This window comes from Agelaius phoeniceus, chromosome 9, assembly GCF_051311805.1.
Source record: "Agelaius phoeniceus isolate bAgePho1 chromosome 9, bAgePho1.hap1, whole genome shotgun sequence".
NCBI lineage: Eukaryota > Metazoa > Chordata > Aves > Passeriformes > Icteridae > Agelaius > Agelaius phoeniceus.
Window position 1 is genome coordinate 17,073,617 of NC_135273.1, and position 140,702 is coordinate 17,214,318.

Below are 140,702 nucleotides of genomic sequence, written 5' to 3' on the forward strand. Positions count from 1 at the left end.
GGCTTGGAGCAGCGTGGGATCCTCTGGCCTAATCCCAGGGCTGCTTGGAGAGAGCCAGGCTGTGCCCGTCCTCACACCTGGGGACTGTCACAAAGCTGTCACACCGAGTTTTCACAACACTGCGTCATTTTAAGTCTTGTGGAATACGATTTGGGGGATCCCATGCAAAAACTGGAGCAGTGCTGGCTCAGCACAATGACAGGCTCAGCTCTGCCAGAGAGGCTTCGTGCCCTCGTCAAGCCCGGCTGCGGCTCCATCCCGGGATGCAGGGAGCGCTCGCAGCCAGCCTGGGCACGGCAGGCGGGGACACGCGTGGGACAGCACGGACACAGGCTGCCACCCGCCCACGGGGACAGGCGTGTGGGACAGCCAGCACGGACACAGGCTGCCACCTGCCCACGGGGACACGCGTGGGACAGCACGGACACAGGCTGCCACCCGCCCACGGGGACAGGCGTGTGGGACAGACAGCACGGACACAGGCTGCCACCTGCCCACGGGGACAGCCAGCACGGACACAGGCTGCCACCTGCCCACGGGGACAGCCAGCACGGACACAGGCTGCCACCTGCTGCGGGGACAGGCAAGGACAGCACGGACACAGGCTGCCACCTGCCCACGGGGACACGCGTGGGACAGCCAGCACGGACACAGGCTGTCACCTGCCCATGGGGACACGCGTGGGACAGCCAGCACGGACACAGGCTGTCACCTGCCCATGGGGACACGCGTGGGACAGCCAGCACGGACACAGGCTGTCACCTGCCCATGGGGACACGCGTGGGACAGCCAGCACGGACACAGGCTGCCACCTGCTGCGGGGACAGGCAAGGACAGCACGGACACAGGCTGCCACCTGCCCACGGGGACAGGCGTGGGACAGCCAGCACGGACACAGGCTGTCACCTGCTGCGGGGACACGTGTGGGACAGCCAGCACGGACACAGGCTGCCACCTGCCCACGGGGACACGCGTGTGGGACAGCCAGCACGGACACAGGCTGCCACCTGCTGCGGGGACACGCGTGGGACAGCCAGCACGGACACAGGCTGCCACCTGCTGCGGGGACAGGCGTGGGACAGCCAGCACGGACACAGGCTGCCACCTGCTGCGGGGACAGGCAAGGACAGCACGGACACAGGCTGCCACCTGCTGCGGGGACAGGCAAGGACAGCCAGCAGCGCCCAAAACAGCTCCCGCTGCCCAGCGTGGCTGCTCAAACAAGTTTAAAGGAGTTTAAGTCTGAAGAGATGTGAGTGGGAAGTTTAAAAATATTGAGTTATTTAGTGATCACTATGCATTCTTGGATAAATGAGGGGACACTGTGTGGTATGAAGTTAGCTGCTGCTCCACTCCCTCGAAGTCCAGGAATAGATGTTGTCCTCATGTCTTAGAGACACACCTGGAACCCCAAGACCCTTTGAGGCAGCCCAGATCGTGGCCATCCTTCCCATGGGCTGCAGTGACAGCCCTGTTCCCACCCAGCCCAGCAGAACCGGGTGCCAGGGCACAGCCAGCCCCCACAGGGCCAGAGAGTGGCATGCCAGGGGCCTCACTGGGCTTCACAGCAGTTTGAGCAGTATCAAAAACATCCCCTGCAGCTGCAGCTATCCCAGAGAATCTGGAGAGGGATCTTCATGTGGTTTTAAGGAAGGACTAGGAAAAGACCAAGAAACATAAACCTTCTGATACTGATAATCTGGAGAATGTATCAATCCCATCACTGACTGCAGGATAAACATGCAGGAAATGAAACTGGGTACTTCTGTTTCATCAGTTTCTTGTTCATATCCCAAAGACACACATACAGGTAGATCCATCCTGTCCTACAGGCAGCCAGTCTTATGGACATCACTGTGGGAAGATGTATGGGAGCCAGGTCAGTGATCTCTGGGTTCTGCATGCCCCTGGGCTGTGGGATGCTCCATGCTGTCTCTCCAAGGTCTGTGCCTTTGGTTTTCTCCTCCCAATGCTTTTTGTCACTTACTCCTCTCCTGCAGTTGTTCAGGACCTATTTTTCCAACATCTCTTTGGTCACAGGCATTTTTTGCTGATTCCCCACTAGGCTGAAAATAAATTGGACTTTATCACAGCTGCTACTATATCGAGGGAGCAAGAGACCATTGTGTAAAGTGATGGGAAAGGGCTCTCTAGCACTCTGAAAGCTTTAAAAACCTTGCTTTCAGTTTGGAAGGGAACTTCAACTAAAACCACTGAAAAGGTCTTCAGAAAACACTGGCTGTATGTTGTTTTGTAATAGTTCCCACATCCCTCATAATCCTCAACCACAGCTCTGTGCTAGAGGCTAGATACACATGGTAGGTATTTTTGCTCTTGCTAGCAGTGGGATAGCAGGAATGCAATATTCCCTTTGATGTCCAGAATCAAAGTATTGACAACAATAAGAGAGGGATGTGAGTTTTGAGGCTGTATCTTCCCTCAAAACAGGAAAACTGCCTATCTCCAAGGCTTTTCCCAATACTCTTTTATTCTTCTCACAAATTTGTTGGCATTTTCCTTTTCTCTCCTTCATACAGGAAATAAGCCTGAGCTCTCACACTTTAATATGCTTGTCATGCTATCTGTGCAGAAACATTTCAGACTCCTTGTACTGAGAACTTCATTTCTCAGCCACGTCTTTTCAAGAACTGGCAGTCTGCAGAATAACTTTGAAAATTATTTATTTCATATTGCAGCAGTCCTGTATACTAGAGCTGTCTTTAACCATTGCTGTGTTCTTCTGGTACCACAATGTAATATTAATTTTGTTTCTGTCATCTTCAGGTGTTCGGTTTGCTTGCAGGGCTGCTGTAACTGCACTACATTTTTGCAGCATGGATGAGCAGCTGGTGTGGATGTGCACAACAAAACAGCCCTTGGAATTTCTGAACAAACATCTCACACGTGGGCATTTTCAATTTGCAGGGAACTTGATTAAGATCATCCCTCTGGCCTCTTTTTTCTATGTTCCTGTTCTTCTATTGTAGTTATTTTAAAATAACAATTGTTTTGGGTGTACTATTTGCATGACACATGGCATTGTTTTGCAAAGTTTTGGCTTCCTGAAGAGAGAACTTTTCCTTTGTAATCTGCTTTTCAAAACGTGACAAGTCATTCCCTGGGCAAGTTTCTGTTTCGATTTTCACTTGCTTTTCTGATGCTGTGTTTCTGTAAAACAGGGGAGTTTGGGCTTTGGTTTATTTTTTCTTACAAAGCCTAGTTGAAAATTATGTCAGAAGCAGGAGGCAATGGAAATTTGGATGTGCTGCTGCAGGCCAGCAGAACTATATCACCTTCAGTTCCTGTTCCAATTACTCTAGGCTTGATCCAGCTCTACTCTGCACTGCTGACTGCAATGTAGACACATACAGACTCCTTTGGAAAAGCAACTGCACAGTATAATCAATCCTCCTATTTGATGCACAGTGTTACAGTTAAGAACAAAAAATTATGATGTATGCTAACCACCAGAGTCAATGGCAGTCTGAGTTGAGCCCTGCAGACCTCTTCTAAACAAAATCTGACTCATTCCTCGGGGACTCTTTTTAAACCATCCTTTCTATACTGAGGTTGGGGAATTCCAGTGTGAAGAAAGATAAATTATCATTTTATTTCTCTGTCAGAAATTTATGAGGTTTGGTGGCTCTGTTTTAAGATGACTGTAGTTCAGATTGGTCAGTTCCCTGCTCCATTGGAACCCTGAGAGGTGGACCACCTTCATTTCTGCTGGTCAGATGCTTCACTTGGAGAGACAAAGCCAGAAGTCAAGGGAAGAAAAAGTTGAATTCAAGCATCTGCCAACATAGCTTTAAGCTACATTCATGCCTTCCTGGATGGGACATGGCATAGGGAGCAGCCTATCTACCAGGGCATGTGAGAGCATGGAGTTCTCCTTCCTCCCTTCCTGTCTTGGCTGTGCTTCTACACAACTGCATCCTATAAAAGATGGCACAGCCAACCCACTGCTGGGCTGCTTTTCTGGAAGGCAGATATTTTATTCTCTTAGGTATGTGGACCCTGGCCAAAACAGGAGCAGGAGCAATACATTGTCATGGTGTGTCAGAGCTGTACACAGATAGCATAGATACAGGCCATTTACACAGTGCCAGGTGTTAATCAGTCCATGGATGCACAATTTGGCCCATGGCTGTTAAATCATCTGACTGCAGCAGTCTGAAGGTTTTCCTTCAAAAAGCAGCACAGTGTGTGGATTTTGGCAATATAGCAGTGGATTATATACTTAGAAAATGCAGCTAGATTAGAGGCTCCAAAGTGGGGTGGAAGGTTTTTCTGACTGCTTAGCATGGAAGGTGCTTAAGAGCTGTACAGCATACACTGGTTCTGGGCAAAATGTGCTCTGTGTCATTGAGACCTTCAACAGGTCAAGTCTATGAAACAGGTGATGAGTTCAAAGCTATGCCCTGCCTTTCCTTTAGGCTCCTGTGTGATGCCATGCATGGATTTTAGCTGTTTCAAAGGCTATGTACTGCCTTCCCAGGTACCTCACTTCCAGCTATGTGGCATTCTGGAGTTCCTCCATGTGGCTGTGGGCACCCAGCATTGGCAGGGGCTGACTGCCAGCCTCTGACACCCTGTGCTCAGCCTTACCTTGCCCTTTCCAGGTCCTGTGGTCAGGTGGCAGCCATGGGACCCTACCCCACACACCCAACACCCTGGTGGGCAGGTGAGAGCCAGCCCAGGTAGCTCTCTTCCTGTTTTGGCTGAGTCCTGATATTGGCTGGAGATGTTCTCCAGGGAACTGATGACAGAACCAAAGAAAGACATCTTTCCTACCATCTAATCTGGAAAAATCAAACCTTTCCAGTGAAGTCTCCCCTTCTGTTGAAAGACTTTGTGAGATTTGCACAAATGAGTGTGTGAAAAGGAAAGGCCTCACAGCAAAGCTGCCAGCACTATACTGGTCCTTTGAATTTAGGAGCTGAGTCCTCTGCCCTTGGTGATGGAAGAAAGGTAAGGTGTTTTTTCATGAGAATGATCTCCTTTATTCTGATTTTCTAACCTGAGTAAAGGCAAACTTAAATGTGACATCTATATACTGCCCAATAAGCAAGACAGAAGTAATGTTTTATGCAGATTTTTTTTAATGAAGAAGACACTTTCATTGTATCAATTTATGCATTAGAAAAGCATCATACACTCTGAAGGCTCCCTTCCAGAAATGATGATTCTGTTGTGCTGCTACCACTATTAACCCTGTGCTCCTATTTCTCTGAAGGTTTCAAACATTAGAAAAGGCTTACAAACGTTTCTGAGAACAACAGAGATAATTATTTTTACATAGAACTGAGAGCTTTTCATATAGAAAACTTGCACACATATACAAACCTCCATACACACACAGAAGTGCTTTCATGAAAAATAGAAATTGTATTTGCAGCAGAGTAGAATCTACACAGCAGCACCTATATTTCAAATTAATCAGGTGTAAGGCAGGTAATGTTATTTTTTCAAGTACTCTTCCTGGTACACTTAGTAGACTCATAACACCAGAGCTTTCCCTTCAAAAAAAAAGGGAACAGTCTGCATTTTTAATGTATGCAGAAACTTACATTGATTAAATAATGCAGGACCATGCATTTAAACCATTCATTTTCTTCAAATTATTTCTTTCCTCTTGTAAAGGATCCTATAGCTGGAGTCTTATATTGCACCTTTTAGTAAACAAGTCATAAAACTTGCTTCAAGTCCTTAACAACCAAAAAAGGCTAGAACTTTTTTTAAAGGAACAATATTGCTACAAAATTTGTAATTATTCCTTTTGCATATAATAACTTACTTGAGTTCAATCAGAACTGCCAATGAAAATGTTATTTTAAAACTTTGTTATTTATGTAAGAGAAATACCCATTCAGAAATAATTTTCAAATTACTCTGTACTAGGTCTCTTCCAAACTAGGAATGTAGGCTTTACTTAGCTCAGCACTCTCACTGTAGGAGTTTCTACCCTCCTGAGTGCAAATTTTGCTTTGCTCAGTGTCAGGATTACAAGACTGTCCCCCTTCCTGAGAGCTGGAAATAGCTGCCTTCATTTTTTCCTCAATTTTATCAGCTACAGCACACATTTTTAACTCTTTCAGGCTCCTTATTAGGGTTCTATAGGCACCCTTCATCCCATTACTTTGATACCAGACTCGAAACAGCCTAATCTTCTGTTCAGATGTATCACCAGGAAAATCCTGAATGATTTGGTCTATGGCAGGTTCTGATATACGGTGGTGACGAACAAATTTCTTGACTTCTTTGAGTGTCATCTCTGCCACAATACCAGGAATGTGGCTGCTCAGGTCAACATCTAGGAGCAGGAAAGGAAATTAATGCACCTGGTTCTTTTATCTTACTGGGTTTTATCACCTGCACTCGGATTTGATACTTCTATCCAAAGCAGATTAAGTTTAAGGTATTTGTGACTCAGTATGGTTTACGTGTGATTTTTTACAATATATGGCAGGTCTCTTTTTACATGTTCCTGCCAGATGCTAGGTATTTCAAAGATTCAGGCTTGCAGCCATATCGTTTTCTACCACCTAAAACAGAGTCTCTGTTCCCTCTGTAACCTATTCTGTCCTTCTCGATCATGGAAGTGTGGTCACCTCTCAGGTACCCATTTTTCTCAAAATAGCATTGGGAGAGGTCATGAAACAGGACAGGTCTTCTGTTGTGATACAGTCTTGGAGCTTATCTTTTTTCCTGTTGAGTACCACTCCTCTGGATTTGTCCTTTAACAGAATGTAGGCTTGTGAATCTTCCATCCCATTGTGGACTGCTCCCTTATCATAAATATTCATGATTATGGAAAACAGTTTGCTGTTTCCTAGTGTCTGTACCACATGCAGAACTGAAATTCACTTGTAGACAATGAGTGGTTGCTCCCTATAAAACAGAAATTCCTCCTGAGGCAAGACTTCCATGATGCCACTAAGTGCCTTGATGAACATTATATGAACTGGCACTTCTTTAGCAAGTGTTCACTTTTGTGCTGGCATGGCAGGTCTGGACAGTGACAAATTCTACACAAAAATACTCTTTTCTTTTTTTTTTTAGCTTAGGAATTTTTTATCTGTTTTTTCTTTCTACTGAATTTTGATAAATTGTTTCTTACCTTCAACTATAAGAGGTATAATCTCCTGAAAAAAAAAAAAAGGCAGGAGAGAAATAAGTAGAAACAACCTTTGTAAAAACCCACACTTATATAAGAGGATAAATACATTTCATGATAATTCTATGATTTTCTTTTAGTTTTCTCCATGATTCCTGTTTTATGAGTGGGAGAGTCAGACCAGACAGACAGACCTCTTTTGACTTGGGTAAATTTGGGGAATCACCTCCTAATGCCTAGAATTATGCATGGGGACAGGAACATCCTGGGTTGGTGGAGGCCTGATGATTTATGAAGTTTTGATCATGGTTATGTGACTTAGGAAGCATTCCAACAATCCTGAAGATGTAATACAGGGTTTCTCTTACTTCTCCCAAAAGAATTCTTGTGGTGAAATTTACTTCATTCATGTCATAGAAGAAAGGCACACAAATGTTTGGGGAGACCCAGTGCAATTTAAATGGAAAAAAGTTCTTTGCATAAAGCTGAGTTTTTTATGATCAAAGCAACAATACTTACATGCTTTCCTTTGCAAGGATCTCTGGGGTCCTCATCAATTTTAAAATGATTCCGTTTTCTCTTGTCTGAAACAACAAAAAATCATTTTTAAAATCTAGGGTAGGATATCTCTCCTTTGGACTCCAAGAATATAAAAATATATTTGAATAAGCATCTGAATGTCTCCTTCAGAGTACAATAGGAATAAGTAGGGAATCACTTACACCAGACTATTGCTCCAGCTATTGCTAGTAGTACCAAAACTACCAAAGCAGTGATCCACCACAGCGTTGCTGGATCTGTTGGAACATTGGAAAATTTGCATGAAAGTTAAGTCAAGAAATGCAATACAGCAGCACACCATATTTTCAACAAGACTGTGTCAGATTTTAAAAGCCCTCCTAACACAAAAGCCGAATATGTTAAAGACGTACCTATGGTGAGCTGCCCCTAAAGAGGGGTAACAGCCCCTACACCTGCACAGTGATCAAGGGAAAATCACACTCTGCAGGTCAGTAGAGGGCCCAGTGGGACTGAGGCCCTGAGCTGTCAGGAATTACTATGGCCAGTGTGTAGAACAGGACCATTGCAATTGCCTCTCAAAATACAGCACGTGCTGCACCTTGCTACGTTTATTTGGTACCTTTCGTTCCGCACACAGTGTCTGAAGCTGCAGTACATTGCTCTTCAATTACACCGCTGTCACATCTGCAGAAAATATGAACACAAATTATTAGGGGGATTTTTTTTCTCTCTTAAGCTGTTCAGAGAGCAAATCAAAATTTTCTAACCTGTTTTTTTCAGCAAAATATTTCACATATGGAAATTTGTGGCAGTGGGAAAACATATGAAATTATTTTTCAATGTAACAGTAGATCACATGAAGACAACAGGAAAGCTCAGATACTTTATTAGTCATTTTGAAAAGCGTATACAGACTCAGTGGATATATATTTTTTTCTATATTTCTTTGGAAAGCTTTCATGGCTGCAAACTGAACTGACTGAACTCAGTCAGCTCAAGTGCAAAGGAAAATTGGTATGCTTTCCCTGAGGTTATAGATTACCTTAGCTTCTGTCTTGAAACCAGCTGGAAAAAAATGTGATTACATATTAACAATTTCATATGTAGTGATGAAGGCATGAACTTACATGGTACATGGAATGCAAGTGTCACATCCTGCAGAACTGCAGAAATAGTTCTTTGCACAGGCACACTGCGTGTTCTCTTCTGGGGTACAGTTCTTCACAACCTCCAACCCTAAAAACAGATCTCTTAAGTGTATTAGTCTGAAAAAGCAGGCTTCTGCCCACAAGGTCTTGTCCTCAGACTTGCTGCTAGCTCCACCTCTGCTGGAACTGGCGAGGCTTAGCTTTATAATACACACACACGGAGCTTTTCTAAGGAGCTGGGCTGGCGGAGCTGCCAGAGAGACCTCTGCTGGACAGGAGTGCAGAAAACTCATCACACAGTGCAGCTCCAAAACTCATCACACAGTGCATCACACAGTGCAGCTCCAAAACTCATCACACAGTGCAGCTCCAAAACTCATCACACAGTGCATCACACAATGCAGCTCCAAAACTCATCACACAGTGCAGCTCCAAAACTAATCACACAGTGCAGCTCCGAAACTCATCACACAATGCAGCTCCAAAACTCATCGCACAATGCAGCTCCAAAACTCATCGCACAATGCAATTCTCACCAGAAGAGGACTTATTCAGCACAGCCAAATCCCAACTTCTTTTCCCCATTTAGTATTGTAAACTTCTGAGTTTCCAGAAGGAAACTCAGAAGATCACACAGCCAATCTCCCTACTTGATAATGGAGATGGGTTCTTTGCACTCCCTGACAGACAAAAAGTTTTTCCTTTTCTTGAAGACCTCCAATGATGGGGAATTCCACTGTCTCTTTTTTGCCTAGCATATCCATGGTAAGTATTCCTCTTAAGAATCAAAACAAATTATTAATTTTCTCGTATCCTCAGTTTATATGATAATGCTATCTCCATCCATGAAAATATACTTCTGCATTAAAAATTACTGTACCTACTATGAAAGCTATTTTCATAGGCATATAAAAACAGAACTAATTTTTGAGTTACTACATTCAGTGCCCTGCTGTAATTTGAAAATACTTGATATTTCAAAATTTGATGAAGCTCTACTGTGAAATCAGTGCTGAAGTAACGAATGAAATTAGTGGAAATGAATGATCATAAGAATGGTCCACATGGAACTTCAGTGGTAATTTTCCTCTTGCCTATTGTCAGTCTACTGACTTCTCTTGAACTACATTGCTGTCCATGGAATATTGTGATTAGCCATCCCATTACCCTTTTCCTCCCTTCAGTTTTAGTAATTGTGACACATATAAAATACTGAATTGTTTCACTCTTACCAATTTCATCACCCACACAAAAATGCTTATTATAGCAGAAAATGAGAGGAAAGTTTTCTATCCATATTGAGGTCCTAAAGGAAGGAGAGGGCAGTAAAGATTGATATTCCAACAGGTGATCTGAGTACAACCATATTGGAGTTGAGAACTGTCTGTCCATTCACTAAACTTGATTTTGGGTATGAGAAATGAAGAACTGTCATTCCCTAAATCCAAGCAGAGCAGATCTACAGGACACCTGGTGGAACTGGTAGGAGATGAGTTTAATGGAATTTTTTAAAAAAAATCTGTGATGGGTATTTATGCAATGGGTAGTGAATTTCTGCTGTAACCCAGCAGGTTCATGAAAAAAGGGCTCATAAATAGACACTGAAATGACTGGGTAGGGACAGATCTTCCAATGTCCTTTCCCTCAGCTGTGGATGCTGATAGCCTGCAGGGCCCAGACCAGAAAGCAGACAGGTTGGTTTGTGTTCTCTCTAGCCAGCCCCTCCTGCCTCCACTGCTGAATGCAGAGCTGGGTGGGTGGGCCCCTGCTCTGCCCCAGGAGGGCTGGCCTTCCAGCCTGACACACTGTCCCCAACTGCATCCCGAGTGTCTTGCAAAAGACAACAATCAGCTTTAAATAACATTATCCATTATGTGAAAGGCTATTAAAAAATCATTACTTTTTACACCCCTCCTTTAAACAGAGGGTGAAGAAGAGGGAGAACTTGACTCCCTTCCTTGACTCTAACCGGTTTGTACAGTGTCAGCTCAGCAAGGACTTTGGCAGATATTTGGAGAAATAATGGACCAGCTATTTGTCTTCCTACTTTGTGCTTGATGAAAGGGAGCTGCAGGATAAACTTACTACTTTCTCACAAATTCATTCATGTCCTACCACTAAAAGTTTTTTTTTTTTGACTCTGAGTGCTAACCACGACTAGGTATTGTGGAGACTTTTCAGTGAAATCCTGTGTAAAAGAGGAGTCATTGCTACAGTTGCTATTTCTATAGACATACCAAAGTTGCTGTCACACAATCTGCATCTAAAACACTTGTCTAAGTCATTGGGGTGATTCATGAATTCCTTTCCTTTCTGACATGGAGCACAGTGTTTGGTAACATCTGTTGGGCAGGAGACATTTTTAACAAAACCTGTAGAGACAGAAAACCAACAATTTAGAGAGCAACCATCAGCTCTAAGCCTAACATCAGAATTTCATTTTTAATCCCTAATACTTTTGATTCCAAATATGGAATGTATATTCTTTGTGCATGTGTAGATGCACTCCAGGAATGTAGTATACATAACTTTTGATTATCCCCACTCTTCCTCCAATTTAATACTGAAGGAGAACACGCTAAACAAAACTGTACATGAAAAATTGGAAAACCCACAAATGTATGGAATCCTCTAGGCAAAAGCATGTGTTTTCACTTTTTCAACCTTTTTCAAATATGCATATGTTAATTCTTGGCTCTTTTGTAACAAGCACATTATGAGAGAACTGGTCTCTGTAGTGAGAAGTTATTGGTGCATTGAGCTCAAGAAATATCTTTGAAGTGGCTAGTGTCCTGTAGCAAAACAAAGATACAGCTGGAACGAAGCACTGCATCCAGGAAACCACCTCATGCCACTTCAGTATCCCAGCACAAAGCAATGTGCATGCTGTGGTGTCCCCTGTTAATGACTTCTCAACACATATCATACTCACCACTTCTACATTTCTTGCAACACTGAGAATCTGAACTGTATTCATCCTCCTTGCAGTTAACTTCCCTCCTGGAAATGATCCTCCTATTGGATGTTATTGGAGCTTCAGTATCATTTTTGCAATGTGTTGCAATAACTAGGAGAGCCACCTAGGAGAGAACAGAAAATTGGACCAAAAAAATGTTTAGGACTGTGCACTAAAACTGTGTGTTTTAGTACTAGAAGAGTCACATGAATAGTGTTACTCTATAACTAAACATATTAAAATTCACTCCCTTATTAAAACTGTTCATTACTTTAGATTTAATAGACAATGAGGGCCCATATTAAAGCCATGAACCCTACCACTACGCTCTCCTTTCAAATTAATTTACAACAGATCCATTTCTTTGAATTTTTTGCACTGTCAATTGCACTATCAATTTGCACTGTAAACTGCATAGTGCTGGGAGCTTTTTGTTTTTATTTCTGTCATTAGGCAGTAGAGGTTTACTAGTGGCCCCTCCCCTGCCTCTTTTCATGATAATAATAAAAGACTGTGGCCCAGAGGCCAAACCATGGTTTTTATATTATTTTGGAAGAAGGAGGAAGAATGATAAGGATAAATCTGGCATAGTTTGCCTTCTTCTCAGCAACACTTTCTGGGGAATTCTATATTTACTGTGCATACACTAAATATGAGATGTCTATATAATGGAGCTATGGATGCTGACCACAATTTCAGTTAGATGCTGAAAACTCTTTATGTTAAATTACCGAAAAAACATTTTGGATATCAAACTGGCCTGTCAAGTGAAGGAAGTGTTATCTGTTGCTAACTAATGATGTAACCAATAAGACCATTGCCTTCTACAGGTAGCCATTTCTTGTCATCCTCTAGTCTATTCACAAGTGAGAAGGTGAAAAGAATTTTATTTCCTTAGCACCTGTCTGTTTATAATATATATAATATTAGTTACTGGACATAATTAAGAAGGCCTTTCTTTGCACCTGGAGGTGCAAAGCTGCAGCAGCTGAAACAGCATAATTAGCACTGGAGAAACTCTGAGTAGGGATGCTCAGCCCATCCCTTCCCCTGTTTGGTGCTCTCTCTTCCTTTGCTGCCAGAGCTTTCAGGGTGCTCTCCTCTGAATCCTAGTGTAATGATGTTAAAAAATTAAAGTCTCCACAGAAGCTTTCAAGGGGATGTGTCAAATTAGTGTGATTTGTTTTCCTTTTTTCTAGGAGAGCTACCTCACTAAACACTGGATTAGAAAGTCCAATTAAAAAATAATCACTGAAATATAGTCAGAGATGTACGACCAGTCTGGTTTGATTTTTCCTAAAGCACTATGAAGGAAATGTTGAGAGAGTCATGCAGAAAATAGAATATAATCAAAGAAGGAAACATATTTCTAAATTACTAATACCAGTAAAACCTTGCTTATTTTACCAAATGCCTGCAAACATAGTGTGTGCAGAGATGTGTTCCCTCACACCCACAAAGCTCTCTGCCTCTTGTTTATGCTTTTGTACAAATGGGCTATGCTGGTATGAGGGGCTACAGAAGCAGAACATTTTCTGCTGGATGCCCTCTGCTCCTGCTCACGGAGATGAACTTCCTGGTACACTTACAAGAAGTGGGGGTGACTTCTCAGAATTTGACACTTAAGCAGCACCAAGCACCTACATTGGCTCTGCTTGCAGGGATGTCTTACAACATCTTCCTGTGGAAGGAATAATGATAAAGCTGTGCAGACTTTTTTTCAAAGTAACGCCCTAATTTTTTCAAACATTTTTCCTCCTGGATTTGCACCCTCATAAAAGCAATCTATTTGCTATTTACAAATTTTGGGGTGTCTCATAGGAAAAAAAAAACAGAAAAGAATCAATAGTCATTTAGCTTCCTGTGCACACCTTAGTTGCTTTTTCTGTAGTCACTGAGCAGTAAACACTAATATCAGAAAGGAAGCAGTTTAGGGGCTTTTAGACAGGCAGGGATGATAGGTGCTTTTTTATGACATGTACACTCAAGCAGGGGTTGTATGTTTTCAACCCAGAATGAGTCACAGAGACTCTCTTTTAACTTTCTCAACCTAAAAAAAAAATAGTTTTGGTATCTAAACTGAAGACTTAGATTGCACTAAGCAGTCAAAGGGAATAAGATCAATCAGCTGGGGACGTCTACCCTTAGCAGAACCCATAAAAATATGAGCCCAGATTTTCTGCTTTTGCTGCATTTGCATTGCCCAGAAAACTAAAAGAGTTTTCTATCTGCTCCCTCTCCTTCATTCCAACAGAGCCCTCCAAAATGCTTTCAGGTATTTGCTAAGGACACTTTTATGAAACCTGTTTTCATTGCGTTTGTAGGGCACAGTGACAAGAACTTTCATTTCTTTGAATACTTGTGTCATTTTGGGATTCTCAGGCCTCCAGTTCTTCCTCTGTCAAAGTATTCTTCATGATATCTCAATCTATTTCAACAGAAAAGCTTCTGCAAGACACAGCTTATAGGTATGTAATCTCAGCTTTGAAAGTGTGTGAACTTGTAATTTGCATACAGGACTTTTTCAAACTTTACAATGTCAACCCTGAGAAAAAAAAAATCTCTGTTTTCTCCTGTTATCTTTATAATACATTTTATTTTTAGCAAGCCCCTTCTTCCATTTCTCATCTATAAATGCTGATGGATAAGTAGACTGGTGGTTACAGTATGTGGCCTTTTTTTCCCCTCCACATTTGTTACATGGACCAAGGTGCATGAGCTCATCAGGGGCTTTCTAAGTGTTAAAAAAGGAGGAGGAGCAGGGATTTTTCTTGCTTTTTTTTTGCCTCGTGGAAGTTAAGTTGCTAGAACTAACTTTATTTTAATATGCTTTTCTCTGTAATTAATCTCCCTTGTATTAACTCTGTCAGGCTGGCCTTTTCAAAGAGTAATTTCACTCAAAGAGTAGTCTTAAGAGGATAGTCTACTCTATTTCTTTCACTATGACGAGAAATTTCTTTTTCCAAAACCTCGAGTATCATTTTTCCTCCAAGTCTTTTTTTCTCCCACCTAGGCTGAATCTCAGATAGTACCAAAATAACCTCTAAAAATAGTATTTCACAATCTAAAATCTTTTATGAAAAGAACAAAAATAATTCAGTTCCATTTTTTAAAGCCCAACAATGGGAGTTGGTATTTCCCCACATCTAGAAGCACCCTGAGCTTCTTAAATTCCAAGGGAAATGCATGTGAGAGCAAATAGCCTCAGACTGTTCAGCACCTTAAAACACTCACTGTTCAAATTCAATCCACTACCTTTTCACATCTCAGCTGACTCACATGCAAACTGAAACGACATACTGGGGCTGGGGGTTGTATGATTGGTTATTTTGTTGGGTTTTGCTTTTCAAAAGTACTGTACTACTAAGCACCTACTAGTAAATACTACAGTAGTAAGTGTAGTAACTGCTACACTATTTGGAGAGTTGGGAGAGATATTGACAGCTCTCACCTCACTTTGTTGAAGCTAAGCATGAATTAGAGCTTGTCAGATAGAAATCTAGCAACTCTCACCCTTTTCCTTTTCTAACACAAAATGGTTTTCTTACGATTTTCTCTTTGTTCAGTGAGTTACTGCAGAGATGAAGGTGGTTCCTGTGGAAACATGCACAGACATGTTTCCAGAACTGGGGCCCTTACACTTTTCACTTGAGTCTTGGGTCATCCCACCATTTTATGGCTGTTTATGCATGTACATGTAAATGTGTGTATTAGTTTTCCATGATATGAGGAAGAAAGGCCAATGTAATGCAGGAACCTTGTTTTCAAAGGTACATCTTCTGAGCTTCTAGAAAAGTGCCTGCTCTGTAGTCATATCGTAATTACAAAATATTTACATAACAGTTCACTCTCTGGCCTATTCCTGTGGAGGGCTGTCTTGAGGTGATTTTATGGTGGTCCTTCATTCCTGCATGGCCAGGAGAGGTTGAAGATGAAGCAGGAGGCTGGGCTGGGGCCCGGGAAGGCCGGGCGCAGGCTCGGTTCAGCTCTCTCTCTCTCTCTGGTGTGCTTCGGGCTGTGACTCGGACTGTCAGCTCACTGCCTTTGCTCCATCTGTATCCCTGCTTGCTCAGGAAAGAAGCTCTTTTTTATCTTTCCCCACCTTTTCCCCTGGACTTCAGCAGAAATCATTCAGTGGTTTCTTTTTGGTTTTTTTTCTTTCCACGTGATCTGTTTCGGCTTGCAGTCCAGGGAGCCTACGGGGGTGGTGGGAAAGACCCAGGCCAGCAAATAAAGGACACTAAAACCCACCAGTTTCACCTGCTGTGAGGAGCAGACCAATGCCAGATGCTCTACAGGTTCCTATCTACTTTTTGCCTGAGCTGCTGCGTGGATTTTTTTTTCTTCCCTTTCTTGAGACAAAGGGAGCAGCCACCATCCTTTCCCCCTGGCCATGGGGCTGGGTTGGGAGTATAAGGTTCAATTTCTTTTTTCTGTCTTGTGGGTATCTTGCTTTGTTAATAAACAGGGTTTATTTTCACTTGCACCCACTAGTATTCATTTCTCTCATTGGCAAAAAGGGATTATTGGAGCCCTTCTCTTTAGAGGAAACATTAATTCCAGAGCATTTTTTCCTAAAATCTGTCTCTAAACTGATACAAGTGTGTTTCTCAGTCATATGTAATTCTGTAGCTTTTTCTACATGGAGAACTCAGATGTTTTCTAACTTCATAGACCATGGCTATTTTTGCATGACTACCCTAAATCTTCTTTTACTTGAGTGCAGCATGGATTCCTTGCAAAATTGAGGTCTCATTCAACAAACTGTTTTCGTGTTCTGGTTTAACCAAATAGCATGCCAAACTCTGACCATGTTTATTATTTTATAAGTAGTGAAAGAACACGCTAATTAAAACAAAAACCTTTTTAAAAATAGAGATTATGTAGGAATGCTACAGTCTTTCTAAGGTATACTGAAATTTGGAAACAACTGGAAAACAAGAGAAAATATATATATTCTCTGGAGCAGTGTTATAAATGAAAATATTTTTAATCTTAAGATATATATTCTGAATTGTTTCAACATACTGAGCTACACTGACATTTCTGCCACTAACTGGCTGCTCCTGTACAGGAAAAGGTAATACACACTTCTGTCAGCAGATGAGAATCCTCCTTTGTATTTAATTATGCTTTGATGATTTGTGCAGGGGCATGGATAGAACTCTCTGAAATAATTTAAGTATTTTACTGCCTGTTATGCAGTTGGTCAGATCACAATTTGATTTGTTTATACGTTAAGACTAGATTTTAACCTGACAAATCACAAAACAAGCTGTGTTTGTTACCAATAAAACCGCATTGCGAAGATACTTCGGTCAGCTGCCGTGAGATGTCTCTGGAACAGGAGAATTGGGCTGGGCAAGCAATGTGTCTGCAGGCACACTCGCAGGTGGCTGTGCTGTCCAGCAGGGCTCACTGCCACCCGCCTCATCCCCCTGGCATCCCTGGGCTTGGGGCAGCCCTGCCAGGGCAGGCACTCACCCTGCACCTGCCCAGGTGTGCGGCCCTGGAGCTCCCTGCCGCGGCAGCAACGCACCCGGAGACCCTGCGCTGGCACTGACACACACTGACACACTTCCTTCCTTTTCCTGCTGACGGCGGCCGTTCGGAATGGATCTTTGTCAAGGTAACTTTACTGATGAGAGTGAGACAGAAGCTCTCAGAAGCCGCAGGGACTCACTGTGTGCACAGGCATGGCGAAAGGGAAGGCCCCGCCCTACCGTTCCCGGTAAATGCTGACGCCAGGCTTGGACCATTCCTCTGGCTTCTCCTGGGCCACTATCATAGAGGTTCAAACTCCTCCTCCACAGGTATTTGCTTTTATGTTGCTTTCCCTGCTGGCTGGTAGGGATCGGCTGAGGTGCAGCGCAGGTCGGCTCCCGCCGAGCCCGGTTTTAGCCCGGGCACGTCCCGCACCTCCCGGTGCTGGCGGAGCGGGGACTCTGCACCTGCCTTGCCCGCGGCTCCAGCCACTATGGGTGCCTGCGACCAGCGCCAGCTGTCCCTGGGTGCCCCCACCTACAGCCACCTGCATCCATCCCCCCTTCTCTTCCGTCCGCTGGACACAACACGCACTTCACTGAGCACCCTTCAGAAGTGCCTGAACTTGAAAGTGAGTTTTTTCCACTTAAAACATCGCCTAACGAACTGACTGAAATGTCGGTAACAAGTTTGCCACGGCCGGTGGCGAGCAGCAGCCGGGCAGCGCTCCCCGCCCGGCGGCGCCGCGCTCCTCGTCCCCAACCGGCCCCGCCGCCCCGCCCGGGGCTGTCCCGCCGCCCGCCCGCCCGCCCGCCGCCCCACTCGGGCGGACACTTACGAGGAGCAGGGCGAGGAGCCCCTGGGCCACGCCGCCGCCGTCCCGCACCGTCCCCATGCCGCCGCTGCCCGGCGCCCTCCAACGGGAAGTGGCCCGTCCCTGCGGGACAGCCCGCGCCCTGCCCGCCGCTCCTCCCATGCTGGCAAGCACGGCACGGCACGGCCCGCCCCCGGCCCGGCACGGCTCGGCACGGAGCGGGGGGCCGGGCTGGGCCGGCCGTGGCGCAGGGCGGCCCGGCCGCGGTGCTCCGGCCCCGGGCAGCGGCTCCGGCCGCCGGGCGAGCCGCGGACACCGGCGGGACAGCCCCGAGGAGAGAGGGCTCGGAGCTCCCGCTCGGGTGTCCCGGGCACCGCGGGTGCTTGGCCGGGGACACCCACTCGGCAGCTCGGGGGTGCCAGGCACGGCCCCGAGGTCACCGAGCCAACAGCCTTAGTGCTGGGAATGAGACATTCGATTTCTGTGCTACAGGTGCTGGGCGGAGCTATTGCCTCCCTACCAGGGCAGAAACACTGCTTCTCAATACTGCCAAGGACGGGCGGTCCTGTATGGGTAGAATGGAGCAGGCGCTCAGGCTAAACTCACTGCAGCAGGCAGTACTGCCCTTTGCTGTCTTATTGAAAGGGTTGCTCAAGCCCGTGACTTCTATTTTCTACCTATTTCCAGTCAGTTCTTGTGTTTTTCCTGCAAGCTTTCAGAGGTTTGAAATGCTGGTAGTCTGGCCTCCTTTGTAGAGTTAGAAATGACGTGATGGAGTCAGTTATCGATATGTGTTTTCATCTTTCAGGTTTTGACATGATTCGATTGCCTTGGGAGGACCATGGTTGCAATCGAGCTGGCATTTTCATTTTAAACACCATTTTTCAGTGGTTTATGACTCAGATTTTCAAAAACTCTTCAGCTTTTCTGCTGATATGGCTCTTAGCTGCAATACATAACATGGACAAAAAAATAGCTACTGTTTTAAATACTTCAGGCTTTTAAACCACTTCCGGATAAACCAAAAGCACTGCTGACACACTTTTAGAGATGCTGCCTTTGGAGTACCCTTGAACAATCTACTTTTTGCCTTCCCAGTGGCAGTATGGAATGTAAGGAAGGAGAGGCATCTCTCTTGGGTGCAGTGCCTGGGTTACACGTCTCTGGTTCCTACTGGGCAAACCCAAAGCAGCGTGTCTGTGAGGCTGCTAATTTTAGTGGAAATTTGCGTGCGGGTAGGGGTGGAGTAGGGACTGCAAGCAATGTTGCCCAGATCCGGATCATTGCTGCAGCAGAAAGCTTGGTAGAATTGTTTCCAGATCCATCGCTCGAGGGGATTGTGTTTTGTCCTAAAATCCAAACCTTATGTGGCCGGGCCCTCAGCAGGCATTGCTCAGGGTTCAGTGGCACCTCGGTGTGCCTCTTGCACTATTTGCCCAATACCTTCCTCTGATGTCACCCTAGTCTGTGGGGTGCATGTGGTTTGCACTCCTCCCTGCCCCCAGGGTGTGATGACTGTGAGCATGTAGCTTTGCGGTGAGCTGTTTTTCTCTTAGGTAGAGAGCTTTGAGACATGTTTGAGAAGCCACCAGATTCATGTCAAAAAAACAGTGCCTGCGTGTGATGTGAAGTCGTACCTTATGTAGTTAATAACTGTAATTGTGGGGAGGTTTTATATATATAATAAAGAAAGAGAAATGTGTTTGGGGGACTTTTTTGTTGTTTGATGAGAAGACAAAGGACTCTGCATGATTTAATGTGAATCAAGCAAAAGCTGTTTATTGTTCTTCTAAACATTGTTTATATTTACTTCTTATCTTAGCCTACCCACATTGTTTAATTGGTAGCTCTGCTTTGTCCATGCATCTCTTGATTGGTAGCTCTGCTTTGTCCATGAGGCAAGCACGCATCTTTTCCTTAATCTAATTGGTAGATGCTGTGTCATTTTACTTGAGTTGACACCCCTGTGTTTGTTCAACAACTTTTCTGCTTCTTCTTTCTTCTTGCAACATCAGCTTTTTTATCCACAAAGATGATGTTGTTCTTTAGTTCCAGAAGGTTAGGCTGGTTCATTTAGTATATATTCATTGTCCTGTAAATATGACCCTACACTTTGTCTATTCTGACTGTGAGAATAGTCAAACAAATAGTTGGTATCAGTGAGGACTATAAGGCCAGTGTTTTCATCTTTGCTCTGTTCCTTGTGTTGCAGCAGCTTCTTTTCAGCTGGTGAAAGTGGAAGTATTGACTCTTTTCTTTACTCACCCTTCATCTAGAGCTTAATTCTTGTTCCAGCAGCGGCCTGCCAAGCAGTACAGGCTCTGCAGTTTGCCAGCAGATGGCCTTGTGCCTTGCTTAATGTGGGAACAGGGTCAGGCTGGGGCAGGATGCAACTCGAGGAACACACTTTTTAGCTCCTTTGCAATTCCAGCTTTAAAAATGTAAGGTTCTGGAATAAAAGTGATTTTTTTTTAATTTTTTTTTTTTACTGTGATGATTTGATTTGTGTGTGGGTGTGCATTGTGTTTCTTTTTTCCCCTTGTAATTGTTGTCCTATGTCACATGTACACTGCTCATAGGAAATTCTGCTCTGAGCAAAACCACCCAGGGAATAATTTTGGACACACATGGTGACAGTATTCTTGCATTTGTTGTTTCTGAGTTGGAATCATTATTCACACCTTAACTGGCATCAAATCTTTTCTTCCCTCTCCAGAAAGCTGCTGCACCTAAAGAAGCAAGCTGATTCTGTTGATGTGTTATGATATTGTGGATTGCTAAGTTTTTGAGAAGGTTAACTTAGCTAGTTGCTCCAGGTGAAAAAAAATTTGTCAAGGTGCAATAAAACATAATTGGGCACCCCGAGCCCTGTGCATTATATTCATCTCACCTCAGAATATTGAATCCATATTTATATTCCAGAGGGAAAATAATGGGGGAGGAAGAGTAAGATCTGACTTGCTTTCTACTACATTTTTCTCTGATAAATTATTAGAGATTTTTAATTTTAATTTTTTAAGAAAATATTTGGTTTAGATTTGTTTTGGCATATTTGTAATCTTTAGCAGTTCTTTTGTACTAAGATTGGGCAATTAGATTAACTGTGTAGTATAACTTAACCAAAGTAGTTCCATCAAACTTAAATTCTCCTTTGACCTAAAATACACATTAGAAGACCATTGTTGGTTTGTTTTTTAGTTTGTTTGTTTCAGTTTCTGTCTTTTGTTTTCTTTTGCTTTCCTGTTTTGCCTCTCCCCTCCCTCATGTATGTTCAAGAACAACCAACCTTTGTTGGCTGTTCATGCCAACTTTTGGCTTTTTGTTCAAGTACTAGAGTGAGTGATCCATTACTCATGCAGTTCGATGGTATCTCCTTCATCTTTGATTCAAACCTCTTCAGTGATGTGACTCATGTCACAAGCATCAGCTAACACTATTGGGAAATCATTAGAGTGGCATCAGTCTTTAAATAACTAGCTCTTGCCCAGTAGTTTTATGATGCTTGCATTGTTTTCCAGGTCCTCTGTGAAACATTGGAACAGTGACCTTGCTGCACCCTTTGCCTTATGGCCTCAAAGACCAGAGAAGATCTGTAACCACTGTAAATATGGCTATTTGTTGCAGTGTGGTGTGGCCAGATTCTGACACCCTTTGTTCATAAACCGCTCTGAACCACTACTTCCAAAGCCCTGGGTTTGTGGTGCAGTGAAAGGTTCTTTGTCAGGTGATGTGGTAGTGAAATGCTTTGTTGGCCCTCACACCCTGTTCTGTGTGTGGAGAAGCTGACATGACAGCACAGAAGAGGGAAAGCAGGGTGTGACCAGAGAGGTTTATGAAGACCCTGTGGGGTTTTTTCATAAGGGTGCTGCCTGGTGTTGCATCAAATCACAGATCAGGGTGTTCTGGCATGCAGTGTACTTCTTTTAGAAGTAACAGTGATCTGATATACCTGCCTGGGGAGCCACAGATGCTACTGTTTATCTGAAAAAACCCCACACTAGCAAGAAAACAGAATGGAAACAAAACCCCAGCCTGGAACAAAACAGAGTGGAAACCAAAACTCACAGCAAGTGACTTGTGTCCTCTAGCAGTTCTCCTCTGGAGAAGGAGATAAAGGAGAACTGGCCATAAACCCTGTCATTCTTAAAGAAAATCGAAACACATATGTGTCCTTTTTCTCATAATTTAACTTCCCGACACTACCCTGGGTCCATGCTTTTGTTCAACAGACCCAGTTTGATGACGTCAATGCATTCTTCACAGCAGGAAAAAAAAAAAAAAAGCATTTTCAAACAAACTGAGCATTTCCTTAGACTGGAAAAGCAAATTGGCTGGATGCCTGGTGGCTCCTACAGCCAATCACCATAACCTTACCATAAATGTAGATGTGTTTCTGTCTTAGGGTTGATTATTGACTTTATTTTAGACATGGGACCATCCTGTCCCAGTCCTCTGTGTGTGCACTGTACAAGGGAATGCTGAGATTCTAAATGCTGCATTATTTACCAAATATTTTGCACATTACATGGACTGACATAAAATTTGACTTGTGACTTGATAGATTGTAAATGCATCAGTTTTAATTGTTTTGCAGAGCTCTGTATCCATCCAGATCTTGCAGCAGGCAGCTTTGTTTCAGAGGCTGGTTGGGGATATTTTCTCTTTTTTTTTTCAAGCAAATTTGTCTTAGTGGTTTTTAGAAGATGCTATTACTAAGATTAAGCTTTATACTTTCAAAGCTTGGTGTACAGCAAATGCTGTCAAATGCATAACAGATCAACTGTAAAAGTTTTGGAGATAATGTGCTAGGGATGTTAAATGTTCTTCAGAGATGAGTGAGGAAGGGTTCAAACCTTTTCCCTTCAGGTACTGCCTGGACAGAGCACTGCTGATTTAATGTGTGGGTTTCTTCCATTTGTGAGATAAACCCAGGGCTGAATCCTTGTTCTAAGGATGAAAGAGGAAAAAAATCTATAGAGAAATGTCTGGAGTTAAAAGGTAAATATGAATAAAAGGAGATCTTTAGTTCTGCTTTTAACCTTTAATCGGAAGATGGCCTTAACAGGTGCACCAGATGGCTTCATTTCCCATGTTGAGTAAGTGATGCTCAGAGCCACCCTTCAAGGATGTTTTCCTTACAATTTTAAAGAAAACAAATTTTAGTAAATGTGGTAGTGAGGAGGAGAAGCTAAAGGAAACATTTTAAAGGATCGTAGCGTGCTGTAGTTTCTGATATTGTAAGAAATATTACAAGTTTGGAATTCAATTCCACTGTTTTGCTTTGCTCTGTCATGCTTCTCTTTCTGGGGCATCATCTGACAAGTGAGACTAGCAGGCTTAGATAAAAGCAGTGTCTTGTGGCTGAGACTCCAAACGCTCTTGTTTTGGTTTCTTTTGATATCACTTAACCTTTGAAATTCTTTGGGGGTGGGGAAGACACCAGAGTGATGTGAAAAGCCTTATCCCTCCCACTAACCTCTGATGCAGCTTGGCATCCGCTGTGACATCAGAGCCAGAGCAGCATGCAGTGACCTTACTCTGGGTGTTTGTCTCCTGGGCATGGCTGTGTGCTTCTCAGCAGGACTTGTGCTTCAGGTAAAGCTGCTGTGCAATAGCTAAATCCTGGTAGAGAGGGGCTGTTGTGGTAGGAACAAAGCTGGAGGTCGGGGGGTTATCCCTGCCTTCACCAGCTCCCTCACTTGTACCACACATTTGCACAAACAGAAGAGAGGCCTGGCTAGCTGCTGAAGCTACAGGAGTGAGTCATATTTTCTCTATTCAGCTGCACAGCCCACTGCATATTAAGGTTTTGTGAGCTGTAGCAGATGGATTGAGTATGTAGTACAGACTGATTTATATTTCTGTCAGAATGCAGTGGATTGTTTTCTGTTGGTGGTTCTCATCAGCAATTAAATGCTGTGCTTAAATAGCTGTGCATCTCTAAGGGTGGTCATAACCAGAAGGAATGCAGTGGTGTTAGCTGTCTGAAGCAGTCTGTTCAATTCCCAGATAAGACATCAGTGTTATTTTTCAGCTGAATAATTTCTCAAATACTTGGAGGCCAGTATTTTGAAAGAGGCATCCTTTCCACACTGCACAGTAGCTGTCTCTCGTGCTGTCAGCCAGCTCAGATGCAGGAATGGGATGAGGGACTCTGCAGAGGGATGGGCAGCACAACATGCATTTCTGGTTCCCTGGGATGGGCAGCAGAGCCTAGTGGCAGTGCAGGCCATGGCTCTTAAAGGGACAGGTTTCCCATAAGTCTCTCCCAGCTTGGGGAGTCTCAGAAACCTTCCTGCCTGGAGGCAGCCAGCTGAGAGGAGAGCAGCTCCTCAGTTTCATGTGAGAAATGAAGAGGAAGTCACATGCCTTTGCTATTAGTGTAGGGAAATGGTCTTACCTTCTGGATGTAGAGGTTTTGGACAGAATTCTCATCTTTCATTTATTCACTTCAGAGAGTCATCATTTTTTAGTGGTTTGTTTTTTTGGGTTTTTTTTTGAGATCAATGGTAATTTTGATATTGCCTTGATTGAAGCTAAGATTTCACTACCTGTGCATAAAGCATATGTAAAGATATGTTATATCAATACCTGGGGATTTGCCTCTCATGGGCAGGCAGGGCTGGCCACCAGCCCCTTCCCCATCCACTCCCTGGAGGGGCAGCATGCTCTGTCCTGCACGGCCACATGGCAGAGCCTGGAGTGCAGTGAAAGGCTGTTGGTACATGGAGTTTATTCCTTGTCCTCACAGCTTCTGCCCCACTGTTTCTGACTGACCTGGTACAAACCCCACCTGGTTTTCTCTTCAGGGGGCCCACCTGAAAAACAGGATCTGACAAAAATAAGATACTAAAGTATACTAAGTCATTAAAATCAAGGTGATAGGGAAGGTTTAGCCCTCATGAAAACAGCTTGTATTGTATGCAGAGAAAAAGAATACAGATGTTAGCCCTTTTTCCCAAGTGTGGTTGTCCCCTGTTCCTTCCAGCCCCTTTTCCTGAGAAGGCCTCACACATTTGCAGTGTGAGTGGTGCTCAGTCTCTAATGCAATAAAATGCTATAGCAACCCTGTTTTATTTAAATGCAATTCAGAAAGGGGGATGTACTTGTGCTGAAGATCTGCTAATTGCATCATTTTCTCCTGGTATTAAACAATGTGTCCATGCTGTGTAGTGCAGAGTAATCAGCGTGCAGGGAAATGATTTATTTTATATTGAAGAGGTCTGAGCTTTTGACCTTGTAAATGAATTCCCAGAGACAGCTAAATACAATGCAGTGAGTAACAGGCTTTAATTAGGAAGCTGGAAGAGTTGTACATAGTTCTGGTATCCTGATGTGGAAACTATCCAGGCATTTTCAGGATGCTTGTACAGCAGTGTTTTGCAGCAGTGAAAGGAGTTACTATGCCTTCAACAAGTTGCTAGCAAGGAACTGAAAGAAAGGGAAACTTGGGAAGTACTTACAGGACTGACAGCATGGTAGAAACTATAATTCCGAGACTTGTCTTTTGTTTAGTGATGTTACTGGCTTGCAAGAAGAACAGAAATGGATCAAAAAGCAGTTGAGTTTGCAGAAATCTCCCACTGGCAGGCTAGACCTGAGTCCTGATAGTTTGCATTCCCCTTGAGACCAGTGGTACAATAATTGGCCCTGAAATGGGCTGGAATGAGGAAAAGCTTTAGAGAATTCTGAGTTTTTCCATGTTTCAGGAGGATGGTTATGTTTGTTTCAGAATTATGTATCTAAGTCTTAAAAGGAGAAAGGAACACAATTTTGTTCTTTGGCCTAAAAGGGAATTTGAGCAAGTAGTTAAAGCTGGGCATGTAAAACACATTTAGTGGAAGAGGAAAAGAAAACCCTAAGTTTGATTGGAAAATGTTTTTACACCTTCAGAAAACCAAATTATTGAACAAAAATAGCACATTATCTGTACTTTTCAATAGTTCTTATGGCTGCCTGTAAGAAAGAGAAAGAAAGAGCAGCCTTTTGTAACTTAGATGCATCTGCACAGCAAGGACCAAAAGCCTGCCTGCTTCAGTTTTCTTGTGAGGCTTTAGCATCCTTTGGGGAGCAGTTTATAAATGGAATATTCTAGAGCATGAGACACAGCTGTGTGCTAAGTGCCCAACCATCGCCAGCTGTCTGTCTCCTGGGGCACCACACTTTGTAACAGGAGGGTGTCCCAGGGCCAAGCAGCAGCCAGGATGAGTGCAGGGAGGTGTGACAGGGCAGGTTGGCACTGCACATGGGCCACAGGAGAGCACCAGTGAAGTCCTGTCCTTCCTGCAAGCTGCACTGGGTCAGGCACCACATTCCTGGGTGTGTTTTCATCAGCCAAAATGACATTCAGCAAAAGTGCCATGGGAGCATGGGGTGGGAATCCTTCTGCACAGGTCACCATGCAAAGAGCCTTCTCCTATTATAAATTCTCTACTTATTCTATAATATTCTCCTATTATAAATAATTCTCCTATTATAAACAGGATTCTGTTGGAGAGAACTCTGTTTTATCTTAGATCTGTAGTGTAGGTTGTACCAAGTTATCAAAATACATACATGCTCACACAGATTTTATCTGTGACTTTTTTCTGTAACCTATGTTATTGTTCAGATCACTGATAAAGGCATTAAAGTGTACAGCCAGTGCTGGGTCCCACAGAATTCCTCCCCCTCAGCAGTGATTTCCCTGCACTGTTGTCCTGTAAGGCTTCAGAGGCAGCTCTCATGCTATTCTGTATATGTTGGATCTGCAGTTGTTTTGTTTTTTTAATGTTTTAGAATGTAAAGGGATTTAAAGGGCTTTTACAACTATGTTTATAATATTCCTCAAAAAAAATTTACAAGTCATTTTTATACAGCCTCATTCTCAATGTTTATTATATTTTCTCCTTTTATTTTTGTTGTTTGAATTCTGTATTGGCAGCTGTGATAGGTTGACTTTGAGTGGTGTGTTCATCTGGCATGTTTGTAATTAACTACTTCTTGTCATTACATGCTTGAAATTTTTGTTAAACTGCCTTTCTTCCTGGGGAAAACCCCACAAGCATTTTTAAGGGCTAATGAAAGTAAGTGTTGATTTTTCTGGAGGCACTTTGGCCTATTTGTAACACCTGTGTGGATGCAGACTATTCCTGCCTGCTGCAACGTCCATGCCCAACTTTATTGATGGCTCTTTTAACGTCCTCTTGCCGGGGAGTTGAAATCAAAAAAAGCCCCAAACAGTTTTTGCAAACTTTCAAATTGACTTCTGACTTCTTTTTTTCTGATACAGAAAATTCACATGTATTCAATATGACTGCATTTGCTACATTACTTTTTACTTTTTGCATATAACAGCACACACTTTCATATAATGGTATGCCAATTCCAAAAGTAAGTTTCCTTTTTATCCTTTTTATTAAAAGTATGTGTTCACTTTAGTCACAAAGGTGATAGAATTCCCCTTGTATATTTTGTACATTCTTTGGTTTATTGCCACTTAACGCTCATTCCTTCACTGTTATTTAGTGGTTCCTGTGAAGTTAAAAAAAAAAAAAAGTTCAGCTGTGCTCTCAGCTGTTTGTAGGTTGTGCTGAGTGAGTCATACAGAAGACAAGGAAGTTGAAGTGTGGCCAACATCTCCTTGTCCTGCCCAGCAGTGACACCTAAACTCCAAACACTCTAAACCCAGTGCCAGGAGCAAGAGATGGAGACCAGGGCTGGGCCTTTGGGAGAGGCTGGTTCTGCCTTGGTGACATTGGTGGTAAGTGACTCCACAGTTTGCCATCATCTAGAGGCAAAAAAGTGAAACTCCAGCACTACAGCAAATGATGAAATGTGCCAGTGAAAGCCATGACCTTGTTGAGTCTGGGAAGTGTTGTGGAGGAAGGGCCCCCGTGCCCTCCCTGTCCCACGCACAGGCTGTGTAGGCCTGACTTCCCTGGAAGTACAGCGCTTGTTCGCCGCAGCGGCGGGGTGGGAAGATGTAATTTACATTTTGACAAGTTTGGATAGCTTGTTGCTGCAGAGGTTCTAATCATCATGGGGAATGTGGCTTTGAGAGGTGTTCCAATGTAACATTACTGTGAGGCCTTACCGGCAGTGCAATTTTGGGCAGTTGTGTCAGTTCGAGCTGTGACCCAGCACTGAGGGGCTGCGGAGAGTTCGCACACCGTGGGTCACAGCTCTGCCCTGGCCGTGGCCTGAGGGCTGACCCAGCATCTCCGCTGGATTTGCAGCTCTTGGTAGACACTGTGTTCCTTTGACTATCTTTCTGATTTATTTGTTGCTTTCCTTGTAACATTAGGGATGTCTACACCAGTTGGATTGTGAGCTATGGGAGGTGCCTTGCAGACAAAATGCAGAGTTTATTTCTACAAAAAAAAAATCGTGAAGGGCATTCAAAACTATGTATTTAAAGTAGTCAAATTTATGGAGGGAAAATTTGAAATATATCTGCATCTATTAATCTATTATGCATGAGGATATGGGTACATATGCCTGTCTCAAGAAATCCTTCTGCTTTACATAAGGAAGGAGAGAGGATGTAGGAAGTGTAGGTGTCCCATTTCTTTCCAAGCATCTGGTATCAGGAAATCTCACACACAGGATACTGAGCTATATGGATATCAGCCTGACCCAGCAGGACTTGTGCTGATGTGCTGTTTATTTATCTAAGAAGGATGATGGGGGAGACATTATCTCATTTTTACTTTGAACATCTTCCTTTGATTTTGAATGAAGGATAATTTTACCCCATTACCAGAGGAAGATACCTTGTTAAGAAGATGAAGGAAGGTTGTGAATTAACATTCTTTATCAGCCTACTTAAGAGGCCCAGATGGCAAACACAGTCTCCTTTAGCTCTTGAAGAGTACAAGCAAAACTATTTTCCAAATTTTGAGGGTTGAAAACTGCCATACTTGAAAATGATTAGAGCACTTTTGTCTTAGTTTTTAGAGAGGGACCAGTGCAGGAGCCTGACAATCACAGAGAAAGCTAATCTATGGGTCTGACAGTTTATGGTTAATCTGACACTTTACAGATGCTTACTGAGTGACAGCTGCAATGAATCAGGTTATTAGAGTGACTTTCTGCTCCCTAAAGCTTATTTATTCCTGTCTTTCTCAAAATAGGGGGTGGGGATGTGTAAAGGCTATCAATGAGATAGAGGAGAGGGCCTGAAGCCAGACAAACCAAAACATTTAGAGATTCTGCTAATGTTACGAAGATGAAAGGAATCCCCAAATAAAAGGGAGCCAGAGACATATTTAGCAGAGCCTCATTCCTAAACAGCCAATTGGATGGAGGCAGGAAGGTCTCCACACACATCTCAGAAGTTGTTTTCCCTTATAAAGTAAAGGAAAGAGATTACTTTATTCACATTCTTCTATAGACTGGGAGAAGCCTGCAGCTTCTGTCCTCCTTTACCAAAAAAGTATGGCATCTACCCACTGGTGCTGGGCCTCTGAGCTGGCACTCTTGGGGCCAGCTGGAGCCCATTTCCTAGGCATGGGTGGATCTACAGCCCCTGCTGCCATGGAGTGCCAGGCACACTTTGTGTCCAATCCACAGTTACTGAAAAGAAGGAGCTTAAGGAAGGTGTAGCTAAATTTCCACTGATGCATGGAAGGATGCTGGAAGTCAATAGGAGAGTATCCAATGTGCACTGGAGCATTGCTGGGATCTCTATTAAGAGATCAGGGGAAAAGATACTGAAGAGAGGGGCAAAATTAATTTTTCCTCTCTTTTTCTTTCTGTGATTGTACTCCAGACATACTCTTGTGATGCAAAAGGGTTAAGCATGGAAGACCTGAGAAGTTCTCAGGGGAGTTAAATAAAAACCATAGGTTTTGGCTATGGATATAAAGAAAGAAGAGGAACCTTGGGGTATGGACACACCAGGCAAATTTTACTGTGTAGTTTCTGTACAAATGAGTGGGATAAGGACTGAAAGGCAGCAGAAGCTGGTGTTGGAAGTGGCCTCCAGAGGGAAAGCTAAACTACTTTCAGGAATGGTGTTTTGTTCTTTTCCTTGAAAAACAAACAAAAAACCCAAATCCACATATATAGATATATTTCAGATGGGCTCTTATTTGCCCATAGCTGCAGAGCAGGGTTCAGAGGTTTGATCCCCAGCATCTAGGCTTTATTCTCAGACTTTTTCTATGCAATTCTTTTTAGGTTCTCATTCATGTCTCATGCCAAGTTCATTCTTCCCTCTCCCCTTGCCCCTCTGGCCATGACCTAAGTTACTGAGAAGAAAGGTGTAAGCTACTAATGCCATTTTTTTCACATGAGCTTTTATGTATAGAAATATTTTTGTGATCATAACTTCAGCATGGAGCCACCAAAAAGAAAAGAAATTCTTTTATTCTATAATGTCCCGGAGCTGGACTGACCTAATTTCCTTGTATAGTTCACCTGTTTGCCTTCCTTCCTTCCTGCCCTGGCATTTTCCATAGTGTCCCACTGCAGAGACAAGCTGCCTGCTGAGCACTGCTCTTCATTGTACTCTGGAGCTGTGGCTGGGCAGCACCTCTGCATTTTTCCTCTGCTGTTGCTGTGTATTCATTCCTACTGCTCCGTCAGCCTCTGGGCTTACTTTTCCTTGCAGCCTGCCTATGCCTGCCTCTAACAAATATCCTTCACAGGGCAGCTCCTTCCAAAGAACTGGTGTTCACTCTGTATCCCCATATCAACACCTGCCTGCTCTGAGTGAGACTCTGTATCTTTCAGCTGTATCTTTTTCATGATCATCCTGAAATCCCCTGTGCCCAGGGCGGGGAAGGTGATGTGTGATCCCCACCCAAACAACCATTCCTGAAAGCAGCCAAGGGGCTGCTGCTGCCACTACTGCCAGGAGCAGTAATTGTGGTGTGCACCAGGATAAGGTGACAGGAATCATGGTGAAGCTTAACAGAGCTCCAGTCTCTGGCATCAGCGTGGCCACTGTCTCCTTTATGTTCTCAAAGGTAGAAAACTGTTGCCTGTATTTCTAGCTGTGCCAAGGAGCAGTGTGGATGATGTACCAGCTCTGCTGAAGCGTTGTTTACTTGGCTCTGCGGTCTCACTTGTGCTGCACCTGCCATAAGTTTTTTTTGGGATTGTGAACTTCTGCTCAGTAAGGCAGAAATTTAGGATTCTTTTGAATCTTTGTCCTAGTCTAGGTATTCAAGGATGATGTTTCTGAAAACCTTGGAGTGTGCTTCTTCTGATCTAGAAGGTAATTGATGTTTGTGTTGAAATCAGACATGATACTGCATTGAAGGGTTCTGCTGTGTGAAATTCCCCTTCCCCTTGAACAAGGTTCCCTGATCTGATACCTTATGTTCTATATGAGGTATGCAAGTTTTCTCAGCTATGTTGTTGAGTGTTGTTTAAAAACTAAGAATTTGGTTTTGGCTGTCCTTTGGATGCCAGTTGGAGATATGCAAAAAAGGGCCTGTTTAGAGCCTCAGTTTTGAGTTGCTTACCTCAATGGGTATTTTAATTTTCTTTCTCTTTTTCTTTCCCTTTTTCTTTCCACTTTTCTTTCCCTTTTTCTTCTCCTTTTTCTTTTTATTCCCCTTTTTCTTTTTCTTTTTCTTCCTTTTTTTTTTTTTAAGTATCTCTGTCTTTTGCCCTGATTATGGAAGTGAAATAACAAATAGCTTTTGCATGGCTCATGTTCCAGCACTTGTTAGCTTCTGTTTCTGACTCTCCAAAGCAGTTACATTCCTTAGAAGTTCCTTTCCTTAAAAGTTAAATTCCTTTTGGTGTTCAATCCATAATTCTGCCTATTTACTATCTCTGCTAGTAGTTTATTCCTCACATTTTCACATCAGAAAAACTTTCACTGTGGTTTTCTGGGAGGTTTTCTTGCATGAAAGCTACTCAGGCAGCAAGCACTCCATAACAAAGGCACGGTGCCTCTCCCTGTTGTAACAAGACTTGCAAAGCAAGGATCTCCCTTGGGTTATCACATCTCTCTTGGCTTGTGTGCCTGGAGATCTTTTGAATTTGCAAGGTTTAGTATTGGAATTAAGAGATGCTGTTTCCTGTCTGTTGTACAAACTTAATGACAAAATGTTGTTGGCTGTGAAAGGGCTGCTTCACCAGAATTAATCTGTCCACAGAACAGTTGGCTACAGCTGTAGAAATCCAGGCCTGTGCTGAAAATAACTTGTGCAGTGAGAACTGTTCCTTTGTTTGCTAAAAGTGAAAAAGATAGCTGGGGTTATAAAATTCAACAACTTTATTATGAACAATTTGGGATGTGAGTTTCTCAGTCCAGATTTGTGGGCATCAGTGGAGCAGCTCTAGGGCAAATTTGGCCTGAAGAGCCTAGAGCTGGAAAATAAGCTTTCAAAGAAACAGAATGGATTCTAACCCATCACAGACCAGAGAGGATCATAACAATCTTTTAACTGAACATTTTCACAACCTTCAAGGACTTCTCTGTGAATCTTGTACAACAGCTGGTACTTTTTTAACTACCCTTAAGCCTGTGGGCAATATTCATTATACAAGCAAAATTATAAGCTTTTAAAGAGACTTTGTAGAAAAATTGAGCAGCTGTTTAGCTGGTCAAAAATATTTATTCATTGTTTTTATCAAAATCTTCAGTGACAGCAAGGTCCTTGTTTAAAAAGACTTTTCCTGTTATAAATGACTGCTCTTCTGATTTCTCATTCTGCTTCTTGGATGTTACTGTGGAATCCTGGACCTCTCTTGTTTGAACACATGATCCTCCTGCCAGAGGATGTCTGCTGTGGGCACACTCTCTCTGGATTTTAGCAACTCTCCTGAAGTTTAAAAGTGTTTATCTTACACAGCTGAAAGTCTCCTCCTGTTTCATGAGCTCTACACTGGAATGCAGTGGAAGAGACCCAGGGCCTGTGGCCACCCAGATTAGAGTTTTTTGTATTAAGGTCCCTATATGGTTTTGTTAGAGACTTCAGCTCTGTCTCTGTCTGTCTCTGCTCCTTGTTTGGGAGGCTAGTGGGAGGAGAAGAGCTGAAGGGGCTATAAAACCTCTGGGGTTTCAGATACAGAGTGTACCACCCTAGAGCAGCCATCCTCAGCCAAGCGCTGTCAGGGTAAGTGGCACGGAACCAATGGCATGATTTACAGGTTGCTGGAGGATTTCAATTAAATAATGTCAAGTGGAAGCTGTTCAGGAGGATGTACTGCTGTGCTGTAATTTGCTTAAAAGACTTATTAGAATCAAGTTGATAAAATGCTTGCAGTATCTATACTGAGTTTTCTTTATTTTATATTCTGAAAGGAAAAGTTCTGCCCTAATAATTTTACTGCTTCTACCATCACTTCAGCAACTGTATAAAGAAATGGTTTGTGTAATGCCGCTGCTGGAATTGCAGATATACTCTGGTTTAAATGAACCCGTGTGACATTGGGGTGTTAGGTTGGGACACAGTTCCTGATGGGGTGTGTAGTAGTGTTTCTTAGCAGATTTGCTTCAGTGCTTTAAATCAAGTGTGAGGTGAAAGAGTGTTTCGTGGAATGTGACTGCAGGAAGAGCTGGAAGTATGCAAACCAGCAGTGTCTAATAGGATAAATTGAGGATGCATGTGTATTCATCCTTGTCTCTATGCATATGAAACTACTGTTCTGTAAAATGCCAAACATTCATTAACAAACAGGCTACACGCAGCACTTGTGGAGCTGGAGTTCTCTTTATAATTTATTGTGGAGATTGGGGAAGTGATTGATTATATTTGCATGTAAAACGGGGAGAAGAAAGAGGCTAAAGACTGTTTACTTGGGAGAAAAATTTCCTTTCTTCCACAGCACTCAGTGACATTTGCTGCTCTAAGATCTTGCTACTGCCTGCCATGACAGTCCTGAGCTGTAACTCATTGGTTGGTAGCAGAGCCCTCTGTCTGATTTTTCAACTTTTTGTGCTTTATTACTAAATATGGTTTTCATTTAGAGTCCACTAAGCTCAGAAATGTAGCCTCTCCTGCCCCCTTCTTCCCCTCCCCCAAGTGATTTTTGGCATTGTATGAGCTGCATTGGTTTGAGCAACCCCCCTGACCTCAAACGCTGTTCCAAAAACAGACGGCTGAAAAGCATATTTCCTAATTAGGAAATGGTTTGTCCAAACCAGGCTGTTCATTCATGTTAGATAACAGTTGTACTCCATTCAGTAAATCTTTTAATATAAAGAGCCTAAGGAGTTTAATAAATGAAAAAATTGTAACTTGCTTTCCTTCCACAGTTATAATGATAAAATATCTGGAATACAAAGTTAGGATTTCCCTATCCTTGTCTTTTCCTGGGAGCTCTGCCCACACAGCCTGCAGGAGCAGGGCTGCAGCCATGTCTCGTGGCTGCCTGGCTGGGGAGAGACAGAGGATCTCAAACGAAGCATTTGGGAGAACTGCCTGTGCCTGTTCCATCCATTGTAGAGGCTAAACAGATTGTGGCCTCCCTTGCTCATTGGCCATGGCTCTTGCTGACCCCATTCCCATTTCTGCCTGCACTTCCAGTATTCCTGAGCAGAAGGTTTTGGAGCCTGCATGTGGAGCCAGCTGGTCCGTGGATGACAGCTGTCTCCCTTAGCTGTTAACACACTGCAATTTGTTGAACTCTGTGTGGAAGCCCAGGCTTGGAGTGGGCCAAGTGATTCCCTACCACGCTATAAATTGTGAGCAAATAGTTCTTCTTGAGTCCTGGTATTCAGTGCTTGTTTCTGTAATTGACTTCAATACAAAGCCTTCAAAGCATTTTTATTACCCATATTATCTTCCTGTTGCCAGAGGAGGAAAACAGTTTCTTTTTACTGAGCCAAGGAGCCAACATAAATTGATCTGTCACTCTACAAATGTAGTTTATTAGCTGCTTTGAAATGATGATAGAGCAGACGTATGGCCTGTTTTTAAAACACATACTGTCTCTGACTTAATTTTAAAGGTGGGTTTATTTTTCTGACTGATTAGGGGAGAACTCAAAAAGACTTGCTCCTTTTTTTCTCTTTTTTATTTGGAAAATTTCGACCTTTTTAAAAGGTTAAATGTAAACTTAATTGGCCATCTTCACCAGCAGATTAATATCTGCATCAGGAAAACACCCCTGGTACATGTACAGCATTTAATATAGCTAGTTTTTGGGAAGCCCAAGACTAGAATGGGAAGTTGAAGTGCTCTTACCTTTTAACAGCTCTCCACGCGTCTCAGGATTTTGTCAGGGTGATAGAAAAGCAGGAGAAGTTGTGTTGAATTCAATGCAAATGAATCTTTGTTTTTGCAGCTGTCAGTCCAGTGTTCTCTTTCATCTCCCTCCCCCCAGCCGTGGATTTCTGAGACCAAATTTAGATAAACATTTGCTGCTCCCTGATCTCTCTGCCTGTGCTGCAGGGCTGGAAGTCTCCTCTGGAATTCCCTGGGTAATCTCTAGTGCACCCGGGCATGGTTGATAGCTCTCATGCTTTCAGAAGGAAGCCCATTCCCTCCCACAGCCCTGCAGTCCTTGTGATTCCTAGCCTGGGGCCATTCCTCTCCTTGCAGGTTCTGGTGGCCAGGGGGGCTCTGCTACCTGAGTGTGATTTGGGTATTGATTTAATTCTTCCCTGCTGTTTTCACAGGGTGGTTTTCTGTCTGGAAGGCCAGCAGGCACTGCTGTAGAAGATGTGTGAGGAAGAGGACAGCACTGCCCTTGTTTGTGACAATGGGTCAGGGCTCTGTAAAGCCGGCTTCGCTGGAGATGATGCTCCAAGAGCAGTTTTCCCGTCCATTGTGGGTCGTCCCAGGCACCAGGTGATGAACTACTTTGGTTGTTCCTTATTGGGCTTGTAGAAGGCTTTGCTGCCCTGTCCCCAGCTCTTCAGCCAGGACCATCTGTGTCTGGGGCTAGGCCAGCCTGGAGTCATCTGTGTAACACAGTATTTCCAGGCAAAAATGAGTCCGGCAGCGCGCTCCCCTGAATCAAGGGAGGTCTCATGCCTTGTAAAGGAATCCTTTTAAAATTTTTCACTCCCTTCTATGCCATCTTTTCCCTGCCCCTTAATTGTGAATCACCCAGAGAACTTGGTGAATAAAACTCGGTTAAAGAAGCCCAACCCAAAATCCAAATAAGCCCAACACAGGAAGATCTGGAAATTCTGATTGCTCTTAAAGCTGATAATAGGTAATGTGTGGAAGGCTAAAGGAGGAAGCAGAAGTTTTCAGTTAGTTTTCTCCTAACCTTTCTGACTTTATTCATTAGGCTGTACCAGAAATGGGTGCCTGTCTAGGGTTAAGTTTCCTTAGCTTCAAGGTTTACATTTGAGTATATGATGCACTCCACTATATTTTAATAGTTTGCAGAACATATTTATTATCTGAGCTGTTAATTAAGAGAGTTTATGAGACAGATCACCATAAGCATGAATTAGAGCAGCTTGTCTAGCTCACAACAAACTAATCCAAGTAATTAACAGATCCACCTAATTGCTTCTATGTCATCCAAGGCCCTGGTGGAAAGAGGCAAGCTCTTTGCAAGCTGAAGACTTTATATACCCAGCAAATTAATTTTAAGTTCTCCAGGATTGGAGAAATACCTGCCTTTCAATACAGAAACTAGGACTGAAGGGCAAAGTGATGCCTCTGGGAATTACCATAATTTGAAAAGTGCATTCAAATGCCATCATCTGTAGCTAGTGTAAATGATAATAATTGCTCAAAACCAAGCCATATAGTTACAGTGGAAACAAATACAGATTTCTAGAACCTTTCTTTCCTGATCATTTATGATGGGTCATCCCATTAAAAATTGCAAAGCTGTTAAAAACAGGATGCCTGTTTTTAAGACATGGATTTAGAGATGCCAAGGTTTGGATTCTCTAATGACTAAGTTCTGATAGGAGCATTATGCACTTAAAGGATCCTAATATATTCTGTTTTTCTTTAATTATTTCTGATTTTAACATAGAGTCTAGTGTATATCCAGAGTAGTTTCCAGCTTCTGGTCCTTTAATAATTTCTACAGGATCTATGAAAATATCTGTAAAGAAGTCCATACAGTAGATTTAAATTGTCCATCCCTAATTACAGTATTATGGCATTCAAATAGAGGATTAAAAAATGTTGAAACTGAAGTTTTGGGAAATGTAAATTGTGTATCACTCGATCTTGACCCTTAGATGGCACAATATCACTTTCTGCTTTTACTCCACTTTATTATCATTTAGCAGACTGTTCATCCCTAAATAATAACAAACATAAAACAACTCAGTTTTCCCACTTTATCTTGATGCATTTAATGTTGTACTTGTTCTGTTTACTCAACTGTAGTGGAAATATGAACTCCAGAGATTTAATAATGAAACATTTAATATTGGCAATTTAAGAGCAACACATAATACTCCATTTGTTAGTATTAGTAAGCTATGTTGTAACTAGTATAACTGGCAACTGGATTTGTTTCACAGCTAATGTTCTGTCTACTTTATGACACTTTTCTCTGAGAGACTGACACAATTTGTATTGTTTTATAGGGTGTGATGGTTGGTATGGGTCAAAAGGACAGCTACGTGGGTGATGAGGCTCAAAGCAAGAGAGGAATCCTGACCCTGAAATACCCCATAGAGCACGGCATCATTACAAACTGGGATGACATGGAGAAGGTATTTCAGCTTTGAAAAGTCAATGTGTACTACTGGTAAACAGAACTATTTGAAACAAATATTTGCAGAATATCCACTAAATTTTAGATGAAAGTGTCATGCTACCCAGTATGGTTCAAGGAGAAACTTGTTATTTGGAATGGTCTGGACATCCCAACACACTGTAAGTGTGTGGAGTCACCAAGAACCTAATGACTCTCAATATTGAAGAAATTGCTTGAAAACAAAATCTTTTAGATGCCAAACATATCAACCAGTACTTAATGACCACCAGCTTGAAAACAAGCTTAGGAAAGACTTCTTGGCCTTCAGATTGAAATCTTTGGTTGTTTTACTTCTTATCAGTGTATTAACCTCCTCACTGCCTCATTTGGCCTCAGATTTTTACAACTTGTAGGAACAAGTTGTGTGGAGGTGATAAACACAAGTCTACTTTCAACCTCACAAACCATTTATCTTCATTTCTTTTCTTGACTTCTTGGGCTGGCCTGTACAAACCAAAAGAGGAAACTGTCAAGAGACCCATTATCCATTGAACTCTGTGTATGTTCTCTGAATTGTTCTGGAACTGTTTCCCTTTCAGTCATTATTGAAATAGCATTGCTGGAACCAAGTGAGTTCTGTTCTGTCTTTTCTGTTGTAAGAGTACTGTATTCATTTTCCTTAGGTGTCCCTAAAGTAAGTCATATATTACTGGTAGCACCACCTGAGGATGGTGCTTTTCTTTCTACAGTTGTTCTGGTAGTCTCTGTGGAGGCAGTAAGAACAGCTGCATGAGAAACATCACCAGCCTATATCTACAGCTGTAAGCAGAGTGCTGGAGCTCAGTACCTGTCTGGAAGAGATGCTGAGCTGCTGACTGATGGTGTTTCTTTCCCTTGGCTTCTCTCACTATCCTCAGATCTGGCATCATTCTTTCTATAATGAGCTCCGGGTTGCACCTGAGGAGCACCCGACTCTGCTGACTGAAGCACCCCTGAATCCCAAAGCCAACCGTGAGAAAATGACACAGGTGAGCCACACTAAAGCTATGTCATAGTCCAACCTTTCTATTCAACAGGATGTGAATGCCATCCTTCCAGTTAGTCATGCTGTCCAGCAGTCTGTCTCTCTCGGTTATGGAAGATGGAAAGCACATAGTGACCACCTGTCATATTTACATATTATTACATATAATTTAGAAAATCACTGTATTCATGTTGAATGTGAGCACTCCAGTCTGTCCGAACTTTGTCATCTTAATCTGTTTTTATGTCCAGGCCTATTACAAAATTATCTTTAATATGTGCACGTGGCTATATTAATATGATAAAAATACAAGCCAAATACAGGGACATACCTTAGAGGACAAATATTTTTGGATTTAGATTTTGTATTTTCCTTTCTTGCTTTTACCAAGCATAGAGAAATATCAAAATCTTGCATTCTGGCTCTTTTTCAGTAAATTGCTTCAACTAAGCTAAACCCTCTAGTGTTACGACAATCATTTTAATTGCATTTCAGATTATGTTCGAGACATTCAACGTGCCAGCCATGTATGTAGCTATTCAAGCCGTTCTGTCCCTCTATGCCTCTGGACGTACCACAGGTAAGCCTCAGGGGAACGTGGCACAGGTGTTTGCAATGGTTCCGTGGGGATGACGGGGATGAACCGTGTGTGTTACCGTCCCAAAGGGATCGTGCTTGACTCTGGGGACGGCGTCACCCACAACGTGCCGATCTACGAGGGCTACGCGCTGCCTCACGCCATCATGCGCCTGGACCTGGCTGGCCGCGACCTGACCGACTACCTCATGAAAATCCTGACGGAGCGCGGCTACTCCTTCGTCACCACCGGTAAGGGCACGCCAAAACAGAGCCTCCTGCATGGGCCTCAGAAGCACTACCAGTGGTTCTGCAGTTGAATAGGCATGGGAAGGTCTCCAACATGAAAGCCCCTTGAAAGGCTAGCAGAGGATTTGTTTAAAATATGGGGAGGGTGTTGGAGCGTGAAAGGGAATAAGCAGTCAACGTGTCTGGGTCCTTCCTGCATGCCATTTTAAAGATTGAATCCTCTTTACAGCGGAGCGTGAAATTGTCCGTGACATCAAGGAAAAGCTCTGTTACGTGGCCCTGGACTTTGAAAATGAGATGGCCACTGCTGCATCTTCCTCGTCTCTGGAAAAAAGCTACGAGCTTCCTGATGGCCAGGTGATCACCATTGGGAATGAACGCTTTCGGTGCCCAGAGACTCTCTTCCAGCCGTCTTTCATTGGTGGGTTCAGTGACTGTTCTGCTTTGGTAACCTGCACAGAAATACCAAGTCCCTATTTCCTTTTGCTTGTGCTCCATTACTAACTCACCCAGACCTATACATGTGTCCTAGCACCTATTATAAAACAATCTTTTAGAACAGGTCTATTAATGTGGTGGGAAGAACTTCACGTTAAACAATTAGCCAAAATGCTTTCCCAAAATAAACCCACAATGTTTATTCCTGCCTTCGGGCATTGGGCCTGTGCCATTTTGCATCTTTGAATGTTCTTGCCAGGAGTGGGAAGAGGTGGGAGGGGCATGCAGGCAGCAAGACCTACTTTTATTTTTCCAAAAGACTGCTCCAAATCCTCAATCCACGGTTCATTGCCTTTTCAGAGCAAAGTCAAGATGATGCCATGCTAATCAACATCCATGAAGGCAGATTTGCAACTAGGTCACACAGAAATCCAGTGTCAGTTCTGCCAATAGGCAGGATTTCAACTCAGAGATAAAGCAGTTGCATGCCTAGAGGTATTAGGACATATTTTGACTGTTCTGTCTCTGAGTTGACTTAATTTGAAAAGAAAAAAAAAAAGGGAAAAAAAAGAGAACAAATTATTCCAAGACCATATAAGGAATTCTTAGACAATTGAGATTGCCTGCAGAAGCCTAGTGGAAACTTTGCTATTCCACACCCCCAACTTTCTTTTTAAGGAGGACTTGTTGTGTGTAAGGGGGAGAGGAGGGCTGTACATGAAGGAACTCTTAAGCAAATAATTTAGGCAACTGCAAAATGACTTTCCAGATTTCCAAAGCTCTGAGACTGATGTCTTCCAAAGAGTCACTAAACAGCACATCAGTTCTGCATTAACAATGTTAAGTCTCTGTATGGAGTTGCTTCCTCAGTGTTCTTCTGTACCTTCCCCAGGCATGGAGTCTGCTGGCATTCATGAAACCACTTACAACAGCATCATGAAATGTGACATAGACATCAGAAAGGATCTTTATGCCAACAATGTGCTGTCTGGAGGCACCACAATGTACCCGGGTATTGCAGACAGGATGCAGAAGGAAATAACTGCCCTGGCTCCTAGCACCATGAAGATCAAGGTATGTGTGGTGCAATCATTTGTAGATTATATGAGATGGCATTTACAAAGTCCTCAAAGATTTAATGAAACATGCAACACCTTACAAAGTGAGGGTTTTTAACACATTCTGAATCACATCTGGATTACCTAGCAAGTAATCACCAACTGGTAACTTTGGTGCTAGAAAAAGGGAGCTTTCTCTCATTTCCTTGTTCATGTTGATTTCAGTCAAATGTCCTAATGTGGCCAAAGAACAGCATGAACCCAGGAATATAAATGTTCCTCTGGGGCTGTATGTGAGCTTCTTCAGCCCTTCTAGTCTGATGGATGTGGGAGAGAGGAGCTGCTGGTTTTGTCTTTGGCTTACAAGTTTGAAAGAGACCCTGACAAACTAATCTTTGTTCTGCTGCTTCAAGTCTTCTGTTCTTTGCTTTACAAACATTTTATCAGCTATACCAAAAGGAATGCTCCATAGGTCATTGATTGTTTTCAAGCCCACCTAGACTGTCATTATGTTTCCAGAGCAATTCTCTCCCCTTTTCTCATATATGCTCAGGAGTACATGAGTGCACCAGGGACAGGGGTCACTGAGGGTTGAGTCAGGCAGGGAATTTGAGGGTATAGATTTATATAACAAATTCTAAACTTTCCTGCTTGCAGCAATGGATAGCACTAGCACATAGGTGCAGTGTTTTTTTCATATCACAGATCACTGCTTTAGTATTTTTGTATAAAAATGTATTTTATTCACAGTAGACAGTCATCCTTAATGTTTTATTTCTTAAACAGATCATTGCTCCTCCTGAACGGAAGTACTCGGTCTGGATTGGAGGCTCTATCCTTGCTTCCCTCTCTACTTTCCAGCAGATGTGGATCAGCAAACAGGAATATGATGAAGCTGGCCCATCCATTGTTCACCGCAAATGCTTTTAAATTGCTTTTTCTTTATATGTCTCCTTAGTGTGAATGTATTCAGGGAAGTACATTCTTATAATTTCATTCCATAAATCCTTCATCGTAATTAATCTAATTAATTGGATACTGTGTATTTCTTAAAATAAATTTTAAATATACTATGAAATTGCTGCTCCTATTTAAAACAAAAACAAAAGCCATGCCATGAGTGTGTGGAGATGCCATTACAGCTGGCTTGAAGCTCCATCTTGTGACATGAATTTATTATTACACTCCACTGGGCTTAACAGAAATGGTGGTACCTTTAGCTTGATGATGCCAATGCCAGAAGATGCTCACCTGTCAGGCTGCATGTTCTCATAGTTTAGCCTCAGAAAACATTTTAATCTATAGACAGAACCAGCCATGGTTCTTACAAAGTTCTAGGCAGTACCAAAGGAGCACGGCATCATTTCAGTATCAGGAATATCATGTTCAATATCATGGGCACACTGCTTTGCATCTGCTCTATCCAGAAATATTATCTATCCACATCACTTCTTACTACACAGCTGTCATGCTGAAAAAGCTAATTTCTTACAGTTCAGGGCCCAGGGGTGTATGATATGTACCACATAAGTACATATGTACCACAACAATCCTGTGTTTTTTCAAAGAAATAAAACCTGTTCCTTTGGGAGCATAGCTAAACACTAATAGTAGGTCAAACATATGACTTTTCTATTGTATGCCCTCAGGATGAGTGCAGCCTATTATTTTTATTTTGTGATTTCTAGCAAGATCTAAAGGGTAATTAAGCTGGCTTAATAACTTTCTTTTCAGAACTTTTTTTTTTTAAAGGGGGGAGTAATGTGTTCAAAGCAGCTAAAATAATTTTGACAATTTTCTTTTTCTGTGATTTTTCTGATTCCATTTATAATCTTAAACACATCAGCTAGAAGTATATGCTTAGAAGCTGAAGCCTATATATATACTGTCTTAGAAGTATATATATATGAATAAAGAATTCACTGAGACAGACCTGGAAAAGGTCACTTCTAAGGAACTTGCTGCAATCTGTGTTCATTAGAGTTCAGGATAAAGGATGCTATTTATTTTTGTTAACCTATTTTCCTCTCTCAACTCAATAGTTTACCTCACTTGCCTGTTACTTGTTACCTTTCAAACTGTAAGCTCTTTGCAGCAGCACCTGTTATTTACCATGTCTTCATAACCCCAGGGTTTCAGATCTTGTCCAGCTTCTGACTGTTAGCACGTTGCAAACCTCTTTGTACTAACCTTATTATTTAAAGTATAGGTCATCTAGATTCTTGGAACAGTTACTAAATAAACTCTTGTAAAAGCAAATAACTTTGTATGGCTCTTTCTTCTAACTCTGTCTAGATCTTTTTATCTAACTCTAGATAGATTGAGGAAATCCTTTTCAGGATAAGAAGTATCTTTCAGTTTCAAGTCTCTACTGGCAGGTTGCTAGGGAAGACACATTTCTCCAAGAGACTCTGATGCATCCCTACTATCCCAAAATGGTGAGGATCAGCTCTCAGGTAAAGGATTTGGATATTTCTAAGTATCTTCTGCTTAATAGCTGAAACTTGGGCTATAGCAGTTGGACAGGAGAAAAAGATGAAAAAAAAAATCACCTAAACTGATTGATTTGCCTCTACTACATATAAAAAGCCAACCACTACCTAATTCTCAGTAGAAAATTAATGCAAAAAAGTGACAAAAGAAACATTACTTATTTCAACACAGTTACTGTAGTTTGAAGTTCATTTTATTGTTTTGTTTTATGGGTGAGACTTGTTTACAGATTCAGGGTTAATGCCACTGAACTCCATCTTGACAGAGCAACAAAATAACTCCAAAACAGGCTAGAGCAATAAATATCAAACCATTCAATCTAAAATGTATAAATATAAAAGTAATTTCTGAAAATGTAGGAAAAAACAGGAATTCATTTTTCTCTTTTGGCCTTTTGTAGAGTACATTGGTGTGGTTCATCCGTATCACCTCAGATCCAGCACGATTATCTTTATGTCTTTCCCAACCACATGGGTACATGGCTGCAGAAGAAGTCAACACATTACTCTCAGAAATCCCAGTAAGATACCTAGTAACTTCATCCATGAACTACATGTGTAAAAGACCACTGAAAAGAACCTACCTGGAACACAAAATCTTAACATTTTTCAGAGCTGGACTACCTTCTCATTATCCCTACACTTAATGATGAAAGAACAGAACAAAACAAAATTCTCTGACCTCTCCTTTTGAGGCCTAATGCTGACATTCAGAGAGCCTGACAACATAGTAATTTCCAATGTCTCTCAGCATGACTTCTCCGTATTGGATAATTTTATTTTAATCTATAGGAGACTCTTCTGTATTTGAAGTGAACCTCATTGAAAAAAACCAAACACTTAATTATTCAAAGGTAAAGGCTCTTATCAGAAATGCCAGTGTTAGCTGGAAGACAGTTCTGGCTGACTGTACTGTTCAGCCACACACACACACCATTATTCTACTGAAACATCAAAAGATACACCAGTTACAGAGAAATGCTCAGAGAAGCCAGGGCAAACTTTTAGCAATGAAGGAAATAGGACTTAACCTACTTACAGCTGCACTTTAAAGCAGCTGAGATGTTTTGCTGGGGCACCAAAATTGGAGAGATGAACTGATTCATTGCTTAAAAACCGAAGAGCTCAAGAGTAACTCCCATTTCAAAATGTGAGTTTTGCTCCTTCTGAAAGCAGGTAAAAGTGGTGACTGACAGTAACTAACCACCATCTGAATGGCAGCTTGTAACGCTCACCTCATGGCTGCTTAAGTGGTCTCCTGATGTCTGCCTTGGTCAGTGAACTAAGGGTAATGAATTAGTAAAACAGGGGGAAAATTATTAAGAAATCTAATCTCAAGTTTCTGTTTGCAGCAGAGCCATGGTCAAGAGTTTTGAATAGTAAAAACTGTGTTGAATTATATACTTACATTAAATAACCTAGGGTCCTTTGTATGTGGATGGAATCCCTTCTTTTTACAAGCAGAAACTTCTAGCATGCCAGCATTAGTCAGTCTGAAGATGCCAGTGCTGAAAAGCAGAACATGAAACTCCTGTTACACACTGCTCTCACAGTACACATCCAAGGTTTCACACACAAATTGCTTTGCTTAGAAGAAGGACAACAGGAAGGTGCTTGGTGACCTTCAATACACAGGAGCCCTGGCTGAGCTGGGTTTTTAAAGGTATTTTAAATCAAGGGGAGTTGTGCTCCTGTAAAGGAAGAGATGATGAGGGGAAGGGGACAAAAAGGATCCCAGTACTGGTGCTGTTCCTGTTAGGCAGGTTAGGCCACTGAGGGATAAGGCTGGTTTACACAGGAACAGATGCAAACCAGAAACTTGCATGTTCTGGATTGCATTTCACCCAGGGCAACTTAAAGATGACAGCCTTTAAACCAGCTGTGTAAATGACTAGTAGGAGCACATCCTCCCCACTCTTTTAGGTAATCACACAAAGCATTAGAAAATGCACTGCTGCAAGTCCTTAGGTATTGAATAAAACATTACAATGCCATCCTTCTGCAAAGAGAACCTATTACCTACAGGGCAGCACCTAACCATATAAATATTACAGGTTAGAGTTGGTTACAGGGTATCAGCAGCAACTGTGAGAGAGGCTTTAAGAGCAGAAATTTGGAAAGGTATGCAAGCATGCTCAGGGTTAGAAATGCTGGTGCTTGTGCCCTTGCTTCTCAGTCTGTATTCACAGCTCTGCCACCTGAAGGGCCCATTTAGGAAGTCAGGCAACCAGGACAGGATTCATATCTACTGAGGCAGAAGGCCAGCAGGACAGGCTGAAGAAATGCACACTACACACCAAAGGAGAATCACAAATTTGTTGAAGCTGGAAGGAACTTCTGAAGACTGTCTGGTCCAGTGCCCCTGCTCTGGCAGAATCACCTTGAGCAGGCTGCTAGGACCATGTCCAGTCATGTTTTGCATATCTCCAAGGATGCAGACTTCATGACATCTCTGGGAAACCTGTTCTATTACAAGCCTTCACATTAATATTTGCACTATTCTAGTTTTTTTCCAGATACATAGTTTGTAATTCATTAAATTCAAAAATAAGTCCTTATTATCAAAAAAGGGAATTTTACCCTTCTGCTTTGCAAACTGCAATTTTCACATCATTCTAGAGAAATAAGCCTAACCTCCCTCCACACTCTTAAGCGGATAGAATGAAGACAGATCTGTGGTAGGGCATTGGCTATGAGTACTCCAGAAGAATAGCTCCTGTAATTATTACTTTGTTGAGCAGAATATATAAAAAATAAAATTTAAAACCCACGTCCATGGAGGGAAGAGGAGAGAAACAATGCTGTGCATAGAGACTGACTGAAATGCAAGTCTAGGCTACTTACAGAAAACAAAGTCACAACAAAATGTTCATGCCCTTCATCTGAGTTGGCATGTACCTTTTGCATTTGATCAGATTTTATGACAAGAAGCACGGAAAGATACCAAAATATTACTTAAAAATCTGAACTTACTCATTATGCTTTGGTGAACAAACAATTGCAATGGCCTCTGGCAACATTAGCTGATAAGAACAATGAGTATGGAGATCAACACTGGATAAGAATGCAGTTTGTGTTGGATGTGTCTACAAAAAAGAAAGGGAAAACTCAACATCATGAAATATTTCTTACAGATCAAGGTCAACATACATTTAAGAAGGAAAAATAATTTGTTACAAGTGAAAGCATCAGTAATTCCCCAGGCTGGTTTCTAAAGCTCTTTTTAGCCCAGGGTCTATATTGTCCTACAGTGTTCAACATGGAGAAAAGAAGGCTTTTCAGGATGAGTTTCATGGAGGCATGTTCACAATCAGATATACAAGCAATTTTCTGATCATGGGGAGGAAAAGGTGGAATGAAGAAGCATAAGACAAACGGAAATGACTTAATTGTGTAAAATCCCTAAGAGAAAAGTTAATATTAAGTTTAAACAACACAGTACTCCCCTCCCTGACTTTTGAATATGGCATTAGAAAGTAATAAAATACCCCTAAATCAACATTTTAAAAAAGTTGCACCAGCAAAAGTAGGCCCATTGTGTCAACAGGATGCCTCAATTGCATTAAGGAGTTCTCTGTGGAGAACATGAGTGCTTATTTACATCACTGCAATTTGTATTCAGTAAGCAAATTTGTATTACTCCAGTTGTTTCTTTTTTTTTTTTTTTTTTTTACATAGTATGTAGAGCCAATATGAGAAAACCAGAGTCTATGAGTCATACATACATGGATCCAACCCAAAGTGAGGAGATCATACTGATCCTGAATACCAAATAATTCTTCCACATTCTCCATGTCACAGTAGTCTGGTCCTGCAGTTTGCTTTGGCACTATTACATGTGTAATAGTAAATTCATTATGAGTCTGCAAAACAAACATTGACTTAGGGTGGAACAGACTGCCTAAGGAATAAATGCTGAATCAAAATCTGAAAGATGTCAGCTAACAAAACAGTACAGCTCCACTGATTCCAGTGCAGCTCTACCAACACACTATACCTAAAAATATGCCTTAGCATTTTATCATGAAAGCATACAGGGTAGTATTAGTCACAAGACAAGGCTGTTGTATTGAACTGCTCTCAGTGATCAGTGTGAAAAGACTGTCCTTTAAAATAATTAAAAACACATAAAAGAGCTTTGAGAAAACTATCATGATTTTCTGTGAAAAAAGACTAATACTGCTGTTCTTTCCCTTCATGCAGTTCAAATACACTTGGGGTCACCTAAAATTCTTCATGTCAGCATCAGCCACGCCATCTTTCCCTGCTCTCAAAGGACATTAAGTGTAATCTAGGTCAAAGCAAAAAAAACCAGCCTGAAAATCAAATGTTCTACAGCTTGATGACGGGATTTCTGTTTTGTTGTGCCATTATTCATTTGATGACTCCAGTGGATTCTGGCAGTCTTTATATTTCATTGTCCTGTAACTAAACCTCACTTACCTTAGATGAATGCCAGAGAAAGTACTCGAAAAAGCCTGTACTGTACAGCATGCTGAAAAACTTGCTAGGCTTTACAACAATAGCAGCATACTTTGGGCAGATGTTTCCCCAGTAAAGCAAGCCCACAGTGCTGAAATGACCACTCAGGTTACAATATGAAGTTCATTACATGGAAGGCTAGCCATTTATATCTGCTTTTGCTCTGAAATCAATACATCACAGGATATTACAGCACTATCAAGTATGTCTTCCCCATAAAAATATGAGGCTTAAACTGTACCAGTTTTCCACAGAGAATTCCACATGTCTCTATTCCTCTTACTGTATTTGCCTCTGCCAGCAGCAGAAATTTGTGACAGAGATCCCTGGGCAAAATGACACCTCTGAGTGCTTCGGCCAATTGAGCTAACCAAGAATAAAAAAAAAAAAAAAAAAGAAAAGAGAGAAAGAGAGATAAAAAGGCATTTACAGCTAGCAGCTAACACAATGAAGATCCCTAAAATAAAGAAATACACACAGTATATTATAGTATATTACTACAAGTGGAAGAATTATACTTACCACATCATAGACTTCTAAAGAGAACAAATCTACAGGACAAGCACTTCATCTAAATTGAAGGCACCAACCCACAAGATACACTCTCTAGCCCATCCCTGAGGTGACAGTCAGCTGGGACCATCTCCCAGGCCAGGGCTTTCCAGCAGAAACCACTGCAGGTTCTGTTTCTGTTCCCTTGAAGCCCATGGAAAGATTCAGACTTCATTTCTCAGGAATATTAAATCTCAATCTCTGTATCCATCCATTGTTACTCAACTGGAATATGTGAAACTGTGCAACTCTCCCTCTTAAAATGAAGAAACTATAAGGAACTGCTGTGTTTGCACAAACCTGTTCATGGTTATTTCAGTATGGGCATCCTCACAGTGAAAAAAGACATATGCAGGTAGACAAAATAAAATAGGGATAAAAGAAATGCCTGCACTTACTCTGAACAGCACCTAGAGTAGCTGCTGGCTTTAAGACCCGTTCCACGGGCGGCGAATGTCCAGCACAGCCAGAGGTGCCGCGCCTCTCCTTTTTCTCCAGCAGTGCTGCAGATAAGGAGCTGTTCTCTGGTACAGAAACACAAGACAGCATACTTCCATCTATCTGCTCAGACATAACCACACTCTCTTTGATTTTCTGATCTCGAGCTAGCTCTTGCTTCTTAAGTTGATCCTCAAAGAACTGAAACTGTTCTGATTCGAGCTGCTGCTGCCGCATGTGTGCGACTCGTTTCTTCTCTGCCTCTATTAGCTTTTGGTGCTCCAGTTTCTTCAGAAATTCAGTTTTACATTTGTTCTGAAACATACACAACATAGTGACATTCTCAGAACACCAAAAATGCTAGGGAAAATGGAAGGAAAGGAGCAATCTAACAGTTCAATAAAACCATAAAATCCTGGCATTAAAAAGGAACTCTTTTGGAACCTGGTTACTGAACTGGAAAATACAACTATATCCCCAAAGGTAGGATGGAAAACAGAGCATTGATGGATGGAACAAAAAAGATGCTTCTCGGATGCTTTTTCCAAGTAAAGGGTTTAACCTATAGATTCTGTTTTCAGTGGCTTCAATCTCAATTCAAAATAGAGCACATTTGGAGCCAAGGAATCTTTTCCACTTACTGACACGAGTATCAATTTCAATCTCTTTATAAGGCAGAATCAGAGTATACCAAAAACCTAATTGGATCTTTGTAGACACTTATTAAGTAAATATAGCAGCACATGTATTTCCTAGAACACATTTGCATTACTTATTTTTAAATGACCAGCTAATTCTCAAGAAGAAATGAAAAGTCATTCCTAAGCAGCTCAGGAAATTATTAGGTTTTCCTAAAACTGACATTTTAGTGCTTAATTTTCAAGTTTTATATGAAAAAATATTCATGTCAACATTTAATAATCATATAAAACTTACTTTGTGTTGCATGTATTCTTGATATTCTAAGTTATATTTTTTTAAAAGATCTCTTTTCAGTTCGTCTGTCCGTGGGAATGCAACCTCCTTCAATTTCTTTGAGGTGGGATGGGGAAAAAGATAAATAAGTTTACTTTTCACTTTTTAAAAGAGCCACCTGGAAAACAAACTCAGCTGTAACACAGATTTTTTTAAAAATACAAACCAGAAAATAACCTGCTCTCCTCACAGGAAAAAAAAAAGGCAAAAGAGAAAATACACACTATATCATCAGTTTATGAAATTTCTATAGTACATTGTTTTCAATAAATCTATTGATTTATATTAGTGAAACATGTGACATGGCTGCTTCTTATCCCAAGGAAAGATTAGTCCTTTTAGTAGGAGTGTGTTATCTCTGTCTTGTTTAATAGGAGTGTGATGACTAATGTTTTTGTTGTAGGCATAATTCTTACAAAAATGCTAAGACCAGCTTAGAGAGTTTCAGGTAGGATCATTGCATTTTCCTCTAGAACTTCCCAGTCAGAAATATGTCTGAATATGCCCATTTCCAAGTGGGAAAAAAAAAGTTTTTTTGAAGAGGTAGTTATACCTGTAGCTTTCTGTCACAGACCTGGCAAAACAACATTTCTTACAAAACAGAACCAATTCCCAATGCTTTCTACTTATGTGAAGGCTACTACAAAATAATTCAGAGGCTGTAGGCAAGGGAGGAAAAGCAACCATGTACTTAATCCTGCTGAGTGCCACAGGAGAAAGCAATGTTAGATGCCCTTTCTCAGTAGGGATGTTCTCCTAGTGGACCACAGTCAGAACTTCAGCATGGATTGTTTTGGTTTTGAGTAAAACATTCAGTTTAACAGTAGAGAAAGCAAGCAAACATGGGGGCACAGAGCAAGAGACACTCATGGTCCTACTAGCAACTCTCACTGGGCAGTTCCAGCTGTTTTAAGTTCAGTATAAGGCTATACTTAAAATTTATTTAGGATTTATTTTCTAGAGGGGAAAAAAACAAAAGTAAAACTACTTTGTATGGAAGTGGAGGGAAAAAAATCTGGTAAAAATGAAGTAAATACATATATGGTAGTAAAGAAAAAAATATACTTTACTTATTTAGCAGAGTAAGCAAATACTGCATAGGCATGAGTAATGCCACACATTTCTCCTTCTGTTTGCAATAGTCAGTTTGGACCATTATCCATTCACATAATTGGGACCAGAATCAAGCTAAGTACTGTTAACATATGCATTTTTAATATGCAAACTTTCAGAAATAGATGTACCTGGGCTCCCAACAACCTACCAACTTATTCAGACCATTCTCATTCACATTTTAGATCAATAATTTAATTTCCAAAATAAAACATGTATGAGTAGTGGAGAAACGTATCAGAAATTGAAGCTGTGATGGCTGCTATGGGTGCTCTGGGGAAAAGGAAGCTATGGCCTATATGGGTTGGGAAAAATGAAGAGGCTCTGAGTAAAACATTTCATAAATACCAGGGAGCCATAACCCTACCTTAATAATATCTTGTTTTTCTGGTACTGCACATTGGTGATAGTCTCGGTGACTGGGCAGCTTTTCTACAAACAACCTAGAAAATTAAACATGCATGTGTTTAGTCAGAAGAATATCCATAATAGCTTGCATGCTGGCAGAAAAATCAGTTTCACATAACTGTTCAACACTGAATTCCAGATGACTTGGACCAGGGTTCTACACATGTGTTTATATTAACACATTATGGTATGGACCTGTATGGGACACACAGAATAAGGACAGGAGATTATTTTCCACATCTGATATATATCAGTTTCCATTAGTACTGGGTTAGGTTAAAAAAAAGGGCTAACTAGCAGCCAGCATCTAAAAATATCCCTCAAACCACCCTCCACTCTAGTCAGTGCTAGTAAATCTTATTTCTACTCTCTTTATCTGTTCTTAGCCAAAATGCTGACTCTCCAATGGAAGACAAGAATGAAACACTGTCACTAAAGCAGGTATTTTTTCCAGACCAAGCTGCACAGTAAATTATGGCAACACTCAGCTGCAAGGAGTTTGTAATGCACAGCTGCTATCATTTTTTCAGCAATTTGCACAATATTCACCTCCAGACCCTCTTTTTATAGAGACAGATGCATTTGAAAACAGGTGGGCTAAGAGAGGTTTGGTCTAGTTTTCAGAGTATGAGGAAAATAAGGAGGGAGGAAGGATGTTTCCTTTACAACAATTTAAAAATATGCACATTAAAAAAGCCCCAAACCTTTCTGAAGTAATAAAAGAAACCAATCAATTCTACAGCAAAACTAGCTAGGTTAAAAGTTTAAATCTGCCAGTGATATATTTTTCAGCTGTCTATTTTGAGAGTTGTAATGAAAGCTGGCTAGATTTGTTCTTTTGTGGTAAAGAGAATAATCATGAACATACACTGTAGATTTTGCATTTATTCCTGTAAGAAACAATAAATTATATTTAATCCTTTTGGGGGAAAAAAGTAAAATGAAAGCAAGAAAACACTTTTCTCATGCTTTTTAAATTATTGTGCAATACTACCATCCTTAAGATCAGCAGATGCTCATAGGACATTACTACTAAAGGTTTAGAAATCTTATTTAAACATTGCTTTTAGAGTCAAAAATTGTATTTAACCAACATCATGACATATAAAGAATAATCTGGGGGCAACAGTGCTCCTGGTATGGCCTGGCAGAGTAAACTCAAACCTCTGTATGTTGGGTTAAATCATGCCTGGCAGTTCACACATGGATAGGACAAGCACACGAAGAGGTGGCAGGAAGTTTTAACAAAGCCCACGCTCAGTGCAAAATATCTCCAGAGAACAGAGCTGCTCTGCAAGAACACCCTAAACAAACTTCTCCTTGTCTAAAGGGTCTCCTAGCGGACCACAGTCACAACTGTGGTGTACAGGGGTTCTCAGGGCAGCTCTCCATTTCAGTTTGCTCAGAATGATCAGCTGTGATGGCTGATGATCGGCTTTCTTACGTGATGAACTTGTTGTAGAAGACGAAGGCGTTCTCCAGGTTGCCCTCCTGCATGTACACGGCGGCCATGCGCTCCATCTCCACCCCCGAGCGGAAGTAGCGCCGCGGCGTGATGTCCTCGTTGATGCTGATGTTGCTGCCCAGCTTGCTCAGGGCACGCACTCTCTCCTCGGGGCTCACTGAGATGTCTGTGTGGTCAGGAATAGCCACCAGCTTTCTCTGAAAATGAACAGTCCTGTTAGATAAGGGTATATTCCGTTCCACTTTCAGTAAGCGGTCTCAGTCAAGAAGCTCAAGGGAAATATTCAGCTAGTATTTTTCTGAAAATAGGCATTGGTTTCTCCACCTCTAGCCACAGTTGAAACATTATAACATATTTCTCAACTGCAAGTAATTGTGATCAAAAAGAAAAGCGATTTTATTCCCTCCAAAAACAACAACAACAACAAAAAAAGGAAAAAATTAGGAAAATACCTGTGGAAAAAAAAATTAAGTAAATTACTGTAGAAATTACCAAAGGCAGTATAAAGTGTGTCCTCTTTAAAAGCTCCCACACATGAATTCTACAAGGTTCTGTCTTAAGTTACTGAAATAATTTGATGGATGTCCTGAACACTCAGACTCCTATTACATGATGTATAGCACTTGACTGCTAGAAATAGTTCAGGAAACAAAGAGCAATAAGTTCCTCTGGTGAGTCAACAGTTCACTTCAAATCTTCATTTCCAGTTTTAAATGAGGCCGTTAAAGACTAAGAAGTTCAAACTAATTACTGAAGAAGAACCATAGCTGCTTATGTCATTACCTTCCTGGTAATAAATAAATAAATAAATGGCTACTGTGAGTTGTTTCCCTCTTTGATGAATTTTTTTACTCTTTCTATTTAAAATACTCATTTCAACTTAAAAATCTGGTTGCTGACATCCCATAAATCATACATACAGAAATATAATAAATTCCAACAAAACTTTCAGGCAGCATGCAGGAAAAGATCCATGGAGCTGAGAGCCATCACTGCTAAATTGCTCTCTTGAAATTTATTCTAATTGAAAGAAAAGTTGCTCAGCCACTGAAACATTTTTCTGTAATACATACCAAGGAGCTGACAGTGAATGATTGCTCCATGCTGTTGTCTGCCTGTAAACCAAGGAGATTGCTCTTTTCCTCCAAAGTCTCCATCGGACTGAAAGGCCAGTACCAATCCTGAGCTCAGTATTTGCCACCAGATGCCTCAGGGTTTAATAGACCAAGGGAAGCTGGAATATAGATATGCTGATTGTGGTTGTGTGCTGGAAAAAATAAGTCATCCAGATTAGAAATACATTCAAATGTCAAGTAACTTTGCATGCCAGCACCCACTCATTACTTTGGTGGCACAGTACTTATACATTTAATAATAATTTAAAACTTACCAGGTGTCTAGAATTTAAATTGGGAATGCATAAGTGCTTACAGTACAGTTGAGAACTAGTTGACCTGTACTAAGGTTATTTCAGCAGATTTGAACACAATAAATAATTTTACAATTTTTATAGCAACTTAAAACCCCCCTAACTTTCAAGTATTAAGTGAAAAACACAGAAGTTTGAGGACTTAGAATCTGTGCTTCCTTGAGCATATGTTTACAAACATATTTATAAAAAGTACGAATCTGATATCTTAATTTTCTGCTAAGACTATGAGAAATAAAACTTTATACACAAATTTGTATCAGTACTATAAAGCAGAAAAAATATTTCAAACACCATGTGTTCCACCTGCACAGCTTGCTGGTTTCAACATTCAAAATACAATCAACTCTGATGAGCCAACTAATAAAAATTCCTCCTTGCACAGTTTTGAACAAGTAAAGAGAAAAAATGTAGATGTTGTGGTCACCAGAAAAACAACCCAAAAGGAAACTAAACCAAAACAAGGAAACTCAACTCTGAGAGAGGAATGAAATACTCAAATTACAAAGGAAATGTGAAAATTAAGTTTCTAATGTGTTTTTTCACTTGTGTGCTCAGTCTAAACAGATTTGATCCTTCATGTCATAGGCTCTTCATAGATTGCAATAAACATGCTAATGCTTTTGTGAAAGCATAGAGTGGGTTCAGCAAAGATATTTTCTCAGCACACCCCTCTCTAGAGAGAGGCCAGAGGACTCTGTGTTGAAGAAAACAGCCCTAATGTGTTTTTAGATAGCTGTATTTCTCAAGTATTGATTTTTGTGTTTGTCTCTTCCTCGTTTTTCTTCCAAAAAGCAATACTATCTATTAGATCAGTCCTGAATTTTAACCATTAGTGCCATTCATTTCCAAGAAGTTTTGCTAATTAAGGTATTCAAACTGCTTGCATAATTTGTAACCAAAAAAAAATAAGCAAGGTTTATACATCTGAGAAAACAATCTTTGTTGTGGTTGCAGTGCTAATTAAAATAGTTCTCTAAACCATTTAATTTTATGGAGATGGAGCTCTCGTGTAAATGATCACCTTGGCAGGAGAGCCTATTCATTGCCTGTTCACAAACTGCAGAAAGGCCCCATGGGACAGTGATAAGGAAATATTTCTGCTTTAGCCTACTCCAAGAAACTTTCTGCTTTAGGGCTTGTTCCACCTGAAGCCCTTCTTCACTGAAGCCCTGTAGATGTGGAAGGCTGTAAAAGGAGAGAGCGAAAAGCTTGGCCAGTGCACAGTTTGTGTCAGACTTCTGGCCCTGCAGCCCAGATTCTAAGCAGAAATAAAACCTTCAATGAAAGACTCGGCATGCATATGCTTTGTGGAACTCAGGAACAAAAACCAAAAACCAAACCAACCAACTAAACAAAAAAGGACTTAAAAAGCATGTATTTTACAGATATTTATCCATTCACTTATCCATCACTTGCGACTTTTAAATTTTATTTCCCCTAGAAGCATCTGGGACAGCTAAAATACCTGAATGGAGGAATGGATTTGGTCTAAAGCATGCATCCAAGTATAACAAACTGCAAAATGTCCTAGTCACTCATGTATATAAAAATCATTCAAAAGTAAAGGTGCAGAAATGTATTTCTTTCCAATTTCTTATTTCATTTAGCAGCTTCTGGCAAGAAAGCTTTTCTGTAGCAGTTTTTCATTCTGCTTCCAAGGCTTTCTCCCTTAACAGTCCTTCTGCAAAGCCTAGAGAGGAAATGGACATTAAGGACAATGCTCATGAGGTGCTTCCCACTGAAGACATGGAATATGGATCAAATGCTTCTTTCAGCTGTTACCACTCCTTGGAGACCTTTTAGTCCAGCTGGTAGGAAAGTGCAAAAAAGTTATTGCAAGTGGCAAACACAGGAGCCACTAATTAGGGGTTTGGGCGTTTTTTTGGGGCCAATACTCCCAAAGAGGTCTTTATTAAAGAAGCTTATGGTATTCCACCACCAAAATCTCTTTGGAAATGCCACAGGAAGACATCATGGAACCCTTTACCTGCAAATACTTCTCAACTTAACAGGCTCTAAGAGTATTAAAATTATAAACATAATTCAGTATTTTTTAAAGTGTAATATCAGGTATTTTAAACAGGAGACATCTGGCAATAGCAGAAAGTCACACTTCCTCAAAATTGTGTCAGAGCCTGGAAAGGATGAAGAAGCTCTGCAACAGATATAAGACATGTCACAGTGCAAGAGCTTAGCAGAAGAATGCCTGCAAATAAAAGAAGAAACTGTCTTTTTAAATTTAGTTTCAGGAACACACTAAAAATGAGACACTGTAAATAAAGAAGAAATACTAAGATGAATTTGTATCCCTTTTACAAAAATGTTATATAAGATTCAAGTACATTCACTATTAGTGGCAGTGTAACTTAAGAAAAAAGAACTCCTATAAAGATTGTGGGCTGACTTATGAGTGCACTCCAATAAATTATCATTAACATGTGGATGCACTGGCAGAATTATGAATGATTAAAAGGCTGAGAGCTAAGCTTCACTGAAAACACCACAGAGGCATGTGTGCCAGGTGCCTGGAATGCCTCTGTGCATAATGCTCCTCATGCACAGCTCCACAGTCACCTTCAGCTGCTCCAAGGGCACAGCACTGCCAGGGGCTCCCCTCACCCTCACCATCTTTCCTTTGCTCTCACTTTGCTGCCTCCACCGACTTCAAGGCAAGCTGTAGCTGATCCAAATTAAAACTAAATGGACTTTTACTTCATTCTCCAAATCATGGTTCTGCCAGCAAAGGAGCAGGCAGAGCCATGAAGCCAGCAAAGCAGAGAGTTTGTCACTTTCTGAGGCAGTGCTGTCCTAGATTGATATGAGCTGGCTTTGGAAGGGCACCCTGAGGGTTTGTATAGTTCCTACAAAAATTGCCCAGGTCTGGCAAGTGACTCTGTTTTCCAGAAATATATTTCATTTTACAAGAGTAAAGATAAATTCAAATACCAAATCTCTCTGTATAGCTGAAACTAATTATACTCAAACATACAAAATGCTTATGCTAAGACAGTGAAATTCACTCCAACCTCAACCACAGGGGATAAATACCAATGCTAGCTCGGAGCTGTCTTAGTCTATTATACTCTAAAGTGCTCAAAACTCCAAGAGTGAAGATGCATTTTTCTACTTCACCATTTTAGGCATTCCAGTTAACTTAGATGGACTTAGGTAATGTTTGTTTGAGGAGAAATGCCAGGACATTTAGCATTCAAATTAAGGTTTTTTTCTAATTATGAGTTTTCTGATAGTCATTACCAGATAACAAGAATAATCTAACATCTATCCAATGGTTAAGAGACTTTTCTTGATTTCATTGGAAATAGCACTTTTCATCAAATCCCATTTCCTCCTCAAAATGCATTTGTTTTCCCATATGTCCCATCTTATTATTGTATGCATTATTCCTCGACAAATCCAGGTTTATTAAATCAAAGCCATTCAGCTGCAAGAAAACAGAGCAAACTGAGAAAAACAGCATTTTAAATGGCATTGAAAGTGATTCCTTCTGTTCAGGCTAACAAGCATGGTACCAAGTAGCAGGGAAATGAAAAGCAGAAAGAGCAATTTTAAATGAAAGTACATGCCAAGAGTAGTACATGAAGACAGAATAAGCATAGCAAGTACCTCAGGAGCAGGCTCATGAGACAGAGGTGGTGGGAGAAGGCCTGGGGAATGCATGCACAAACAAACCCTTCTGAGAGCTGCAATATCCCAGTTCACCACAAATTCCCCAAGCCCTCACAGTTTGCTGCAGGCTGGCACATCAGGCAGCAGCCAGGCGGGCTGGAGCTGCCCAAGAGAGGCCGACAGGCCCGGGCCCTGCTGGCTTTGCTGTGACCCACGCCTGGGGTGGCACTGAGAGGTGACACACACGGCTGTGCCGCTGCCTGGGCTGCACGGGTGGGGTTTGCAAGGCCTGCAGAGCAGCCTGCACAGCCTGGCACAAGGAGTGCGTCTCTGTGCCTTGCTGGGACAGACCCTGAAATGTCCTTCCCTGACAGAACCTGGCTCTGGGAGGTGACTGTCCCCGCCAAGGCAGGGACGCCAAGCAGGACCGTGCTCTGCCCAAGGATGCCCACAGGGACTGTGGCACCCCAGTGGGAGCTGTGCTGCTCCAGCTCTCCACAGAGGACACAAAGACAAGCTCAGGGCATCAGGACCTCCCAGAAACTGACTGCAGAGTGCTACCATTGAATTTCAACTCCTTGGTGTCATCTGGAAGCTGCTTTCCCCTTTTCAGTTCTTCAGAAGAGGTTGAACAGGCAATGTTGCTCGATCTTGAGACGTTCCGAGAAATGCTGAATGAGCTTTTGGATTTTTAAACAAGTAACTGAGTAACTTCCATAAATATTATTAAAATATATATAATTTTCCTTTTGTAACATTAGTTACTTTCAAACATTTGAAACTTGAAAGTTTGAAAGAGTTTCCTCTTTGTAACACATTTTTAAATTTCAAGGGAATTAATGATAACACGGACTGCACTGCTGCCAGCAACATTTATCAATATTCTGATTATTTGTCTTACAAAAAAAATTTCGTTAAAGAGATCACTGGCAAAATGTTCCAAAGTACTTTCTTCAGTCAAAGATTACGTTAAAAATAATCTATGCAATAATATATTCTCTGAATATTTTTAAAGGTGGATTATTCCAGAAATACTCATAATTTTGTTTGATATTTTTGTGGAATGCAAAGCCTAGATGAGGTTCCCACCAAAATCATTCACTTCACTCCATTGGGATCAGGATTCTTAAAGTATATCTGGAAATATTTGCTAATATAGAAGCTGAAATGTAGTATAGTTCTACTTTTTGAATCTACTCTTGAGAGAGCTGTTCTGCAGCAATCCCGTGGCAAGAAAAAGCTTACTTTAACATTGCCATGAGAAGTTAGCACAATCATACTTCATGTTACTATACTAGGAAGTGTGATGATTACAGAATCCTAGAATAAAGATGCATGTCAAACCATAAGGAGGTCAGTCCTCATTAAAATAGCCAAATTAGCAAGTGCAAATAACACCTTTCAATTACCCATAATGGAACGAAGTTGTCTCAGCAAACTTTAAACAGGTCACACCAGCAATTGCCAGATGAAGGTAAAGGACCATTTCATGCCAGTAAGTCACCCATGAAGTAGATCCTTAAAATTCTGTACTTGGAAGTGGATACTCAAGTGAATTTGGTGAAAAACAGATTAGAAATACAGGCACCTATCTCATTCAGCTCATTTTGAAATTCCAGGCCATGTATTGGCACAGCACATGATTATTTATATACACACACTTAGGTTTGATATATAAATATGCTAAATACCAGCCTAAATAGCAAACTGCCTTCTGTTGGTTCTCTCCAAAAAGAAACAGCATATTCATCTGTCAACATGCTTTTTGTAACAAGCATTCATCATCACAGCAAGTGATTCAGCTGGTATAGTAAGCAGTCTCTTCTGGGAAAAAAACCCAACAAAGCACTGAATGTCACAGCAAGATGATTCTCTTGTGCAGAGGAAATACCCAATCCACAAAACTCAACAGAATGGCCTTTCATTAAAGGAGTCACTGCGAGGAGCCAGTTCCTGAAAACCCTGTGCCTTTCAATGGAGAAGTTGCTCTTTACAGCTACTACTAAGCTGAGCTCTAGACAAGCCCATCTCAGTAACAGCTCATAGTTTGACAGTGCTCCTTAGCTCCACAGCTCCATTTAAACTCCAGTTCCCAGACCACCTCCCAAGCTCTATTACCTGCCAGGAGCAGCTGCTGAGCTATACAACCATCTCTCCTAGAAGCAGGTCAAGAACATTTCCTCTTTCTCACTGGAGAAGGACCATGCCTCCCATGTCCCAGCACACTGCCTAGAGCTCCTCTGTGTCACTGGAGGATTGACAGTAGCACCTTCACCTGCTTGGGCACTGAGAGGGAGAAATCACGGGCAGGGAAGATCCTCCATGCACAGCTCTGCCAAACCCAAGCCTTACATGCTTAGGCCACTCAGTGCTGTACCTTGCATCATGAAACTGAGCTTTATTTTCATCTAAAAAAAGAATAGGTGACACAAGGATCTGTTTTCCCACTTCAAAATGAAGTTTGAGTTAATTCCCTGAAGACTGTTATAGTTGTTTTGCAAATATTTGGACTACTGCAATTAGTCAGTGTAGTTTCTTGAATATCATTGACTACCTGTTTTCCAAGGACAGCATTCCTCTTGGCACAGATACAAACATTACTGCATCAAGAAGCTACGGTAATAAAATTAGATTGATAATGGTTCTGCTAAGACTCTGATAAACCACTACAATATGCAGATAATGTCCAGCATGGCACATGCAAGAACCTGACTTCTGCTCCCTACAGAGAAGCTACAGGCTTCTCTCTCCTATTGCTTCACAGCACAGAGGAGACCTCTGTCTAGCAACTATTTTCTCACTCATTTTTATGCAGGCTGTTTTGAAATCAATAATTAGTATGTTTGTGCTACTACAACATAACTCTATGCATTTGAGCTGCACGTATAGATGACAGCTTCCTTCCAGATTTATTAACAAGCTCTGTCTATAATGATACTAGTGACTTTTAGGAGAATGTCCTCAAAAATGGACTGGAAATATTAAACATTCAAACATGCATTCCTGAACTGACAGTTCTTGGTCTTGTGGATTCTTGTGTTAAAACAAAACACAATCCCTCCTCCCCCCTCCTTTCTTTAGTGACACCATTCAGTTTTAGCAAAAAACCATTTTTAACATAATGGATAAATATCAACCATGGTAGAATGTCTTGGATTACAAGCAAAATCTTAGGCAGTCAGTGAAATATTACTTATGCAACACAGAACAGCATCTTTCCAGTGACCCACTAAAAGGATGTTCTAGACATGATGTAGAAAAACAGTGCCATTTCCTTCCTTTGGGAAATCCACAACAATCCCCCAAGAAAATTGCATCAGGGCACAGTAACCTAGAAGAGGACAGAAGTACAAGAAAGAGCTGGTTTTATACAATTTGTTCTTTGATGATTCAACTGAAATACTGAAAAAAGGAGATACTTGCAATCCATTACATCAGTGATAAAACTAACTTCCACCATGAAGACAAGAAGCTGTGTTGCTAAGGGAAACAAATGAGAGGTTAAAATCAGCACAGAGGCCTGCAACTTCATAGACTTCTGAGAAACAAAGAAAGCAGGATTCCTTGCAAAGCCTTAGGTTTCACAGATTTTTTTCTATCTGTATCCCTATTTCTCTCAGGAACAGGGTCCCGCTAGGCTAGAGGGGTTAAGAATCTTCTTGTTCTTCCTATGAAAAGCAATGATTTTTCTGGCAAAATAGATCCTACCTCAATTTAGAACACTTGAGACTCCACAGCATCTAACAAGGACACTTGTTGATTGAGTGAGTAACTGGTTGCAACAATCAATTTCTGTTTCTATCAGATGACAAATTCTTATGCTGTCTTACTTTCTATAGCTCAAAATATAGGGGACAAAATAAAAGTTAGCCAAATTTATTTGAGATTTCTGACATACAAATTCACAGTTTATTTGAAGCCTATTAAAGTACCTATAAAGAATGAAGCTTGTTTTTTTGGCCTCATATCTAGAAAAAAATAATTTGAGGCATTAGTTCAAAGGATTCTGATTGTTTTGTACACAAATGGTTAAGTAAGGAAAAGTAAGAAATGGATAGTGAGATTACCTACAGGATGAAGTGTGATCAATCAATATGAACAACTACCATTTTATCTGGCATGATTCTGTTGTACAATGTTTATATTAAAATAACATAGTTGATTTCATAAGGAAATCTTTGACCTTCTGCCCTATTCCACATGATTCAGGATGTAACATGCTATGAGCAAAAAACGACCCAGGAAATCAAGAGGAATATCTGGTTCTACGAGAAGAATTCTGTGAGCTTTAGACTGCTTGTTCTACTTGGATAGTTACAATATTTCATTTCTCTTACTCAAGTTTCTAAGATTGACAGTGTTAAGCACATGTTTTATAGCAGCACTGGCTGTAACACAGTCAGCTCACAGGACTGTTTGACAGTCAGCTGAATGATCCAGAATACCAAAGCTGAGCACGATGATTTCTGGCTAACATTTTGTACCCCTGCAGGCCAACAGCTTCATCCCAGTGCAGCTACCCACAGTCTACCTTTGAGCCTTTCAAATTATCTGCTTTTCCCCTCAGGATGAGCCCATTGATCTTTACAGCCTATACAAGCTCCTTTTTCTATCAACATCAAGCTTTAGATGTCTCTGAAGGCTTCTTGACAGCAGTGCAGGGATGCTAACGGGTCAGAGATGCTAAAGATGCTCCTACGCTGATTGTGTGGAGAGCCCACAGCTTCCATAACGCAATTCCGTGTGTTGTGAGCGGAATGTGACTCATCCAGAGCTGCCAGTAGGAAGTGGTAGGCAGAGGGTTGTGTCTGAGGAGCTGCCTGACTCACAGCACTTCTGAGAGGCATCAGCACCTGGGCAAGATTGACAAGGCTGGCTTTTTGTAATAGGAATTTCTTTGCAACAACAGTACTAAGCCACTGCACAAGGATTGTTCAGGAACTGCACAAGCAAGATAATTTTCTTTCATGGATTGATACTTCTATTTATAATGGAAAGCATGACCAGAAAATATGTTTCCTGGCATGACAATCTAAATGTTCTAATTTTATTAAAATTGTATAGACAAAGACTTCCTTTACATGGCAGCAGACTAATTTTCAGAACAAAAATTGAAGTGTAACATTTGGTGCAGAAATAAAATTTCAGGAGTCTGATAAAACCAGAAAAAAAACATTATTCATACATGTCCAGCAAACAGAGACCAAAAACTTAGTTTTATATGGTATTTGTTCAGTGCCTTCATGCACAAGTCACCTTCCATTCCCTCAGCAGCTGAAGAATTTAAAACATCCCTCACCTTGAGCTATACTGTTCCTGATCCTGGCGATTAACTTCCAGGAAAAGCCTTAAGGCCTAACCTTCAGCAGGTTTAATGCACATAAAGAAAACCACACAAGAAATGCTTTCACAGCTGTCTGCAGAGCAATATCAAGTAATACAAATGACTGCGGGATTGATCAAAACAATTTTTAAACATAATGCTACAAAATACCTCCCTGCACTTACAGCCATTTAAAATGCTGCACACACACACCCACACAAGGACCCCCAACTATGGAATTGCTACCTACAGAATTATACAGAATTTGGGATGAATGCTTCCCGCATTCCTACAGTATCCTGTGATCTGTGAAACTCCAGACTTGTAAACCCTGGCCTTTGGTTTAGTTATCCAAACATTTAGCGCTTAGACATGCAATATACCAGCTGCAATGCATTTAGTACATGAGAAAACTCATCTGTTTCAGAGTAAATTTCCTGACCAGCACCCACAACAACAAACCCGGGCTCCATTCTCCTGGCAATATTCAATGAAGTTCTGGGTCTATATCCTATTCTCCAGGACTTGCTTGTCTAAGGCAATTCATCGATACATGCTAACTACAGTTTTGGATAGTAATCCACTTAAGCCTGCAATGAGGAGAAACCTCACTTCTGTGCAGATAGAACTTTCTCCAAGCTGGTCTTCACCTGGGGAATGAATGTCCTGGGAAGTACAGCGTCTCCAAGATCTCATAATCTCACTACTTCCCATTGTCAGTAGAAGGTGGGGGGTTTCCTGCCCATGACTTCTCAGAGCATTCAGAACCACGTGCATATTAAACACAAATACTTTCAGATCGAGAGGAATTCCCCCAAAAGAGACTTTTTGGCATCTTCCTGAAACTGGGCAGCATGTGCAAGAGCGAGATACATTCCTCAGTGCACTTCAGAAGGACACCTGAGATCCTACAGAGGTCAAAAGGAAGCAGGTACAAAACCAAGTACATGAACAGAAAAAGCTCATCACAGAGTTACAGATGCTCAGCAACCACAATTTCTACTGGTTTAGATTCTTTCACTTTCTGTTCCGATGACCATCTTTCACATATATACGGAAATAATTTAAAGCCAGAGAACACTGTTATCGGTTTGATTTGCCTCTGGCACACGGCCACATTCCGGACTCCCCCCACACCGCCACCAGCCCGTTGCGAGACGCAGCGGAGTCAGCAGGATCGGCCGGCCGGGCTCGCTGCCCGCCGCCGCCCCCCGCACAGCCCCGCGCTGCCCCCGCCGCTCGCCGCTCCCGCCGGGGCCGCTCCCCGCTCCCGCCGGGGTTCCGCCCTGCCCGGAGGGAGGAGGGCCGTCCCGAGAGGCCTCCGCGACTCGCACCTGACACCGGGGCGGGGACGGGGCGCCGGCCGGGCCGAGGAGCGGATGGAGCGGGTACCGGCCCCGCTGCCGCGGCCCCGGAAGGGGTCCCGGCCCTTGCCGCTGTGCCCGCAGGGGCCGCTGGCGCAGGCGGCGGGATGGACGGAGGCGGAGGCAGCGCCTCGCCGCTCCGCTCCCGCAGCGGGCAGGGCGGTGCTGCTTACCGGCTCTCGCATCCGCGCTGGCGGCGGCTGCCGCGGACAAAGCGCGGGCCGGGGGGAGGCAGGAGCGCCGGGGCGGCCTGGGCCTCCTCCTGCTTCTCTCTCTCTCTCTCTTCTTCCTCCTCCCGCCTCGCCTCGCCTCGCCTCGCCCCGCGGAGCCGCGGGCGCCCTGCGCGGGAGCGGCCCCGGGCGGGCGGGCAGGTGGCGGCGGGGACCGAGCGCCCTGCGCCGCCGCAGCCGGGCCGTGCCACCGTGCGGGGCGAAGGGAGGAGCCTGCGCCGCGCCGGCCGAGCGAGCTGTGCCGCTCCGCGCTGCGGGGTCCGGCCGGCACAGCCCCGCTGCTGCTGCCGCTGCTGCTGCTGCTGCTGCCGGGGGCGAGGGCAGCGGGAGGGCCGTGCGTGGGCGGGGGCAGAGGGCGCTGGGGGCAGCACGGTCCGTGCGCACCTGGGATGGTCCCCTCCGCATTCCCCACGGTACCGGGGCCAGCCCGGCCGTCATTGAGTCAGTGTTTATCTGCTTGGGTACCGGAGGGTATGCACACCTCACCTGGGCACTCCTGAACTTTGGGAAGGGCTAACTCGGGAGAAACAGTGTTAGCAGCGTTGCGGAGGAAGCTGTGGGTAAGGAGGAAAAGGACCAAAGATAACTGTAGGTGTTGTCAGTGTGAGGCTGCTGTACCTGGGAAGAGGCAGCCTGGACAGGAGGCCCTGCCTCCTCTGAAGCACAGGAGGTAGGCTGGGTTTCTGAGGAGGCAGGGCAGAGCTGTGGGCTGGCCTAGATCTCTGCTGTTCCCTGAATGTTCAGCCAATGCAGCAGTTAGTCAAGCCGTGATAAGTTTGGATGACCTTTATGTTATCTTTTTGCTGAACTTGCTCGGCAGGTGTTGATCATATCGATGCCTTTCCTGGACCCCAAACCTGAACATGGAAGTCTAGACATGGTCTAAGATACTTGTATTTAGCTCATCCTGCACCCCCAAACACAGTAATGTATTTTTCCTTCCCTGCTTTCATTGTGTTCTGGCTGCTTGGCTTCCCAGCCTTGAGGTACCACTCTTGGTGCTGGTGGCCGTGGAGTGACACCACAGGTCTTGGTCCTGGCTTTAAGAACAGGAGGGACTGATTTGGGCAAGCAACAAAAATCCAGAATGTTCAAACATCTACCTTATTATCTTGGATTTGGCTGAGAGAGTTATGAAATAGAGGCTCCAGTTTATGCCATGCAGGGTTTTCAGTGGACTGTTGAGTTAATCTTATCCTGAAGCAGTCATGGGATTGCAATGGGACTGCAATTTCAGTGCTGCAAGGATTTTGTCTGGATAGCTAAAGGTTTTCCAAGGGGGAGTGTAAAGAACGGCTATTCCTGTTGTCCAGATCCTGTGCATTCCAGGACTGCATTTCTGATGGATGGCAATAAGAAGATAAAGTTTGGTTGCAGGAAACTTTGGTAAATTGAGAGCCTATCAGGTGGGTGCTTGGAAATTTTCTTCTGTTAGAAAAACTGGCAATCTTTTCTAAAACTCAGTTATGTCAGAGGTGAAATTAGGCTGAACATTAGCCTGATTTAGGTGTTCAGTATTGAAGACACTGCACATGGTGCTCTTTCCCAAGAACTGTTGGTCACCGACCTAAATGTTTCCCTGTAACCTCTAGCAGGGTGTGTCTTTGGCTGGTTCTTCTTCTACAGCATGGGAAGGTGCTCTAGAAAAGATTGAACTTGATGTCCTGGGGCAGCCCTTGGTGGCTGCTTCCAGGATGAGCAAACTTAATTTCAGACCAGTGTCCACACAACCAGGTTTTGAGGAACTGCTAGATCCACCTTCCTTCACCTCCCTGAAAGGGCAGTGTGTCCCCACTGCTTTCTTCAGCTGGGCAGAGCCATGTGCTCTGGTTCATGGAGAATCAGTTCTAGTTCATGGTTAGCCCTGACTCTGCAGCAGGCAGAAGGCACCACTGGTGAGGATGGAAGGAGTTCAGTGCTGTGATTCTGGTTTTTCCGTCCCTTCCATTGTACATTTTGTGCAGAGTGTCACTGTCAGGCTCATCCAGTGCACCGTGTCTGAATGCTGGGTGGTGCTGCAGAAGTGTGAATGAGAGCAGAGCTGAAGGGCTTTGCTGCCAGATCCTCCAGAGGCCCTCTCCTCCTCTTTGCATGAGCTGGAGTTGTGGATCCTACTCCCCCTCCCTTCAGAGCTGAGCCCGTGCTGTGTGGGGTGCAGTGTTTGCTGTGCCAGTGCTGGCTCTGCCCTGCTGCTTTATGGGGGTGGGCCAGGTGTGCTGTGAGTTCCCTGGGACAGCCAGGACACTGGGATTTATAAATGTTGTGGTGTGGGCAAGAGAAGCCACTGCAAATGTCCCCAGGAGTTGAGAACTCAGTTCCCAGTGGTACCACAGGTTGCTAGAGGAGGTGTGTCATTTGCATATGTTTGCATGAAGGTGGCCTTTGCATGTGTTTTCTATATTACGAGAGACAAACATGTTTTGTTTATATTGCTCTCTATCTCCCAGATTATTATCAAATGGGTTTCAGTTTCCACAAGTCTTGACTGAGGAATCTGGGCTTATGCCCCCACCCAGAAACACCCACAGTGCCTGAGCTCTCCTGGCTTGCCCTGTAATGATGAACCCTTTGGTGTGATCTGTACCCCCTGGAATAGTCTCATAGGCAAGCACTGACATGGTGAGATGAGGACCTGGAAGAACTTCAACTTGTTTACTGATGGTGGCAGTAATATTTATTGAGATGGATGCAGTTGTCTTTTTTGTACAGTTTGCTGCTATTCCCAGGTTATGAGCATGAAGACAGTTGTGCTCTTTGTAGTAAGAGGGGTAACAAACCATTAGTTAGTGTGAGGGTAAGATGGTATCTGCATCTGTCCAACAGTCAAGTGCTTTTACTCTGACATATATGTTATGGTGTTGGATTTCTTGTATTTGGGCCAGTATAGCCAACTCCTGTTTGCTTAGATGCCAGGGTAGTTTTACAAGTGAAAACCTTTCAGGTCTTCCTTGCTGCTGTTGGTGTTGTGAGGAGAGGAAGACAGGTGAAACACTATCAGGATGACAGATGATTCAACTTCAGCAAAGTTCAGTAAACAGAGAAATTACCTCCCATTTTGGGTTTTCAGGGGAAATCACCTTTGTCTCAAGTGAAATATGTAGTGCAGATCAACAAGGAAACAGAAAATGACATCTTTGCAAAATCAGTCATAAAAAAACTGAAATCTTCCAAAGTAAGGGATCCCTGAAGTGTTCTATGTAATATATTTGTAATTTCAGTGGTCATTCACATGGACCTCAGCTTCTTCTGCAATCACCAAAATAGTGTAATGCCAAAGGAATCAGTGTAAAAATATTGCAAACCAATTGTCAGTAGTTTGTAAACCTCTATACCTATCCCAATAATCAACTGCTAAATAGAAATATCTGGAGTTTCTACTGCGTGAATTAAATCCTTCTGTAGCACTCTAAGCATATTTTTTTAGAAGTTCAATGATTTTCAGATACATTTTCTCAGCTGCATCAAGGCCCCAGAGGAAATCAAGATGTCCCCATGTAGGAAAATGCTCATGGTAAATGAGATTAGTGATCCGAGGAAGAAGCCTTGCTATGTCTGTTGGATCTGCCAATTTGTCCTGTCCACCACTCCAAACAGCAGTTGGTGTCTTTATCTCCTCTATCTTGTACTCAGGAGGAGCAGTCTGTAAGACAGGGAGGAGACCTGAGTGAATGCTGCTGTATCAAAGTTGTGTTTGAGAAAGGTTTCTGTGCAATCACCTCTCTTTGTCTTTTGCTTCTGCACTGCCTACAGTAAAGCCATAAGGATGAAGGTCACCCTCTTACTGCTCATTGCCTTAAGCCCATTCCCTGCCTTGCTTGTCATCACAGAAGTTAAAGAAACACAGAAGATTAAAATGGAGATTGTCTGAGATCTGAACCAAAAGCCTTAGTGCAGGATGGTTATTTGTCAGTGAGGGACCATGCATGAGATGTTTTGAAACTTACTCTTATGGAAGGACAGTTCAGTTATCTTTCTTCTTGACTGCTTTTTGGGACATTTCCTAACCTTCCACAATACTGGGAATAAAACATTGCCCATTTCAAAGTTTAAACATCAGGTATTTAAAGACTGTATGTGTGTATGCAAGGTGTCTGAGAAGGAAGGTGTCCTTGGGATCTTTATCCACTTGCAAAATAATGTGCCACCCATGAAATAACCTGCCCTGACTCACAAAGCACTCTACAAGTCAACTGATCCGATCAAACCTCAAAAAATAATCAGATGAGTAATAAATGTTGCAAGAGGAGCAGAGCATTTTCAGGTGTTGACTACACAGTAAATAAAGCTCCTACACACCAAATTGTGCCTGTTTCCTTTTTCCCATACAGGATACTTCTCCCCAGAAGTCTCCACTGTGCCATAATGAACCACCCCTTAAGTTTAATTTTTACAGCAAGTAGCCTCTGAAAACCAAGGTATGCATTTCCACTTCTTTTTTTTTTTCCCTTTTCATCCCCATTTTTGTGTTTAACTGAAATGCAGACTTTGAGGATTTTTGTGGAAGAGCTCTGTACTTATCCAGTCTAGGACCTGGACTCCTGGCCTTCTGGGAATGGCAGGTAAAGTGATATGTTCTTGGACACATCCCTGCATCAGTAGGGGAGGCTGCAAGAATCTGTATATGCCGTGTTTGTGAATAGACTCTGACAATTATGACTATTAGATTCAGATGAAGCTTTACCTAAGACCACACTTCCCTTTTTTTTGTAGCATTCAAGGTGCTAATATATGAATTTTTGTATTCTTAGTTTTGCCAGGACCCAAGGATGAGTTCTCAGAAAAATGAATTGCCTTACCTGGTTGTATTTCTTCATGTTTTCCTTACAGCCATAGTCATAAGCTTGAAATTGGTCTGCATATTTTATCTGTTAATATTGTAACAAGGACAGATAAAATGAAAATGTTAAGAGACAGAGTGCAGGAGTTGTTTTCTTGCATATGATTGAACTCAAGTCTCAGGCAGTAGACAGGATTCCAGGGATACTGAGGAGGGATTGTGGCATAAGTGGTTTCACCACCTTTCCCCTTGCTAACATTTTCTCCTGATCTTCAGCCACCACCCCTGTTATGTTGAGTTATTAGAGCCTTGCTGCCCTATTTAATTGGCTCTTTAGTTAGCTTATGTAGCACTTTGTGATGCAGGACCGTGTCAGGGCTCTCACTAGCCTGGGATACCTCCTCAAAATCCTCAACTTTTTGTGCCTGCTTGGTCTGCTCTGGTCTGCTCACAGTAGTGGCAATGATATCAGAGGCTCTGAACTGCATGCAAGCATATTGGGAGCTGAGTGTGATTACTTTAGCACTAAACTCTTGTCTTCTGTGATTTGTCTAAAAGGAATATCAAAATAATAAATGGTTAACCTGTCCTACTGATAATGTGTGTGTGTTTTTTTTAATCTAAACCTCTAAGTAACTGAGGATATGATAGAAATCTGTTAGCTCATCTCTATTTTCTGGCTCTGGATGCTGGTTTCTGTTCTGGATACCAGGAATTTTAGGCAGGGGATGTGCAGCAGCACATATGTATTTAAGGGCTGCTTTAAGTGACACAGTTCCCTTAGGGTTCACTTAAGTTCACAGTTCCCATAGAGTGGTGTGTTTCTGAGCCAATGCCATCTTGCCCTGGTCTGATTTGGAGCCTAGGCAGAGCAATCTTAGGTCTGAAAGTGCCATGAGGTACCAGCAGAAGAGGCAGTTCCCCATTTTGCCATTGTGCCAGCAGAAGCATTTGTGCAGTAAACTGGCTTTTGGAGTAATCAGGGCTGCAATTAACCCTCTGGGAGATGAGCTTTAACCTAAATCCCTTCTTTGTCTGGTTCATCCCTGACTGTAAAGTTCTCACTTATCCCACCTGCCAAGTGCCTTGACTGTGCTTGTATTCACTTCTGCAGCTTTCTGCACACATCTCCATAAATAAGGATGAAGGCTGGAAGCCATTAGAGCCGAGAGAGGTGTGATGTGCCCTGGGGAAATCTCAGAGCCTGGTGCCAAAGGGGAAATTTGGGGAATGATCTGTTGAGCCATGGGGAACAGGGCTCCCTCTGTGACAGGTGAGAAGATGTGATGGGCAGATTTCCAGATCTGTCACCTCTGGATTGCCCTGTTGGCTGCCAGTTGCATACAAAGCCATGCTAAGGTGTTTATGTGTCAGCACAGTTGTACCTGCTGCCAGTGAATAACGTTCTGTACCGATGTTCCAGCTGGGTAATGTCCTGTGTATGAATCTGTTCGACTCTGCAGACAAAGCAGAAGTGTTGTGAAGGCAGAGATCCAGTGCTGTGACAGAATAAAGCTGTGAAGACCCTGAGGCACAAACTGCTACATACCCCATTTTTATAGGATATTCTTCAGATATAAAAATGGAGGTTGAGGAAAGATTCACAAATACACTAGTTTACAGTAGGAATGAGTACATGGGATTTTATATCTTTGGGATAATCTTTTCAACATTCTCAACATAGAGAAAACATAATTTGAGGAGCGTGTATGGCCTTTGTTTTCCCAGTTTGTATGATTTGTATAATGCTTTTAAATAGGGCTGTGCATAATCAGTAGAGAAAGATTCTCTACAGTTCTCTTGGGCATAATGAAGCTGTGTGCATGAGAGCTTTTTATGGGTACACTTGTTAAATAGTCTGAGAGATGAAAGGTGACTGGAGAACAGACATGTGAAAGGTCTGTAAGAACAAGAGGTAGCAGCCAGAGTAAAGCAATGCAATCTTTCTGCTGGGAGAAGTGTGGAGAAAGAGCTATGAGTTTTGGCTGGAAATGTTTCAATGTGTAGCAAGCAAAAAGAAACCATCTCTTATGTTCAGAGGAGTCAGATGTCTTGTTGTTTAGGAGGGAAAATACATGAATTGTGCAAAAAGAGAAAAAGATCAGTTGCCCTTCAAAGCTTCAGATTTATTTGTATGAAGCTTTTCTGGGAGGTGCTTACCGTGTTCATGTTTTGTATCATGCCCCCGACCAGGTAGCAGAAGATGTTGCCACAAACTTTCCCCAGACATGCACAGAACTGTGTTACAGGTCCTTTCATCAGCTCATTGTATTGAAGAACTCCTTTGCAGCCAAGTAGTAACTGAGGGCAGGAAAAGTGCAAAACTTTGCTTAGCTGTTGCAAGATTACCTCATGCAGTAAACTCCCTCTTCAAGTCACTCTCTCTCCTTTAATGGCCTTGCCTCTTCACGAGAGGCAAGATTGCTGAAACTGCTTGCCATCCCACTATCCTTTACAGTGTTCTTCCCAAGGGCAGAGCACATGTTCCTCCTTCTCCTTGACACAAATGCTGGAGGTCACTATCCATCTGATTTTAGTGTCCTCATCTCAGTGAGAAGGGAAGTTGGCTGCACTGATGGCTGCAGAATATAGGAAGTCCCTTTTTGCCCTAATACCTTTTCCTGGCAGGTGCAAACTGTACTGTGAGTCCCACTCCTAAGTAAAGAGGGATCAGACAAATGAGACAAATGGGAAGGGTGTAGAGCTGAATGCTCTATAGTCACATCATGGGTGTAGCATGGACAGAAATAGGATGTGCTTCTGTGGTTTCACATAAAGTATAGCACGCATGATTTCCACATTCCCAGAAAATTCTATTAAGTTGACACCTTCTGGTGTTTAAGTTTAAATTATCACTTTAAAAGTAAATACTTTACAAGCATAAATGTTCTGCATGTCTGAAAAAATTAAGATGTGAAATATTTTACTTGTGGTTTTTATTAGTCCTTAAGGCTAGATTTAGTAGACTATATTAGATTACTTTTGTTCTGGGTTTTGAAAGTTTTCTTCAGAAATATTTGACTTAAATAAATAATGGTGAAAGTTTGCCTGTTACCTTAAAGAAATTGCAAAAGCCACACCATGTGAAACCTTGCAGTTTAGCTCTTTGGAAAGTCTGAAGTCTGATAAACTGAATTCAATTCTAACTGAGCACCCCTTAAAAGTTCAGGTTGAGTGAGTCCAGTAGAGACAAAGCAGACAATTAAGTCTTTCTCTTTAGAAGGAGAAATTCCTTACCCTGATCAGTGGCTGGGGAAGCAGTGCAACTGTTATCAGAGGACTGGTAGAATGTGTGATGGTGGTCACTGGTGCCAAAGCAAAGAATGCTTTAATCTTCTGAGGCATATCAGGATAAGTAGAAAGTGCTATGAAGCCTGCAAGCTCAGAAAAAGAAGTCAAATTGATTAAGAGATGTCCACAGACCAAATAAATAAAAAAGCAGCAGGCAGCAAAGGAATGAGACTAGGTTAGCGTCCCATTGGCTGTTTTCTATTTCTGTGCTGCAGACCTAAGGAGAATGTTTGATTCTTGCTTAAAACCTTTATTTGGAAGATGAAGTTCATTCTAAGGATACAAGCTCATTAGAGCATGTCCTCATATTGCTTTTGTCAGAACTGATAATTTTGTGTTAGGGCCAGTTTTGGTTGAAAAGTTATATTAATTAGATTTTTGAAATTCAAATTTTCTCTGAAGTTCCCTGAATTCAAAATAAAGAGTTTCTCAGTTTGCAGTCTCTAAAAGACTGTACATGTGTATGCTGCCATTCAGCAATACAAAATTTATCTGAAGATTAAGAATAAATCTTTTCCTTGTAATTAAGCACATACTTGCATGAAAACATAAAGGAAGAGTATAAGGGAAGACACTAAAGTTAAAAAAGGTTTGTTCCATCCTGTTTTCTGAATGTGTTTAAATTTCTCCACTGATGGATTTGATTGGCTGACATAATTATCTCAAGACAAAGAAGGTGGTGATTTTGTCTGAACTATTAATTCTGTAAAAAGACTCTTAGAATGTGCATATGGGAAGAAAGGAAAATGATTTTCTAATAATGCCACTTCCCCCCATATTCTCCTCTGTTTTTGAGTTTGTTTTTGGTAAAAGGACAATGGTACACTGTGACATAAACCCCAGAGTCTCACAGACCTTATCTATAAATCATAAACACCAACACTGACTGTTCTAACATTACCTGCAGCTGACCCTTCAGAGTGACCAATATAGTAAACATCCTTCTGTCCAGTTTTATTCATGATGAAGTTCAGCTCTGCTGGAATATCATATTTACCTATCTCATCGAAGCTGTGGGGAGAAACACAAAAATCTGGCAGACAATTTGACTATCACAGTGTTGTCAGTTTTGTTACTGACTGTGAGTTTTGTTCATTGCACCGAGCAGGAGCCACTGGAGGAGGAGGTTGCACACAGTGTCTGCATCCTTGCCTGAGCTGGGGAAGTGGGCAGAGGGTGCAGCTGTGCAGCCTGGCTGCCTGGTGCCCTGGGCTCTGTGTGCATGAGGTGCCAGCTTCACCTGACAGCTGCAGCCCTTGGGGAACTGAATTTAATCAGGGCTTTCACCTGCATGGGTTACAAGAAATATTTTTCTCTCAGATAACATCAGTTGTGGTAGATCAGATTTCTAGGCTGAGCTGAGCAGTATCCTATCCTTTCTGCACTTGGAACATGGTGTCTGGTGGGAGACTTCAAGGTGACAGATGCCTCCCAATTTTGGAAGCCTTTTCCCACAGAAACCAGCAAAGGTGACCTGAGTACTTCCAGCTTTGCTTCTGTGTGTGCCTATTCCAGAAGAGCCAATTCAGCTCATGCAGCCAATTCCTTCTTATAACCTCCCTGATATGCCCAGGAGTGGCTGCATCTGTGGAAAAGAGTTTGTCTGAAAACATGAAAACATGTCATATTTTCATATAATTTAGAAGGGAATTTTTTTCATCTAGCCAGAAGGGGAAAGGTTGTGCATTCTAATACCAACTGCCTAATCGTGCTAGTTCCCTGATAGTTGCTTTCTTCAGAAATTCTTTCTCCAAAGAGTACCTGAACTGCCAGAACTCTTTCTGGCAGGGCTTAAGGGTCTTATGTTTTAAAGACCAGGTGTCTCCTCGGCTGTTTCCCAACCAGACATCATAGCCAGCATCTGCAAGGATGAAGCCCAAGCTGTTGTTGGGCAGGTTGGCAATCCAGTGAATAGAATCTGATAAAAAACCATGATGTAGCAAGACTGCAGGCTTCTTCCCTACAACAGAAGAGATTTTCTTAAGCTGAAATAGTAGTAGGTAATGTGTACTTAAATGTGGGGTTCAGAATTTGGTTTTGCAGGAGTGTTTTAGCCAATACACAGAATTCAGGCCCCATTCTAGGCTGAATGACTCGGTACCCTTGCTGAGATGGAAAGGTATGGAACTTTGCATTTGCAAAGGATGGGGAATCCATGTGAGAGTTGGCTCTCAGACTGTCCTTATATCCTATATGTCATACCTGTATTGTGGCTGTTCCTTCCAGAAGGAATTCTGAAAACACCAAGAATGTATCCATCCTCGGTTGGAACTTCATATTCCTCGCTGGGGAATCCATGATATCTGATAATTTCACTCTGTGGGAAGCCAGAGGAGAGTTTGTTATCATGCATTTACAGTGAAGATATTGGTGTAAGAACTGTTTGGAGACTGCTTCTGCCCAGGAATGTGAAGCTAGCCAAGAACATGCCAGGGAGATAAATGTGATAGCATGTTGCTAGCCTTTCTCTACTGCTCTGTGTTGTACTGGTAGGGAGGGACAGGGATTCCTGCAGGAAAGCAAACCCCAGGTCTCTCTTTTTTGTGGATGATCCTAAAAGCTGCCATGCTGTAGTCATGGAGGCTGGAGGATGCAAACAGCAGCGAGAGTAGTTGGGGTTGGTTTCTGTAAAGTGGTTTGTGTATTCTACTTAATGCCTAATATCACTCAAATGGTAGTAATTGCTGTAGCAATTTTGCTTGGCACTCAAGCACTACACAGATTTATAAGAGTAGCAGGATGTGGTAAAGTCTTCATCAGACCTGCTTAGATGGTAGTTATCTGGAATTTGATTCCCTATTATGGGGCAATGTGAGTGACTAACCTTTTGGGAGATAGTTTATCCTGTTTTGCAAGGGTGACACATCTGTATTATGATATTCTGCCTTGGAATGTGGTCAAACCACTCAAATAATGTCCTATTTTGCAAGCTATCAGTGGTAGGCTGAGAAAGAGCATCATGTATTCCTGTTGGTGTTGAATTATGCTAAAACAGGTCTGACACATCAACCCCAAATTAGCATCCTGATAATGAGACAAAGATCTGGCAAAGATAAACTGCTAAGCCAACCTGCAGGCATAAGGTTGGTAGTCAATCACTTTATACTTTCACTGCCCAGTCCACTTTCATATGGTTAAGTTCTCCTAATATAAACACTTCTTGAAGTGTGTATGAAGATTTCTCCTTTGGGTTGGGATGCCCCTTAAAGTTACTCCTAGAGGCTGAGCAAAAGAGATTTTGCCCACAGATGTTGGTATGGGTGAGGGTTACATCAATCTCTACTTTAATAATTGTTTCTTTTTGCTAGCTTTAATACAATTGTTTTTATATGATTGCTTTGATATAATGCACTGAGCTATATTACCCTATACCAGTAGTTTTAGCTACTCTTCTGCATAGTAAAAAATTCTGATTAGGGTATTTTTGTCTAATAATTAATTATAATAAATCATTTTTTAAAAATATAAATATATCTGGTTTGCCATGGTTAGTCCTACAGGACAAAGCTGTAGAATGGTTCAATCACACTTTTATAATTCCTTAGGCTTCAGCAGTGAGAGTCAGAGGCTGAGACAGGATTCAGCTGCACCCAAAATCGTCTTTGAGAAGGAGTTTAGAAATCAAGGGGGTCCCTTCAGCACCTCATGGCTCAACAGATGGGCTTCTCAAATGAACTTTGTCTGAAGCTGCCACTCTCCCCACAACAAGGTTGTACCTTTCCAGACAGTAAATATGCAGCTGTATCCGTATCTGATCCACAGTGAATCCTTTCTTGCCGAAGTGTGGTTAAGCAAGCCATGGAAGGTGGATCTCTCATTTCAGACTCACAGCACCACCTATTACACTGCTGCCACAGTGAGGAAATCTTTGATTTACAGCAAGGTTTTTGTTTTGACAATCTGTTATTTGAAGAAGGGATACAAGCACCCTTTCCACTGTAATAGGCAAAGAGGTTGTTACAGAAGGGCAGGCCTTGAGAATAGAAGCCAGCCTTTGTTTCCACTGCAAAGGAATTCTCTCTAGCTCAGACTGTTTGGATAGGAACATCAACATTTCCTCTTGGTCTGTGGTGCTGGAGGGACCCTTTGAAGGGAACTTTAGCACCCTGATAGGCACTGTTAGTCAGTGGTAGTGCTAGTGGTAGAGATGCTTTAGAAAGAAAGGAAAGAAGGTGACCCAACTTACAACATTCATGAAGCATTCCGGGTTGGAATGTTTGTTGGAAAGGAAAGAAGGTGACCCAACTTACAACATTCATGAAGCATTCCGGGTTGGAATGTTTGTTGGAAAGGAAAGAAGGTGACCCAACTTACAACATTCATGAAGCATTCCGGGTTGGAATGTTTGTTGGAAAGGAAAGAAGGTGACCCAACTTACAACATTCATGAAGCATTCCGGGTTGCGGCGCTTGCAGCGGCTTGTGTCAACACCTGCAGCGGAGGCTGCTGAGAATCCTGCTGAAAAGGCAATTCCCTGGGAGCAGAGCAGCACGAGGAGGCACCACATCTTGGGGCTGGGTGGAAGAGTACGTTGCTCTTTGTTCATTAGGAAGAGAGTGGTGTGGAATTCCACAAGGGGACCCAAGAGCAGAGTCTCCTGAAGGTTGCCCAAGGTCTGTTCCCCAGGGACTGACAGAATAAGTACCTGTGTAAAGGAAGGATTGTCTACAGTTTTCCTTTTTAATATGGATTACAAATGAGTCAAAGGCTCCAGGATGAGAAGGAACCAACCTGAGGTCCTGTGTTTATATGACATTAATGCTAATTTGTGATGAGTACCTTCCTTTCTCTCTACATATGGTCTTTTCTATTGAAAATCTGTCTTTCTTGGAGAAAAGGCTGAATCTTCCTGGATTTTAGGCATTGTCTGGTGTTCACAGTAAAGCTTGTCTGAGCAGAAATTGTAGTGCTTTCTGTGTAGTTAAGCCCTGGTTTTGGTTGTAGCCGCTTTTGTAATTAGCATGGATGGAACAGGTCATAAACCCAGAGTGTTTTATCTGAACCACCATGGGGAAGATCATTAAGGTTTTGGGGTTTGGAAAGGACAGGTAAAATTTCTTTTATTTGTTTCCTCTGAATTTCTTTAGGAGGGAGGGAGGGAGTGAGTGTGTTGTCAATTATCTTCATTTTTCATTAAATCTATCATATCCCTTGAGTGACTACAACATTTGGATTAAGCCAGAATTGGAATATTATAGATAGATGGATAGATATACTATAAAAGTCATATATCATTATATATTATTAGAATATAAATGTGTAATATTATATTTTTTATATTGAAATCCAAACTCATTGTGGTCTATCCACTTTGTAGGATACACTCCAATTTTTCTGTCAATACAACAGAAATCCTCCTACCTGTGTGCTCTGGAAGCACAGTTTCAGGGTAAATATTCCACTGCTTTCTGCTATTTTATTTAGTTAAAACAAAAGTAAAAAACACATTCCTCTTTTTCTGCATTGTTTGGGAAAAACTGGAAAAGTTCAGCATAAGTCACAGTTTGTACTAAAGATGAATCTATACAGTAGCTAAATTATTACCTTTTTTATGGTGTGCAAATTTCTCTGTACTGTACTGAATATGAAAGCTTTGTAAATCAGACATAATGCAGCAATCAACTCCAAGGCTTGGCACACAGCTGTCTCATTAATTTCAATGGCCAAGTCATAGGGGCTTTGAACAATAATCTAGTCTTTTTATGCAACAAAACAATGCCAAAGAGTGACATTTACCATGGCAAACTGGAAATAACTGAAATCTTTTAAAAAGGAAAAAAAGGTAGAGAAAGATGCCTGAAAGATACATTCAAAAATGCCATTTCTGAAGGTTTCTTGTATTAATGAAAACAAACCTTAAACCTTCTAGAAATTCATCAGTGTACCCTTGAGAGAGTCATATAGCTTTCACATACAGTATAAATGGGACAGAAAGACACCAGACTAGCAGGTGTTAGAATCTCTGTGTTAACTTATGGGGAAAACCCAAATGCTTTTGCAGCTATAAGATTTATTTAATTTATGTACATGCTTTCAGTGGTGAGACTTCCATGCATCCACAGTGACATCCTTAGGGGGAAAAAAACAAGGAGAAGAAAATGAAGCCATCAGTTACTCCTTTTTGCCATTTGCATGGGCCAAAGGCCTTTTCCTCTCCCCCTGTGGCACACCTGCCCTTTGATGCGCAGCAGTCAGGAAGGATGGCAGGCTGGCTGCTCTGAGAACCAGCTGCACAGAACCAGGACAGCACATCTGCACGGAGACAGGCAAGGGAGAAAGAGAGCCTGGATGCATGTAAAAACACCTACCTCTGGTTTGGCTCCTGTGCTTGCCCCTCCTGCTGCTGCTCCTGGTCAGTCTCCTGCTGATTCACTGCCAGAAGCTTGTGCCAATAAAAGGAGCAGCAGGAGTTCTGTGTGAGATCTGCATGCATAGGAGAGCATGTTTAGGTGCTGCTTGTTTGGCAGTATTTAAGGAGTGGAGTTTTTCTATGATAAATAGCACCGTTGCATGAATTCTGAAAGACCAAATTGCACCATGGATCTGGTGAGGTAAAGAGGCATCTAACCTGTTATTAGAATACTTATGAGGAACTTGGTTATTCTTGTTCCCTGAGGCTGTGGCAGATCTTTATCTGTACTGCTACCTGTCTTACAAAGTGCTGTAACTACTATATTTTCAGATAAAAAGGAGGAAGGATCCATCTTTCTCAAAACTTTCTAGCTGTGACTATGATCTCTGCTGCTGAGGGTAGTACAAAAGCTGTTTTGGTCACTGGTTCCACACCAGATGCTTGTTTTCTGAATTGCTGATTGCCTGGGACAATCCTTCTTTGTTAGATAATCTTAGAATAAAACCAGAAGTGATTTGAAAGGTGTGAGCCCCACAACATACAAAGAAGAGTTTGCTCTGAATTACCCAGCTTCTGTAGGGATTCTCAGGAACTGAATTTAGTTTGAAAACATTGTTTAAACTTTGAGTCAAGAGAGGGTGCTAACACTAATTCTTACTATTTCCAAGCCACCTCCATAACTCTGTGAACACAATATATTAGAGACCCCTGCTTAACCACTGAATTAATTGAAGTCATCCTGGGGGGGCTTGATCCTCACTGAAACTGGCCTGGCTTCTTGATGCTGCAAATTCTTTGAAACGTGGGTGCTAATGATATGCTGCCTTGCCTGGGAAAATGAATGGAGTAAGTACTTGTTAGTAAACACAACCTACCTCAGAGACACCACAGAAACAATTCTGCTTTTCCACAGTCTGTGGAAAAGCCAAAAGGTGATTTCTCAATGAAAAGCATCACAAGTCAGCAGGTCTGATACACAACTTAGTGAGAAATATTGAAGACTTTGTTCTATTCCCAGATTACAACATATTTTTGTTTTATAGAATTGCCAGCTGGGAATGATCTGCAACATTTTACCTATATCACCTTGTGGTGGCATATAGGATGGATGATATATTTTCTGATATTGTTGATGGGAACCAAGAGAAGAGCAAAAGATATGTTAGCCCATCTGAAAAGGGAAAAGAGAAGGAAAGTAATGCATATAAACAGAGAATAAACCCCACAAAGCCTAGAAACAGAAACTTCCCAGGATGGGCTGCCCTTACATAGAGAACCAGGGAAGCTGAGACAGTAAGTATTCTGTTTTAAAATGCTGTGTCAAAACTGAGGTCCAGGTGGTCAGGCCTGGAGCTGGACTTAGCATGAGCTCAGTATAGTGTTACAAAATACAGGCTCTGGTCCGTGCCATGGAGCGGTTTCTTTGTGTTTGTTGGGTCTGTTGAGTCAGTCCTGTCCAGCAGCAGAGGTGCAAGGGACCTTGCAAGGATGTTGTACAAGAGGTTAACAGTCTTCTGAGGTGTCAGGGTCCCTCTTGTGCAGACACTGGCCATTCCAGGACTGCATTTCTCAGGAATGGGCATTTGGGAGGACTGCTCTGCACACACGACTCCAACAAGCCACAGGCTGCTTTCCTGAGTGTAACGTGGCTCAGGGGATTTGTGGCAATACAAATTCTAGTGCTTGGAATTTAAAGAGACAAATGATCTTCTGTGACTTTTATTGAATATGCTGTTCTTAAGCTATCGATATCTAGTTTAAAAAAATTAGTTTACCTTATTAGTGCCCTGGTGAAGGCTCTTATGAAAAATATTTACTTCCCTTCTGGCTCACATAAAACTTTTGAAGTATTGTTGAATTCTGTCAGGAAGTAAGAATCATGTTTCCTTCACAGACTGGATAGGGGACACTTTGCCTATGTACTATCTTGGCACCCTTTGGAGAAAAAAACCCTTATTCCTATTAAAAAAAAAAAAAAAGTTTTTCAGGATTCTAATCTTCATTTACAAGTATGGCAAAAAGCACTGAAGCAACAGGTTAGTCAGAAGTGAACCTGTGACCATATACATTTGCATGAGTTTCATATCTCATCATAGTTGGGGTGCTTGACTGTTCTTCAGCTGAAGCTCTGACCAAAGTAGTCACTTCAGTGCTTTTCAAGAGGACCTGGGATGTGATACTGGATTAAATGGTAATTTACTCTCTCTTGGGAAAAGTAAGTGTTGCCTGAAGCTATTGCTCTGCTTTGGAGAGGATGGGCTTTTTGCTTTTTTGCTTTTTTTCTTTTTTTTTTTTCTGTTGGTTTGTTTGTTGGGTTTTTTCTAATACTTTTTCAGATTACCATACTTTTATTTATTTTTGTTAGGAAGAGATTAATTAAACTGCTAAGTTGTTTTATGTACCATCTTAGTGATGATTCAATATTTCTTTCAACAGGTTGTAGTTTATAAATTCCAACAAACTGGTCAGTAGATGCAGGAGGATGTGAATATCTTAGGATCTTGATGTGAAGAAGATCTTAATGAAATACTGGTGAGGAAGACCTTTTCACCTTTGAGGTGTTACTCACTCTTCCTTGTCCTTAGTCCAACGTGATATTTACCACATGCTTGAAGGCCAGGCTGTTGTGAGGATCCCAGTGAGTCTGTCACAGGTAGGTGTTGTGTCTGTGTCTGTCACCTGCCAGCCTAACTTTCTTCTGATAAACAGCTACTGACTGGGCTAGAACTGGTGCCAGCAAAAGAACACTACAGCCAGAAATGTTGTACTACTTTAATGAGACAAGGCTGGAGATAGAATAAGAAATTTGATATGGTCCTCCACCTCACTGAGAATAAATATGAAAATTATTTGGAAATAGAAGTTCTCAAATGTTAGGCAGAGGGCTTGGATTTAAGATGCATACTTACATGAATATGTTTTAAAACTTTAAAAAAAGTTTGCTTGAAATATATGAAATGTGATTTAAACTATAAAAGGAAAAGGTATTTTTGAGGTGAATGAAGAAATTTGAAATACACATGCCTTGCTCAAAAAGACTGAGTGTAGTACAGAAATGCCATCAGCATCTTATCCTCGGGGCCATCAGCAATAATTCTCTTCCCAGTTAGCATATAAAATTATCAGGGTAGACATGAATCATATTCAATGGTTGGGCTGGGCTAGAAAGAGAAGATGGAGCCAATGTGATGAAAGCGGCCGGCCTGTTTAATTAAAGAGTGAGAGGCTAATTAGTGGGAGTTCTCATTAAAGGCGTGGCATTTAGGTGCTTCCCTTTTCCTGACAGGCATTTGAGGTGTTCTTGCAGAAGGTTTGGAAAGTATTTTAGTCAAGAGCAGCTTGGGTGGCAAACTAAGTACAATTCTTCTTTATTTTAAGTTTTAGATTTCATGCTCTTTATTTTTTTCACTCCTCCATTTCTTTACTTGTGAAACTTCCTTCCCTTCTCTCTCCCTCCTCTCCTCAACCTGTTTTGCTACTTTCCTTTTTAGGTAACTGGAGGATGTTATTGCAGAAATGACAAAGGAAAATGCTTCTGTGTTGTAACTTGTTCCATCAGTCTCCCGTAGGCTGCTGTTCTCACGTTTACCTCCCTGGGCTGGGTTTCTGAAGACAATAGTTTTATGCTACTAAGTAGAAAGCACTGAGAGGAAACACAGCTTAAGAAAAAGTGATACTTTCACGTTAACTATTAACCAGATTCAAACAAGCTCGAGCACATTTCAAGTGAGGGTAACTTGTTGGGCTGTTGAACAAGAAGGAACTCCAGAGTGAAGAATAGGCATGGGGATACTCTATTCAGAGGTACGTGGCCATTTTCTGCAGTTACTGACGCTGTTCAAGGTATGGGTATTCACTGGGCTTGGTTTGTTCCCTTCGCAGCCTCCCATACTCAGGCTTATAGCAATCTGGAAGTTTTTTCCCTTTGGAAATGTTTTCCTTTGTCTATTACAAGCTGTCAGTAGTATTGTTTATAGAAACAAAAAAAAATGCCACTAACCGGCATAATTATCGTGGTTTCACAAAGTATGTGTTCAACATTTTCTGTTGTTCTGTGTTGAGATCAGAACAATTCTGAACATGGTGCAAGTGACAAACAGCTTTGCAAAAAGCAGACAGCTCCTTGGCTTACACTGAATACAGATAATAAAGTTAATGCCTAAGAAAACCTTTCACGCCCCCCATATTGTTTTAGGAAGGTAATTATTTTTTACCTTATCTTTATGGGTTTGTCCCCAAACTACAGTTCATTTAATATTTTCCTGTACTTTAGAATAAATTCTACCTAAACATATTCTGTTATAAATTTCCCATTTGTACATGTGGGGACAAATGAGGAATTTGGTCCTTTGTGACTGTGAAAAGAGTGCATCGCACTGTGTTTGTTTTTCTGGAGGTAGCATTACATGGCTGTTGGTTTTAAAGGTTACATTTCTATGCTGAAAGCCACCCTTTTATTTTCAAAAAGCTATTCAGTGAAATCAGGCATCTTCTCCTCTTTCAGTATTACAAGGAACTTGAATCTGTGCATTCATAGGGTGATCAGCTGAAAAGATTGTAGCTTTTTCTGAAAGGATTTCTTGCCTCTCTCCAGATCTGCTACTCTGGGATAGTATTGCAGTGGAAATCAGTGTTGTCTAGCTTAATTACACAGGTTTTTAAAGAATGTTTAAATGCAGTCCATGTTTCTCATGCTTATTAGTTGTTATTTTCATATAAATTCATTTTCTCTCTTTAAAAATTTTGAGAAACAGTTTTCCGCGTAAATTAGGGTTCATGTGGTAAATTATGTAAATTATACAGGATAGAAAGCTAGGGAACTGAAAATAAAGAATTGTAGGCTGCCTTTTCTGAGAAGCAGAACTTACTTAGATATTAGTGTATTCCTTGGCATCCTAAACATAATTTAGACTTTCCTGTTAAGTTCACAGCATGCTGTTTGTATAATTTTAGTGCAAAGGAAGAGACTATGGATTGGTTCAGAATATTTTGACATTGCAAAATATTTTCCTTTTTTCTAAACAATTGCAAAGACTTGATGTAATTTAGGCAATCCCCTGGAGTTCTAAAGGAGGAAGCAATTGCATATGAAATTGCTCTCCAAGTTGCAAGACAGGCTTTACCTTCACCTCCTCTCTATTGGTTGAATGCTTTGTCCTTCATACTGTGCCTTTAACCTTTGCTTGTGTGGCAGAACTTGCTAAGTAGCTGGAGGTTTATCACTAAGCTCATCAAAGCTGAGCAGAGGGTGATGCAAGAAACTCTGAAAACACCAGACAGGTTCAGATGTGGTGGTTCATCTGGATCTGGGTAAACTACTAGGACCTAGCATCAATCATGTTCCACAATTGATTTTTAAAAAAACAAAAAATTGGTTCTATAACTTCCCTTTCTGATAGTGAAAGTGTTATTGCTTTTCTTGCAACACTTTTTTGGTGATCTTGTACTGAGTGCTCTCAGGCATGAAAACCCTTGCCCGTCCTGTGAGTATTTCTCACCTTCCCTGAAGCCTTCTATACTGGACAAATAAATACAGGTCTAAAGGGCTTGCAGAAGAAGGAGTATTGGAGAAAGAGAGATTTTAAACACTCAATTATTGGCATATCTAATCTTCAAACTATACTTTCCATTCTCCAGTGTCTGCCCACTGCTTTTTTTTCAGCTGGGCAGACTGTGCTCTAGTTTATGATTAGCCCTGATGCTATGGCTGGGAAAAGGCACCTCTGGAGAGGGTTAAAGGAGTGTTTGGGGTTGTGATTCTGGTTTTTCCTTCCTTTCCATTGTACATTTTGTGCAGAGTCTCACTGTCAGGCCCATCCAGTGCACCGTGTCTGAATGCTGGGTGGTGCTGCAGAAGTGTGAATGAGAGCAGAGCTGAAGGGCTTTGCTGCCAGATCCTCCACAGAGGCCCTCTCCTCCTCTTTGCCTAAGCTGGAGTTGTGGATCCTACTCCCCCTCCCTTCAGAGCTGAGCCCGTGCTGTGTGGGGTGCAGTGTTTGCTGTGCCAGTGCTGGCTCTGCCCTGCTGCTTTATGGGGGTGGGCCAGGTGTGCTGTGAGTTCCCTGGGACAGCCAGGACCCTGGGGTTTATAAATGATGTGGTGTGGGCAAGAGAAGCCACTTTGTGTCTTGGACTGCAAACCACTCCTCCAGAAGTTGAGAACTCAGTTCACTTGTGCTTTCTTCAGAATTTGTTGTTGTGTTCTCTTCTCACACGTCCCTAAAGGAGACTCCACAGACATGATCACAAGACACGAACTTTGGATTCTTTGGGTATGGCTTGCTCCTGGCAGGTGAAGCTCAGGTATTCTGAGAACTATCCCATAGGTTTATTTCTCTCTTGTGTACGATGAGTGGATAACAATAACATAGCAACAGTAATAACCATAAACAAATTTGAAACCGGCTGTATCACTACTGAGGCAATCTTCTAACACCGTAGAAAACAGAGTGAGATTTTCCAGTCCCTTATCCTCCAGGATAGGTTAAAACCGTCTTAAGCACAGTTAGTCCTCCTTTAGATAGGGTTGCCAGAGTGACAACCCAGAAAAGTGAGAGGTGGAAAAGAGTTTTGTGGCTGAGGTTTCACAACCACAGAAATCCTGGTACATGCTCAAGCCCCAGCCTGGGGCCAGGCAGGTTTTGTGTCCAATCTGTTGCCACTGGAAGCTTGTTTTGTTACTTTACTCTGCTTATGAATACAAATCTGTTTCTAATTTTCATGCTAAATTTCTTGGTCAGATGTATTACCTTTTTTACCATGTTCCTTGAAATTAATTGGTCTTCTTTAATACTGACCCTTTATTTTGGAGCACCAAAGACGGTGATGTATTTCCCTAACCCAGCTAAGCAAATCAACCTTGCTTCAGACTCTTCATATTCCTCAGTTGTAGAGATGTTTCATGCTCCTGCCATGGTCTGATCTCATTTTAGGACACAAATGACAAGAACTCTACACACCATCCCAGTAAAATGTCTTCTGTAACACCTCTTTCTGTGAGAGACACTATCTAATATAGCATTTGCCTTTCTTGGACAAGTGGCTGATTGTCACCTATTTGTATTTTTTCTTATCTTTATACTTTCCTAACACATTTTTTTCTGAATCCTTATTATTATTGATATCAATATAATGAATTTATAGTTGTTGGTAGTGCTTTGTCCCTTTACTTAAATATTCTGCTACCATGTTTGCTTTTCAAGCCATGGAAAGGACAATTTGAGAGATATATTACAAGTTTGGTCTGTGAGACTTTTCACCTTTCTTTGACTGAAAGGAATTTTCAAGAATACAAACCAGCAGAATGGGCCTCAAAAAATCCCATACAAATGGGAAAAAAGTTTGTATTTCCTTGTTGTCTTTTTTTCTTTTAAATATGAATGGAACATGTTAATGCAGACAGTATAATTTTTACAAAGTACCCCCATTCCGGGGGAATAATAATGATTCAAAATGCATCTTTACTTTACATCATACTTTAAATACATCACACTTTAAATACATCAGTTCCCCAGGTATTAGTTCCTGGAATGGATGAGAATTGCTTCCTTGCATTCTCTGTGCCCTGGATGTTTTCTGGGAGCAGCTGGTTTCAGTAGGTGAAGGAGCACCTGTGACTCATGTGTGCTGGGCTCTGTGCATGATTTCACCCCAAATAATGAGGTCTCTTAGGGAGTGGTCTCTGTGCCATCATTGTTCATGGCTCTAGAACTGAGTTCAGCAGAAGTGGAAGGTTTAGAAAAAGATCCCACGGATCAATGAGAGCATCAGTCAGAAATGCCTTGGGTTCAACCACCCAGCAAGTACAAGTCTTGGAGGCAGTACAGAAAGAAAAGCAAAAAAACCATATCCTTGAGCTGCTGAATGAGCAAAACCAGCTTAGGAAGGAGCAAATTTGTATGGTAAATGTCTGGGATTTGGACAGATGTTCAACCAAAGAGCAAATCTCTTGCACCTTTAAATACACAAAGCAATATCTAAGGAAAGAGTAGTAGGGAAATCAGAGGTGCAGACAGGTTGCACAGGATTTTCTCTCTCCTGGACATGAAGATAGAGTACTAGACACCAACATGACAGAGAGCAGGGTTCTAGAGAAAACTGATCTTTTAGATGGCACCTGTGTGCAAATCACACCAAAAGGGGTTTGAAAGAGGCTTTTCTCCTCAAAATCATTAAAGCAGTTCTGGTTTTGGTTCAATGCAAAGTCCCAAATTGTATATGTATGCACAAATACAGACAGATGTGCAAGTTTAAAATATGGCATGTGTTCTTTGTAGATTTTTGACTCATATAATAAAAACAAAACAAGAAGTGGTGCAAGGTCTGGTAAGCATGTAAATACTTTCTTTGGAAACAAATCACTTCTCTTATGCAGCTGTCCAGAAAACTAAGCAGTAATTATGCTGGAGATAAACCTGTTTTCTAAATCAAAGTTTGGCTGAAAATGTGTAAATAAGATAATATTTTTAAGGCAGGAAGGTGTAGGAGTAGAAGGGAGGACAGAGAGAAGGGAACAATCTGGAGGAGTGAGGAAAGAGCTCAGAGATCAGGCCTAGATCTTTTTCATATAGAATATTTAGGATGTGAAAAAAAAAAAAAGAGTGAAGAGGAAAAATTACAGCTAATATTTAAAGAAAATGTCTGTTTTGGAAAATGTTGGGTAAAATCTTCAGTACTAAAGAAAAGAAAGACTTATTCTGTTTTGTCTGGAGAATTCAAATGCTACCAGGCTGCCTCACCTCTAAATGTTGGTTTCTGCCTGTATTAGGCTGTTAGAAACCTGCAGTACTCCTGCTCTTCTCAGCTTCTCCTTAGTCTGAATTCTTGCTACTGGAGAGGGAAGGAATTGCAGTTTAGGTCAAGGATGTGTAGAAATATTGAGTGAAAAGCTGAGCAGAAAAACAGTTCTCAAAAAAAAAAGGCCAAGCAGGATCTGACCGTGGACATGCACTGGCATGGTTTTTTTTTAGGTATTTCAAGGTCTAGAAAAGAAACATTGGTGGGGCTTGGTTTTTCACCTCTCACCTGAAGTGTGGTTCTCTTCTGGGAATGGATGAGTCAGGAGTGGCTCATTCTGCTCAGCCAGAGGTAAAGCCTGAGGTGAACTCAGGCACAGGGGCTTGTCCCTGCTTGCTGCTTACTACAGTGACCAACTCCCGCCAGAATGGAAGCTGGTTTGGGGTTTTTTTTTGCTAATGACTGCAAATAAACAGGACTTATTTCCTGGATTATAGAAATAGCATCCGAAATGAACAGAAAATCCATTCCACTGTGCAAAGGCTGTGACTTTGGGGCTGGGAGCTGTGTAGAGCTGCAGGAGCATCTCCTACCACCATCTTCTGGAAGGCACCAAGAACTACAGCCTCTGTCAAGTGTTTTGGGGTGTGTGAGGAGTCAGCCTCAGGGCAAGTATGGATGTCTTAGTGAAGCATGTGCTGATGAATATTATCTTCTCACTTCAGCCCATCTGCCAGGCAGCTTATAACAACGATTTCAACAAAGTTCATCTCCTTTTGGAGAGCAACAGCAACTATTTGAATGTCCAGGACAGCTTCCTTGGAGACACCCCCTTAATTTGTGCATGTAGAAAAGGAAACAACAGGATAGTTAACTATCTTCTTAGGAAACATGCTGATGTCAACCTCAGAAATAAGGTAAGTGGCCACTGACTCTCCTTTGTGGGGCTGTTCTTTCAGATTCTGGGAGTGCCAGTGGGGACACTGGAAAGCACAGACAAACCTCAAGTTTGTTTCCTACTGAGGATATGTGGAGAAACAGGTGGAACTAAAAGTTTTCTCTGCTTTTTTTGGAGTCCTGTGTCCAGCTCCATTTTGACAACCAGTAACAAATTTAACACTGTAGCACAAAACTTTGCAGACTGCTTTGGTATTCAGTATTCAAAGATTTTTTTAAAGCTCTGTTCTCAGTAGGAGTCTGTGGTGGTCTTTGCTGCTTTCCTGTTTTTCCCTGATGTCCCAAAAACGATGTCCTAAGGTCTCACATATCCTTGCTTCAGTAGCCAGCACCTCCATAACAAGGGGGGCTGTGGTGATTCCTCCTGCTGATTTACCTTGCTGTGTGGCAGCAACAGCCACATACCCACCCTATCCTTTGCATTTCTGTAGCCAGGTCCAAGTTTACCAACACACACATGGAATCCTTTGGATCCCACATCATCCTTGCATGTGTAGTCCAATTTCCATGTCCCTCCATGTGCTAAATGTGCTTCTACTTGAATGAAGCAAGATGCATGTGTCTATTTCTGCTTGAAAATCACAGGAGATTTCCTATTAGACAGTCTAAAAGAACGCTTGTGGAATTTAAAATGGTCTACTCTAGTCAATATTAATCAAAGTGGGTTCACTGAATCTGGTACTAATCAGAGTTGCTTTGTGTTTAGAAGGACTGCACTTGCCTGCACTATGCTGTGAGGAAACGGTTCACCTTCCTTGACTATGTGCTCATCATAATCCTCATGCCAGTTATGCTTATTGGGTACCTTCTCATGGTGAGTCTGGATGGAAGCAAGAATGACCCTCTACCTTTCCCTTGCCATTTTTCCTGGCAGTGTTTCAGGCCAGGAACATCTACAGAATATGGGCTGCTTTCTTAAAGCAAGACTGAGTGTGTTCAACAGAAGGAATTTTGCTGTGGCTGTAACTGGTGAAGGAACAGATTTGTATTACAGCATCAGTCTGACATTCCCAGAGACCATGCCTCTTTTCTGGGAAAAAACCCCATGGTATTTAGCACAAATATACTTAAGGCTATATGCAGATTAACTGTTTCACTGTGTTATTCTTTCCCTTGCACCAAACAGGTCTCAAAGACAAAACAGAATGAACACCTGGTCAAGATGTTGCTTAGAGCTGGAGTCGATGTGAATGCTACAGACTCTGTAAGTGGCTTTATACAGATGCAAATGTGGCTCACAGGAAGGAAACAATACTAAAAACAGACTACAGAACCTTCTAGCAGCATAGCTGGAGTAGGAGCATCAGGGACTGAACTGACTGATGTACCAGGAGGATTCAATGTTTCTGCTTGACACTCAGGCAACAGATTTATAGTGTATACAGAAATAATTCCCCACTGATCAACTAATCCTCCCTTTCTGAATAATGCCCTCATAAGAGCATCCAGGCAAGCTGGGCTCAGGTACTTATGTATTAAATACCCCTGTATTCTAGTAAAGATTCTAGTAATAATCTGTAAAGATTCAAGTGATATAAGCATCTGAGTTTACCAGCATTTATTTTGAACTGGAACAGAGTTGTGGGCTACAGGGCAAGACCCTGTGTCTTCTCTTAGTCTTCAGAGTGTGCAGATCTATGTATCCATGCTGATCTATGTATCCATGTATCTATGTCTATACAGAGCTCTGTATCCACTATCCTACTTGGGTGAGGTAAAGAGCTCCTCTTCTCTAAGGTGGAGAAGGAGAAACACTAATTTTATCAGCAATGAAATTCTAAAACACTGAAGTGCAAGCTAACAGTATTGTTTAAGATGTAGTTTCTGAGGTCAAGCTCATGTGATCCTCTGAAGTTACTGGTTTCCTGCTAATGCATCAAGCCTGTTTTAGCAGTTGTATCCCAGGGAAGGAATTAATTTTTTTGATCCTGTTTTTCTCATGGTAATGTGGTTTTTTTACCTTGTAGTGTATTGTGACAGGAAATGGTATGTGTGTTTTGCATCCAGCTGTTAGGAGGAATCTGATAGCCTACAGGTAGTCCTACTTACCTAAGCTCTACTAAAGAAGTAATAGAAATAAAATTAATTTGCTTCCATTTCCCTTCAGTCTGGCAGCACAGCCCTTCACTATGCTTGTGAAATGAAAAACCAGGCAGTCATTCCTTTACTGCTTGAAGCTCATGCAGACACTTCTGTAAAGAATCAGGTAAGAAGGTGAAGTTGATAAATGTATTTGCTTATCATGGTGGTCAGCCAGTAGGTGCATTGTAGGCCTTAGCTGGTGCACAGCAGTTTAAAGAAAAGGGTGCACATCTTCCTGGCAGCCAATTTGTTTCCTGTTTTCTTCTTAGCTCAGAGCTACTTTATAGTTGTTCCTAAGATGTAGGCTGCAGGGCAAGGATAGAAGTCTTCCTAGGTAGTTTTTGTCATGTTGAGCACCCTTCTTCTGGGAGGCTAAGTCAATCTGCTTCTGTCACCAGAACAGCTCAAGTGTTGCCCAAATCAGTATTGACCTGGGAGTATCTGCACTACTGAGTTAAGGTGAGCAGTGAATTACCTATGTTGCTCTTGAAATCAAATCTTAGCCGGGCTCCATACATTTGGATATTACTCCCAGGGAACACTGGAAAGGCTTTCCCTGCTGTAGGGGAGGTCTCTATTCCTTTCTTCAGCCAGAGCAGGATAGGCCCAGCATGTCCTGAAACCTTTATTTTAGAGCAGAAGTGACAGGAGACCTTACACAGGTGGCAAAGTTAGGAAATCCTTTCTATGTGACCCATATCTGTCGTATTGCAATGTATTTCATGTGTTTCTTTCAGGACGGGGAGACTCCCTTAGATATAGCAAGAAGATTACAGTTCCACAGCATTGAAAGCATGATAAGAAAAGATTCTTAGCCATCAAGGACTCTCAAACATGCAGAAAATTACCTCATCTGACAACCCACCTTTCACAACAGCAGAAGTGCTGCAGAGGATGGGGGCTGATACTTGATAAAGACTCAGTCCACATCCACCCATTCCTTGCTGCAGACTTGGACAATTTTGTGTGAGATTTATGAGTACCCCAAGGCCATGAAGTTCATTTTATTTTACTAAGCCATGAATTACTACAATAGTGTTCAAAATATTGTCCTTTCCATCTGCTTCATCAGTTTTATTACTTGACTTCTGCAGACTGTGGATTTTGAAAGCTAGCTATAAAATATCTGGAAGCCTAAACATTGCACATGATGGTTGGCAGCCAATGCAAAAATAAAATATCCTTTAGAGTGTGTGCTCCTTGTTCCATAGGGAAACTAAACAATATGCTACAGCAGTTATAAAAGGTCTGGTACCCTTAGTATTTATCTTCTTACAATGGGAGGGGCTGGGAAAACAGATCTCTCAGTTGAGCCCTTCCTCCTTCCATCCTTCCTAGAATTTTCACACACCTTAATTCTCCCTGCGTTGCTACAATGGTAGGACTTAGGTTTTATCTGAGAAACAGCAAAAAGAGATTCAATGCCTTGCTGGATTAAGAAAGAAAGTCAATTCCCAGATCACTTTAATGCATTAAGAAATAGTAAAGAAAATATGTTTGGCTCAGTAGAGAAACAGGTCTCTTGACTACCTTTCCAATATAAACAGCATACTAAAGAAAAAAAAAGAGTCAATAAATGAAATGCTGTTGATGGAAACCAGATGTATCATTCCCATGGGACTAGGCAGGATAGCCTGCTGTACAGAGTGGTGCAGGCAGCAGGGGATAATACCAATCATAATAATAATATATCCACGAGTCTTCTCTTGCATAAGTGAAGGCAGAAGAAAACCTGCAGTAATAAGCAATGTATTAAAGTGGTCCAGTGCTTTGTGATTTAATAATGCAGCAATAAAGGGGAAGCTCCTTTCATACACTGCTGTGTTGTACCTCCTTGGTCTAATGGATCTTTATTTTTGTTGACAATTTTGGCCTTTTGCTATAAGCTGTCAGAAGTGCAGTACATTGCTAATGGGTGCCACAGCAGGTGTGTGGACAAGCTAGTGTACTTTTCCTGTGTTGCAAAGGCAGATACATTTCCAGTGTAATTATTGTATTGGATGTCAACTCCAACTACAAGGGGTCTTGGCTGGACAAGATGAGCTTGAGGCTGCAGCCAGAAACACTCCATGAAATAAAGCTCCTGTTGGAGCCTGTAATAATGAACATTTTGTGCGCAGTCTGGGGACAGACACTCCAGAGCAGCTTGTAGGTGAGAAGAGGGGAGGCACTTGCATGGATTGTGAAGACACCATCACTTAGGGCTGACGGCTGGCAGGGGAAAACATCCAACTGCTTTGCCATGTTTCAGGAACTGCTTGAATGAAGAATGGCCCAGACACAGAGCTGTGTAAAACTGAATGCTGACAGCTGAGAGTGCTGGCAACAGCTTCACTGCCAGTGTGAAAATAATTCATAGGGTGGAAGCTGTATTGCCCGGAGTGCACCTTGCTGGATGAGTCTACATCTCATTCCACAGCTGCTATCTGTGGTCTTTGAAACTGTAAGGGGCTCGGGGTGTGCGAACAAACATTTACGTGATTTGTAGGCATGGGGGGCAGAGGAATACTTCAGTAAATTTTTTTGAGGTTGGATTCCTTGATATTTTTTAGTCATCTATTATCTGCTCAGTTCCTTGTGCTTGAAGATCTCTTGGTTGCGTTGACATTAAGGGGTAATTTGAGGAGGGAAAACAAAAAAGACAGGTTCTCTGTCAACAGGATCAATAATTTAATTTAAACAAAATTGTTCATTTCAACGAAGAAATGATCAAATCACACTTTTGGGTCTCCCTTGGAAGACAAAAATTGGGAATGAGGATGCCTCAATTGGGTAAATAAGATCTATCTGAAAAAAACCCCAGAATTTGGGCTTAGGAAAATTAGTCTTGTAGAAATAAAAACTTTTGAAATTTAGTGATCCCTGCAATATGTACTCCAATATATTCATGTTGTCAGCTTTCATTCTTATATACCTTGGACTTTTCAGGAAAACAGCAGTCACAGTAACACCATGGGAAAACTCAAATTATAAGGAAAGCAAGAAATAAATAAGAACAAATAAATACCTATAGAAGTATCCATCATGTGTGCCCGTGTGATTACCTGTTCCCCAGATACCACCCTTATTGCCAAATAGAAATTTTGGAGGTTATTATAATCAAGACTCTGCTCATGGTTTCAAAAATATTTTCTTAATAATTCAATGATTTTCAGATACATTTTCTCAGCTGCATCAAGGCCCCAGATGAAATCAAGATGTCCCCATGCAGGAAAATGCTCATGGTAAATGAGATTAGTGATCCGAGAAAGAAGCCTTGCCATGTCTGTTGGGTCTGCAAACGTGTCCTGTCCACCACTCCAAACAGCAGTTGGTGTCTTTATCTCCTCTATCTTGTACTCAGGAGGAGCAGTCTGTAAGACAGGGAGGAGACCTGAGTGAATGCTGCTGTATCAAAGTTGTGTTTAGAGAAAGGTTTCTGTGCAAGCACCTCTCTTTGCCTTTTGCTTCTGCAGTAAAACCATAAGGATGAAGGTCACCCTCTTACTGCTCATTGCCCTAACCCCATTCCCTGTCTATGGAATGACCCATATTCTATTCCTCTTCTCCCTATAAAGCATGGCTAAGGGTTGTCCTGCAGTTTGGTCCTGCTTGTGCTCTTCAGAGGTGTGGGCATGGAGAGAAGTGTCAGTACTCATCAGTCAAGGACTCTGGAGATTTTTCCTGTGTTTATTCAGGGTGAGGTGATCTATAAGTTTTTTGGGGCGCACAGAGTGTGACTTTTGGTCTTAGTTTTCATGCTTGGAACTGAACTGGAAAGGAAATCATTTGGTCATTTATTATTTCCCCCTAGAAAATTTCTGAGTGTGCAAGATAGAAGTGACTGATTGTAGCTCTGGAGCCTTTCTGTTTGTGAAAAGCAGCATTTTGGTACAGCACTGGACAGTGCAAGTCAAATGTGCTGGTTAATAGTGAAATTGTTGCCAGTCCACTGGAGAGGTCACTGTGATATCTGTTTCCTCTCTTAAATGAAAGGCAGGTCTCGCAGACATCTTTTTGTGAAAATCTTAAGATTTTTTCTCTTCTGAGAAGCTGAGGCCTCAGAAATGGAATGCAAACAAAGGTTATCTGCTGCTGTGGAATGCAACAGGTGGATCTGTGATTGGTCTCCTGTAGATGTTTAGATTTACTGACCAGTCATGGCAGAGCTGGCTCTCTCTCTGTCCAAGCCACAGATCTTTGTTATTCATTCTTTTCTTTTCTATTCTTAGCTAGCCTTCTGAGAGATGAAACCTTTCCTTCTATTTCTTTTTAGTATAGTTATAATGTAATAGATATATCATAAAATAATAAATCAAGCCTTCTGAACATAGAGTGAACATTCTCACCTCTTGCCTCATCCAAGAACCCCTGTGAACACTGTCACAGGCAGGCTTTGAGGATTTTTGGGCAAGTGAAGAGCTCTGTACTCACCCAGTCCTAGGACTTGGGTGTGGTTCTTATTCATTTTTGGAATGACATGTGAGTTGACATGTCATTGAGCATATCCCAGCATCAGTAGGGGAGACAAAATAAACTTCTGTTAATTGTCTGTAAAGGTCTATCTCTGCCTTGTTTGTGAATAAATTTTTACACTTGTGTGTGATTCAGCTGAAACATTATCTGAGACCACTCTCCCCCTTGTTAATACTCACAGGTGCTAAAATTTGAAATTTTCTATTACTACTTTTACCAACACTCAAGGGTAAGTTCTGAGGGAGTCCATTTTGCCTTACCTGGTTGTATTTCTTCATGTTTTCCTTTGAGCCATAGTCATAAGCTTGAAACCGGTCTGTATGTGCTAGCTGTTAAAAGGACAGACAAAATAAAAGGCATGAGAGGTGAAGGAGCAGAGTGCAGGAGGCATATTCCTGCCTGTGAGTTAGGTCAAGGCTCAGGTAGTGGACTGTTTTATTCCCACACTTCCCTCTGGTTGCAGGCTTCCAGGATGCTGAGGATAGATCACAGGGTAAGTGGCATCCTTGCCTTTTCCCTTGCTAACTTTCTGTCCAGATCCTTATCTTCCACCCTCAGTATGTTTTGTTACTTAAAATTTTGGTTTGCTACCTTAGATAACTAAAGTTGGGGTCACTGTTTGTCATGCAGAATTGGGGCCAGTTTTCACATGGAAAGAGAACCTGAGTGTCTATAATGTGTCAGGGCCATTACAAGTCTTGTGTAATATGCCTTGCAGGGCTGGTGAGTGAATACCTGGAGTTATTTGTTTGTTTTGGTAGTTTCATTTTTTGCACAAACATGACAAGCAATTTCACTTGTGAGTGTTCTGTAATAAAGGGTGAGAGAAACCTGGTTTAGAAAACCTTTGCTTCCAGGATTTAAGTAGCTGAGTAGGTACTAAAAATCTGCCTGATGCATTGTCTTTGCTGTTGTATCTTCCTGTATCTGTGTTTGCTTTGCATCCACTTGATTTTGTTTGAGGTTGGCAAAATAAACCACAGAGTCACTAGCTGCTCATGGTTTGTGTCCATTTCCTGGCTATTTGTATCCTGTGGGACTGACTGTTGGGAATCTTTGTCTTCAGGAGCACATCTATATTCCAGACCATATTAAATGTGCAGGTGCTCATGGCAGTAGGTGAGAAGGTATGATGGTCAGTTTCCCAAATCCAAAGCCTCTGGATTTCCCTGTAGGCTGTCAGTTGCATAAAAAGCAGTAGTGGGAGGTTGTTTACATGTCAGTGCACAATTGTACCTGTCGCCAGTGAAAAATGTTGTGTACCGATGTCCCAGCTGGGGAATGTCCTACGTACGTATCTACTCGACTCTGGAGAGAAAGCAGACACTTTATAAAGACAGAGATCCAGTGCTGTGAAGAAAGTGAGTTTCTATTAAAGAAGTCAGTTTCTATTACAAAACATTTTTCATAGTTCTGTTAGGGAAATGTCCCAGTTCCATCTCCCTGGATTCTCCTTCAGCTGTGTTATCTTGCTCTGAGAACCACGTTAGTGACTTAAGCAAGGCAGGAAATATCCTTCATGGTTTAGCTCTGCCATTCAAAAGCTGCAATTGATTTTGCATTGAGCCTTTGAGTCTAACTGCTTTCCCATATGTGCTTTTAAAAAGGATTATAGACAAAAGAATGGGCCCAGTTGTTTCAGACAGTGCAGTAATAAACATTATACAGGTCAGCTTCTGCATACTTTGGCCACTGTAAAGGGGATTGGCCCCACAGCATCCATATATTGGCAAGCAGAGGGAAAACTCTGCTGTCTCTCCTGTCCCCTCTGACTGATGCACAAGTGTTGGTGAATCCCACTGTAGGTGTGCTGCACTCCTCAGCACAGTGGAAAGGCTTTCTGTAGCTCTGCTCCTTGTGGATGGAGCTGTTGGGCCCAGTTCTAAGGTCAACAAAACCAGGAAAATGTCCCTTACAGTAGTTCTTTGGGACCAAGTTTTGGTGCAAATAGCCCAAAAAATTGGGAAGAAGAATAGGTTTTTCTCCTGTCTTTTAGCTATTTCAGTGTTCAGAGGATGCCAGTGTCTATATGCTAAAGAAAGAAACTGTCAATTGTATTGGCAAGAAGTCTGACCCATCACTCTTTGTCTCTTTTTAAAGATCATCTGTGTGTGACAAAAATCTGGTTGGCTTAGCCCCAAAGAGGGTACATCCTGACATATGCAATACATCTCCACCTGAAGTCAGCTCTTTCTCTCTGCCACTGGAATGTGCCCAGCTGTTGGTCCCACCCATCACCAGCCCTATCCATCCACTGCTGACAGTCCTGGCATTCCCTCAGTCTGCTGAGAGCTACATTGTGATCAATGTGTACATTTACATGCATGACAGTAACCAGACAAGGATATAGTGCACAAATGCAACTGCCACAATCCCTTCAGTTTTGCTCTGAGTAGGTGTTCTTGCACATACTTACCGTGTTGATATTTTTTACACTGCCTCCAGCTATGTAACAGAGAACATGGGCACAAAACTTATCCAGGCTTGTACAGAGCTGTGTCACGGGTCCTTTCAGAAACTCGATCTGGTGGGCAGCTCCTTTGCAGCCAAATATTAACTGAGGGAAAGGAAAAGTGCAACGCCTTTTTTTCTTGTTACAGAAGAATTTTATGCAGAAAATTGTTGCTAATAATTATTGCCTAGCCTTCATAATGCATTATTCAAAGAGTGCTGGAACAGCTTACCCTCACAGTACCCCTTAAAACACCCTCTTCCCCATGGCACATCATTTATTCTTCCTCCTTCATATTACTATCAGCAATCCTCAAGCAAGCTGTCCTTCCATTTCTAGTGGGCTGACCCTAATTCCTACTCATTTTTGTAAGTCCTACAGATTGTCATGTCTGTCACTGCAGTTCTGGTTTAACTCCTCCTGCATGAGGCCAGCAAAATTTTAGTTAAACAGAAGGAATCCTAGAACAGAATTTCACAAGTCTCCTACTTCATTGGGAGCTGCTGATACAAGCTCTGTATCATAACTATTTTCACCACAGGGTTTGGGAATGGTTTTTTCAAGAGCACTCAATTCATCCCCAGCTCAGTGTCAGCATTGTCACTTGTTTGGGAGCACTCGACCTCAGGCTGAGGCAACCCTGTGAAGATCAGTCAGGCATTGGACCTCTTAGAAGGAAAATGTGACATACCCTGAGCAGTGGTTCAGGAAGATTTATTATCTTAATCAGAGGGCTTGTAGCATGTGGGCATGCAGTTACTGGGCCCAGAGCAAAGAACACTTTCACCCGTTTAGCCAGCTCAGGGTACATATAGAATGCTATGAAGCCTGCAAACACAGAAGAGACAGCCTGGGTTAGTGAAGATATCCTCCACAGACAAATTAAATACGTGAACAGTAGATAGAAAACAAGACATCATAGCAGATTTGCAGCCCAGTCTGTTGTTGTGTTTGTGATGCATGTTTTACTAAAGGAAAGTGTTGAACTGAAATCCTGAAACTAATTTTATTTGGGAGGCAAAGTTAATTTTAAGGTTTAAAGCATGTCTGGGCATTGTCTTTATCAGAACTCTTCAAAACTCTTTTTTAAGGTTTTGAAGGTATCATAAATTCCCTCTAAAGTTCATGAAACTGTCATTAAAAAAGAGTTTTTCAAATTAGAGTCTCTAAAGATCTATGCATGTTTATGCTTTCATGAAACTATAGAATAATTAACTGAATACTGGGAGCTTTGAGTATTTTCAACTGTGCTTGTATCACAGGCAGATGAAGAAAGCCTAGATGCCTGGTTTGTTTGCCGTGGGGGTCCTTAAATACTCTTATGAGAAGCAGGAAAAAGAAAAGGTCAGAATTTGTGACAATATATGATTTTTCCATACTTCCTTCTCTATTTTTCTGGGTTGTTTACACTAAACTGGCAGTGGCTCCTTTCTAATCAATGTCCATTCGTGGATCTTACACATAAACCATACCCATCAAGAACTTTCAACTGATGCGAAAAAAAAGTTAGTTGCATTTAGAGGCCATGAAATGAATAATGACAAAGGCTGGACCTAAGAGAAAATAAACTATTAATGTTTCTACTTTCCTGATTTTTGTTCTCTGACACTATGTTTTTAAACAGCAAAGTGGTCAGTTATAGCCTGTCATTAAGTACAACTTAAATTGTAAGATTGAAACTAAGTCATGACTTAGTGATGTTGAGGTTATTTTTCCTTGCCTTCAAGCAATTTAATTTAAATAAATGTATTCATGTAAATTATGTATTATATGGGCTGTTTTATCTTTTCAGTTTTTCCATCCTGTTCACAAGAACAGTGTCCCCAGGGCGGTGTTCACAGCACCAATTCTGCCAGAGTTCAAGAAGTGTTTGAACAATGCTCTTAGGCCCATGGTGTGAATGTTGGGGCTGGCCTGGGCAGGGCCAGGAGTTGGACTTCAGTGATCCTATGTCCCTTCCAGCTCAAGATATTCCATGATTCTAATTGTCTGCCTTAATACAAAACAACTTCATGTAAATTCCTGTTGCTGAGAAAAATACCCCATAGCACTACAAGAAGTACCCAGTAAATGACGGTTATTGTGTCTGTAATTATTTAAAAAGTTGAACTATCACTGCATCTTCTATTAAGTTTATTTGCTTCTTAAGGGTAACCAAAGCTGATTTTAGAAAATTTTGCATATTTTCCAAATCTCAACACAGAAAAATCTCTATGTTTTTCTAACTCTCTACAAACAAGAAAAGCAACAGAATTAGTGGAGCGAGTCATCTACTGATCAAATAGGAAAACAAATGGTTGTCAATAATTCTCCTGACATTACCTGCAGTTGACCCTTCCGAGTGACCAATATAGTAAACATCCTTCTGTCCAGTTTTATTCATGATGAAGTTCAGCTCTGCTGGAATATCATATTTACCCATTTCATTGAAGCTGTGGGGAGAAACACAAAAATCTGGCAGGCAATTTGACTATCACAGTGTTGTCAGTTTTGTTACTGACTGTGAGTTTTGTTCATTGCACCGAGCAGGAGCCACTGGAGGAGGAGGTTGCACACAGTGTCTGCATCCTTGCCTGAGCTGGGGAAGTGGGCAGAGGGTGCAGCTGTGCAGCCTGGCTGCCTGGTGCCCTGGGCTCTGTGTGCATGAGGTGCCAGCTTCACCTGACAGCTGCAGCCCTTGGGGAACTGAATTTAATCAGGGCTTTCACCTGCATAAGTTACCAAACATATTTCCCTCTTGGCTGAATTCAGCTGTGAGATCAGATTTCTAGACAAGGCTGCTCAGCACGTTCCAGATGAGGTTCTTGTTCTCCCTCTCACAGTACAGTCTCCCTTTTCCTCAGGATCCCGTTTCATTTCCCAGTCTCTGAAATCTCTTCCCCAGCCAATGCTCCCAACTCTGGGTAGTAGTGAGCATCCATCTTTGTCTGGTTCTTTGCTCTCCTGGGTTGCTGTAGATCCTGATCTGATGCTGGTTTAGGTAAAGGCCATCGGGCTGAAGCTATCTAGTCCCCTTGGAGTTTCTATGTTGAATCTTTGTCTCTCAACTGAGTACCTGAACTGCCAGAACTCCTTCTGGCAGGGCTTAAGGGTCTTGTGTTTTAAAGACCAGGTGTTCCCTCTGCTGTTTCCCAACCAGACATCATAGCCAGCATCTGCAAGCACGAAGCCCAAGCTGTTGCTGGGCAGGTTGGAAATCCAATGAGTAGCATCTCCTAGAAAAGCATGTTGCAGGAACACTGCAGGCCTTTGCCCTGAAAAAGATTAAAAAATACTTTTATTGGAACAGCAATTAATGTGTATTTAATATTGGAGTGCAGAGTTCAGTTTGTGAGAGGTTTCCATCTTCTAGAAGCTCCCAGGAGAACTATACATAGATATTGGTTTGAGAAACCTGAAGGATTTTTTCTATGCAAGCAGGAACCTATTAATGACATTTCATAACCTTTTTACGACAGGTGTGGCAAATAATGAATTTACTGAGGATGCTTGTCCTACTTCCTCTTGCACTGGAAAGGCAGCTTACAGCCCCTATGCTGAAACCATCTACCCAAAGGTGAAAATTGCTCGAGGCACAACAGTGTAAGAAAGAGAAAGAAAAATTAATCCAAAGAAGGATTAATTAATCCAGGCAGCAGACAAAGAACGTAATGTTACAACTTACTTTATAAGTTTTTTGACCAATCACACAAAGCAAAAGCACACTGACAGTAGTTTTATCTAATTACTATAAGCACAAGTACCTTTGGTTAAAACAATGCTTGCTTATTTTGAATACAATACTTGCTTGTAAGCCTTAAAACAGAATACACAGAGCTCCATTATTAAGCTTAGAACTTCCTAATATTCTAGACAAGCGTTAATACACAGACCATTGTTCTATTTGTCCTTCTCTACTTCTTATATAATTTTTCTGCTGACCTATCTCATGGCTACTGCTTAGCTCCAATCACAGTTCTGCTGTCTCTGATGCCTGCCTTTTGCAGCTTTCCCAAAACCCTCTGATTTTATGGATTCCCACAAGTAACCACTGAGCAGGGAGAGGCCCCTGATCTAACTTGGCTAGCCTTATTTTGAGAGTCAGGCTGGTCCAAATTACCTCCAAAGGAGATGCAGTCAGGGGAAGGCATCCAAATAAATCATTCTATGATACTAACAAGGACTAATAATCAAGGTAACAGTACCCAGAGTACCTCAAATTCCAGCTAGGAATTTTTATTGAATTCAGAAAATGTGATGAAACGGATGAAATGCGTTTGCTTTTCACTGACAACCTGATTTCTTTCCTCCTTCCTTAAGAGTATCTCTGTCCTTCAGAAGCCTGGGAATTATTCATATGCCTAACCTCAGAGGCTCTGTTGTCAGGCTACTATTTTATATGTGTATGATTTACATTGTTAAGGCAAAACCTCCCCAAAACCTGTTTACTGACCTACCGGCCAGATCATTTGAAGGGAAAAAACCTCCAACCCTTGGATGTAATAAAATTATTAGGGAAGTCTGAAATAAGGACAGAGACACTGAATGTGTGGACTTCAGATGGATTCAGGATTTAAGTCACACTTCTGACTAGGTGCCCTTGTGGAGATGGAAAGGCATGGAACACGCCATTGTATATGAAAAGGGGAAAGATGGGGAATCCGTGTAAGAGTTGGCTCCTCTCAGACCTTCCATATGTCTGTAACTGTCACACCTGTATTCCGTGTGGAATTCCTCCCAGCAGGAATTCTGTAAACACCAAGAATGTATCCATCCTCTGTTGTAACTTCATATTCCTCGCTGGGGTATCCATGATACCTGATAATTTCACTCTGTGGAAAGCCAGAGGAGAGTTTGTTAATTTGCCAGTTGTCCTGTTCTAGAGCCTAACTAAAATGAGAAGTGCAGATGTGGGTTGTGCTCTGATGGTAGTGCAAGGCCCCAGCCACAAAGACCATGGCTGAGAATAAACATTACAGATCTTGTTAAAAGATGAAGCAAAGTCTTCAGACCCGTTTTAGATGGTGGTTGTCTGGTATTTAGCCCTCTGATACAGGACAAAGCAGAACTGTGCTGAGTGACCAGCTCCCTCCTGAGAAGTAGTTTGTCATGTTATGCAAAGCTTATACAATTGTACCTTTCTACAGATTAAATATGCAGCTATATCTGTATAAGACAATGCCAATGGCTGTGGGGATGGTCCATAACAAATCCCTATTTGGAAAATTGTGGTTTGGCAAGTCATACAGGCAAAGCAAACAAGGGTGGAGATCTTGTCAAAGGAACTAATGGGACCACCTACACCTAATTTTGCATGCACTCTGAGGAAATCTTTGGTGACTCAGGGCAAGGCATCTTTGATTAGTTTGCATTGAGAGAATCGGAAGAAGGGGTTCAACCTCCCTTACCACTGTTCTGAGCAAACAGTTTCTTATGGAAGGGTAACACTTTGCTTCACTTGAGGTTAGAAACCAGCCTTTGCCTTCACTGCAAAGGAATTTTTCTCTGTGGCAGCCTGGATTGTTTGGATAGGAAAAACAAGGTTTCTTCCAGGCTAATGCTGGAAGGTTCCTTGTTCTCTTGCCAGGTTTGCATTCCTCCTGTTCTGCAGTAGCGTGAAATACCAACATGTGTTGAGAAAGCTGACTGCAAACAGGTATCATGAGCCATGACACAGCTCCACATTTATCATATATCTGTTGGGCTTCGCCCTAAATGCAGGCAGCAAAGTCTGTTGTTCAGTTTAGTATGGACTGGAGCAGTAGTCCGTGCTCTGTCCACAACCAGGGCTGAGTCTGGCCACTGGGACCAAAATTACATGGTGTGGATCTCCAGTGCCCCTCAGGAGGTTCTGGAGAGTTGCCCAGCCTTGGAAGCAAAGGTAGCAGGCAGCAGTCCCCACTGCAGTGCTGCGTGTCTGTCCTCATGCAGTGAGGCACATCTGTCCCTGGCACGTTCAGAGCCAGCCCTCATGGTGGGAGGGACCCTAAGGCAGTGGCTTTGGAAACAGCAGGCTGGGAAAACAGGAGATGCAGAAGGGGCTCTTCTTAGCTTTCCTGACAAGGAGTGTTAGTTATGCAACTGGAAGAGAAGCTTTAGAAAAGGAAAGAAGGTGACCCAACTTACAACATTCATGAAGCATTCCGGGTTGCGACTCCTCTTGCAGCGGCTTGTGTCAACACCTGCAGTGGAGGCTGCTGAGAATCCTGCTGAAAAGGCAATTCCCTGGGAGCAGAGCAGCACGAGGAGGCACCACATCTTGGGGCTGTGTGGAAGAGCACATGCAGGGATGCTTGTGTTAGGAAGAGAGTGGTGTGGAATGCCACAAGAGGACCCAAGAGCAGAGTCTCCTGAAGGTTGCCTGAGAACTGTTCCCCAGGGACTGCCTGAGTAAGAACCTGTGTGGGGATGGGCTGTCTTAAACTCACCCTGTGTAACAGGTAGGGTTGCAGAACAGGAGTGGGAAGCACCTGGGCACACCATGCAAGAATATGCCTGAGCACTCTGCAGATTACAAGAGAACTGGGCTTGGCAGCCAGGGCCAGTCTTGGCACGAGCCTAGCAGAAGCTTGACAAAGAAGCACGATCACCTGAGATGATTGTCACCCAGCTTGTCCACCTTTATCTGCTGCCACCCTTCTGCCAGCAGGAGAGGTGAAGGGAGGAGAAAGCACTCTTTGTTTCCTGTCTCCTCAGGAATGAGGTGAAAGAGGTTCAGGATGGGCTCTCTTTAAGCTTGCCCTCTCTTCTTCTGGGACTGAATGCTATTCTTGTGTCTGTCAGTGGTGTACTGGGGGGAGGGGCCAGATAATGAGGCTCCTGAAGGGGTCAGGAATAATTCAGGCACTCTGTGAAGAGATTTAGTGGATGTTGGGCAACATGCTTGCATGTTCAGTGCCAGTTTGTGCTTTCCTCATAGGGTGATGTGCCCCAGAACATAATCAGTTCCTCTGAGAATATAGAGCAAACAAGGTGACCATGTGTGGCTCCCCAAAATCGCCATGAGTCAGTTCCTAGTCAGCTTTACCTTCTGGCCACCGGGCAAGCCGCTGTGAGGAGAGAGCAATAGATCCTGAGACTGCCTTTGTGCTACCAAAAGCATGTCTCCAATACCTCTTAAAAATGGTTGTCTATAGTGCAAATCTTGTATTGGTTATGGGGAAGTAAGACCTTGCCCTTTCTTGGGATGATGGATGGTTCCAGATTAGCATTTCTGGATAGAAATTGCAGAGTGCAGTTGATCTAGTACCAGTTTATGCTAACTCCATGTAAAATAGATATGCTGCCAGGTTTTAGTCTTTATTTTCTAGAATCCAGATCAATGAGTGCAGGAACACTGGTCTCTCTGAGCTTCCCAGACTTTTTTGCACAAAAAAGATTGGTCCGGGAAGCTCAGTACTGTGCTTACATATTCAGGAAAAGCCACATCATACATCATACATCATATTTTTGTTTTATGTTGTGCTTTAATGTGTGAGGAGAGAATGATGCCTCTGAAGAGAAGAGTAGTAATCATTCTACATGTGTATAAAGACCATAAAGATCAGGCAAGAGACCTAAATATTCAATAGTAGAATCCATGGAACTTAATGCAGTGTAAGGCTCACTTCAGCTCATTGCAGCACCTTGTAAGAATGCCTCACAGGAGTGGCTGGGGACACCACTGCTCTTGCAGGCTGGGCTTCCTCAGAAGAAGAGGACACGTTTCTATGACCATGGTGTGTTTGTGTTCACCATCCTGTCCATCCTTTAATGGACTTTTGATGCAATTGTTAAATATCTGCCAAGCCCAGCACTGAGACACAAGCCTGCGCAGTGATGGGGGTTGCAGCAGCTCCTGAGGACAGATTGTCAGGGAAGGACAGGGAACTCCAGGGGGTTCAGCCTTGCTGGGGGAAGGCAGGCAAAGGCAGCTGGGGTTGTGCTCAGCAGCAGCCAGCAAGAGAGAGATTGTCAGCGTTTCAGAGTCCATGTAACTTCACAGTAGCCATAGCGTACATGGTTTGTGAGTGAATTTCATGAGACCTTCCTGTCTTACAGTTTTTGTTAGGAAGTTAAGCAGGCTCAGGAGACAAGTCTTTTGGGAACCAGGCATTAGACATGGAGAATGCAATTTTTAATGATGAACAGAGGTTCTCATGTAGCCACATGTTTCTTGAGTCTGCTTCTAGCATAAGACATCTGTTATGAGGAGATATGCTGCTCTGTGAAGTTTATTTGTACTCAGGAATGTTCAATATCAAGATCAAGAGAAAATAAGGAAGTATTCCCCATCAAGTAGTGGGGAAGAACAGAATTTGTGGGATGACAGAGAGATAAACAAGGAAAATATGTTTTGACTTTTAGTGATCTTCAATTCGGCCTTTAAATTTGACTGAAGAAATTTAAAGAAGTCAAACCTCATGAGTCATCAAACAGTTGAAATGAGGTAGCATTTGGAAACACCCAGAACTTTAAATCTGGCATAAAAACACACTTCATTAAATTCCCTTTGTATATCAAATACTTCTTAATTTTTTTGTCAAAACAGGAAGCCTCACAACTACATACTCAGGCAGTGCAACACTCTGTTTTGCTTTCTGCTATTTTACTCTGTTCTAGTGGGAGCAAAATATGCCTGCCTCTCCCTGCACTGGGAATCTCAATTTGGCAAAAAAAAAGTTCTGCTAATATCTCAACTTGTTTTCACATCACTACCAAAATTAATTGAGGCAATGCAAAGGCTTAATTATTCCTCTTGTTAAGGTAAATGCTCCCCAATGCACTCTGTGATCACCTGGCTCGTCTGGCATGGCTTATGGACTTCCAGGTATTCACCTTTTACTCAGATGCAGGGGGCCAAGTAGCATCAGCCTTGGCAGGCCACTGCTCCCTTTAACTCTAGGAATAAAGACAGGAGACACAAACAGCTATTTTAATCTAGTGAGATCAAGTCATAAGTAACTACTGAGCATGGTAAACTATCATAAAAGAATATGCTTAGTTGGAAAAAAGATCAGAGAGATAAATGCCCTAGAAAGTTCCTCTACATACTTTTAAGATTTACTGAAGCTAAGATGCAAGCCATTCTGAAATTTGTCCTTTTATCCTTGTGCCTTAAGCAGTCTAAAGTTTACTTCATAGAGCTGTAAGGCATAGGCAAACCAACCAGAAGAGCAACTGTGACTAAACATGCATGAGAATTTGCTGCCTTACTCACTAATAAAATGTACACCCGCATTATACAGAAGGAACAGGAGGTCCAGATTACACATTGTTGCAATACTTGCACATTCATTCCCTTGTTCTCAAAGAAAAGAAAACAAGTAGGAAAAAATTAAATAGTTTCTCTTTTTCCCCTTTTTGTGCACGTCAATTTTTTTTGTCTTCTAGTTTAAGCAGAGAAGCACTTCAGTGCATCGCAGCAGACTTACAAATGAGAGGAAAAACTCTGCTTACTTTTACAACCAACTGCACAAAAGCGAGGCAGCACATCATGGAGACAGGAAACAGAAAGAGACCATGAGCATGTATGAACAAGTAACTTACCTCTGCTTTGACTGCCTTGCTTCTGCCTCCTGCCACGGACACTGGTCTGTCTCCAGCAGCAGACTGATTCACTGGCAGAAACCTGCGCCGATAAAAGGAAGTCAAAACAAAATGAGCTCTTCAGGGAAGCAGCTGTGAGTGTCATGAGTTGGCAGCAGGCATTGCAGAGCGTGTTTAAGTGCTGATTTGGCAGTATTTCAGAAGTGGGGAAATCTTTGTGATGAAAAAGATGATCTGGTTTAATTCACCACCCCAAAATGCACCATGGAGCAGGAGAGTGTAGAGACTACCTATAAATCAGTGGTTAGAATGTTTAGCTGGGACCTGGGTGTTGCAGTTCACTGGGGCTGTGGCAGACCTTGATCTGTACTGTTGCCCAACTGAGGGGCTGCTTCAAATGTAATCTTTTAAGATGAAAAGGAGGAAGTGTTCAGCTTTTCTCAACACAGTGTCTCAAGAACACCATCTCTGCTATTGCTTTTCATTTGGTTTATGTTAACTTTAACATTGCAGACTGACCTAAATCTGTTTTCCGGTGAGCAGTACAACTAATGAAACCCACCTTATTCTGCATTAATTACACTCCAGTGCCAAAGAAGGCTTGAACACATGTAACCTTTTTCCCAGTGAGGGAACAAACAAGGGTTCTTGTTTATCCTAAGCCACTTTCATCACCTCTGAAAACACGGTATCTGGAGATCTTTGCTTAACGGCTCAATTAGCTGTAGCCAGCCTGAGGGCTCAGTCCTCACTGAGATTGGCTGATGACCGTGGGCAGAAGGACTTGTTCCGTGTCCTTGGGCAGCTGGGCTACAAACTGAGTACAATCCTCCTAGATGAGGATCAACCTGTTCAGCCAATTAACTCACAAGTGTCTTCAGGAGAACTTGAGTTTCGTCATGGACTGATGAGCATTTAGAAGAGCACCAGATAAGAGGAATGTGTTCTTGGCAACACCATTGCATAGTATGATGCCTTTGAGTACTGGGGGAAGGAAATGAGTGAAACAACAGGATGCCAGCACAGTAGCAGCTCTGCTTTACATACAAAGTAAAGAACATTGTTCAGGATAGTGGGAAAGGTAGTTTGATAATTTCTCAGTGAAAAGCACTATAACTTGACTTCTCTGATATCTGTGACATTAACTACCATCAAACCATAAACTGATCACTCAGAAGGACTTCTGCGACATGATGTCTCATCCCTTCTCATGTCCCAAGGTGGGATCAACAGTCCCCATGATGTGTCTAATGCTGTTTGCTCAACCTGCTTTTCCTGCTTTTCTAGAAAATTCAGCTCTCTGCCTCCTCTATGGTGTCCCAGGTTGCAAGATAGCCGTACAATTGCAAACTCCTTTCAAGGTGCCTTTATGGAATGCTCTGTCACTCTCAGGTATGATGCTATTGCATTTAGCATGGAAAGGACTGAAAAGCAGGTCTCATGTCATCATACATTTTCCCTACAAGCAGTGAGTTAGTTGAAAGATTGACTCTCTGAAGGGCATTTGTCTCCAGGAATTTGTATCTGATGGAAGGAATGTCCTTTTCTGGACAGGCACTGTTTTGTTTGGATCAAGCTCTGGTTACACTTGTGAAACAGAAGGAAACAGGAGAGCCTTCAGCAGTGGGCTCAGGAGATGAAAAAGGCCTGTTGTTTCTCTTGGAAGGGAAAGGTGCAGAAGTGGTAACAGCCATGGTTAATTTGTTTGGCCAATGAACCATTACTCAGAGTGAGACATTGGTCCTTTGGTCTTACAGTGTCACCAGTGAACTGTCCCAGTGACACAGCTGCACTGTGCTGGCTAGGGTCCCAGCCTTGGCCCATATTAGCATTTCATTGAAAAGGAGAATGAGGGTGTCAGGCTGAAAGGAAACCCCTAAATGCACTGTGCTCCTTTCCACAGTAGAGCTAATGGAACTTTGTTTTGGAGGAATGGTGACCTATAATGCTGTAATCTAATAACCACAGAGGTTACCCTCCAACTGAGTGGTTTTGTGCAGTAACTACCTATTTGAAACAAAATTGGTAGAGTCATAATTACCTCAGGAAATTAATAGGATGAATAATTCTTTAGCACTGCCTTGAAAGCAGCTCTTTCCAGTAGTGGTCAAAGTGCTCTAAATGGGATGAAGATAATGAATTCTTTCTAACAATGTTCAGGTACTTCTCATTTTAGTGTCTAAACTCCAAAGAGGCTGCTCAGAGCCTTGACAAAGGTTAGATCATCTCAGCTCATGTGAAACAGCAGGAGGTGTGAGGTTTCTGCTGGTGTAACTTGGAAATAAATGGTCCCATGGAAGTGCTGCCATTGCCAAAATGATTAAGATTGAATCAGCAAGGATTTCTCTTGTTCAGGGTGGGTCTTGAAGCCAAGTTTCCCAGCTTCCAGCTGCATGCTTGAACCATGATACTGGCTACTATTTTCTGTTTGTCTACCTTTTGTCCCTTACTCTTCCTCATGAAAACAGGGAGCATTCCTGTTTCAAAGACAAACCATCTTCTTTTCAGGAGTGAGGTGATTTTTTTTTTAATGAACTCACTTTTTTGTTTAATAATAAAATTATACAATACCACAAGTATTAGAATAAGATTTTGATTACACTATGCCTTTAAATAACTGCCAGCCCAATAAACTGAGCAATAATCTGAAGAATGGAAAACATCTAGAAATCACAGAATGTATCCAGAGAAAGGAAGTGCTTTCATTACTGTTACAATCTAGAGAGGAGAGTAGGCTGGAAGCAAACCCTGTCTTCTGTTAGCAAAGTATAGTTATTGCAGAATTGAAGATGTATAATTTGAAAAAGTATTACAGATCCACAAGGTTGCTAGAAAACATGAGGTGCACTATCAGGATGCAAAAGGCATTGGAGTGACATGTAGTGTGCAGGAGGAACCCTTTCCCTGACTCCAGATGCAACAGAAGGGAGGTTTTGTACCTAGTGAATCTAAGTTCTGTTGAACGAGTCAGGCTTCTGGCTGTGGGTTAAGGATATTTCTGCATCAGGTCAATAATTTCATTGTACACATGTAAAGGTGCATCCAATCCCCAGATGAAATCCAGGTGTGCCCATTCAGGAATCTTCTTGTGATAGCTAAGCTTCTTGATTTTGGACAATAAAATGGCTGCATCCTTGGGATCTGCGAGCAGGTCTCGTCCCCCAGTCCATACTGCAGTTGGTACAGTCATCTCTTCTATGTTGTAGAGAGGAGGAATAGTCTGGAAAACAGTACAGGAATGAGTGTCCAGGAGAGCACAGCAACTTTAAACATTCATTTGGGGCTTTCTTCTGTCACTGCTCAAAGTAGAGGTGTTCTAAATCAAAGAGGAAGGAAGTTCCCTTGTTTGCCTTTTCTATCTGTGCTCACAGGGATTACCCAACTGATTGCACAGCCAAAAGTAAAACACCTCCTGAGCTGACAAAGAGTTATTGTTGGGTCTTTGCCTTCTCAAATGGGAATTTTAGGGCAGGAACCTGAAACTAGGCAGAGATGTCAGGATATCTCTGGATAAACCTCCTCCATCATGGTCCTTTTGAAGTACTGTTCAGTCCCAGGAGACAGGGGCTAGAGAGAAAATACAATATGTGACCAGGATGAAAAGGATCATAGAATGGCTTCTGTAGGAGGAGAGGGAAAGCAGCTTAGGACTCCTGTGTTTGGAAAAGAGACGCCAGAGCAAGGGCAGGAGACAGGTTTATACAACCACAAATGGTATGAAGAAAGAGCACTGTAAGTAATTATCCCAAACACAAAACCTAGAAGGCATCCCGTGACTTTCCAGGAGCAAGCAAATTCAAAGCAAACCAAAGGAAGCTGTGTTTCATGCAATTCATCATTAAAACATGAAACTTGTAATGACAGGCTGCTGTGGAGACCTACAGGCTAGGAGGGTCAAGGATGGGATTAGATTGTTGAATGGAAAAGGTGCTCCTCAGGGTCTGCTTGAGGACAAAGTCCTTTTGTCTCTGGCTACCAGAATCCAGGGGTGCTTGTTAGTTTTCCAGTTTTCCTATTCCTAATGTTGTCATCTGTTTCAGTTACACTAGTACGCAAGATGTTTTTGTTATTTTCTGTGTACTCTTCTTTTTCAAAATGGTTTTCTATTTTTTCTGCCCATACTTCCTCTTATTTGTATTGATCATTTCATTGGAAAGTTTTTCTCTTCCTCTCTGTCTCCTTCTTTTAAAATGTTTTAAATGTATTATTGCCACTAGTGCTTGCATGCTTTCTCTGTTGACTTCCAAACTGAAAAGCAATAATAATTTCATTTACTTATGTTCTGAAAATGTGTCTCCTACCACGTCCTTGCTCTCTTCCTGTGTGTTTCTGTGCTGTCCAAGGTTGCTTCACCATGACATACCTGTTGGTATTTTTCCATGTTCTTCTTTGAACTGCCCCAGTCATAAGCTTGGAACTTCCCCGAGCGGGCCTCCTAAGAGGATGAACAAGAGAAGGGTAGTTATAAAGCCATCATTTGGGAAGTTTGTGTGTTCTTTCCCTGATGAGCCTCTGGCTCCAATCTAAAGCCCCAACAGAAGTTCTTCTAAGAGCTATGAAAGAGCCGATAGTAAATTCATTAGAAGTGTCAAAATGTGAAAAGAGTCAGATGTTTTTGTCATAATGAAAGAAATTCACATCTTCTGCAGAGAGACCCAAGGATGTCCTTGCAGGCAATTTGTTCAAGTTTGTAAAACTGCTGCTAACAGCTGCTGTCAGCAAATTCATCTCAGTGCTACTGCCTTGTCCTGTTCTTACAGTCATGTTGCCAACACTCAGCTCTGTGAGTGGTTCCATCTTATGTTTTCTCTTCCCACTCTATTTTGAATACAGAAATTACTGGTTTTAGTTCTTCCCCTTCTTGGCTTCACCTACAACATGAGCTGCTCTTACTCTGAGAGACACCTTCACCGGAATCTTAGTATTGAAATTCTGTTAGCTCCTTTAGTTGTAATGACAGTAAGGACTACGAGGACTTAGGAGTATTACTTCTGCATGCTTATGCTTGTATTCTGTGGTTAGATGCTGAATTACATCTGAATCAATTTGCAGAACTCCCCCCACTCTGCTTTTGTAACCCTTTTTCTTTACAGAAGGAGGTCTAGGTCGTGGTTACAAAAGCAATTTATTCAAACCTACTATCTAATGGAATCTCACAGCCTAAAGTATAATGTTATTTTGAGTAAGTGCCTGTGCAGATGTCACTCAGACATATCTGTGTGTTTGCTTTGCTGAAAAGGGCACAAACACTCCTGCAAATTCTGTGTGCTCACAGTTGCTTCCAGTGCTGCTCCAGAGCCCATGGTGCTGCCAGCAAACCTTGGATCCTCAGAGTGTGAGCCCAAGGACAGAAAGGCAGCTCCCATCAGCACTGCTGCTGGAGAGGTACTATGGCAGTACCTTGTAGGTAAGGGATATAAGCAGTCTACTAAATAAAGTATTTATTATTTATGGTTCTACTGCTGTCCAGACACTGACAGCCTTGAAAGCGAGAGAAGAAACTACAAGGTTTTAATAGTAAAATGTGACAATTTATGTGGCAGCCAAAATCCTGCTCATTTCTTGACAGCACATTGGAAACATGACTAATTTAAGGTAAACTCCCTACAAACTGTGGACATCATTCATAAAAGGTATACCAGATACCCAATAAGAAGAGTGATGTGTACACCTGCACACACAGCTTCCAGCCTACATATTTTCACTCAAATGCAGCACTTCATTGTTGGCTTCAAATGTACCTGTATCACACTGGGCATTTCCATCCTGCTGGCAAAAGAAGGAGCAATGAAAAATAGTGTTCTGAACTGAATTTTCAGTTTCAATTCACAAGTTGCATGTCTTCCCAAGAAGTTGGCAGTGGCTTCACAGCTGGCTCTTACCTCTCTACTCATCTCAAGGTGAGTACCTATCTTATCTTTCAGGGGATTGCTCAGACCTGACTCACTCCAGTGGACTATGTTCATACCTGACTCCAGTGGACTATGTTCATACCTGACTCCAGTGGACTATGTTCTGCACAGAAGTTCCAGCAGAGGTTTGGGCAATATACACGTTGATTCGGTTCTGAAAGAGAACATTCAGTGATCATTCTCTTCTTTCCTTCTATGCAGAGGTACATCAAAAGATATGCTACAGCAGTGTCATGTATCAATTAAACCAACAGAAATTGGAGTGGCATGATTGGAGACTCACTCAGATTTACTTCACATGTGGCAGTATGTCAGATTAGGAGTAGCATGGAAAGAGCAATCCCTAACCAGAGCATTTTCGAGGATGACTAAGAATCTAAAAGAATCTACAGGTGAGAAGGAATGAATAGAAAGCCAGCAATTTAGACCCCAATCTATATGGGTTTTTTTCAGAATTCTGTATCAGATTCTGTGTGAGAGAGGATCACTGTTGGATGAACAGCAAAGAGAAATGCAATTTCCTGATGAATGCACAAATATTTGAAATAAAACACACCCTAGTACTGCAGGGGTTTCTTAGCAAGCTGCTGTGGGATCCTTCCTCAGTGAGCACTTTCTGAGACATTTTTTGAAAAATGCAGGAGCAAAATTTTGACTCCCAGATGATCTGACCTACAGCTGAACATAGCATGAGGTGCTCAGGTACATCCTAATACTCTCCTACCCTGATGGCCCAAGGCTTGGAGAACGAGAACAAGGAGGAATATGTGTGTTCCTTTCTGTGTTGCAAAGTGAAAACATGAAGCTTGGTAGACTTTTAATTTCTTCTTTTTCAGTGTGCCAGCATGTGAAATATCTCTGATGAGACCAGTAGCCACAGTATGGACCAGGATATGGTGCCCTGGGTGAGGTCTGTCAGATGGCAGATTGCAGAATTCTGGGGCGCTCTGAGCAGCTGTCAACTGCAGAACTGGTGCCAAATGCTCTTCTGAGGGCAGTGGTTCCCTGCTAGAGAAGGGCAATCAGCAGATACTGCTGTCCAGTAGTGGGGACTATTCCCTGCAATGTGATACTAACAGAAATTCAGGATTCACACTACAGGATAGAAGGTGAATTTGAGGAGCATAAGCTTAAACTCCCAGAAGAGCTGATAAAAGTTATACGTACCACATCAATGTTTTTCAGGTTACAGCCACCCAGATTGAAGAAGACACTTCTACAAAGCCTGGCAAAAGCTTGGTAGCTGCAGACAGGGGCTATTATCTTTGTTAGACACTCAGTCTGGGGAAGGAATTCTCTGTTGCCAAGCATACCCTGTGAAATACAAGGGTCACAATAATTTGGGAATTTACACAGTTCTCCATCAATTTCAGTGGTTCTTACTCGCCTTTTCTCCACTTGTCAGATGATGTTCCCACAAACAAGTGAGAAATTACTTGGTTTTCCATTGCATCAGCCCGCTTGGGCATTACTCAATCTGAGTTACACCACTTTTAATGAAGAGATACCTTAAATTAAGTCCAATTCATAGTTTAAACTTTTATATCAGTGGCTTTGCCTGAAGGAATCTTGGAAACCTTTAAGGATCTGCATCTCTGTACCTCTCTGGGTGACCTGTCCCTGTGCTGCACTGTTGCCTTGGACTGAAAGCTTTTCTTATTGCCCTGTCTGAACTCTCACCACAAGGTAAACCTGCCCACATGCAAACAAGTCAACTTCACAAAGCCCCATACTTTGTATTTATCCATTTTAAGAGCTGAACAAACAAGTATATGGTTAAACAGTGGAAACCAAGACATCACACACCCTGAGCATTTTCTCAGGAAGGTAGAGGAGTTTTGTTGCTGGGCCTTTAGCGTACTTAATAGCAGTGACAGGTGCCAATGCAAAGAAGAGTTTGATTTTTTGAGCCAGCTCTGGCATGGTTGAAAACGCAATGAAAGCTGGAAAAAAAATAAAAAAAAGGAGTTAAACCCCCATATTTTTGCAATAGACTGTTTTCAGTATTAATATATACTCTGCACTTTCAATTTATAAGTAACCATGTTAGTTGTTCAGAGACTATGGTCCAAACTAGATTTGTATTAAATCCCTCCTTTCCATAAGTTACCAGCTTGTAGACTTTTTCCCCTATTCAGAGAAATTTCTTTCTATATTTTGCAGCTTTCTTCCAGACTTGATTAAAAATGGATGTACATTTCTGATGTACATTCATGTATTTCTTATACTATTGTGAGGAAAAGTCATTTTTCTTCCAGTCAATCTAATTTTGTATTTTCTTTTTTTATGCCTACCTCTGGTCCAAACTGGCCAACTTCTTTTTCTGTACTCTCATCTTCCTGTTTTGTTTATTTTGGTGAACTGACCAGCTGCTGTTGGGCACACCCTTGCATCTTGGATAGAAACAATTTGCATGGCCCATGCACAACATTTTCCAGATTAATTCTTAGTTGACAGATTTCCAGCAGCAGTGCATTTGATCCATTATGCTTCACAATCTTTATAATAAATTTTAACTGCCTACATGTTGAAAATTGCTTATACTAACACAGTAGTTCACAACTACAAAGAGTTAATGAAAACTTCAAGTACATTCAGTAGCTCAGTATCTTAAATCACATTTTAGTCCTGTTTTCTGGAAGAATTCCTCTCTTGTGTGTAACTTACCAATGGTAGTACCTTGTGAATAGCCAATATAGTACAACTTTTCCTGTCCCGTTTTCTCCAAAATGAAATTTATTGCTGCTGGAAGATCAAACTTTGCCATCTCATCAAAACTGCAGTCAGGAGATTTAAAGAGAGGCATACATAAATTAAAACCCAGACATTAAATTAAATTCACATTTTTATTAATAGCTTGTCAGCAAAGAAACAGTCTGACTGATTTAGTGAATCATTCAATTGTTCCTAGTTCTTTGTTTTTCTGGCACTGGATATGGAAGATACTACTCAAGATTTTTTTGGGGTTATTGTATTACACAGACTAGTGTTTCTAAGTAGCTGCTAAAACTGGCTCCAGGGCTGAGGAATGGCTTGGAGATGGCCTAGGCAGGTTCCTCTGAGTCGTTCTGCTGCTGTGCCTCTAGTTTGAGGAACCTGATCAAGCAGTAATTAAAGTTGTCTCCATTACTATTACAGTTCACATGCTTTTATAGGGGCACCTCAGCAAAAGCAGATATGAAGAATGCTTATTAAAAAGTAGCATATGTAAATCCCTGATTTAGCCATCTGAAATAAATATGGAAGGATGGGCAATGGATATACCCTTCAGTGGTTCTGTCTACCTGAAAGCCCAGAATTCATCTTGATCAATGGAATACTTCTGGTGTTTTCTTGACCAGCGATTCCCTCTGCTATTTCCCATCCAAACATCAAATCCAGCATCAGCTAGCAGGAAGCCCAAGCTGTTGTTGGGCAGGTTTGTGACCCAGTTACGAGCATCTCCCAATAATCCATGCTGGAGAAACACAACAGGTCTTGAAGCTGAAAAATAAAACAAAACCAAAACAGTTCATAATTGTTTTTATCTTTTCATTTCCTGGTTGTTCAGAGACATTATTGTCTCATATTCAATACTGGGATTTTTTCCTGAATCAACAAATCATAAGAACAAAACCCCTCTTTCTGTAAGAGGCAACTTCTAAGCTTCTGAAAGAATTGATGGAAAGATCTGCCTGACAGCACAGCAAACTAACTTGGCACCCTCTGGTCATTGTTTGTACAGTCAGACACATCAGCTTGAGATTCTCAGCACTGATAGGGAGATGAAGGTGTGGCATTGTTTTCAGAGATTTCCTTTACCCAAAATATGAATCAGACACTGATACTAACCAGGTGTAAGCAAAAGCAAAGCAAAATTAGAAGCTGGAAAAGCTTTTGCAAAACAGGTTGATTAGGCAACCTTTATCCTATTTTTAATTTTTAAAAAGTTTTACTCATCAACTCTTACTAGGAAGCATATGCTTAATACTGTGGTGGATTTTTATTATAAATAGGTGCTTGACATTAATTCTATTGATCTTGCTGGTTGTTCAGGGCAGCCAGAACTCTACTAAAATTTCACTCATATATACAAGCTTTGGTGGATGTTTTAAAAATATGAGTTGTCTCTTTTGAGAATATGCCTTATTTACACTGGTGTTGTGTCATATTAAATAACTGTACCTGGGCTTCCTTGATTCTGAGTACCATAAGGGATTCTGTTAATGGTAATGGTATAACCATCTTCTGTCATCACTTCATACTCCTCACTGGGGTACCCTTTGTAAGTAATGAGCTCATTCTAGGAGAGAAGGCACAAATGCATTTGTTTGCACAAGTCCATTTAATATATATTAAGACAGTCACAATGAAGGAATGTTAGAAAGCAGGTACAGCTGGGGATTTAACCTACATACATTAAGCATCTGAATGTATGTAATCCTAAAGCAACAACAAATTTCCTTTTTTCTTTATATTATATCTAGGGCTTTACTACCTGGTTAAAATATGTCATATAAAACCTGTATTACACTCCTGCCATTCAATCATCACAAGCCCTTGCATTCTGGTGATATAAGAATCCCTATAAGCTCATAGCAGGACTTTATGAGCTGAGATGAGGTATGTGGCTGTGTGGGTGCAATGCTTCTGATTTCAGCCTGGGACCAGCTTATTTAAACTACATTCAGAGGAATCCAGACAGCTTCACAACTGTGGTTTGCTGAACAGCATAGATGCAGTGAGCACTGCTGAAAAGCTGACTACATTATGGAAAAAAAAAAATCAGGCATTTGCCCAGTTGCAAGAGAAACTAGCACAGCCCATCTTAAGCTCTGAAGTAAATATTACTTTTGACCTGTAACATTCCATCTGTTTTGTTACAAAAGAGTATTGGTTTTTATAACTTGTACTCAGAGAATTACTCAATGTGTTTTGCCATGCAGGACAGAACCTCCAAGATTTTAACAAACAATGAAAGTCCTACACAAGCTTTCTTGGCAAGAGGTGTTTTTCTGAAAAGCTGGCCATTTCTGGTCTCTGCTGGTCACCACTAGTTGTTTACAGACTTCATTGCTGATGAAATGCTGACATTCCAGATAGTCATTCTTTCAGATAGGCAGGCAGTGCCAGCAATAGCAAGCTGGTAATTGATATTTAAAAGGAAAACAGGTCTGGAGATTTACTATTTGCTTTAATTTCTACCAGAGAAAAGATGGGCTGTTACACATGCAGGCAGAAGAGAATAGAAGAGAAAGCAGTAGTAGATACAGTGACTAGAGAGGATAGGTTAAATAAAGGCAACTTATCTACTCTGTTATTTCTAACATGTAGAAACCTCTCTGCTGTTAGTCATGCATACCATCCATCCTCAGGTCACTCCATCAACCAACTTACAATACTCATAAAGGCTTCAGGATCCATAGCTCTCTTCATTCTTCTTAGTTCTTCTGAATAAGTAACTCTCTGAAACAAATATATCACAGCAACAAACAGCCATATCTTCTCCCTGCAAAATCCAATATATTAATCTGTCAGCAGTCCTCCTCTGTACTTGCATCCAGACAGGTTCTGTATTTTTCTGATGAGGAAAGTGCTGTCTAATAATGAATGGAGCCAGTCTGGTACTCCCTACTTGTTAATTAAATGGAACGAAGCTGACTTCAAACACCTGTCTGAGGGCGTTGGGCAGCAACCTGGACTCTCTGCTAAGGTTTGGGTGGGGATGCTGCTCTTGATCAAGGCAAAAGTATCAATGAATACAAGAAAAGGAGCAAAGCTTCTGGAGAAATGAACTTCACTCAATTTGAATTTCACTGCATTTGATCTGTAGGTGAATTTGGAAACATTTCTGGTTACCTCTGTGAAACTGAGTTATTGGGTAACTCGTAAGTAAATTAGTCATTGTCACAGTGAAGATTTCAAAGTGGAGATAACCAAGTTGTTGGATAGTTAGTGAAAAAATAAAAATAATTTCAAATTAAAAAAAATATTTATCATTTAAGTAAAAACTTAGGAACCTAAATAAAGCAGTTCTTTATATTGTCAAAATTGATACAAATATGCTTGATGACAAAATGCATCCACTCCATAGGATGAGGATGGATAGAGGAAAAGAACACTTTGCTAAATGTAATGCTAAGTGGAGACTGAGTGCAGGGACCAGGATCCAGTTTTGTTAAGCAAGAAAGGAACAAAAAACCCCTGGGAGGTGGCTGTCCTGCTTAGAGGCACACATATAGCACTGTCTGTGAAGACCTACATACTCCTGGCTCAAAGAAAATGCAGTGTTTGTATTAGCATCTTCTCTACACTGTATAACTCCCCAGAGGCCACACCTAAACTCCTGTAGTCCCAGTGACAGATCTTTCAGTCAGACTGATTCAGCCAAATATCTATTGCATTTATTGTTTTCCTACTCAAGAAGACTTTTAAATGATTTTCCCCCCAAATAATATGAATAGCATGTTTTTTTCTCGTCACAGAACCACAATTTATACACTAACTTCCTAGCACTGCATTCTGGTACAATCTGTGTGTTGAAAATGCGTAGCTCCTTTTGTAGAAAAGGGGCATTTAGAGACCTTTGTTTTACTGATCTAACACCCTTTCTTTTGGTTTAAAGTCACCACTTTCTGATTGTCTCACTTGCCATCTTCCCATACCTCTTCAGCTGTCCCAGAGCTACCTAAATTCAGGCTAGGTGAGCCAGGCCTGAATCTCTTTAGTCACAAGGAATCTTGTGAGAAAATGCCATACTTTCACCTACCTACAAGCAAAACAACACAAAATACATTTATTCCCAAATAGTAAAGCAACTCCTCAAGCTCAGGTTTCATACCATCTTTTGCAGCTCCCATGAAGCTTCACCAGTTTTGGATCATAAAGAAATCAAAGCATTACTGACCTTGTGCCCAAAGTCATGTGTTTGGCTGAGCAGCTGCTGCTGCAGAAGAATGAAAACTCAATTCCTGCCTGTTTGGAAGCGGTGCTGGCAGTGAAAGGATGGTCATGCACTGTTTTCTCCCCCAGTCATGCAGCAACTTGACAATAAGCCTCTGTTTCTTTCCCACTACTCATTCCTTCTACTATCACTTCAGCTTTTCCCTGATGCAGAATCAGAGAGGGGTGACTCCTTTTATTCTCAAATCTCATGCTTTTCAGCTCCTTAGCCACCACAGCTATAACAAGGCTCTTCTACTATCATAGATTGCTGGATTTTTAAGGAGAATACCAGCCTCTGTAGAGTGGCAGACCAGGAGCAGGAATTTTGAAAACAAATATATTCATAGATATACCTTATCATAAGAAATGAAATTGTCAATAGACGTGCAACAATTTTCTCTTTTACTAACAACCAACCAATTCCAGCTTCTCACGTTAGCTGGAAAGGAAGGAAGGAACTCTGATACCTCAACAGATGTTACTGCACATATTTTTCTTTTATTTTTTAATGCTTTGGTTGCTGCTCCATAATTTTACGCTGTTGCTGTAGTGGTTTCAGGAGACTTTCCTCCATTAATATTTCACCTCTTAAATGGGCATAGAATTGAATGGATATTCCATAAATGAATAGTCATGAAACTAGAAGGCTTTTCTGTAATCTGAATTGAATGGATATTCCATAAATGAATAGTTATGAAACTAGAAGGCTTTTCTGTAATCTGAATGGACACAGAAAACATTGCTGAGATGGGCACACATGTGTCAGTGGTCTCAAGCATACTCTGAGTGGGCCAGAATGGTTCAGCAGTGGAAATTAGGTAGGCCTGAATGGAGAGTCCAGACATGTCTTTTTTAAGGCATTCAGGACAGTGACCTTTTAAAGTCTCTTCTTTTTTGTGGAGGACAAGCCCTGTGCAGCCGTGTTGCACCATGAGTGGTGACCTCCCTACAACAATACAAGCTTTCCAGAAGTATGAGTGAGAATATTTTTTTTTTCCACTTGTGTACCCTGGTATAAAGCTGGTGGGTTTTTCATTCTGCATGTTCCAAGTATTTTTAAATTTTGAAACTTATTATTCTTTCTTGTTCAGTTCCCAATTTTTATTCATCCAAATATTCTTTCTGTCTCACAAATAATGTTCATCCACATAGAACAGATCAGCTTAAACACTGAGATGAACATTGACCGAGGTTTTGAGCAGGATTTGATATTTCTATTATAGCTTGCATGCTCTCTTCTTGCAGTACTACTTGTGGTTAGGATCAGGAATATTCAATATATCCTCAGAAGTTATTTTCTTTAGTATTTACAGATCAGAAAGAAATATGAAAGAAAATCTCAGAAGACCCGTTCCTACAAAACATGTTATCAGGCTTTCAAAGAGAAATAGAAACATCTGAGTTCAGTTTCTGGAAGCGAATAAGGAGAGGAAATGATTTTCAAAGAGCTGGTTTAGAACATGGAGTGTTTTCAAATATTGATTCTACACACAGGATGGGATGTTTTTGAATCTTCTCATTATTTCCTTTATATACTCCAAGTTCTTTCATCTTTCCTGTAACAAAAGCAGGTTTCTGCCTTTCTAAAGTCTCAGTGTCTTTTGAAGCTCGACAAGAATTTAATGAGTGAACTGTTTAAATGTGTACTTGCCTTTGAGTACCTCATGCTATTCTGTGTCATTAAGTTGTGCTATTAACTCACTGTGAACAAAGCCAGCTTCATTCTTTAGTGCAAAACAATGCTCCAGTAACAAAAAACTCACTAAAACATTGCATACACATGCCATAATACCATAAATAGCAAATGACTGGATAAAGTCATTGCAGGCAGTATGTGTTCAGAGTGAGTGTTTGAGATGGGCAAAGAAGGTGAACTAGGGTTAGTCTTGGGCTGATTTTTTTAAAACCAGACATGCACACTCTGTTGTAAATTATCAGGTTTCAGGGGAAGTTACTCACACTATAATCAGGTATGGAATTCAGTGGAAATGCTTAAAGGTTGAGATGTTGCTGTCAGAGTTGTGGCTGCATCTTCACAAGTGTGGTCATATGTAAATGAACTTTAAACTGGTCAGTCTAGGTGTCCTTGTATAAATAAGTGCTTTTATATAAATTGTTCACTACCTGCTCAGCTTATGAAGCCTCAACTCTTTCCAGTGCTTTTTGTGGATAAAACCCCCACCAATGTACAGAATACGATCCCTAGCGTTTTTGTGTTTTCTGCAAACTCTTTGCTCTTCCCATTCCCTCCTGCTGCAGGAATTGGACCTGGCTCTGGAAATTACTTAGGAATGGAAGATATTTTTATACAGCTGAATATAGCAGTTCATCATGGATCAAATATGTCCTTTTGGCTTCTTCATGTAGCTAGTGAACGTAGTTATCAGAAATGTTTGGCTATTTTAAGTATGTTAAGGAGGGCCTTTAAGGGGAGGTATGCTCTATTGAGAGACAGACTTGTTTTTGTGTAAGTTGCCATCCAGGAGTCTCCAAGGGAACACATAGCAGCAAAACCAGAAGGATCCCCTTGTGCACTGATATGGCTTTAAAAACATTTCATGTCATAATGGTGTAAACAGTTGCTTCCTGAGAGTGAGAAAAACATTGAGAACTAAGCACAGGGTCTAACAGTGTGCTCTCCACTGAATCCCTGGGATAATACCTGGTTCCCACAGCATACAACTGCCCTCAGCCACCCATCCCATGCTGTTGCCTCAGCTGGAGTGCTGTTGGCCCCCAGCACAGGCACATTTTGGGGGTGAAGGCAGACCCTCCCTATTCAGCAATGGACCCTCCACCTCCAAACAGCAAAGGAACTGCTCTCAGCGGAGTCCCTACACACAGACAGAACTGCAGAAGCATGAAGCACTAATAACAACAGGCACTGCATGGGTGAGAGATTCTTCTCAGCTCTGTCAGGCCTGCAAAAATATTTCTGGTGGTCATCATTAAGGTCATTGGACTTGCCTGTGATTACCAGTACTGGGCTGAGTGTCACAGTATTTTTAAGTTATGGGTAGCTCTGCACTGGCACTTGGATATTTATGAATCTTGCCTGTGACAAAGGTAAGCTAAGAAGTGTCAAATGAAGGGCTCATGAAGGACAGAGAGGGCTGCATGCCTGGCTGTGCTGCTCACACTGCTGATGCCTTGTCTGGAAATGTCCCAGGCAGCGTTGCCCTCCTGCTCAAGTGCCAGTCCCCTATAGAAGGGGCAGCTTCCACATGAAAAGCTCTGCACCAGCCTGTCTGTTAAGTTATCCAAGGGAGATACAGCTTGTGATAAGAGCAATTATTTCCACAATGCTTTCTGGCTGATGATGAAGTTTGTGAAATGTCTGCAAGCCAGGACTTCTTCACCTCTGAGGGCAGATGAAGTCTGTGTTGCAATTTATGAGCTTTGTATTGTTAAAATTGTTTTGCCTCACAATCTGCACAATAATTTTGTTTTAATACTTCTGCTAATTTTGTAGCAATGTATAAAGCAGTATCTTTTCACTCCCACAGTCACCAGACATCAATGCTATCAACTATAATTAGAGAAGAAAGGAATTTGCACATCTGCCGACAGATGTGGAAAGCTGAAAATTACATATGCTTTATTTCTCTTGTACTTGTTGCTAAATGAAAGTCTTGGGAGTGCGAATTGAGATCCTCTGGCAGAAAAACTGGGACCAGTAGGAGCACAGGAGTGCAGCAGGAGTGCAGGCCTTGCTCTCAGTGTGCAGCAGTCTCCTGGTGAGCATGATAAGCCCAGACTGAAGAAGTCTCTGGTCACCTTCGTGCTGCTATCAGCAGGACCTACCCAGCTATTTATAGAGGTGAAAGGGACTGTGGGCAGAGGGGCTTTGGTTTTTCTTAATCCGAATTAAAGTAAGGGGTTTGCTCTGGGAAAGAAGGAAGGTGCTAGGGAGGTTAGAGACAGCACCACTAAACCTCTGTCCTCCATTCAAACTGGGATTTTTGCGTACCTGTAACTGGGTTGAGTGGGGGCTGAGTTAGCAGCATCCCAGAGTGGGCTGTCTCTCTGCCCATGAACACCTTTCTCTTTGCCTTCTTTCTGGTGGAAAATTCTCACCAAATATGAATTCCATTACTAACCATCTCCATCATGGTTTGTTCATTCTTTTCATGCATTAAAACCAACTTCCCCCTAACTTCACACAGAATCACACATAATCACTAGGTTGGAAGAGACCTTCAAGGTCATGGAGTCCCATCCATACCCTAACACTTCAACTAAACCATGGCACCCAGTGCCACATCCAGTCATTTCTTAAACACATCCAGGGATGGTGGCTCCACCACCTCCCCAGGCAGGCCATTCCAGAACTTTATCACACTTTCAGTTCAAAACTTTTTCCTAATATTCAACCTATATTTCCCTTGGCACAGCTTGAGACTGTGTCCTCTTGTTCTGTCAATGTTTGCCTGGAGAAAGAGACCAACCCCCACCTGACTACAACCACCTTTCAGGAAGTTCTAGAGAACATTCAGGTCACCCCTGAGCCTCGTTTTGTCCAGGCTAAACACCCCCAGCTCCCTCAGTGGCTCCTCTCAGGGTTTGTGTTCCCAGCCCCTCCCCAGCCTCGTTCCCTCCTCTGGATGCACTCCAGCATCTCAGTGTCCTTCCCAAACTGAGGGGCCAGAGCTGGACACAGCACTCAAGGTGTGGCTCAGCAGTGCCAAGTACAGGGGAAGGGTGACCTCCCTGCTCCTGCTGGCCACACTGTTCCTGATACAGGCCACCTTCTTGGCCACCGGGGCACACTGCTGGCAACTTCTGCTATGGCAGCAGGTAAGACAGTCACAGACCTGTGTCTTTCCAAATTGTAAAGCACTTATTTTATCACTTGCACCTTTAGACATATTAGGAATTTCTTTTGAAACAGCAAAGGCTTTGCTGACTCACAGATCATTTATCTTTAAAAAGTGAAGATACAGTTACTAATACAAACTAATGGTTTGTTCTGAGCATCGGCATTAATTTTCCCACATGATATAATCTACTGTAAACAGTGAAAAATGAAATATACAGTAATTATAAAATTAAGATGATTACTTTGTACTTAGGACACAGAATATTGTTTTGATCTTTTGTAAGAGAAAAGGAACATGATCAAAGTATATTAACCTTAGCTATAGAAATGCACTTTAAATAGCAAAGCTGCTCATCAGATATAGTCTGTGTTTTCAATGGAAGCTTTCCCTTATAAGGACAAAATTTGCCTGCTGGTCCCAAAGTGATACTTTCCAAACCAAATGAAGAACCTACATGTTCTATTTTACTTATGTCAACAAAATGTTTCATACTCTTGCTACGTGAAGGAAGTTAACTTCTGAAATGTTAGTGCCAATACATAGTTCCACAACATTGCACAGAGGAACAAATGAAACTTATGGACCTCTTTCAAGCTCTGCTCCACTGAATGTTGCATTCGACACCAAAAGTTTTCATCAAACAAGGAAGTATTCTTTCATTAAGACAAACAATATCAGACAAGAGCATAATTCTTACCATCCCAAAAGAAATCCATGTCTTTTTGATGATCAGGATGACCTCTTTGCTTTGGAAGCATTTTGTGAAGGGTCTTGAGGCAGGAAGATCCCTTTGCAGAGGGATCTCGTGGCTATTTCACTCCCCTGGAGCAGATAGCAGTGGCCATCTGAAAAGCAGTCCATTCCCAAGGTCTGTGTAAGAGGACACTCTGTCCCTCTTTGCTAGTGGGACTGTCAATCTGCAGAGGAGAGACTCCAATATTAGAGGAGAACAGGTCTGGAAAGCTGGTAATTTGTATTTTCCTTTTGAAAACCAGCAGGACAACTACTCAGGTCTTCACCATCCAAAAAGTTGTGGTGCTGTGATCCTCAGGCTGACTGGGCTGGCAGCAGCGTTACAGAGCAGCACACAGGGGTACCAGCTGAGAGCTGGCCCTGGCAGTGCTCGATTTTCGGCTCTGTACCCCTTGCACTGTGCCCTGTCCCTCAGCTGGCAAGGCTGGGCTGACATCTCCCTGCTGCAGCAGTGCCCAGCCAAATCAGTCAGCACTGGATGTATCCACAGTCTTGCTCAGGCATCCTGATGTCTTGAAATAAGTGTCTGGTGTCCGTGTCTAACAACTGGGACATTGGGCCCCTCATCACTGTTATTCGATCTTCTCAAGTAGTTCTGATCTCCAGGGCTTTTGCTTCCTTCCTGTGCTTCAGCTGGCACCTCCAATTAGGAGGATTTTGTGCATGAACTGTCCCTGCTACTTGTCTGAACAGCTTCTAAGCTGCAATCTTGTTCATCTGAATAAATATTCTAATAAGTATATGAAAATTGTGGCTGAAATCCTTCCCTTTGTGCCCGAAGGGATGTCAGGCTTTTTTTCATATAAATTATAAATAATGTCCTAATTATAAATTGTACTGAAAGAGACTTTAGAGAATGGATTACTGGAGATAAAAATGTCACCATTTTTTGCCTTGAGAAAAAGAAAATATCTGGAAGAAATATTTAAGCAAAATTTTAACAGGCAGGTAAATTCTTACAGTTAGCAATGCTGTAAAAAATTTAATTTGATCCTATCAGAATTCTTCTTTTTTTAATAAATTATTCCCTGAGCACTAGATGAGGCCACCCTGGTTTCCTGTCAGTTTGCACCCTACAGTTGATTGCAGGGGCCAGTCAAATATTTAGGGTACCCCTTGCTCTTCTTCCTCTTCTAATTTCCTAATCATGCTGCATTCTTTACTGGTCAGAACACTTGCAATCTTTCTCTTCTAGTATGTCAACTTTTTGTTATCACACAACAAAGCCTGAATTATTTTGTGGAGGACTATGCTGAAAACCAGGGAACACGCAGACAAACACAGAGGCAGCATAATCCGCTGAACATTGTTCCCTCAGGAAGGCAGCTGAACCATCCTCCCTTAAGCCTTTGAATAAAATCACTGTATGTTTCTATACTTCTGCTAGATTGCTCATCTTCATGTTTTGAAAATGGATTGTGCCATTGCAAAACAGAATTATTTTTTTAGACTAATATAATTTTCAAATAATGAAGACAGGTACTTTTAATAAATGAGTTATTCTGATATTTTTGAACTGCTGCAATCAGACTCACCCTTAAACTAATGGGCAACGTGCAGTGCCAAATTTGTATGTGATGCATATATTGGATACATGTCTTTTTACTTTCATAAGAAGGCATTTGATTCCACAGAAGGCATTGGATTAAGAGGCACCCTAAAGTTAGTGCCACTGTTTTCTGCATGGCTGTGCATGGCTCACTTTTAACAAGGGAGGAACTGAAATTAGACCAGTTCAGAGAAAATGGGATCCACCCAAAAATGGATGGGAGTTCCCAGTCTCCAAGGATCTTGGCATGTATGTGGAAAGAATCATTACCATTTTGTGTACTATCAATTCTCACCTGGCATGTTCAGCACCCTGGAGTTTGTCCCAGATTGTGCAGAAGCAAACCACATCTCCATACCAAGTTCTAGCAAGGAACATTGAGGAGGGCCTTTGGGATGATCTGTGGAAGGAGACAGCCTTGCCTTCCCCACTGCAGGACTGCTAAAATCAGCAGATTTTCCACATGATGCCTTCCCCACGCACGATGCTGCCACTGGCGCCAGGGAGGGGTAGCAGCGTGAGGGGCAGGTCATCTCTGAGATGGCTTCTGTGACCACTGCTCTATAATTTTCACTTGGGACTGCAGGGAATTACAGCCTCAGACTTTATTTATTAGAAAATGAAATCACAGCCAGGGCTAGATAATTGCTTAGGGCAAACTGACTTCTCTACGTGGTACACCAGCCGTCAGCTAGCAGTGGGTAAAACTGTAAATACAGGGTGCATATGCACACAGGGCGTGCTCACACAATCCTCTGCTCACAATGGCTACTTCTTCCCTCACATGGCAATTCACTTCACAGGGAATTTTGGGGAAAATGCTTTTTTGCAGAATCACAGAATTTCGGGCTCTAATCTCTCTGCTTTTTTCCTTTTTCTTTAAACCTTGGTCACCGGGGAACTGTGGGACACTGGACAAAGAGTGGGGAGTAGTAAAATAAAGGGTTACTCAACACACCAGTAATCAAATCTTGGATCCATCAGCAAGAAGCAACCAATGGGCTTTAGTGCCATTTCAGATGCCTTTGGGAACCTTGCCTGCCTCTGGGATTTGACTCAGGCTTTGTATGTAGTCATTTTGGCTGAACCAGTTTCTTGGTCAGTCATGTCTGGACTGTGTTTAATCTTAATCTGCTTAAGATTGCTTTATTTACAAAACTATAAGTAAATAATGAAGACTGGATTTTCAGGTAGACCTCACTTGGTTTATGCAAAGCAACAGCCGTATTTTCAGGTGTAGAAGAAATTTTCTATTTGTGATGACTGATGGGCACAAGTTGTTTAAAATCCTGAACATCTGTGGTCTGCAAAATTTACACTGTATGTAGATGAACATTATAGGGGGAAAAAGGATGAAAGAAGTGGTCATTTATGAGAGGAATTCTAAACATTTTCCCTTTCCCAGGTGATGCAGACTAGTCAGTTCTGTGCATTCAAAGCCACAAACAAACTCTCCAGGATCAGCAGGTGCTCCCAGTTTTCAGGATTTTTCTCTGTGACAGAGCCTTCTCTTTGAATAGGAACTCAGCATCTGATATCCCCACATGACCCCAGGAGTAGCAATCTTTATGGAAATGCCAACAAACCTTTCAATAAAATCTTACTAAATTCATTACTTTATAACATCATTATAATTTCAATTGTGGCTTTTCATAGCTGTGACAAGCCTGGGAATTATTAGCAGGATTGTATCCAGTTTGATATTTTCCTTGGACTTCAGAATACTTGATAGACAATCTCCCAGTTTTTATCCAGTCCTTTGATGTTGTGCAGGTTAGAGAGTTTTGGTTTGTCTGTTTGTTTGTTTTTCCTGTTACTGATATATTTGGTTTTGGTATTTAGTCTAGTGGTGAGGGTACTTTACACCATTATGACTTTTCTAGCCATGGTATATTTTCGAGTGTGCAACAGTCATTGGCTTGCAGAGATCTCTCCAACACAGAGAGTGTGTATAACCATGCTGCAGAGGTTGGCTCTGTTAGCATGTGAACCCCAGAGGATTTCCTGCCTTTGAAACATCAAATGCACCATGCATCAGCTACCCAGTGTGCACACTATTTCTGCCTGAGAAATCACAGTCAGAAATGGAGCCACTGCACCTAATTGGAGACAATCACCCTGATATTTCCCATCAAAGCAATGTGGATTTACCAAAGTGACACAAAATGAAACAGCAGGCTCTTATTATGCAATGCACATTGTCTTGTTTATTAGTTATAGATAGGGCTGTTCATCTGAGACGAATCTGGTTTGCTAAACACAACCATAGCATGGAAAGGTGTGGTATGTCCTGCATGAGCTGAGGCAAAGCTGGTTAGCGGCAGTGGCGGCGCTACGAGGACGAGCCATTCCCACACACACCCTGGTGTGCCATGGCTCACTGTCCCATGCAGTGACCTCCCTGTGCAGGGGAGGTGATGCATCCTGTCCTGCTGCTCCTGCCACAAAACCACACAGCGATGCTACAACAGCGGGCATTGCACAGCGCTCAAGCCATCTCAGAATTGAGAAGCTGGTGGAAGAGTTATACAATGCAACTAATCCTCATGTATCTGTTTGCTTATGTTTGCTACATATTTGTGGTTTTTGAGTCTGCCTTCCTGTCTTTGAGGGGGAAAGAGACACTCCTAATATATGTGGCAATTTCAGTTCCAAATTCAACTGTATGTTGCCATACTTCTGCTCAGGGAGAAAGAAAAAAAAGAGGTCTTCATTTGTCCTCTCCTGCTTTTCATATGCATCCATTTATGAGTGATTCATCCAGGGCAGAGTAAGTTTATAGAGTTGTGAACTCAGATCTAAAACATGATTAAAGAGATCAAACGGAATATAAACCACAGTATAGTAAAACAGAAATTCCCCTTGGCTTCTGTTCTTCTTAGCAGTTGTTCTGCACAGGTATTGAGCCATGTACACACCTACTCAGCTTCACAAGAAAGCTTTTCCTAGATGTCAAACTTTTTCTTTAAAAGGATAGAAAAGAGAGCAAAATGCTATTAATAAATTTACCTTTCATCTTAGTAACTCCAGCATGAAAATAATTGTAAAACAGATTAATGTTTTCAGAAATATTATTTAACTTGTAGTTTCTAATTATTGTTAAGTGAAATCTCTGTAAAACTTGATTAACAATTATTGCTGATTTTCTACTTCAGATTAGCTTTGACTGAATTCCATTCAACTTGTAATTTTGACTATGCTTGCCTGAGATGTAGAATCTTTTTAATAAAAAAAAGCCCATCTGAATGGCTGATCTGGATGCCAGTAACATGTGGGTTACAGTCTTACAAAAAAGGTTTGAGACATTACTCAACTTGATTTTTCTTACACTTTGTTTTGAATTTTATTTAGACTTAGCTGGTTGTAGGGCAGTTTTTTGAATAATTTCTTTTTCCATAAAAGTATTGAGTAACAAAGCTCAGCTTGTGCATGGCAGTTCTGTGCAGTGCAGAGTGGCTGCATGAGCATTTCAAAGATGACACAAGAGTTTTCACAGCTATAAGCAAGTAACAAGAAAGAAGAGAGTCTGTGCAGAATGGTACACAGGACATTGTTTTGGGGCAGAACCAGCACAGTGGCTGCAATAGCATTTCCATGGCAATGTAATGCCATGTGGTATTTTTTACTTTACCTTGTCTGGTAGTTGGTCTCACATGAGCTGTCATGGTGCCCTGTCTAGATACACAGTATAGATGGAGCAATTCATACCTGTAGCATGGTTTCAGGATGAGTAGCACTGAAATTAACTGGTTTGGGGCATTCTTAATTGTAGCTTTGGGACATAAAGCAAAAAATATTTTGCCATTTTGTGCCAGTTTTTCCACGATTGAAAGTGCTATGTAAGTGGAAAACAAAAAGAATTTTGATTTAGAAGGAATCAGCTTGAATAAGGAAATGTTTGTGTCTGTGATTACTGGTTGGAAGTGAAGAAAACATGAAACAATAAGCTTGATAAAATTATTATAGCAGAAATGCAGTATTTTAGTACTGGATAAGAGCCAGGAAAAGTAATGATAAAAGCAGAGCCTTTTCCATTTCCAAACCAGTCAGCAAGAATTTGTTTGCAATTTCCTTCTCAGGGCACTTCCATGAGATATGTTGAGTAAGATTGTGATATATTTTACATTGTCACAGCATGTAGTCCCAATGTGAAACACATAACATGTCTCTGCTGGAGAAGACACTGAATTTCCATTTCTGTAGCTGATGATTTCTTCTGAGCTTGCAGATGCTTGCATGAGAAACAGATGCTGAGATGGAATAATAATTAATTAGAAAATAATAAGATGAAGTTAACTTTCCTGCCTGGGCCTGGGTTTTTGAGGGAAAGGTGCTGGCTAAAGGGTGGAATTTCCTTCTTAAGTCCAATCTCCCAAGAACTGCTCAGATCAAGCTTCCTTGCCGTGCTGCTGCAAAGTTATATACACAGGAAAGGGCTGGGGACTGTTTCCTCCACAGGCACAAAAGTAAAAGAAGTTCTAAAGAACCCAGAGCAAGTCTCCCCACCTTGAAAGGGAGAAATGGAGTGCTACTATATCAAATTCAAAAGTCCTACCATTATACCAAACTCCCCCAGAGAATTTTACTTGAATGTGTCTTAGAGAGAAAACAGTGTAGAAAAGCTTCTTCCCCTCAATTTTGTGCAATAAAACAATTTTGTGCAATAAAACAATTTTGTGCAATAAACAATAAAACCTTTTTGTGTTCTTCTGCCTTCTCATGCTATTGAAGGAAGTAATGCAGCCTAGCAAAAACATAACTGAAAAAACACCCAAATTGCTTTTTTTATTGCACAAATGATTTTTATGTGTTGGGTTTTTGGTTTTTTTTACATACTGCATCAGCAGGCAGTTGGAAGAGTTGGAAGGTGAGGTTTGCCAAAAAAAACCTGGAAAAACATAAGGAGTTAGCTAGGGGTGCTGTATAGTCTCTCTTTTCTGGGCACATTCCCTGTGTCTGCTTCCTTCTTTCCTTCTAGGCACAATTTGGAAGATGTGAGCTCCCTCTGCAGTGTTGAAAGCCTCATCCAAAACTGCAGCTGCAAGCGTGTATCTCCAGGGAGTGTGGAGCCAGCAGGGGGCTGGGGGCTGACGAGCAAAGTTGGGCACCTGGCGAGTACCAAACACAGCCACTCTTACAGGGGGGCTTTGGAGAGGGAGGGACAGGAAGGAACTGTGCAATCATGTCACAGTGCATGCAACTCTGTTTAGCATGACTTGATCAAGACAGTATTTCCTTTCAAATAGTGCTCTGGAGGGGAAAAGTTTGGGATGAAGAGGTGGCTGGGCAGAAAGAAGAGATGAGAGTGGGATAGGGATTAGTGCTAAGATGCTGTTCACCTTCCTCCTGAGCTGTAGGAAGTCCAGGATGTGCTGAGGAGGAGCTCCCAATAAATATTACTCTTCCTTTTTTTTGTTTTCTTTCCTTTTTATTTACTTATTTTTTCCTATCAGACATATGGATTCCCTCTTTAGTCTGTGATCCAAAGACCTGTGTTGGTTCCTGGTGTTTGCCTAGAGCTTTAAAACAAGATTCAATAAAGTCACATGCTGAGTAAATAATTGCCTAGAATTAGAATCCAAGAGGTCCCTCAAACATTCATTAGGATATAACCTATGCAGTCATTTCATTAGTGGTATGTCAGCTGATGGTGGCTGGAATTCATATTCCTGCAACTTCCCTCACAGCACAAAATGCAGGAGGCCAGCCAGAACAGAAACTGCATTTTGGTCCCAGCACACAGGAGAATCTCCTGGCTGGGACAGGAGAAGGTGCACGGCTGAAGAGTGCTAGGGTTGCAGGTGTGTTAGTGGAGACAGGTCCTCTCCTGCATGTGGATATGACTCAATACTGAGTTAGAAGCCACCAATGCCACTGATGCTGATACTGATGTTTGCTGATGTGAGTGCTGCAGTTACAGGCTCAAGCAGGGCATTTCTGATTTTAATGACTGACACTGCAGAAACAGAACACTTTTCTCTCCGAGTGTGCTTTATTTTCCTAACACTGCTCTTGTTTGGGTAAATCATTAATTTCCATCTTTCAAATATGGAGCAGTGCTCAGACAAATGAGGGACCAGAGTCCCAGTGGGGATTTGGGGAATAAGGAGGGTGACCATCCAAGCCCCTGGTGTGAGGTGGGAGCACTGTGGTGGGGCAGGGGGTGTGCCTGTCTCCAGGGCCCTGCAACAGCTGCTTGTGCATCGGAAGAAGAGAGGAATTGTAAGTGAAGCTTGCACTGAAATCTGGTATTTCTGCTTATAAAACTTAAAATGGAGTAACTGCTTGCAACATACCAGTTCATTGTGCTTTGATGGGTGCTGTCAAGTAGCATTGTAGAGTCTTTCCACTTCACCTGTAAAGCAGGCAAACTTTTCCTGATGCAGGGGAATCTTTGGTGGAAATTTTGAAGGAAACAATTTCTGCCAGGATTACCTCACAGAGTTTTACCTTACACATGTATTTCTTTTAGATGATTCATCTCATTTCCTTTCAGTATGCGAATCCATAGGAGTTTATAGCTTTATGCACTCTAACTCAATGGATTAATCTCAATGGACCAGCCAAGTAATGAATTTTTGCAACGCAGGCAAAAATTACACAGCAGAGTTCATGTAGTGGTGTGTGGACTTACAGTTCAGGCAGCTCATATTCAGATACAGTGCACTGCAAAGTTAATAGCATCAAGTTCTCCCTCTTTTTCTTTCCCTGCAATTACCATGCATATATGAGAGCTTTTCTCATACAGACCCCCCACAGCCCTCTACATCATCTCTGGTGCTTTCAGTAGCCCCTGGGATGGCTCTCACAGCTAGATGTAGGGAGTGGGGCCAACAGAGAAGTGCACACTTGAGTGAATAATCTCTGAGGCCTCTGCAAAGTCATCTGACACCCCCTGAGGCCGAACATTTCCTCTGCACTGGGTTTTAAAGAAAGCCTGAGGCTTTGTTTCTCTAAGCAGTTGAGCTGCTCTAACAGCCTGCTGACTCTGAAAGAGATTCTTTTATCCTCCATCCCCTTAATTTGTGGCTGGCCCTCCCTGAACTTATTTGGCTCATTACCCAAGAAGATAGCCACCTGCTTTCTTTTTCCTAATTATTGTTCCTCTGGGCTAACAGGTCTGTACACTGATGGAGCTGGAAGGTGGCACCAGGGGTGGGACGGGTGGTGAGGAGCAGAGAGGAGATGTACAAATGGACTGCTTGGCAGGGAGAACCTGGGAAGCAGCTCAGGTGCTGTTTGAGGTGCAGCTTATCTGTCTCTGGGGGAGCAGACACTTCCCCAGCACAAATGCAAAGTCTTGGCAGACTCCAGGGTGAGTCAGCCATGGACCTTAACTGAACAGGCAATTTAATACCACAGAAAAGACAAGAAGATTTTTTTTCCAGCCTTTATCTCCTGAGCCAACTAGCTGTGGGGTTGGAGAAGAACCAGGCCAACACAAGAGAGCAAGCAAGAAAAGCAACCAGGTCCAATGCTGGCTCCATGAAGCCTGAAAAACATCTCACCTGTACCTTCCTCCATTCTTGGTTCTGAAGGGAGACCTACAACAGACTTTTAAAAGATGAGCCTAAAAATGGAAACCTAATTGTGCAGACTCTAAAAACTGCAAACATATTTTAAGCACTTCACAGAAAAATGAAATTTGCTCCCTACAAACTTCCAAGTGTCAAAGGTACTGTCAGCACATTGCTTCACCTTGTGCAGCCCCACAGGTACAAATCATGGGGCTGGCTGATTGAGTAAGGGCTGAAGGATGAAATCTGTGGCAGAGCATCTGTTCCCACCCAGGCTGCCCAGGAGCTTTGCTAAGGAGAAAAGAGTCTACAGCAATACAGTCTTTCTCTAGTCAGCAGATTGCTCCATATATTGGGAGCAGTGCCTGTTCAATGAAGTTGATCTCCCTGTGTGCAATTAACTAAGCAATGTTCAAAGAAGAGCCTTGGATGATCAGCAGAAAGCTGACTGCAGATGAAAGTGGCTTTAATTGCAGAGCAGATGTGTGGTGAAGCTGGGGAGCCAGCTCTGCCTTTTTGGGCAGAGTAGTATCCTGTTAGCATGGCTGGGTTGGGACCCTGGTTGGTGCAGGTATGTTTGCCACTAGGTTTAGAGGAAAAGAGCTTTATTTTTTATCTCCTATCCTAATGTGATGAATACACCAGGTGGAGGGTGAAGCTGTGGTTGGATCTTGGCTTGCTGCTATCAGTTGTGCAGTGTTAACTTGGCATCATTTTCTGAAGATATTTTCACCAGTGCAAATCCACCCTAAAGGCACATGTGTACGTGACTCTTCCCCAGTGCACCATGACAGGGTGGGAGGTTAATTTCTGCAGCCAGAAACAGGAGGTCTCTAATCCATGTATCATGTTTAGAGCAGATTGATACCAGCTACTATTTTAAATGTTGGTGATGCAACAATAAGGTTTTTTCTATTCTCTTTTAGGACTGACAAGTGTGTGTAACCCTTCATAAACTGCTCTTGTCAACAGCTTTGGTATTAAACATAGGCAGTCAAATATTGTGAGTCAGTATCTTTCATCTTCTTCCTCATCCATATCACAAATAAGAAGTCACTTAAAAAGAGTTTATTAAAAAGTAGCACTGGTTTCTTATCTCAATTGCCTTCTGATTACACTTTGACCTACTTTCCTAAATGAACATGGTAATTGCCTCTTGGAGAGCTCAGATCTTAAATACAAGAAATAATGTATTTACAAGAAAAACAGCCAGTTAACTGGCTTCTACCTTATAAATAGTCTAGCAGGTCCCAGAACTTTCTCTAATTTCCATCACTTCCCCCCAGTGCTATGTGTCTGGGCTCAGAGCATTTATAGATTTTCATCCCAACAGCAGTGACAGTATGGCTTCTTGTCCCATGTCCAAGGAAACCCAGCCACCTGAGCTCTTCCCATGTGTCCTCAGGTAGGAACTGAATAGGAGGGAAATGCTTGATTATGACTGAATGGTCCTCAAAAGGCAGAAATTATGCCAGGATTAAGGCAAAGTTAAGGGGTTCAGGGAAGACCTGGCATGGAAGAGAACTGGTGGGACAGTATGGTAATTTTATTATTGCCTTTGCCCTCTGGGGGCCATAATTACACACATTGGAGTTACACACAGTCTGCTGTGCCAGTGTGGTGCTGAACCTCAGGACCTGGGCTGCCATATCATCTTCTAATTCAAGGGGGCTGTCCAAGCAGGGGATACCTGGAAGGCCTCTGCTCCTGCTTAGGTGTCCCCAAGGCCAGACATGATTTCCCTGCTGGTCTCAGAGTGCCTGGGGAGGTACTAAGCAGGTGCTAATGCCAGGGGTGTTGCTTGGTCTCAGCCCACCTCAGAAATACATTTTGCATGTCTCAACCTGCTGCAGCGGGTGCAGGTGCTGAGAGGGAACCTGCAGGCTGCAGCGCCTGTGCTGAATTCAGCCCAGCCCTGAGCTCTGCCATGGGCAGTGAGGCCAGAGGGACACAAGTGCCCCAGCAGAGGCTGCTCCAGGGCACAGAGGTCTCCCCCCTGCTGCCTGTGCCTGCCAGCAGGGAGGCACAGGCCGTGGCTGTGATGTCAAGAGGAGCACGGAGGGGTGTGCAGTGCTGCACAGGGAGCAGAAACCTTGCTGTGCTGGCACTACCCCAGCTGAGCCCCACCTGTCCCCTGGCTGCCACAATGCAGGGGGCAGCCCCTTGGAGAGGGGGTGGCACTGCTGTCACCCTGGAAGTACAGAAAGCAAAAAGAGCCACCTCTTTGGGCCCGTTGGCTGCTGGAGTATCTGCTCCAGGGCAGCAGCCTGCTGTCCTGTCCTCAGTCCTGCTGAGGGCTCAAAAGTGGCCGGCAGAGCTGAGAGGGGCGATGATGATGGGGGCATCAGGTGGGGTGAGGATGGGTGTTGTGTCTGATGTGGTCTCCTCAGCCTCACTCTCCACATCCTCCACGTCCTCACTGACAGAGGGGATGATCTGCACCACCTTCTCCTGAAAGTGCACTTGCTTGCGAGGCACAGGCACGGCTGCTGGCTGGGCAGGAGTTTCTGGGGCTGAGCTGCTGTCCTTGCTGCCCTTCAGGATGCTCTTCATATGGCCCAGAAGCGAGCGGTGCTGCTCCCTCTGGGCCCCGTGGAAGGTGTAGGTCTGCTCAGTGTCACCAATGATGGTTGGGGCTGCCTCAGTGGCTGAAGGGTCCACGTACTGACCCGCCTGGGGATGCGTGTCTTTGTGCCCTGGGCTCTTCCTCCTCTTGCTCAGCAGGAAGTAGGCCAGGGCAGTGAGCACCAGCATGGACCCTGGGGACAAGAATATGTTGGCTGAGGGCTCTGGCAAGTGGGAAGGCCTTGCCAAGCAGTGCTTGGTTGGCTAGCCCAGTGCCACCAGCCCAGCTCCCTGCACACCCCCACCCTCACCCCTTGACAGACCATGCTCCTCTTCCATCTGCACTATTCCCCACCCACGCTTCTCACCAGGGATGGTGACATGCCAGACCAGGACGGGATGCAGGAAACAAGCCACTGAGAGCAGCGTGTACCCCAGGAATTTCTGGAAGCTCCCGGGGCATCTAGCGCGCTTCCAGAAGGCCTGTGCCAGGAATTCAGGCTTGTGACTGGGGAGAGAAAGAAAGGTCCTTGTGGCATGAGGCACCAACCATATGCCAAGAAGATTTGGTCCTAACCATGACCCATCTAAACGTGGAGATCCTCAGTCTGGTTTGTAAGAAGATGGGTGTGCTTTTCAGGGAAGATAAGCAAAGCCTGAACATCTCCTGTAGGGAGAAGAGCATTTGCCAGAGGCCAGCATCTCAGTGCCTCACTAATCAAGTGCCTGCTAATAGGAGTAAGCAGTTGCCTCTAAGCTGTGAGGACTTTTGAGTTTCTGCTAGAAGACAGCAGCAGTGCTCAGCCTCTGAAAAGGACATAAGGTTTGTTTACGTTTTAACTTCTGTGCTGTCTCTGGCAGGAGCTGAAGCTCACCCTGGGGATCTGGGTCTTCCTCCAACCCTGGTACCTTGTGCCTACACACTGTGTTAAGCAGATGCTGAAGAGCAGGGTTTGTTGTGCTGATGCTCAGGAAATTAGGGCACAAGCCTGGGTTCAAACACAGGTTTAAATGGCTGTGCACAGGGACCCATTTACCTCCCCCCGTCTGAGTGCACTTGCCTTGGCACTGGGGGCAGGACCTTTGGTCTGGCACTTGCAGCTCCCCCAGATCTGGTTTTGCTGTAAGGGGCAAGGTGCCTTTGGGAGGTCCCACTGTGTCTGGAGAGTAGTGGGCAGGGTCTACTCACGTGAAGCACATCTCCAGGAACAAACTGATAAAGAAGAAGCCTTCACAGACAGTAACTGCAACCCCTGAAAAACTGAAAGGTGGAGCTGTCAGGGGAGCAGGGCTGTGTTTGAGTATGTTCTGCAGGTGGGCAGAAAGGGCACAGGGGGTCAGAATTTACTATCCAGTTCTCATACACAGTCTGTATGCTGGGGTCTGAACACCCTCTGCTTATCTGGTTTGTGGAAAACTCACAGCCCTTCTGCCCCTGGGGAATCAACTTGCAGCCAGTGCTGCCTCTGGCCTGCCTGAGTCTGCAGTAGCATTTCTTTTCCTAACAGAAATAGCTTATTTTTCTGAAAACTCAATATGGAGATCTGAAATACCCAAAGCCTTGGACACTGTCTCCTGCTGTTGCAGTCTAGTCTGGTGCTACATATGGTGGTGGGGTTGACCTTGTCACCCCTGCCAGCTCTGATTTCAAGGGCAAAAATACTCACAGCAGATAGAAAGCCAGGCTTTTAAACTGTCCTCGCTGCAGAGTTTCTACGCCCACACCGATCAGCACTAGAAAGAGAAGGCAGGAAAGCTGCTGACTGCAGGGTTCATTCCCAGTTCCCTTGGGTTAGTTCCCAGCTCCCAGGATAAATGTCCCCATTTCCCCAGGGGCTAGCAAGGCAGCTTCTTCCGTGCAGGGCAGCATGTTAGGACTGCCAGCACCAGTGATTCATGCTGACACACCCACCCAGAAGAGTCAGAGCTGAGTGCTGCCCTTGACATACAGCCCTGAAACCCATCCCAGCTGCACCCCTGTGATGGCAGCCTTGCCACTGTGTGGGCTGGGGAAAGGTGCTCTGGGAATACCAGCTGGCCTTGGACAGCTGGGGGAGGCGAGCAGCAGTGTCCTGTGACCGTTCCTCTCTCTGCCATGCTGCCACATCTCAGCTGCCACAGGCCCACTGCCCACTGCCCATCCTTCTCTGCCCAGGTCCCCCCAGTGCCTGCCAGCCCCACTCCCTTGCCCTCCCTGCTGCACCCAACATGTCACTGCAGAGCAGGGGAGCTGTGCCAGCTGCCTGCACGAAGGGCTGTAGCCATAGCATCAGGATCCTTTGCTAGCCAAACACAAAAACATATAATGGGAGCAGGCAGATTAAAACCAGGGAATGAACGTTCTCTCAGTGCCTCAGCCAGTACAGAACACCAGGGAGTCAGTTTTAGGGGGATTAAGAGTATTAGCAAGGCTAAAATCTTTGATAGATTGGCCAATAGCTTCAGGGGATGGAAAATTTTCCTCAACATCCTTCAGTTCCCTTCACGATTATTTCTAAGATGGAGCAGAAATGTAATGCTCACACCAGCTGCAGCAAGTTGGTTGGTACGTGCCAATTCACAGTGTCATAGCCAGAGCAATCTCCTGTCTGCAGTGAGCAGTCCCCACTCATCCACTGGTGCTCAGGAAGTTCACCACTGCTCCTGTTGCATGCACACTGGCCAAGGTTTGAGGTGCAGGTTGGATCCACTTCTCTGAGCTGTGGTTTGGCCCATCTGGAGAAGGGTACCAGGCTCCCACACAAGGACACAGCTCAGTGTCCATCGAGACTGCAGTGTAGGTCAATGCCAAGGGTCAGCTTTCCCACCTGGGCTGAAATTCCTCTATGTTTTCCCTGTAGCTGCTGGCCCCTGTCAGCCAAGGGAACTTATGGGGCCCATGTGCCATCCTTCTACACTGCCTTTCCAGCCCTGAGCAGAGCACAGGGAAATCAGCCTCATCAGAGGGCTGTGAAGCTGCAAGAGCTGTGTAATCCTACATGCAGAGTACTGTCTTTTACTATCTTGTGACTGAGGACCATTCTTTATAATCTTCCCTACAAATGTGGACTTCATTCATTCCCATTCATTCATTCATTCATTCAGTCTGTGGATGAATGCAGAATTCTACAGCTCGGATGCTAGCTCAAGCCTCTGCTCTGGATGGGGAGATTTCCTCCTTTTGCACAGCTTCTGCTTTATCCACAAAGCTGTTTGGA

At 42.2% G+C, this 140,702-nt stretch overlaps 8 protein-coding genes across 15 annotated transcripts in view; 2 read left to right on the forward strand and 6 right to left on the reverse strand.

Moving 5' to 3' along the window:
* Positions 1 to 5,079: 5,079 nt before the first annotated feature.
* FAS (Fas cell surface death receptor) lies at positions 5,080 to 18,397 on the reverse strand. The gene is made up of 9 exons (XM_054637094.2): positions 18,066 to 18,397; positions 11,720 to 11,867; positions 11,025 to 11,159; positions 8,767 to 8,875; positions 8,259 to 8,323; positions 7,840 to 7,914; positions 7,637 to 7,701; positions 7,121 to 7,145; positions 5,080 to 6,313 (listed from the first exon to the last, which is right to left on the reverse strand). The coding sequence occupies exons 1-9, from the start codon at positions 18,201 to 18,203 to the stop codon at positions 5,898 to 5,900; spliced, it is 1,176 nt and encodes a 391-aa protein (XP_054493069.2). The 5' UTR covers positions 18,204 to 18,397; the 3' UTR covers positions 5,080 to 5,897.
* A 3,166-nt stretch (positions 18,398 to 21,563) lies between these two features.
* ACTA2 (actin alpha 2, smooth muscle) lies at positions 21,564 to 43,208 on the forward strand. Of its 3 annotated transcripts, none has more exons than XM_077183095.1 (9): positions 21,564 to 21,642; positions 35,608 to 35,779; positions 37,498 to 37,626; positions 38,528 to 38,638; positions 39,130 to 39,214; positions 39,301 to 39,462; positions 39,689 to 39,880; positions 40,790 to 40,971; positions 41,742 to 43,208. In XM_077183095.1, the coding sequence occupies exons 2-9, from the start codon at positions 35,651 to 35,653 to the stop codon at positions 41,883 to 41,885; spliced, it is 1,134 nt and encodes a 377-aa protein (XP_077039210.1). In that variant the 5' UTR covers positions 21,564 to 21,642; positions 35,608 to 35,650; the 3' UTR covers positions 41,886 to 43,208. The 3 variants fall into 3 exon arrangements, with proteins under 3 accessions (XP_077039210.1, XP_077039211.1, XP_077039209.1); XM_077183096.1 differs by lacking the exon at positions 21,564 to 21,642 and adding an exon at positions 23,558 to 23,636; XM_077183094.1 differs by lacking the exon at positions 21,564 to 21,642 and adding an exon at positions 33,047 to 33,100.
* Positions 43,209 to 43,623: 415 nt separating this feature from the next.
* STAMBPL1 (STAM binding protein like 1) lies at positions 43,624 to 64,945 on the reverse strand. Of its 5 annotated transcripts, none has more exons than XM_077183091.1 (12): positions 64,800 to 64,945; positions 55,334 to 55,497; positions 53,954 to 54,114; positions 52,860 to 53,077; positions 51,375 to 51,450; positions 49,856 to 49,951; positions 48,880 to 49,234; positions 48,171 to 48,295; positions 47,173 to 47,310; positions 46,421 to 46,533; positions 44,856 to 44,955; positions 43,624 to 43,930 (listed from the first exon to the last, which is right to left on the reverse strand). In XM_077183091.1, the coding sequence occupies exons 3-12, from the start codon at positions 54,035 to 54,037 to the stop codon at positions 43,874 to 43,876; spliced, it is 1,362 nt and encodes a 453-aa protein (XP_077039206.1). In that variant the 5' UTR covers positions 54,038 to 54,114; positions 55,334 to 55,497; positions 64,800 to 64,945; the 3' UTR covers positions 43,624 to 43,873. The 5 variants fall into 5 exon arrangements, with proteins under 5 accessions (XP_077039206.1, XP_077039207.1, XP_054493153.2 ...); XM_077183092.1 differs by lacking the exon at positions 55,334 to 55,497 and adding an exon at positions 63,913 to 64,170 and having other exon boundaries at positions 64,800 to 64,922; XM_054637178.2 differs by lacking the exon at positions 55,334 to 55,497 and having other exon boundaries at positions 64,800 to 64,941.
* A 3,317-nt stretch (positions 64,946 to 68,262) lies between these two features.
* Positions 68,263 to 77,431, reverse strand: LOC129122999 (lysosomal acid lipase/cholesteryl ester hydrolase-like). The gene is made up of 9 exons (XM_077183568.1): positions 77,303 to 77,431; positions 75,127 to 75,241; positions 74,686 to 74,884; positions 73,826 to 73,935; positions 72,871 to 73,007; positions 71,794 to 71,934; positions 71,019 to 71,090; positions 69,653 to 69,721; positions 68,263 to 68,496 (listed from the first exon to the last, which is right to left on the reverse strand). The coding sequence occupies exons 1-9, from the start codon at positions 77,429 to 77,431 to the stop codon at positions 68,263 to 68,265; spliced, it is 1,206 nt and encodes a 401-aa protein (XP_077039683.1).
* Positions 77,432 to 82,881: 5,450 nt separating this feature from the next.
* ANKRD22 (ankyrin repeat domain 22) lies at positions 82,882 to 92,277 on the forward strand. Its single transcript, XM_054637586.2, has 6 exons — positions 82,882 to 83,080; positions 88,738 to 88,929; positions 89,676 to 89,783; positions 90,096 to 90,173; positions 91,077 to 91,175; positions 91,789 to 92,277. The coding sequence occupies exons 1-6, from the start codon at positions 83,060 to 83,062 to the stop codon at positions 91,864 to 91,866; spliced, it is 576 nt and encodes a 191-aa protein (XP_054493561.1). The 5' UTR covers positions 82,882 to 83,059; the 3' UTR covers positions 91,867 to 92,277.
* A 1,888-nt stretch (positions 92,278 to 94,165) lies between these two features.
* On the reverse strand, positions 94,166 to 107,532 carry LOC129122991 (lysosomal acid lipase/cholesteryl ester hydrolase-like). Its single transcript, XM_054637161.2, has 10 exons — positions 107,466 to 107,532; positions 104,064 to 104,202; positions 102,652 to 102,769; positions 101,014 to 101,212; positions 100,281 to 100,390; positions 98,650 to 98,786; positions 97,923 to 98,063; positions 96,743 to 96,814; positions 95,767 to 95,835; positions 94,166 to 94,404 (listed from the first exon to the last, which is right to left on the reverse strand). Exons 2-10 carry the CDS (start codon positions 104,193 to 104,195, stop codon positions 94,171 to 94,173), a joined length of 1,212 nt encoding a protein of 403 aa, XP_054493136.2. The 5' UTR covers positions 104,196 to 104,202; positions 107,466 to 107,532; the 3' UTR covers positions 94,166 to 94,170.
* Positions 107,533 to 110,052: 2,520 nt separating this feature from the next.
* LOC129122976 (lipase member M-like) lies at positions 110,053 to 118,848 on the reverse strand. Its single transcript, XM_054637133.2, has 9 exons — positions 118,754 to 118,848; positions 117,542 to 117,659; positions 116,662 to 116,860; positions 116,045 to 116,154; positions 115,184 to 115,320; positions 114,545 to 114,691; positions 113,460 to 113,531; positions 111,829 to 111,900; positions 110,053 to 110,685 (listed from the first exon to the last, which is right to left on the reverse strand). The coding sequence occupies exons 1-9, from the start codon at positions 118,790 to 118,792 to the stop codon at positions 110,452 to 110,454; spliced, it is 1,128 nt and encodes a 375-aa protein (XP_054493108.2). The 5' UTR covers positions 118,793 to 118,848; the 3' UTR covers positions 110,053 to 110,451.
* A 17,184-nt stretch (positions 118,849 to 136,032) lies between these two features.
* The window catches only part of TMEM72 (transmembrane protein 72), a 7,434-nt gene continuing 2,764 nt past the window's right edge, over positions 136,033 to 140,702 (reverse strand). The window contains exons 2-5 of one of the 2 annotated variants that reach the window (XM_054637754.2): positions 139,173 to 139,239; positions 138,695 to 138,766; positions 137,874 to 138,013; positions 136,033 to 137,699 (exon numbers count right to left, since the gene is read on the reverse strand). In XM_054637754.2, the coding sequence (XP_054493729.2) occupies positions 137,239 to 137,699; positions 137,874 to 138,013; positions 138,695 to 138,766; positions 139,173 to 139,239 (740 nt within the window). In that variant the 3' untranslated portion in view covers positions 136,033 to 137,238. Of the gene's footprint in view, positions 137,700 to 137,873; positions 138,014 to 138,694; positions 138,767 to 139,172; positions 139,240 to 140,702 lie in introns of those variants that run through there. The other variant, XM_077183097.1, reaches the window with a different exon arrangement.

Coding starts and splice junctions, on each gene's coding strand:
- ACTA2 (XM_077183095.1), top strand. CDS start 35,651: ATGTGTGAGGAAGAGGACAGCACTGCCCTTGTTTGTGACAATGGGTCA. Junction 37,627..38,527: donor ACTGGGATGACATGGAGAAG/GTATTTCAGCTT, acceptor CACTATCCTCAG/ATCTGGCATCATTCTTTCTA. Junction 38,639..39,129: donor ACCGTGAGAAAATGACACAG/GTGAGCCACACT, acceptor ATTGCATTTCAG/ATTATGTTCGAGACATTCAA.
- ANKRD22 (XM_054637586.2), top strand. CDS start 83,060: ATGGGGATACTCTATTCAGAG. Junction 88,930..89,675: donor ATGTCAACCTCAGAAATAAG/GTAAGTGGCCAC, acceptor CTTTGTGTTTAG/AAGGACTGCACTTGCCTGCA. Junction 89,784..90,095: donor TTATTGGGTACCTTCTCATG/GTGAGTCTGGAT, acceptor TGCACCAAACAG/GTCTCAAAGACAAAACAGAA.
- FAS (XM_054637094.2), bottom strand. CDS start 18,203: ATGGGAGGAGCGGCGGGCAGGGCGCGGGCTGTCCCGCAGGGACGGGCC. Junction 8,324..8,766: donor ACTTGCATTCCATGTACCAT/GTAAGTTCATGC, acceptor TATTTTCTGCAG/ATGTGACAGCGGTGTAATTG. Junction 7,146..7,636: donor ATCCTTGCAAAGGAAAGCAT/GTAAGTATTGTT, acceptor TTTTTTTTTCAG/GAGATTATACCTCTTATAGT.
- STAMBPL1 (XM_077183091.1), bottom strand. CDS start 54,037: ATGGAGACTTTGGAGGAAAAGAGCAATCTCCTTGGTTTACAGGCAGAC. Junction 49,952..51,374: donor AAAAACAAGATATTATTAAG/GTAGGGTTATGG, acceptor CCCACCTCAAAG/AAATTGAAGGAGGTTGCATT. Junction 47,311..48,170: donor GAATTCTCTGTGGAAAACTG/GTACAGTTTAAG, acceptor TTTGTTTTGCAG/ACTCATAATGAATTTACTAT.
- LOC129122999 (XM_077183568.1), bottom strand. CDS start 77,431: ATGTGGTGCCTCCTCGTGCTGCTCTGCTCCCAGGGAATTGCCTTTTCA. Junction 73,008..73,825: donor CTCTGAAGGGTCAGCTGCAG/GTAATGTTAGAA, acceptor CTGAGCTTGCAG/GCTTCATAGCACTTTCTACT. Junction 71,091..71,793: donor TGATACAAAACATGAACACG/GTAAGCACCTCC, acceptor CTTTGTCTGCAG/AGTCGAACAGATTCATACAC.
- LOC129122991 (XM_054637161.2), bottom strand. CDS start 104,195: ATGTGGTGCCTCCTCGTGCTGCTCTGCTCCCAGGGAATTGCCTTTTCA. Junction 98,064..98,649: donor TTCCTGAACCACTGCTCAGG/GTATGTCACATT, acceptor CCTTTCCCTCAG/TTAATATTTGGCTGCAAAGG. Junction 94,405..95,766: donor ACATGAAGAAATACAACCAG/GTAAGGCAAAAT, acceptor CCTGTCTTACAG/ACTGCTCCTCCTGAGTACAA.
- LOC129122976 (XM_054637133.2), bottom strand. CDS start 118,792: ATGAAGAGAGCTATGGATCCTGAAGCCTTTATGAGTATT. Junction 115,321..116,044: donor TTCACAAGGTACTACCATTG/GTAAGTTACACA, acceptor TTTTTTTTCCAG/CTTTCATTGCGTTTTCAACC. Junction 111,901..113,459: donor ACATAGTCCACTGGAGTCAG/GTATGAACATAG, acceptor TCATCCTCTTAG/GAGGCCCGCTCGGGGAAGTT.